The sequence below is a fragment of the Malaclemys terrapin genome, chromosome 1, assembly GCF_027887155.1.
Source record: "Malaclemys terrapin pileata isolate rMalTer1 chromosome 1, rMalTer1.hap1, whole genome shotgun sequence".
In the NCBI taxonomy this organism is placed as follows: domain Eukaryota; kingdom Metazoa; phylum Chordata; order Testudines; family Emydidae; genus Malaclemys; species Malaclemys terrapin.
The window spans coordinates 293,303,402-293,427,237 of NC_071505.1; the positions used below are offsets into that span (position 1 = coordinate 293,303,402).

Genomic DNA, 123,836 nt, shown 5'->3' on the forward strand with positions numbered 1-123,836 from the left:
GAGATTGTCTCCAGAGTATTCCAGTCCCTTTCCCTAAATTAGCTGCACTTTCCTTCCATACAGTTACTATTAATCATGATGCTGTCAGTATAAAGGCATAGGAATATGTTATGCTAGCCAATGACTTTCCAATTAATTCCAACTCTCCTGCCCAGAGAATACAAATCCTTTACCCACAGAAATATTATTTCTGGTGGTCATCTAAGAGCTGCTCCTTCAAAGAACAATAAGTGTTATGGAACTCTGCAATCATAACTGATATTACTACATGATAAAATTCAGGGTGGACAAGAACCTATTCAGAAATATGCAGTACTCCCTTAGGACTAACAAAGCACCTTAATAATTCAAGGGAGATATCCAAGGTACAGCTAACTTTGGTTAGGCATATTGATCATTTGATGTTGGTAATGAATTGAGGCACTATTTAGAGGTCCCTAAGGAATATGCTAATTGAGAAGGTATTGTTATGCTACTACAATGGGATGCATTAGTGACTATTAGACTTCTGTTTAATGGATAAAGACTAGGTGAAGGAGCTACCTCCAACCCATGCAAAGAAAGCAGTTAAGGCTAGAATTTTTTTTAATTTTCCCATATGGACAATATGGGCAAAAAGCCACTAAAGAGTGGGTGGTCCTTTCAATGATGGTGTTCTATTTTGCTGAGTACATCACTAGTATTGATGCTGTTCAGAATTATGTGTGCATCAAGGAAAGAATATAAACCAGTTTGAGCTGCAAAGTCTAGTTACAATGGCGTCAACTAAACAATAAGATTTCAGCCTTATCTGTAAATAATCTAGGCTTTTGTAGGTTTACTTTAAACCTCAGACATGCAACACTTTAGAGAATGTAGAAACCTACCTCCGAGAATACAGATTTGCAGATACATGCGTTAGTCTGTATTTTTAACTGAAAAAGCTGTTACAGCTCTAGATGTATTTTGTAAATCCATAATTGATCTGATTTTACACTATATAAATTATTTACATATGTGAGGAACATCTATACTAAAGATAATGAAAACCATTCATATGCTGATTAAATGTTACTAAAATAAGTAGAGATTTGTAAGGCCCTAACTCAGTATCGTGGACTGACAGTGTAAAATAGTACTAAATCATGCCAGCTTTGAATTATGGACACAAGCTATTCAAGAACAGCAAACTATTTCCTTCCAGTCTTTCATTTTATGGATTCTACTCCTTCTCTCCCCCAAGATGTATAACATATGTAAATAGGAGTTAAAGACAAAGACATTAAATAAGTTTCACCACACACTGAATCTTAAACCTTTGAAAATAGGGGTTTATAAGGTAAATATTGACACACTGCTATGTCCTGAGCCCTTGCCATTAAAAACAGTAAGAAAAACCAGAACAGCCTGGTCACTCCAAGCATCAAACTGTATCAGCTATGATGTTCATCCCATTTACTAATATGAACAGATTTCTGATTTTTTTTTTTTTAGGCTAAATGCATGAATGACATTAGCGTTGGCTTCAGTTGCTACTTTCCTCCACATTGTAGCCTGCTTGCTACAGATAAGTGTGACAAGTTGCATTTATGCTGCAACAGAAGGGACTGATGAAAAAAGTATTACATCTAAATACGGATTTTAATATAGCTTTCTTTCTAAAGGAGATGGCAGAAGACCTTCAGGAAAGGCCATAATAATTCTCATATATAGAGACATTGAATCTTATCAAGTTATTAACGAAATTATTAGTCTTTTTAATTCTAAATGACTAAAATAGCCTCTTAGTTGGATGGCTAACTTTAATATCATATTGATTAAGATTTTGCCTAAGGGAACTTGCATTCTATACTAACAATCCAGTCCAACGAGGAACCCATTTAACACTCTTATTAGCTCTATACAAAGATTAATTAAGCAATAATTTCTTCAAAATGGCTCCTCATCAGTGGTTAATAACAGATTTGTTAGTTAACTTCCTAAAGCAAGATCCACAGTGGTGAATGTTCTAGCAAGCTGGTTAATTGTTTTAATGATTTTTGCAGCTTTTATTGCTGATTTAAATTGTACTTCACAATTTGTAACAGGAGTAATGTTCATAAATAATTATCCACAAGATGCTGTTATGGCAGCACAGATGGAAAAAGTCAGTCATTTAACGAGAGGGGTTCTGGAATTCATTTAGAATGAAGGCCACAATTTACAGCAAGTAGTTCTTTTTAATGCATTTTCAAATGTATCTAAGATTTCTTGGTTTAACATTTTGATTTAAAATGTTTTTATTGTTGCTATCTAATAACATTTCATCATTTCCTTTTAACCTACACTCCAGAAAACATAAATGTCTCCACTACCAAGCAAACAAAAGCCACAGCAGAAGTGAAGGCTGGGGCAGGTGAGAAACATCTAAGACATATAAATAGGCCTGGCTATCAAATATAAAGACTCAAAGATACATTAAAACTTACTATTGTAAAGTCTGGTAGAGCCCTTGCTAGATGCTGATGACTAGCATGCGACTGATTTCAACAATTACCTGTGCCTTGGAAAGATCTGCAGTGAAAAAAAGAAAAATACAGCCCCCTATTAAGAGTTATGCTGACTTCTCATAGGTTCTTTCACGAGATACTGCCAGAAGCAATTTCAACTACATAGTGAAGACTGTAGATAAAGGACTTCTCTTGCACCTGCAGAGCTTGCATTGTTATAATCTGCTTAAAACAAACAAATAAATCTATCTAGTGCAGTAGTTCTCAAACTTTTGTGCTGGTGACCCCTTTCACATAGCAAGCCTCTGAGTGCGACCCCCCCCCCTTATAAATTAAAAACACTTTTTTATATACACCTCTACCCCAATATAACGCTGTCCTCGGAAGCCAAAAAATCTTACCACATTATAGGTGAAACCGCGTTATATCGAACTTGCTTTGATCCGCCGGAGTGCGCAGCCCACCACTCCCCGGAGCGCTGCTTTACCGCGTTATATCTGAATTCATGTTATATCAGGTCACATTATATTGGGGTAGAGATATATTTAACACCATTATAAATGCTGGAAGCAAAGCAGGGTTTGGGGTGGAGGCTGAAAGCTCATGACCCCCCATGTAATAACCTCACGACCCCGTTTGAGAACCCCTGATCAAGTGTAAGCCAGAGTCTGAATGAGCTCTCCTCTGCCATCTGTTGATGAACTGGGGGTGAAAGACCTCAGGAACAGACTGTATTTGCATAGACACACCTACTTGCCTCAGTGATCAGCAGACAGACCTACCTTGCCAAAGAGATCGATTTTGGTGTTTTGGGGTTAAGATCCACTTTAGTCTTGGATGCAGGAGCAGTGAAATTTAATTATCCTTATTGTTAGCATAACAGACAGCAGAACTGTACTTAATATGCCCTAATTGAGGGAGTTACCTTACACTGAACCCCACTCACTAAGCAGGGGATAGTGATGCTAACTTCAAGTGAAAATCAGAGCGGGTGTGTGGTGTTCCTGAGGATATTCAGGTTGTGTGGCATCTCACCAACACCTGCCTTTAGCAAGAGGAAACCTTGTTTTTGGCTCCTCTAGATCAGCTCCCTGAAACTATGAGGCTTTAGCAGCACAAGCAATACCATCCAGGCCTTGCTGGCTTTGTGTGGGTAGTGATAGGCACACAGTGACCTTCAAGTTCTCTGAGCATTTCCCCTTTCCAATGAACATTCAACAGAATTACCAGGTCTGCTGTTCTCAAAGGAACACCACACACCAGCTTGTAAGATTCAGCTCAGGACCAGCACTTGCTTACCACCACAGCATTAGATATATTTATAGCGAAAACAAGAATATGTTTATTATCAAAGAATAGAGATTCAAGTGTAAGAAAACTGGAAAGAAGAGGTTACACTCACCTTGTGCAGCAACTGGAGTTCTTTGAGATATGTGTCCCTATGGTTGTTCCACTTCAGGTATGCTCACACACCATGCAACTTTAATCAGAGGTACTTGGTAGTAGTCCCTGTTTGAGCAGAGCGTGCACTCGATGTATCCCTCTGCCCCTCTCAGAGGCTATATAGGGCTGCATGGGCAAACTGCCCTCAGTTCCTTCTCCATCACAAAGTCTCCAGAGGTAACTCCAAAGCAGAAGGGAAGGAGTGCAGGTGGTAAAGCACCCATATGGACACACATCTTGAAGAACTCCAGTTACTGCACAAGGTGAGTAACCTCTCCTTTTAAAAGTAGGGTCCCTATGGGTGCTCCACTTCAGATGACTAACGAGCCATCTGGAGGGAGGGGAGCCTTTGGAACCAAGTTCAAGACTCAAGACAAGATAATATTTCCAATCTAGAAGACTGGGCCACTGCAGAATGCTTGGAAAAGGTATGTATCGAGGTCCAAGTGGCAGCCTTACAAATGTCCAGACTAGGAATCCTCTTGAGTAATGCCATACATAGAGAGAGAGAGAGAGAGAGAGAGAGAGAGAGCGCTCATGGAATGTGCCAATACCCTAGGAGGCAGCTATATGCCACAAATATTCTGGTGATTTTCTAAATGACTTAGTTCTATTCAAATGAAAGGCTAATGCCCTCCTAACATCCAAGTGTGCAAAACAGCCTCCTCTCTGGACTCATGCAGCTTTGGGGGAAAAAAACACAAGATGGATAACTTGGATGACACCTTGGATAAAAATTGTGTGTGTGGACATAACAAAACTTTGTCCTTGAAAAATACTGTAAATGGAGGGCCCACCACCACTAAAGACTCTTTCTCCAACCCTTTGGGCAGCGATAATAGCCACCAGCAAGGCCATCTCCAGAGATAAATTAATGAGAGAAGTAGCTGACATTGGCTCAAAAGGAGGATCCATAAATCCTAAATTCAAATCCCAAATCAGAGTGGGTTCCTTAACTGGAGGGGAAAGGTTCTCCAACCTTACAGTTGTGGGATAAGTGAAAACTGAGAATCTCTCAACCAGGGAATGAAAGGTTATTATAGCCACCAAGTGGTCCCGGATAGAACTCAGAGATAGTTCTGTCTTTTTGGTCTCTAGGAGGTAATCTAGAAGTATTGAGAGGAAAGAGTGAGCAGATGGAAAATGCCTCTGGATACATGGAAGGCTGAACCTTTTCCATCTGTGATGGTAAATATAGCTTGTGGAATCTTTCCTACTGTTCAATAACCTCTGTTGTACCTCCTCAGAAGAAGTAGGCTCTATTCCCACAAACCATTGAGAAGCCAAACTTTGAGATGAAGAATCTTCAGATTGGGGTGAAGAGTCCTACTAGTGTCCTGAGACAGAACATGAGGCCTGGGTGGAAGGCCAATTACCTGACAAGTGGGTGCGTGAAACATATTGGTCTGGCCGCGTTGGAACTATTAATATGATCTTGCTTGATACTGATTACCACTTTCAGAATCCAGGGGGGGGGGTGTTGGTGGAAATGTGTATAGAAGGCCTCTTGTCCACTGAACAAGGAAGGCATTTCCCAATGAGAAAGGACCTAACCCCCCGCACCCCCACAAAAGTGTTTACATTTCCTGTTGTTAACCATGAAAAAGAGATCTATTTCTGGAATCCATAAGCTAGAAAGATTTGATTGAGAATCCAGGAATCTAATTCCCAGCATAGTTGTGGGAAAAGTGTCATCTGAGGTCATTCACTATCCTGTTTTGTTCCCTGGGAGGTAAACTGCTGAGATTAGGATGTAATTGGGTATGCACCAGTTCCAGAGCTTTATCACTTCAGCACAAAGGGAAGGAGATCTGACCCCTCCATATCGATTGATATAAAACATGCAAGACTATGTTGTCTGTCAAGATCTTTATGGACCTGTCTGTGATTAAAGGCAGGAAGTGGATACAAGCATTCCTGTCTGCCCTCAGCTGGAGGAGGTTGATATGTAGTCATGCCTCTTAGGCAGACCATTTGATCTGAGTGGTGGAGGTTCCTAAATGTGCTGTCCCCTCCCCCTCCCTCTGCCCCCCAGCTCATCAGGGTTGCATCTGTTGTTATGGTGATGGAAGGAGGAAGTTGAACAAATGAAACCCCCATGCAGATATTATCTGGATCTTTCCACCAATTGAGAGAATTTCGTGCTTGACAAGGGATCAACACCAGCTTGTTCAGGCAGTGTTTGTTTGGAGTATATAAACAGTCCTGAGCCAGCTCAAAACATCAAAAGCAGAGCCTGGCATGTTGTGTCACAAAGGTGCAAGCTGCCATATGTCTGAGTAGTTAAAGACAAATTCTTATTGATGTCTGTGGGCTGATTTGAATTTTTGAGATGAGATTTGTTAACATCAAGAATCTGTCAGAGGGAAGATAAATCCGAGCTGATATTGCATCTAAGGATGCTACTATGAACTCTAGTCTTTGTACCAGCCTCAAAGTGGATTTCTCGATGTTGAGCTGCAAACCTAGCTCACAGAACAGGGATCTTATCTTTATGGCAGCGAAAACCTCATTATAAGATTGGCCCTTGAGTAGCAAGTTCATCCCCAAGTGCCAAAGGTAAGCTGCGTCCACTGCCAATATGTTCAAGAACACTCTTGGGGCAAAAGAAAGGCCAAAAGGAATTACATGATACTGGAAGTAATCCTGACCTATCAAAAACTTCAGGAATTGTTTGTGAGATGGATGAATTGCAATATGAAAATAGGCATTGTGAAGATTGAGGGCTGAAAACCAGTCCCGCAGTTGTAATGATGATAACTGAGAGAGTCACCATCCTGAATTTTTCTGATTTCACAAAGTTGTTTAGGAGTATTACAGCCAAGATCACTCTCCATCCCCCATTCTTCTTTGTGACCAAAAAATAGTTGGAGTAAAAGTCCCTCCCCTTCTGTGCTGAATGGAGTTGACTTCCTGTTTTAAAAGGTACTTGTGAGAGGTGTTCCTGAAGCGAGATGAGGAACAGCTCCTATGTGCAGAATGGAGTCGACTTCCTGTTTTAAAAGGTACTTGTGAGAGGTGTTCCTGAAGCGAGACGAGGAACAGAGGTAGACAGAGGAGAAGGAGGTAAAATTGATGCAGTACCCCAGTCTTATAACCTCCAGCACCCATTTGGCTGCCATAATTTGCTCCCATCAGGCTTGAAAGTGGGAGAGACTGTCTCCAAAGGAAGGGAGGTGGGTAGAATGGTATAGATGCAGCTTAGTTTCATGGAGTTGTTCTGGGCCCTCGACCAGCCTGTTAGAACTGTCATTCAGATGATAATGGATGCTCAATAGTGGACACAGAGGAAGTAGATGGTCTCCTGCTCTGGAACCTTGATTTCTTCTGGGGTGGTTCATAAGGTCTCTGAAACTTTGAGAATGGAGTGTGGTGGGATCTTTGTGCTGTTTGGGATCTGCTAAAGTTTAATTTGCTTGTAGGTGTGTACATCCTAAGGGATCTCAAGATGGCTCTGAAATCCTTAAGGATATGCAAGGACTCATCAGTGGATTGAGTGAACAATATGAGACCATTGGAAGGAAGTCCTCAACTGTGTTTGGAACCTCCCTTGGGAATCCAGAAAGCTGGAGCCAGGACACCTTCCACATGACCACTGTCATAGATATGGATCGATCAGCAGTGTTGGTCACATCTGGCAAGGCCTGTAGTGATGTTCTAGCTAACAGTTTGCCCTCGTTGTTAATAGCCTGAAACTGTTCACGCTGTTCAGCTGGCAGCTGCTCAATAAAGGTGGTGAACTTGGCATAATTTTAGTGGTTGTACTTTGCCATGGGAACTTGATAGTTCACAATCTTGAACTGAAGAGCTGGGAAGGAGTAGGTCTTTCTGCAGAAATAGATCTAGATGTTTTTGTTCCTGGTGTTGTCAGCCATGACCATTCACTGCCTCCACAATCAGGGAGTTTGGTACTAGATGCGTAAACAAAAATTCAGAATCCTTAGCTAGGACTTAATAATTTCTTTTGGCCCTTTTATGCATTGGTGGTATCATCACAGGGGTCTACCAGAGGGATCTGGCGGGATTCAACAGAGGCTCATTGAAAGGCAGGGCAACCCTGGTGAAGTGAGTCCATTGAAGGATATCCAAGAGCTTATGCTGCAGCTTTCTGATCGATTCCAAGGTGATCTGTAAGGAATTTCTGATGCATTTTATTAGTTCCTGGAAGTGTTTGAAGTCATCAACTGGGGGAGGTATAACCGCCTCATCTGGGAAGATGAAGAAATATTCATTTGCAGAGTAGCCTCTTTATCTGCCCTGGCTTCCTACTCCTCAAGAGACTTTTGTAGGTAGCTGAGGAGGGATGTGAATGGAGGAGGAGTTCTCCCTCTGTAGTCCCTGTGAAAGAGACCAGAGGTATGGGAAAATTGTTGCTGATATGCAGCCTAAGGATCCTAGTATGAACACTGGAGAGGTGGCATCCACTGGTGCTCGAACCAGGTTGGGTAAGTATGGGCTTGTCTCTGATGTAACTCCCCCTTCTTCTCAAAAGTGTCAGGAAGGAATTCCTTTAACTGATGAATAGGGGAATCTGGGACTGAAATATGTGAGTCAGAGGAGAATTCAAAAGGGGGAGCCCCTCCATTCTGAAGGTGTTAGAGAGTTGACTATTATTGGGGAAAGGTCCCACCTCAGTGATCAAGCTTATCTTATCATTCAATACCCATTAACAAGGGGACTCTGGTTCCTTTGACACAAGCAAAGTGCCTGGAGTATCTGAACTCCTGCAGTATCGGGTGGGGTTTGAGCAACGGGGCTCCAGTCCCCTGTCAGTGGTGTGGGCAGATGCAGTCCCATCAAGTCTTTTCTGGCAGAAGTAGCCAGGACCAACAAGGATGTCTTGGGAGGTGCCAAGACCATTTGAAAAGTGTGGTGTCTTCCTGGTACTGAAGTCATCTAGTGGTCAACTTGGATACAGACTGTACTTAAGGAGACCGTAGGTGCTGCTCTCATAGGGTACCTCTACACTGGAATAAAAGATCCACGGCATGGCTGTGGCTGGTCCAGGTCAACTGTCTCAGGCCAACAGGGCTCAGGCTGTGGGGCTAAAAATTGCTATGTAGATGTTTGAGCTCAGGCTGGAGCTTGAGCTCTGGGGCCCTCTCACCTTGCATGGTCCCAGAGCTCAGACTACAGCCAGAGCCCGAATGTTTTCATAGCAATTTTACAGCCCCTCAGCCCAACCCCCATGTGTGAACTGTGTGGTGCTCTCTCGATGCTGCGGGAAGCAGCTCAGATCGAGATAGATCATCACCTGCTGATGTACAGCACCTCAGATTAAAGATGAGGTAGACCACGGGCTGCCATGAGGAATACCTTGGACCACATTCCAGAATGCGTTACTGCAAAGGGGTCAAATAGCAGGAGTCTAATTCTTTCCAAAGACTGCTCTATTTTAGTTTTATTATTAAAATCCACAATCACAAAACATCTCTAATCACATCAAGTACAGCGTGTCATGCTTGGGAATGCTCCAGAATCCATTTGCTGCTGCTGTAGGATTACAGAAATTCAATAATTCAGATTAGTAGAAATCCAGTACAGATGTTTTGCCTGCTTTCCATTTAGTTTGCTGGTCACACCAGACACACACGTCCCCTTCAGAAATCTGAACCTCCTGTCAAAGAAAAATACATTTCAGTGGTAATCAGGGCCCAATAACAAGGCAAAAGATGATGCTGGTGCTGTTAACTTGTTACACTTGCTCCTCTTTTGACACTCAAATAAATACGCCACTGACTAGCTGCTCTAAATATTGTCAGAAATATTTGTGTTGCTGTAAAGACAAACAAAACAAAAGATAGTCTTTTTCATTGTTCTTAAAGGCTAAAGTGCTGAAAACCAATTTCTGCAGTTTAAAAGCAAGCACAGAAGGAAAACATCTTTCCAGGTATTAGATTTATCATTTTGGGAGTATGTTGATTTAGTCATGTTATTCTCTTCACAGTTCACACTTCTTTCTACAAGTGAAAATGAGAGTAGAATCACCCATATGTAAACATGATTATTCCTCTGCATCCAGAAGTGTGTGGCTGATCTAAGGCTAGAACTGATGTATACCCCCTGCCAAATGAAAAAAAAAAATAAAAAATCAGACTATGAAATTCCTTGTCCAGCTGCCTAATTCACTAACTAACCAGTATATTTTATTACAGGCTTCAGCAATTTAATGTGAAATGGGCTCATTTTATGCTACCATGGTATATGAGCAATGTGAAATTGCTTTTTTTGCTTTTCCTAAAAAGGTACTCAAGTGTCACCCTAACTTGAATGCTTCCTTATGAACAAACACAGCAGCAATGTAGTATTTCCTTTGATGACATTTGCATATACACTGAGAGGCTATTGCTCCAGTGCTCCCACTGAAACACTTATGTACCCACATAAAAATGCACAAGGGATGTAACAATTTTGCCTTTCACTTGTTTGAGATGACTCTAAGACCAGTGCTAATATCAGTATATTTTAGTCTTCAGGTGATCTAACAAGATCTCACACTTCCACCTGGATCACAGGAGACAGTAATTTATATTAAGATGTCCTCCGATAGCTTTCCAATTTTTAGCATGTTTAATTATTAACGCAGTGTTAACTAGAAGTATGCAGAGTGAACTAAATCAATAAAATACACATTTATGAATCATTCTGCTAAGGACTCACTCGTTCTAGAATGTACTGTACAGACTCAAATTTGTGTGCCAAAAAAGGGGGAATGGGTTAGAGTACAGCAATTAAAAAATGAAAGGGATGAATATTTCTCAAATTTATTATTCTATAATTTCCAGTTTACTTCTGAGTTCAGATTTTTGACACTAAGTGACTGTTTAGACAAAATTTGCAAGGGAAGGTACCACTGCCTAGCAGCAGGGAACAGAGGACATGCTGCTCCGTATGGACACAATAATATGCAACATTCGCTGAAAAAATATTTCCTTTTATCAGTTGAATTTGCCACTTCTCCATTTCATTGAATGTCTCCTTGTGCTATGAGACAGGAAGAACAAAAGCTCCCCGTCCACTTTCTCCGTACCATTATTTCATATATTTTATCATGTACTCTCATTCATCTCCTTGCCAAGGTAAACAAACCCAATCATTTTAATCTCATTTTATATGAGTTTTTCCATGTCCCTAATCATTTTTGTCCCCTTCTCTGAACATTTTCTAGTTCTGCAATATTCTTTTGAGATAGGATGACTACTACACAGAGTATTCTTGGTGAGGCTGCACTATTGATTATATATGATGACATTTTCCATATTATTCTCTGTCCCATTTCCGATGGATTCTAACCTCTTTTGGCTTTTTTGACTGCAGCTGTACATTGAACACAGGTGTTCATTGAACTATCTGCAATTACACTCAGCTCCCTTTCCTGGATTGATACAGTTAATTTAGAACCCTGAAAGACGTGCAAATAGTTCAGTGTGCATTAAATTGCATTTGTCAACATTGGATTTCATTTGCCATCATGTTAACCATTCACTTTAGTTTGGTCTCTGAAATTCCTCACAATTCTCTCTGGTTTTAACTAATCTAAATAAATGTATAATTTGCAACTTTTGCTACCTCACTATTTACCCCTCTCTCACCACCACCCTCCATATCATTATTAAACACGGGACCTAAACGGAATCTTAAAGCACCCCCACTTTTAACCTTCTGCCATGAAGAAAATGGATCATTTATCCTCTGTGTCCCATCTTCTAGCCAGCTTTTGATCCACAATACTTTGCCTCTTGACTGTTTAGTTTCTTTAATAGCCTCATGAGGGACCACATCGCAGGTCTTTTGAAAGCCTAAACAAACTAAGTCAACTTTCTTTTGCAGAAACCATGGTTAGACCTATCATATTTAACTTTCAGGTGTTTTACTCTATTTTTAATGATCATTTCAACAAATTTGCCCAGTACAGATGTAAGACTTACTTGTCTAATTATCCAGATGATGCCACAGTCTTTTTTCACTACAGGTACAACATTTGCTACCCAACACTCCTCTCGTACACTAGCTATTTCTAATGAGAGATCGATTGTTTTTGCCAACAGCTCAGCCACTTCACAACTCCTTCAGAATTCTTGTATTTATGACATCTAGGTCTAGGGATGCCTTGCTTTTTACATCATCAATTTGTTCTAGCCCATCTTCTGACAGATAGTCTTTGATATTACCTCACCTTTGGGTTTGTCTACATTACCACTAAAGTTGATGCAACTTACGTCACTCAGGTGTGTGAAAAAACACCTCCCTAAGCAATGTAAGTTACATTGACAAAGCGGTGTCTCTACCATGCTCTGTTGAGGGAGATGCTCTCCCACCTACATAGCTTCCACCTTTCATTGAGGTGGAGTACTTATGTCAACAGGAGAGCGCCCTCCAGTCAACATAGCGCATCTTCACCAGACGCGCCACATCGGCACAGCTGCGCCAATGTAACTCAGCAGTGAAGACAAGCCCTTTGTTGCCAGAAAAGAGCAGGACAGGGGTCGGTAACTCCACAAACATCCTCTGTTGTGAAGACTGATGCAAGAAATTATTTAAGTTTCTCAGAACCTTAATTGCTCCTTTTATCCCCTCGGAAACCAACACACCAACTTTTTGGTGGTGGGGGGGGGAGAGAGGAGTGAGCTGCCTGCTCCTGATCTTGTTGTTTATATACCTTTAGCTATTTGTTCTCTGAATTCCATCTTAACCCTTCTAACATCTTGACTGCTATAATGTGTCCTCCTAGTGTCAAATTTCCAAATTTTGAAGGATTTCTGTTTGGCTTGAATAATCTCTTGAATGTTTCCCTTTAGACAGATCGGTTTACTCCTTGCCTCTCTGGTTCCCTTGTTGCTCAGCAGTCCTTATACCTTCTGAGATTGTCTTCTTAAGTAGCATCCTTTCCATATCTATGGATTTGATTGCCCCCTCAAAAACCTGCAGCCCATCACACTGTCAAATATTGTGTTACTGTTTCTTTGTGCTCTCCTTGTCTGTTTCATCTTTTACTAGATTCTAAGCTCCTTAGGACAGGGACCATCTTTCTGAACTGTTTGTACCACACCTAGTCCTGACCCATATTTGTGTCCCCCCCTTCCAGGAGAGGTTACTTAGCTTACAGTAAACTGGACTTCTTTGAGATGCCTGTGTCCACACAGCTCCGTACTGTAAAAATGTATGCTCCCCCTGGGCACAAACCCAGAATCTTTTAGCCACCAATGTCCATTGCGGCCTCACGTGTCCCCCCCACTTCCCTAGGGTATAAAAGGTAAAGCAGCCCCACCCACCACAGATAGCCAGGTAAAAGACTGGGTCAATGGGAAAGGAGGTTGACTGTGGCACCTGTGTGCACAAAGTCATCTCAACGAACTCCAGCTACTGTAAGGTGTATTCCCTCTCTTTCTTCTTCGAGCATTTGTCCACATCCATTCCATGGTAGGCTATTAACTAGTAGTTGCCTCTCAAGGTGGTGTGTGATAAGAGTCCTATCTAAAGAAGGATGGTCCTTCAAATCCCAGAGAAACACACACCCTTCTACCATGCTACAAATGTTGCCTGAGCAGTGTGCCCTAAAGGTAGTTTGTTCAATACGTAAGAGAATTTTTCACTTGACCAGAGCTCAAAGAGCCGGGAGTATGAAACTCACTCCGAGAGCCTGTGAGAGGAAGTAATCCATCCTTTGGATTTATTAAAAGGAGCTATGAAAAGCCTGGCAGATTCCAGACTGGCTTTGTTCCAGAAAGGAAAAAGGACATACACCTCTATCCCGATATAAAACGAATTCGGACACAACGCGGTAAAGCAGCGCTCCGGGGGGGGGGGGGGGGGGGGGCGCGGGGCTGCGCGCTCCAGTGGATCAAAGCAAGTTCGTTATAACACGGTTTCACCTATAACGCAGTAAGATATTTTGGCTCCCAAGGACAGCATTATATCGGGGTAGAGGTGTACCTCTAAGAATATCAAGCATATGAAGCTTAGTCTCTCCAGAAGAGTCATTAGGTTTTGGGGAAAAATACAGGTAACTCTGAACTAGATTCAAACGAAAATACAAAACAATTTTCGATAAAAATTTCATATGCAACCTAAGAGTAACTCTTATGAAATACAGTGTATGGGAAGAGCTGCCACCAAAGCCTGTGCCTCACTCATTCTGTGAGCGAAAGTGATAGCCACGAAACATTTTGTATTTATAGAGGAATGATACAACAAACATGACAAAATAGGTTCAAAAGGAAGGTCTATTGAGGGCATCAGTGCCACAATCAAATCCCAGGTCGCAAAAAGTCTTTATCAGGTGGAAATAAATAAGGCAACCCTTTTAGAAATTTGGAAACAAACTGAATGCCCTTCAACTTGCAGATGCTTTCCAAAGATAGCAGTCGAATGCACCATAACAGAACTGAATGTCAGTTTTGAATGTCTTAGAAACAATAAATAGCCCAGAGAAACTGAGACAGATCCTGCAAGTTGAATATCTCTGAATGGACCACAAGAAATGCTTCCATTTAGTACTATGTCAGTCTGGTACAGGCCTGTCTGCTTTGAACTCACACCAAACATCTAACAAGAGAAACAAGACAGCTAATCTCTATGCGGTCAGATGTAGATTTCAGGTCTGGATGTAGCACTATACCCTGGTCCTCTGAAATGATGTCCAGAAAGACTGGAAACGGAAAAGGTGGGAAGACTGAAGGGTGCATCGGGTCAGAGAACCAAACCGGATGTGCCCAGGCTGGAGCTATCATAACCACCTGGGCCTTGCCCTGATGTACGTTCCTGATAATTCTGGAAATTAACAATAGGAGGGAAAGCGTATAGCAGCGCCTCTTTCCACTGAATCAGAATTACATCTGTCAGAGAGCCTTGACTCACTCCTCCTCAGGAGCAAACTACAGGACACTTCTTGTTCACATTGGCAGCAAATAGGCCTATGGAAGAGGACTCCTAATTCCGGAGTACTTGATCTAGAACAATTCTTCATTTCCCACTCAGGTTATGGAGCCCCTTCCCTGCTCAAATGATCTGCCAAACTGTTCTGGACCCTGAGAGATGAATGGCTATTATGTTGTTTTGATAAAGAATGCACCATTCCTACAAAAGAATCACTTCCTGGCATAATGGGATCTTGCAGGCCCTTGCCAGTTTACATAGTAAATCACCATTGCATGGTCTGTTATGAGCAGTGGTGCAGCATGGACAGGAAAGACTTACAGGCTAGCCAAAGTGCTCTGAGGTCCAATACATTTATGTGTAATCGAGACTTTGCCAGAAACCAAAGGCCCTGAATCCAGAGGTCATCTAAATGATTTCCCCAACCCTACTTGGGCGTGTCTGTGGCCATCCTTGAGGGAGGTGGCAAGTGAAATAGAACACTGCTGAATTTGAAGGCAGTCCATCCACCTACACAGCAATGGTAGCACCCTTAGAGGAACTTCTACCTGTAAATCAATGCTTTCTGGTTGTATGATAAAGTCATCTGAGTCACCTCTAAAGAGGATGGAGGGGCAGTCCTGCATGCCAAGTCATGTAAGTGCAGGCTATCAGGTGACCCAACAAGCTAAGGCAGACTTTCACCAAGTTTCTTAGTTGGGAGCAGAGGTTTGAAGCAATGAGTCATCATGCAAAACATCTTCTGAGGAAGGTACTCTCCTGCCAAAATAGAGTCCAAGTTTACCCCTATAAACTATTGATTGAGATGAGTGGATTTTCTTGATTAATCTTGAACCCAATGAATGAATGAATGAATGAATGAAAGACTGCCATATGAATGTCTGATGACTTGCTAATAAGTGCGTCCTAAATCTATCAGTCATCAAGACATGGGTATACATGAAGGTCTTGTTCCTCAGGTGAGCTGCTACCACTGAAAGGCATTTGGAAGACACCCTTGGGACTGATGAAAGGACAAAAGTAGAACTCTGAATTGATAATGTCTATTAAGCACAAAACGTAGAAACTTCCACTGAACTGTTTGGACTGCCACATTCAAGCAAGCAAGCAAGCTGAGAGCTGTGAACCAGGCCATGGGATCTAGTGAATGAATTGACAAAAAAGGTTAACAGCTGAAACTTTAAACACATGAATGTCAAGATGTCTGAGGTCCAATGTGACATGCCAACCCCCCTTTTATTATTTATTTATTTTGATTGAGGAAGTACTGTACTAGGAAAGGAACTGTTTGCTGCAAGATGCTGGAGGCACTGTCTCAGTCACACCCCATTGACGAAAAAACTCTCGCTCCCTGTAACACAGGCATGGGAAATGTCTCCGAAGAAGGACAAGGTAGAGGGGTGCTTAGTTGAATTGAAAATCCTTCCTGGAAAACTTTGAACACCCACTGGTCAGAAGTAAGTGCTGCCTACACAGCCACAAAAAAGAAAGGCAATTCCCAAAGGGATGGAGGAAGGGGTATAGATCTCCACAAGCTTGTCCACAACTCAACTGTGGCATCAATCCTGTGGCCTTTGGCCTGATGAAGAGTGAATAGTGCCTGCAGACAGAGGGCCTCTTTTCTTTTGGAAATTAGGTCTCTTATGCAGATCAGGAGCCCTCTGATGGTACTGGTCCAAGGGCATAGGAAGTATCTGCTTTGAGAGGGATGAGGGGGTATAGACTGCATCTTCTTCTGGTATGGAGCATAAAGGTCAAGGGATCAAAGGTTTTCCTCTCAAGCCCTTCAAAGAAGGAAGTGCTTTGTCAGTCAGAGTTGAAACGATTATGGCTCTCAAAAGGCAGGTTCTTGGTCAAGATCTGGAGAAGTTCCCCCTAAGGGGTTTGAATATTTCTGTTCACATCCAGTCCCTTCCTCTGACAAGTGCAGCCACAATGTTCTGCACATAGTTATTGCAGTAGCCATAGTCTTGGCTGCAGTGTCAGAGGCAGGGACTAGTATTAAAAGAAATATTTGAACCCCTTATGGGGAACTTGGAATTTATTATCTGCTTTTTTAAAGCTACATGGCACATGGGTTTGTCACATATCTTTAGCAGGCTCAAGAATACCCTAATTGATTGGCCTGGCCAAGCAAGCCTTGGGAAACTGGATGTAAAATGCCAAATAATGTAGGAGACTTTACTTTAATGACTTTGAGAAGTTTCTTTAACATCTCTGCCCTTCTTTTAAGCAGGTCCTGAAAGGCCTTGAAATTATCTATTGCCAAAGCAGCAGATGGAGTTACCACTTCATCTGGGGATGAAGATGATATAGCCAAGGGAAAGGGTTGAGTCTCATATTCCGCCACAAGATCTTCCTTTACAGAATGAGACTCTTGCTCAGATTCTTGGACGAGCCCTTGGTTAGATGGTTCCTTAGGAGGAGATGAGCTATTCCTAGACTTGGATCTAGATGAAGGAGGAGCTGGAAAACGTTGAGGATTCCACACTGACCAGTAAGGCCAAGACTGCATCCCAAACAGGAAGGGCATATAACAACACAGAGGTGGAAACCAGGGTGAGAAACAAAAAGTTATAATAATGCCTATTTCTTATATAGCAGTTTTCATCAGATCTCCAAGCACTTCACAATCTTACTATATTTATCCTCAACACCCCTATGAGGTTGGGAAGTATCCTCATTTTACAAGTGGGGTGTTGAGCCACACAGAGGATGAGTTGCTCAAGGTCACAAAGGAAGTCCCTGGCAAAGCAGGGAATTGAACCTAGATCATCTGCATCCTGGGCCAGTCCCCTAACTACTAGATCATTCTTCAACTCAAGAATGTTTGAGACTGCTCAGAGGCCTGGGATATAGGACAAAAGGGGATCCCTTAGGTTTCTTACAGAAAACAGCCTAGGAAAATATGGGATTTCTACTATCATGAGATAATGAAGATGTAAATGAGCAGAACATCTTTGAAGATTATGCAGATCTCTGAAGAGCTTCCATAAAAAGGGGAGACCAAGACCTGAATCTGAGAAATATATCAGTCCCACAGGTGATGGCTGGATAGAGATTTTCATAATCTACCTTGAAGCCTGGGCACCCCTTCCTGGGTGAGTGCCCTCTCTCTCTCAGTGCCAATGAATATTCAAGTATTTACATAAAAAGGAACAGCTCCAACAGGGGGGAGAGAGAGAGAGAAGCTAGACCCCAAAATAATCCTAGTGGTTAGGGCACTCACTTGCACTATGGGAGGCCTAAATTCAAATCTCTGCTCTGACCCAGAGTGGGGACTTGAACCGAGCTCTTTCACATTCCAGGTGAATGTGCTAACCACAGGGCTAGAGGGTGTACCAGGAGGTATGCTATGGTTCTCAAACCCCAGTCAATGGCGACCTTCCTAGTTGGCTCTAGAATATTTTTTTTTGAAGTAATCAGTGGGCGAATGCGTTGTTGAAAAAGAAGTTGGTAGCCTTGCAGCAATCTGTATTATAGCAGGAAAGATTTAGACAACCAGTTATGAGGATTCTATAAATGCCCAAAAGAAAAATTTCTGAATGGAAAGGACCAGAAGAGTAACCAAATGGAACTAATTTTATCACATTCCTATCTCATTGGTTGTTGCTCACACTCACTATATCTGGTATACACTATAGCAGTGGTTCACAACCTATTTACCATTGTGGGCCCCATATGCAGCCCTCTGTGTATAACGTGGGCAGCATCCACACATATTTCTACTACCTGTATGGTACTGAGGATGTCACATGGGCCACAGCTGTGTGCTGATTGGGCTGTAAGTGGCCTACAGGCAGCAAATTGAGAACTACTGCACTAAAGCCTTTTCAGAGCCAGGATTTTTTTTTTTTTTTTTTTTTTTTTTTTTTTTTTTTTTTTAAGAAAAGATGCCTGAAAACCTCCTAGCACCCACTGGGTATATCATCAATAGGGTGGACTGCATATTAATAGAAATTCCAGGTTAGAATGCAAATACTGTTCAGTGTGCGCATATGACTGATCACACCACACTGAAAGCGATGCTAATGAGCCACCACTGAAAGAACTTGAGGAGACTGCTAGAATCATTACACTGACCCACTTCAACTACAGAAATGTCACTTCAGGACACAAATTAGCAAAACCAGTTTGTAATGGCATAAAAAAAATTGTTTCTTGGAACAGCAAGGCTCATAAAAGATGAGAGGCTATTCTTGATGCAATCCCTGATAACATTAGGAGTGGTTCAGGAAGTAGAGTTAGACTAAAAGTTTTACAGCCAGTGGACAGAAGTGAAATTCCCCTTCCCTAAATTATTGTAAAATTAGCTAAATGCACTATGAGGGTTTTGTAACTTATATTCTGAATTGGCCTCTCTCAGACAGGATTCCTGGCAACTCTTATGTTCTCCAAAACCAGAGGACTTCCCCACCTATAAACACATTCACATCACTTTTTGGGGGCCTGTTGTTGCAATGACTGAGAGAGGTTGCATAGAACTCTTTTCAGAGTCCCTCACTGCTACTCCCAAAGCATCCAGGGTTCCTGCAGAGCACAGTAATTCACGTCTACAGTCACAGGCAAAGCAAAGCCTCTCCACCGCACTCACATTTCTTGTCATACTGGAAGCATTGATTATTAGGGTTGAATTCAGTGCTGATTTCATGCAACACCATTAGATGAAGGGGTGTGTGTGTGCGCGCGCGCGTGTATATGTATGTATTAGAGATATATCTATCAGTGCTGCGTTTGGCCCTTAATGCAAACAGCCACTGAGTGAAACACTCCACCACTAGCCCATCAAACCTACTCTATTTTGCATTCTTTATAGGGAAAAGTGAAAAATATTCTTCTACACGTTCAATGTGTATACAGACCCTGACTGTTTTATAGGGAAGGTGAATAAAGAAAGTTCATTGTAATTAAATACCAAACGGTGAATCTATTTTGTGTGCTGCAGTCTTACACGAGACTGTTTTTAGCAATAAAATGTGTGTATTTTGGAAAAGGAGATTAAAATAGACTAACACAATTGGAAGCTATGATTTAATACATTCAGCTCAAAGGCTGTCTTGTAGCTATAAAATAAGCTAGAGCACTTTTAAAGCCTCGACAGAACAGGTACGACAGAACTCTTGCTCAGTTTAGACTACTGGTGTGTATTTAAATACACATTAAATCACAAAAAGAGATTAATTGCTCATAAAGCACATGGGGAAGACCCCAACAGAATTAAAGTAATATAAGCCCCCAAAAATGTTAAGGTGAAAGGGATAGAAAGAACGTAAGTTTTGTACGGGCCATGTTTTACTTTAATAAGCATAAAACCAAAATGGTAAAACTTATACAAAGGCATACCCTATACAGGTATAAATATACCTACACGTGTATACAACAAAGCTGCATATTTTCTTTACAAAAATAACATGATTCGCTAAAAGCTACACTACTAGCATTTTGCTGTACATAACAGAGCTGGATGCCTACACACTAGGAAAGCATTATGGTAAAAATGTGTTGCCTTTATGCAGAGCTACCTAAAAAAGGCTGGATTTGATTTCATGTTGATGGTCACATTGCTTTTAAGTATCTGTAATAATATATAAGTTACTGGTCCCATGAAAAATTATTTCAGAATGGAGAAAAAAAGATACACCGACAGTTTTCTTCTTCCTTTAATATCAGGTGATGTAATAGACTTCTAAAAATGGACATCTTGAAATTATTACACTAGATGCATAAAACAGGTATATGTTACATTGTAAGATTCAATGTTATAAAAGTTGAAATGAACTGAAAACAAAGGTATTTGTATTTTTACTATTAATTATTCCCTCCAAACACATAATAGAATTACCTGTAAAAACAGTCTTTTCTTCAATGTCTTACAGCTGCTTTCCAACCAAATCAAAAAGTTCAAAGGGTATAAATATCAACATTACTGATGGGAGATAAACTAGATGGAGTTCCAAAGTGGACATTGGCTTAAGACACACATACTTCCTGCTGGATATTTGGTTGTGGAAGTTTACTATCTTCTGTCTTTTCCTGCCCAGGTCCTTGGCACACAGTCTTGCGTTTAAATAACCGTAGACTCAACCTTAATAAGTCACTGTCTACTACTGGGGAATTCGTGTAAGTCTGTTTTGTTGTGCCCTGTTTGGATTGAAGAAAGAAAAATTAGTGGCTTTTTGACAAGTGGGCTGAGATGTTAGACTCAAATATCCTCAATAATTAAATAATAACCATATGTCCTTGGAAATGGCTCCTCCTAGCATTAATTCTAACAGTAATTTTGCCTTCTCTATTGACATGCAAAGCCAGGAAACCTAATTCAGCATGTGACAACTGACAAATCCTTAGAGGAAACATTTCACAGGAACAAATATTTAGTAACATTCATAAACTAGAAAACTATACTTTTACAAAAATTATTTGTACAAAAGCCCATAGAATCCAAAGACATCAAGGGATTATTCAAAAACCATCCCTGAAACCACATTTCTTTAAATTATTTTAATTTATATATTCTACCTTTATAAAAGCGTGTTCCCAGAATTTAAATAAAATCTAGCATACGAGGGAGCACTCACCCCTAGTCACACATCTCAAATGAATCTCTTAGGCTAAAGTAAAATAAAAATCCCATGACCACTTAATACCAATGGAAGTCCGTCCTCCATTAGATTTTGGTCAGTAAACATTGATTTCACCGCACACATACAGACAAAAAATATTTCCATCAATCAAAAAGTACAGATAGGAAAAGTAAGAAAAAAAGCTGCTTGAGAAATCACTTTGATTTAAGGATAATCGTTTTGTATGTTTTGACATGTGATGTTGACAACCTGTGTTTTAACGGTTATAAAACTTCAATTTTGTGAATGTCAACATCTGCTGCCAATTACAGTCTGACCTGACCACTCCCTTAATTTTGCACAACTGTGAAAATTTAAATCAATATAAATTGAAAAAATGCTTAAATATAAACACTGATATTATCCACTGAAATTTAAAAAAAAATAATCAAATTCTGCCAAGTCTAATTATTTGTGAGTGGAGGGAGGTGAGAACAGAAAAATAGACCAGCAATAACATGTAAACTATATCAGAAGAAAGGGTTATATCATTGTAGAAATATTTTGAAGACAAAGACAATTCATGTTCTTATATTTTGAATGCTTTATGTAATCCATGCACTTGCCTTTTCATTTTTCACTAGCTGCTTGCGAATTGCAGAATCCCTTCTAAAGCACAGGGCTTTACAGCAAGGACCAAGGTTACTAAGAAGACCTGCTCTCTCTTCTTTTCGCAGTAATGCAGCCATGTTCAGGGCCCCAAGTTCATGTTCAAACAGATTTTCTGCATCTACAAAGAGATCAGCATATACAATAACAACTTTGCCGACTGAAATATTTTTTGTCCCACAGAAGAGTGAATTTATTGAAGGTAAAAATTATCACATGTCATGTATTATTTCTCAAATTCTTGCCCAAAATTGAACTCAGTGTTAGAGGAAATAGGAGACGAGGTGACTCTTGACCTCTGAGAAGAATACAAACAACAGCTCCTCACTTCACCCTTTCCACTGATTGGTGGAGCAGCATTAAACAGAAGAGTCTAGAATGAGCGTGCTTTCACCTTCAGCACTGGAGGGAAAGGACTATGATGGCAGTCATAACTGAGGGTTAAAAACTTGGGCACAGCTCTAGAATGGCCTTCCTCCATGATCAGATGAGTGGGTGTGAAGACAAGGGGGTTCAAAGTTGTCATTAATCAAAGTCCTATGTTCCCCTTTTGTGTATGACCAATGGGTACACCATTGGGCCAGATGTGGCTAAACAGATGCGAGATGTAGAATATTTCCCTTTTCCTTAGTACAGTTGCCACTTCTCTCTCTGCAAAAAGGATGGCAAAAAAGGTGCCCAGGAACCATGGAGAACAAGTCAGGAAATAGATATTCTAACCAGCACACTCTTCCTACGAGTCGCTCCCACCCCCCAAAAACTACCCTGTTAATGCTATTTGGAATGGAAGCATTAATACGTCCTCTATGTTCTGTATAATATCTCTGCCAGAAGTGTCAGTGGGCAGCAGCAGCAAAACAATAAGGCCAGCCCCATTGCCACTGCTTTTTCTTGGGGGAATCACAGAGAAGTGTGGATTTGGACCTGAGCTTCTTTCTACTCTTTTCTAGGTCACAACCTCTAACCCAGATAACACTGCCATCAATCCAAGAATAAAAAGGAGAGGATGTATCCAAACCCACCTCTGATTAATGTAAAAATGAAAGGATAACATGTTAAAGCATAACAGTGTGACCGAAAAACTTACGTTACAAAGACCAATGTGATATACTACAGAAAACAAGCATGGCCTTAGGTACAATTCAGTGACATCTAAATATCAAAAACGGTTTTATTTGGTGCTTGGCAGAGAGCATGAGCATTTTACATGAAGTCTCACATATGGCACTGTAAAAAGCAAGAGACCTGGGACAAGTCTAACAGATAAAGGTTTGAAGGCTACTGCAGAGATCTAGGCAGAATGCATACAGGGACATGGGGACACATTTTTTAATCCACTTACAAAGTGATCTTTTGACCAAGCTGAGCAGGACATTTTTCAGACAAGGTAAAAGTAAAAAAGTACTCAGAATCAAGGATGGGTCAAAGAAAATAACAATGAAGTTGCCAAGACAATCCAGATGGCTAATCAGGAACTCAAGTAAATGACAGACCAAAAGGCAACTTCAAAGCCTGCCTGTATCCAGGAGTCTGCCAAGATACCAGATGCTGTTGCTCAAAGAGCATGTTTCACAGCGAAGCACCTGGGTCCTAAGAGGAAACAGTTGTAAATAGTAGATGGGGAGGAAATAACTAAATAAAGACTAGAGATTTAAATTCCATCACTTGCTAGAAAATGGATAAACAAACAAGAATCCCAAAAGGGATTTTCTTTCTTTTGTACTTCAATTCACTAATAGAAGCAAGAGATCCATGTATATGAATAGGTGAAAAAGTAAACACAAATCAACCTAAATCAATGGAGCCACTCCAATAATACAAATATATACTTATACCAGCAAATATCAACATAAAATCTATGTGCATCTTGAAACTAAAATGCTTACTAGTTCTTTCTTTTCAAAGACACTTTATAGAATCATAGAAGATTAGGGTTGGAAGAGACCTCAGGAGGTCATCTAGTCCAACCCCCTGCTCAAAGCAGAACCAACCCCAACTAAATCATCCCAGCCAGTGCTTTGCCACTTTCCTAATCCTGAGATGGAATTTTATCCCCGCGGGAAATAGAATTACCTTTAGGTTTTTCTAAAACTCTCTGGCAGGTTTCTTTAATTTTGGTGAAGAGTTCAGGGCCCGCTAGTCGTTTGGAAATGCCAACTCTCAACATAACAGCACATGGGGTGAATTTTAAGAGTGCCGCCCCCGGCTCCCGTGGCTCTTTTGGCTGCTTTGGCATAAGACTGGACCAATCCACATCTATTACATCAACAGGATCTGCAAAAAGATACAATGGAGAATGACTATCACATCATCATCCCTTATTATGAATGGCTAGCTTCATCTGGTGTCTTGAAGGTAGTATAAATCAATCAGCTGAATATTGTTCAGAAGCCCTCTCAAAAGGTGAATTCTTTCGTACTTCAGAATTTAGATTATGGTGTCAAACTCATGATGGTGGTGGTAAACTGGATTAAGGGATTCCTCCAAAATCTGTGTCTCCTGCTTGTATTTAAAAAGAAAACCCAATTTCTGTTTTTAATATTCTTGAAACCTCCTAATGAAGAGGCTGCTTGGGCTCTGCTGAATCAGCAGGTCTGGAAATAGTCGCTTCAGTAGGCATAGAAATCATAGTACAACTAAGAACACACTACAATGGACCTGATTCAAAATATTTAACTGATTGGTGTATTGATTAGACCTTTGGCTGCTATTCTCTGCTGTAGCATTGGTGAAGGCAATAAAATACATCTGCTCTTTAAGGAGACGTGATTTACTGGACAGAACTGGAGCTGTGTTTTTGTCTAACACAGCAGGTATATTGTAGCCAACATGAACATATCCCACAGGACTTAGCATGAAATGCCTTTCCTACTTTGGGTAGGTTGATAGGCAGTCAATTAATTGAGACATTGAAAAATATGAATCTTGGAACCATTACAGTATCTCTAAAATCTCCTGTCCCTTATAAACACACCAGTTCCCTAGTAAAAATAATGAATGGGATACAAAGATACTTATCATTAAGTCAACTGGTCCAATTTTTGCATTCAACTACTAGTAAAAAGGGATTTACTATATATTTTACCTGGCATCTTCTCATCCTCTTGTTGATCCTCCCTCTTTTCAGCATCACCTGCCAGAATTTCATCTAGTTCATCATCACTGATTGGCTCATATTCTCCAGCAGCAGACCCTAGTGACTGCACATCATCTATCTTGGCCTCATCTTCTCCTCCTACAGAAACAGACATGCACTGCAAGCTTAAAAACTGTCATTTTTTAATATTTCAGTATCCTGATAACTAGGCTACAGCATGTATAGGCTTGAGCAAATAAACCTGATAGCTTTCTTGTGGAAGCACATTCAACACTGATAGAAGCTGTTCAGTTCTGCGGGTGGTCAAATAATTTTTCCCACCTGACAGATAATAAACCCTTGAATTTAACTTAGCTCAAGTCCATTTCTGCTTGTGCAATGTTAGGCAGCATGCATACTCAGGGTCAAATTTAAAAGGAATACAGAAAGCGGTGTAAGTTACATGAAGGTAGGTGTGTGTATCTTACACTTTCAAGCCCCTTTCTGAGAAGCTATAGCAAGGAGCTTGAAGGTTACACCAGGTTCCCTTCATCTGTTTCACTTGTTTGATAATTTGCAACCTAGACTACCTTACACATCACCCCTAAATTTGATCCTTCGAATTAGAAACACCACACTGATGTCATAAGTTATTGTAATTAGGTCATCTTGCAGCCCATGGAGAAACGGCTGGGACTCTGCCTCTCCTGAGATTGAAGGTCCACCCAAAGCAGTTATGCACCAGCACCGCCCACATGCAACCCACAATCCAGATAAGGATGTGTACAGCCAACTGGTGGCCATCCACTCCATAAGTCACCTCAAAGACAGCATCTACAAGTAGGAATAGACTTTCTGGATCTGGGCACCTAGGAGATGTACTGATTCAATCCACTGAGTGAGCGGCCTCTGCCAGCAGGACTCTGATCAAGAAAGAGCTGAAATGTACAGATAACCTCTCCTTGCAGAGTGTAGCAGAAATACTGCCACCTGTCCTTTTCGCCCAGAAGTGAAATTCTTCTTGTGTGGAAGCTGCATCCAAGGGCACAGTTTGTTTGCCCTTGGTACATTAAGAAATTAGAAATCAATGCAGAAAACTAAGAGGAAGACAATGGTAAGAGTGTAAATTAACTACTCAGAACACCTGTCACTGCTTTGCAGGAAGCACAGCATCTCTGGTATCATTAAAGTCTTCACTTGAAGCAAACACATTAAACGTTCAACACACAATCATAATTAAGTAATTAAATCCTCATACATTTTATGTTAGGCCTATACACAATGGCTGTAGCCTAAACAGAACAAGACAGCTGATGCTGCACCAAAATCAGAGTTGAAAGTTGTACTAAGATACACTCTCTTCTCTCTCTAAAGAAGAATTTTTAGAATCTACACTAAATTTCACTCTGGATCTCATCATAATTTTCAGTGTCAACACTTGCATAACAAACTTCAGATTTTCATGATACATCCTCTATTTTCTAGTAGACCCTATGAATACTGTAATACTGAACACACCAGTTCACATTTTTTCTCAACTACATGCTTGAGTAGAGAAGATATTTTCTGATTTTCAAAAGTCGAATGACCTCCTTACGAAACAACATATGTGGCACACAAAATGTGCATGAGCCATAATTCAAACCCAACAACCAAAGTTCTTCGGTAATAATCAGGAGAAAGAACAGGAGAAAAAATGTGCATCACCCTTTTGTTTTAGTTCCCATTTTAAGAAATATTTTGCTTTGAATCACTGGAAGTGAATTTTTTTTTATTCTGTGTGTCCAGGAAAAGATATAAATTAAGACAAAACTATGCTGTTATTAAAAAAGGTAAATATAAATAGATTTCAGACTGCTAAAAAAAATACAATACAACCAGGAAAAACTGAGTGACAAAATAATTAGGGAAAGAAAGTATGTGATCCTTTGGGAGAAGGTATGGACAATAGGAACATAGCAGAAAGAATTTATTGAACGTCAGCGAAACATGCACGGAGAATACAGTTTCTTATTCAGTCACAAATTTGTGCTTGCTTTTTTAGATTTTTCAAAAATAGGTTATGGAATTTTTCCCTGCTTCATAATGAACCAGACAATTCAGTCTCTCAAGTGCAAGACTCAAGCTACTTAGTTCAGCTCTTCCTCAGTGGGTTTTAAATGTAGTTTTTGATTTAACATGTCTATATTACCTTTGTTTCTTAAACCAAGCACATATTTTTTCAGAGCCAGAAAAACTAGCAAATTTTATTTGTGTTGAATAAAATTACTTTTCTGAAGTTATTCCTGGCCAAGACCTATCTATATGCTAAGAACTATACACATCTTAAAATTATACCATCGGCAATTCTCTGGCTCTGTGGAAAAAAATAATATGATTGAGACATCTTTTAATGATGCAACATTTTTTAAAATGAAGGAAAATATAAGACTGTCATCAATTTTTCTTCTCCTAAAATGCTTTCTATTTTTCTAGTTTTCCCCTTTAACTCTTCTTACCAATATCCTCCACAGCTGTCACTCCCACACTGAGAAAAAGGCTAATGGTGTAAAGGGGTGATGAAGAAAAGGGAATTTTTGTTCTTTAAACCACCTGACTATTCAGAAATTTGGTGCCTAAGCAAATTTTACCTTGTCTCATTTATGTTTATTTGTCTCAAGACTGCTTTGGAAGTACACAATTAAGCACATGCTAAAAAAGCTGCTCATAGGGATTATGTCTCAGGGTACCTGCTTCCACAGTGGAAAAGTTGGAGCCAATCTACATATCAGAGAGTGACCTTTCCGTAGAAAATTATTCTAATTACTGCAGTTTGATGTTATGTTAAAAGGGGAAGGCGTAAAATAATTGACACACTAGTTTCTGTTCCAGAACATCTCACCTTCTAAGCTCTCCACTTTCTCAGCTTCATTTCCATCTTCAAATCCTTGTGAAGTTCCCAAGTCCTTTTCTGTCCTTTCCTTCTCCAAAGCTGTAGTGTCCCGACAAACCCCATCAGATTCCTTTTCATGATCCCTGTCCAGTTTTGGTTCATTGCGCTTTGTTGTCTCTGTTTGAGAAGAAATGTCAAGCGTTCTGTCCCTGTCTCTGTCTCTTTCAGTAGTATCAGGAAGTTGTCTCTCTCTTTCCCTGTCCAAGTCTCTTCTTTTTTCCCTCTCTCGCTCTCTGATTCTGTCACGATTCCGTGGCCAGTCTTTATCTACATCCCGGTCCCATTCTCTCGGCCTTCCATCCCTCCTTTCTCTGTCTCGTTCACGATCGTGATCATGTCTATCTCGTTCTTGAAGCCTCTCCCTGCTATCAAAGGACCCAGATCTGGAATGGACCTGACGATCTGATTCAGGAGAACTTCTTCTTGAACTGTGGCTTCTTGAATCTTGACGATCTGAATAAAATATTAAAGAGACATGACTGTAGCAAGTGAATGCAGTACACATTTATCTGTATCAAAACAGACAAAAATATCAAACAGTTTTACAGACTCTGATATCAAAATAGACCTTTGAGGGCAAGAATAACAGAATGAAGATTTCTTCATAAAAATCACCTCTATCTTTTTTGACCTTATTCAAGGGCATGACTTCTCTTAATTATCACCTTCCTCCTCCCCCACCCCCCCAAAACATTTTTCAATAGCTAAAAACTGCTTCTTTAAAATCAAACTAGGTATTTCTGTATTTTGTATGTGAAACAAAAGAAGGGAAAACAAGTGTCATCATTTTGAAAATTTGCCATTCTGAAATCCAGTAAAGCCATGGTTGGCAAATAAACTTGTTCTGTAATCCCATCATATGTCAAATTTAAGCAAGATGTGGATTGACATTTGACTGGGGCCCTCCAGGATATACCCAACAGTGGCAAGAAGTTTGGCATTTTCCCTAGTCAGTACTGAACCAATTCTCCAGCATGGTTTTAGGAAATAGTGTGTTGTGGAGGGTGCATTCTAACCCATAAAAGAGGAAAACCAATGACCTGATCAGTTGTAATCACCAGCCATTTCAAATCAAGCAATGGTTTCTGCCTAATTTTCCCTTGCAATTCCATTCAGATACTATATTCTTCACTTACAAGTACTTTGTAGCACTGCATGAAATGTTAAAACAGCTTTGCTCAAACAGACATGGCCATATTTCCACAGCAGGTAAAATATTTTCTATACATTCCATATCTGCCCTCAACAATCTTTAAATGAAAGGTCCTATGCATGTGCAAATTATAAAGATTGGCACGTCTATTAACTAAGAGCTACCAGTATAGCTTTCTTCCCCCACTGAAGTTAAAGACCCAGTAGAAAGACTGACAGTAGTGTCAGGTCATCACACACAACCACTGCCCAGCAACAAGAGTACAGGACAGAGACAGAGGACCAAGTAACTGCTGCCCAATTGTCTGCAAAACCATTTAAAGGCTTCTTGAAAGTTTAACACAAGTATTCCATTGTGTCCAGTATCACTTAAAGGAAACCATTATCTATAAAAAGCTTGCTACTGGATTTAAAGATCCATAACTTTAAATAGCATGTATAAATGCTGTTTATTTTGAGATGTTTTCATATGGGTATATTTGTGTTCTTGACAGTATCTTATTATAAGAACATAAGAACAGCCATACTGGGTCAGACCAAAGTCCATCTAGCCCAGTATCCTGTCTTCCGACCGTGGTCAATGCCAGGTGCCCCAGAGGGAATGAACAGAACAGGTAATCAAGTGATTCATCCCATCGCCCATTCCCAGCTTCTGGCGAAGAGAGGCTAGGGACATCATCCCTGCCCATCTTGGCTAATAGCCATTGATGGTCCTATCCTCCATGAATTTATCTAGTTCTTTTTTGAACCTTGTTATAGTCTTGGCTTTCACAACATCATCTGGCAAGGAGTTCCACAGGTTGACTGTGCGTTGTGTGAAAAAATACTCTTGTTTATGGCAAACCTTTATAAACCTGACAGGTTCAAGTATGTAAAGTGTGGCACAAAGTCCATGTATTTTCTTGATGCTAAATCAAGAAGTTTTAGGAGAAGCTTGGTATGATTATTATCCTAATTTGAACCGAACTGGACTAGAAAGAGCAGGAGAAGACTCCGGAGGCTTGTCCAGACACCTGAGGAAACAATTAGAAGTCACAGCCACATTTTTTCATCCGAAGATTATAGGGAATAATTTGGACAACAGAAACACCACCACTGAAGGTGGTAATGGAGATTTCACCTTAAAATGGAATCTGTAAATAAAATAAGGATACATAATATGGGGACATATTTTAACATCCTAGAGGGTTGAATCCTCTGTTCATGGTTTAGTAATTAAGTTTAACTAAAAGACCATCCCCCCTGGAGCAAGATCAACTTTTTTCAGTATAACAGCCTACCTGAAACAAACAAGAAGAAAAATAAAGACTTGAAAAACAATGCAATCTGGTCAGGGGTCAGGTCAAGTTTTTCAACTCCACAGCAGCAATCTCAGACTGCTGACTATGTCTCAACATAAAAATTATCTGCCATCTGAAAGGGTTAAAAAATAAATCAGAGTATGGGACACAAATGTATGTCTTCCATGCCAATTTTGCCCTGACAACATCCAGGCTGCTCTTGCTTCTTCCCTGCTCTCTTCACATGGAGGAACATCCACTGATGTCTCTATCAGACAAACATCTAATGTTCCCCATCTGCCAAGTGGGTGAAAAGAATTTTCAGTACTGCTGAGTTATGTATAATGTAGTACAGGAAGCAAGAAGAAAGCTGGAGCTCTACAACAGCCGGTTTGTTTCATGAGAACAGTAGCACTCCAATGAAGGGACCTAATATCTTAAATAATTTCTTGCCTGTTTTCCTCACTCTCCACAGGCATAAAGCTAATTCAGTTCCAATTGATTATTTAGGTTCAGGACAAAGATGATTTTCATTTGTATTAAAATTTTCTATTAAGGGCCACAACCGAATGACTTCACTGCAAATTTATCTCAGGAACCATGTTGAACATAGCTCCTTGAAACATGTAAAATTTAACTTCGTGCACATCATTGCATAATTTCAATATTAAAATTTAATTTCAATTTGTTTATAATTGTTAAAGTACATTTTATATAATAAAATTACTACTATGCTCTGTGTTAGCATAAGAGCTTTTCCAATTTAAAAGTTTAATTAGTTCCACAGATATGTTTTAACTCTGACAGCATAAATTGCTATTTCTTGTTGAATATTCCAGGCTCAGCAAAGGGATAATCCATCCCTATTGATGCCAAGAGTTTTAAATCATAATTTGAAGGAATATTCAATTCCCTCTAATTTTATTACGGAGGCAGAAGATGATTCACTGGATATGAAAGGAAAAGCAAGAGCTTAAGGCCATGCTAGAAGGATTTGGAAGTGGAGTCTATTCACTTTCACACAGTATGATATAAATCTGTCTCATAAGGACAGTATCTTATTACCTGAAGACGTGCTGCGGCTGGGTTCCCCTCGTTTCAACTGATCAATTCTAGACTTCCGTTCCCCGGTGATTTCTAAGCTTTTTTTCTCTCTGTCCCTGGAGCTGCTGTGTAGGACCCTTTTCCGACCTGTCTGGTCATCTCCACTGCGATGAGCTGACTCATTGGAGGGTGATCGAAGTCTGCTTGAAGTATGACTTCGATTGCTACCAAGACTGCTGCTGCGCTTCTGATCCACAGGTTTGCGATGAGGTGCATCTTCTATAGTAACATGTGGGGTTTCTACCTTTTCTCCCCTCAGTCTATGGCTTTTTCTGTGGGATTCTTCAGTGCTTCTTTCTGGAACAATGATTTCACCACGTTCTGGAACATCTTCATCTGACCAGTCACTAAATGTTGTGTCTTCTCTTTTCGGAGCAGCTTCTACTGCCACAGCTTTCTCAGGTACTGTTTCAACCAACTCCTCTTTTGTAGTTACAGGGGGAGTTCTTGGGCCTTTTTTCTTTTTATGGTGTGGGACAATTTCTTCATCAGAAACCTCAGAATCACCCTTTGACCTCTTACGTTTCTTCTCAACATTCTTCTTTTTTGGAACTTTCTTGGGTGAAAAGACCTGGCCCTCTTCTACAGTTGACTCAGTGTACCGTTCCACCCCGATGTCATCATCTTTTTTCTTCTTTGCGGTCTTTTTCTGCACTTTAGCTTTCTTCTTATTCTCCTCATGTATTCTATCAGATGCATCTCGTTCTTCAGAAGGGTGATGTCCTAAGCTCTCTTGAACCCTGGTCCGTGAGCTTTCAGTGACTTCTGTCTGTTCTCTCTGCTCTCTCTGTTTATCTCCTGAAGAAACCCTCTCTTTGAACTCCGGTTCTTCATAACGTCTTGAACTTTCCTTTCTTTCTGGCTTTCGACTCTGCCTGTCTTCTGTAAGGTGCGTGGGGCTGAGAGATCGGGATTCTTGTGGTCGCACAACCTGACTTAGCAGCCTGTGTTTCTCATCTACAAGTGGAAAAGATATATATTTTTATTGTTCGGGGGGGAAATACACATTTTGTGCATCCTGTACATACCAAAGGAAGTTTCAATCAAAACAATCCATTATTTCTAGCTACATTCTTCAAGCTTTTAAACAGCTGCAGTATCGATGGATTTTTTTCCACTTTTAATAGATATGCCTCTTAAAGACAAATGTGGGGGGCTACTGCCCCAGGACAATACCAATACATTATAACAAAATTAGCATATAGAATAAATAATATGTCTAATACATAGCCCCACCACTCTACAAGAAAAACAGCCTTACAGTGAAAAAACAGGGAGATTAAGACACTTTGAAAAGCTTAATCCCTCATTTTCTATTTAAGATTACAAGGAACTTCTTCATAATTACAAGTTAGCCTGTATACTGTGACAGAGACAACCCACTCCTACTTACTTTTATCGTCTCCACTGTTGTAGGCATCGCTATCAGGAGAATGCTCACGGCGGCGCTTGGGTGATGGACGAGGACTAGGGCTACTTTCATTTCTGTGACGCTTCCTATATTGGACAAATAAATGCGAATTCCATGCAGATGCCTTTTAAAAAACCAACAGCTGTATTTCTTTATCATCTCTGTAAATATCAGTAATATAACACCATCTGTACTCTATGCACCTCTCTCAAAATACAAGATACCAAAAGATGTCCCACAATTTTCTAGCTTCATTAGCAACAAAGTTTCGAGTAAGATCAGTTTTCATTTGCACTCCAAATACTTAAAATACTTTTATTGATGATACACTCCCAACTTTTAAACAAAACAAAATATTCTTTAAGATGATCGACTGTTTTTTAGACCAGGGCCACCCGGGGGGGGGGGGGGGGGGGGGGGGGGCGGCAAGTGGGGCAATTTGCCCCAGGCCTCGGGCCCCCACGAGAATATAGTATTCTATAGTATTGCAACTTTTTTTTTTATGGAAGAGGCCCCCGAAATTGCTTTGCCCCGGGCCCCCTGAATCCTCTGGGCAGCCCTGTTTTAGACAAAGAATTTATAAACCTGGTAAGTATTGTTTAAAAGATGATCTTAATACCAATATTTTTTGTGCCAACGGTCCCATAGATACCTAGAATCCTATTAATCAGCAACCCAGGCTATGCCAGAGGGGTAATCATAACCTGCAGCACCATGGTGGGCAGTTCAGCCACACCAGCCTTAAACTCTTAGGATATGTCTACACTGCACTTTTGTCAGTAAAACTTTTGTTGATCAGGGGTGTGAAGAAAAAAGAACAAAACACACACCCCTGACCGATAAAAGTTTTACCGACAAAAGCGCCGTATAGACAGCACCATGTTGGCAGGAGACACTTGTCCGCTGACAAAGCTACTGCACCTCGTTGGGGGTGCTTTTATTTTGTCACTGGGAGAACTCTCTCCTGTTGACAAAGAGCGGCTACACTGCGTACCTTACAATGGCACAGCTGTAGTAGCACATAGCCTTAATGATGTTTCATCCTTTTTCTTCTAGGATGATGCTAAGAATTCCAGTACCAAAAACTCTTTAGGACCTTTTTCTTGCCCTTGGTAAGACAACCAAAAATGACAAAGAAGTGACCTTAAAAGGAGTTCCTGCTTGAGGCTGAAGGAGATTGTGCCAACAAGGAGCCCACACCCAATGGCCTTTGGGTGTAGAACTAACTTTCTTAGCACTGAGGAAAATCCTGGCACTGTGGGAGTATTCACACCTTGTTCCACAGGAACAAACCTATTTGATGCCAAAAGTGTTTCAGCGCCAATACACCAAAAGGTTCTTGCTTGTGACCTGGCATATTTATAAGACCACCTTGGTAAGAAAGACATAGAACCTCCACTGCCTATTGGTCTGGGTTCCAAGTGTGAAGACCCTCCACACCAAGAATGATCCAGGGGAAAAAAAGCTTTTCCCAGGAAGTACATACATACAGACGTGTGTATCTACTTCCAGGAGGAAGTAGCAGCATGATGAATACCACTTAAATCAATCTGCCATTCCTGTCCAAGTCCTTGGAGAGACATCTGACCAAGGCCCAAAATAAAAACAAAGGACTAGAGTCAGGACCAGAGTCTGGCCCCCGTTCCCACTCCTTTGCATGACTCAAGTGGTATTCAGGCTGCAAAGATGAGGCAGCTCAGAATTCTACTGGAGTGCTGGAATCACTGGTAATTTAGAGTCAAGGAGGGGTTGGTTGCCTGAATACAGCTGTACTGTTGTAAATCTGGATGCAGAACGGGCCCTTGATGGCTTCTGCAACTGCACATAGTATAGGCAGCCCAGAGGTTGCTCTAACTTAGACTAATGGTTAAACTGGGCCCTAGTTTATTTGCATTTATTTGTAAGCTGCCTTCTACTTGGAAAGGAAAGTGGAAAGGTTTGAGGCAATTCTTCGTTCCTGTGGGAGTTCCACAGTTTTGCACTAGTAACTGAGGGCTTATCATCTTTTGTCGACAAAACAATAATAACAACAATAAAAAACATAATAAAACCACCTCAACGAGAGACGTAGGGCTTATGTCGGTGTAGTTAGGGCAATGCAGTGTCTGTGTAGACACTGCATTCTTTACATTGGCTGTCAGCTGCTCGCTAGGAGCATGGCAGCTGACCAGACTCTGGGTGTGGATCTCCCCACCAGAGGTGAGAAGCCCTAGGCAGCTGCCTCCTGCTCCTGGCTGGGAGTGCTGAGGTGAGAAGCCTGAGGGGGCAGCCGGGCTCCCAGTGGGGAGCTGCATGGACCTGAGAGCCCTGGCTTTCAGTCCCCCACATTGCCCCCCTTCAGTCGGTGGAAGTGCTCCTGGTGAGGACGTGCACCACTGACAGAAACAGGGTAGTGTGGACATCAGCCACCTCAGTAATTAATGCAGTTGCTCTAAGTCGACCTAACATAGGTCGACTTACCTTTGTAGAACAGACAGCCTAAGAAAGCACTGCTCCTGCACAAATAAATGTAACCCTTTCATTAAACTGTTTCATTGTGCCAGTGGAATGGAGATGATTTGCAGCTTGATCCAGAGCATAAGACTCTCTCAAGTATTGCTGGGACAACTGAGGATCTGGTCCTAAAAGTGAAACAGTGCAAGCTATTTCCTTTACGAACTAGCTAACCAACAATATATGAGAAATTAAAGGAGCTTTGAATAAAACCCAAGAAATTGCTTTGAGTGTAGTGAAAAGATCACAATATCCACAGCTGGCTACATAAAGAAAGGATTGAGGTTAGTCTTGTGGCCCCAATGAGCACTGCTTTAAAGACAGTTCCCAAAACTCGGAAGTGCATCCTACAAATGGAAATACACAGAGATCACTCCAATGGAGAATCAAGACTGTATTTGCTAGAAGGATCTAGAAAAAAGTTAAGCGCAAAAATTTATATTATCCTTCTAAACTTTTTAACTAATTAGATTTTTTTTTAAAATACAGAATGAATTTTTTAGCGTAAATGCCATAAATGTAGGGAGGATATGCTATGTTATTCTTACATAGCAGAGGTTTTATCTCATATTTGAGCAAGAATCTCAACAAAGGATCTGCTACAGTAACATTTGAATGAGACAGAGTGAACTCTCAGAGATTTGCTAGGGGCTCTGGAGTCAACACAACCCTTTACAAGCTCCTACTAGCAGACATGTGCTACTTGTGCCGTAGCAAACACTTGGTTTACAACAATGAAAACAGAGAGAGTTACACCATGAAACATTAAAGGATCACAGGGTATTTTATATTTTTGGTGAGAAAATAAGTCACATGCAGAATCACTTACTTAGATTTCCTCTCCTCATGGACATCTCTTGTATTCCTTTCTTCTCGGACATCTTCTCTCTTATCTCTGCGGTCATCCCTTCCTTTTTCTTTGTCTTCCCAGTCTCTCGGACGTTCTCGTTCCTTATCCCTGTCACGACCCCGCTCTCTCTCTCGTTCTCGCTCTCTTTCTCGCTCTCTTTCTCTCTCCCTTTCCCGTTCCTCCCTCTCTCGCTCTCGTTCTTTCTCTCTCTCCCTTTCTCTCTCTCTCTCCCTTTCTCTGTCATGGTCTCGGTGGTCTCTGTCCCGTTCGCGTTCTCTGTCTTTGTCCCGCTCTCTTTCTCTCTCCCGTTCTCGGGCACGATCGCGTTCTAGTTCTCTTTCCTTTTCTCTTTCCCTCTCCCGGTCTCTCTCTCTTTCCCTCTCCCGTTCCCTCTCCCTCTCTCGTTCCCTCTCCCTGGCCCTTTCATCTCTCCTATCATCAACCCGGTCTACCCTTCGTTCTTCTCTCCTTTCATCACGCTCAAGGTCATCGCTCCTTCCTTGGTGCCGTACTGGTGAGCTTGGTCTTTGATCTGTAAAGAAAGTCAAGTTTCATTGCCAGTGACTAATTAGATAGATACGCCTCTCACAGTACACTAATCATTTAAAATTAGAATAGAAGCTTCTGTATTCTTATTAAAGTAGAAGGATACAATCTAGATATCTGCATTAAACATAAACCAGAAGCTTCTTGCAGAATGCTGGAAAAGGTTCTGAATGACATGAGGGGAAGTGTACTATCTTAAATTTCTTCATTTTAAAAATATTTCAAGTCTTTTCTACTTAAAGCTTAAGGTCACTACAAACCATGGCTATAAAGGTTTTATTTTGTATAAGTCTATTCCCAGTAATTCCAAAACTTTATCTGCTTACCATTTGATTACTACTATTGCCCAAAAGCATGATCAGATATTTTATATATGATTTCAATTAAACAGATGCTTAAAATGGACACTCATTTTAAAATGAAGTTTATCATTCTATAAAAGAATGCAGGATTTTACTTTTCTTCAATCCATTCTCAGTTCCACAGTTCCTCTAGCCAGCACGTTCAATACTTAGAAAAATATGAAACGGCCTGGCTCAGTGGCTCATCATCTGATCATTCAGGTGACTAAGATCAAGAGAAGGAGGCAAAGAGGAAATATTGGAAACATCAGAACTGAAATCTTTCAAATATTCCTTGTGGCTTCACAAGCAAAGCTGTTATAGGCATAGTACACAGGAACTGGTGTGAGGGATGGGGGAAGAATACATGTGTAAATAGGAAATAACTAGTCTAGAATCACAGGGAAAGTCCTATTTAACTTGAATATTAGCTTTCCTTAGCAACAAAAAATATACATAGTTGCAGACATCTAAATCTCACTTAAGTGGATATAAATTGCAACTAATTTCATCAATACTAAAATAGAATTAAGATCACAGTGTAGTTAAAGAATAATAGAAAAATCCTCCATGGTGTATGTTAAAGACATTACATAAAGAGGTGGAGGAAACACTTGTATGAATAAAGGAAAATGCAGATTTGACTTTTTGTCCATTATTGCAAAGCTGACATAATGCACATCTCCATACATTATTGAGAGAATATCCTTCAGGGGCATGCATGTGGAGTTTGAACAGAACTGAGTCAATAAAACATACGTTCCCGTTCAGTTTAATCTATTTTCACCTGCGAGTGAATTAATAATGATTTAACGCTTCATTGCTTCCAGGTAAAATTAAAAGTAAATAGGAATGACATTTCTGCTATGGCCGAAACAATCATTTTTTGGATATGAATCGTTAGCTCAGGCAACTCGGGTCCAGATACAGATTCACATTCTTTATGCTGGTATGCCCACATTATTTCAATACTACCTATTGCAATAGTACTACACTGTAATTCAAGTTCTTCATTTTTAAACTATTATTTTTCCACATTATATTGCCACGAGGAGTGGTATTAAGTATCTGCAAACCAGGGTGGATAAAAATCAGATTTTTTTGATAAAATGCTTTTTGAGGAAAAAACCTAAAGATAGTTTTAATTAAGATACATTATAGCTCAAAGATATCTCATCATGGAATAGGGATTTTAAATCTTAATTCTATAGTATGAGACAATATATTCATGTAATGTTTAAGAAAAGTTTTGTAAATGAGTTCCAATAGTTCATGGATTAGGGACCCAATCTTATGGGGTTCCAGGGGCTTCTGTATAGATAATTTAGGTTAATCTTTCTATCTACCCAATGGGACTCAGTGCTCAGTCTAGAAGATATCACCAGAGATGCTTAGTTTTGCAGTTCTCGGACTGCAGATTTGTCTCTCCAGAGATAACATTTTTTCTGTTAACAAGCATGTTAACAGCAAAAATGTTGTTAAATAAATATATAAAGATGAGAAATAACAGACCTCAACCCTACTGTCCCTCTGCAAATTTGTGTACAGTCAATCCCTTGCCTCTCTTTAAAAGTGCAAAGTTTCAAAAAGTTCAATGAATAGAAGATTGTTGGGGGCTGAATAGCTCTGGACAAGGAGAAAAGTCTGGAGATAAATGCGAGACGGGAGGGACAGGCAGTAGAAATAAAAGTGAAACTGTTTGAGCAGCATAACCCAGAAGTCTTGAGGTCTTTCTGAGTGTAGCCTTCATTGATTTGAGATCTACCACCATTCTCTCACTAGAAGGGAAACCTATAATGGCAGCAGACCATAAAAGAGACCCAGTTTGGGAATAAGAACCATTCAAGAAATATATGTTTGCTGATGATGTTTTAAAGAAAGTCACCCCAATGAACTGGTGGAAGTCACTTAAGCACTTGGATTCAGAGACTGTTGAAGTGATAATCTCACTTTTAACAGCAGTAGCTTCTTCTGCTGGTGTAGAAAGAATAATTTCTTCCTTTGGACTAATTCATTCCAAATTGGAAAAGAAAAAAAAGCTTTCCTGCTTTTTCAGGACCCAAACAATTTCTCAGATTATGAACAAACAGGAAAATGAAGGTGAAGACAACTGAGTTAGCTGCAGAAGCCAATATTTTAAGTTTCTCATGTTGACCTGGCTGACACAGTCAATTTAATTTTTTTTTAATATTTCATTTAACTATTTTAAACAATTTTAACAAAACAAACCCGATTTTAAAAAACTTGAATGTTTAACTGAATTCAAAAATTCATTTGCTTGTTTTGTTAAAATATTGTGTTTGCTGTTGAAGAAAAAAATCCATAATGTTGTTTTAGTTAAATAAAACCATTTAAATGCCTGTCTGGTGATGTTCTCCTCCTAATACTGCATGGCAAGAAAATCCTCCAAATATTAATGATTAACCTGTTGAATTGGATATAGTTCACCTCCCAATGACTTCATAAATATCTGCTTCAATTACCTTTGGTAAATGAAATAACCAAACAATCATTCATTTTCTGATATAGCTGTAAAACTAATCTGATAAGTTTTCAGAATAAAATCACTTCAAAAATGTACAGTGTGTACCTTCTAAAAATGAAACCTACATCTATCTCTGAGTTGTGAAGAATATGTATTAAGAATGCACTTTTATGTAGAAATCCATGATTAAATTGAGTCTTCCTGACTAGTGATTTAAATCAACTCCACCATGCTGCAAACAATGCTTAAATGTGAAACTCGACAGCCATCTGGAAGTATATATTTGCTAAACACATGTAGGTATGGATGGATTAATAATTACTGTACTATACGTTTACATCTTTCTCCTTTGAAACATTATACTTGTGTTTGGAAACATCAGATTTAACTTTAAAGTATTTCTCTTTTAGCTGAATACAGGATGCCTAGCCCTGAGAAACTGTATTTTAGTTTTGTATTATTTAGTTTAATATTTTAAACCATATTCAAAACAACTCCTAATGTATTTGAGAAGTAAAATTTTCTCTTACGTGTTCCCTGTTTAAAGCACTGTCTTAGTATTTCTCAAACATTAAGTAAATCTGTACTTAAAATTAACTCTGAGAAGGTTTTAATGTTAGAAAAACCATTATTTTTTAGAAACAGAGCAAAGTAAAACCATAAGAGCTAAAGAAAGATATTTAAGCCTGACTCAATTCTATTAGAGCTCCTTATAAACATTTATTGTGCATTTCACTCAAACAAATGGCTTGCCTCCCATAAATTTCCTTTGTTGTACTGGCATATTTATATTTACTTCTAATTTTAAGATTTTTACTTAGAACTCAATAAGACATGAAAGTTCAAACTGCACTATAATTTAATCAGCTGGTTACTGCAAAGGAGGTAGAGATAAAAAGTAATTAGAAACTGCCAATGTCCAGGACACATTCAGACTGCAGTCTGTAGGCTAATGACAAGAAGGAAGATGCAGATTAGGTTCAACAAAATCCTTCCTTGAAGGTAGAAGAAAAACTAAAGCAGAGCAGCAGTTAAAAAAACCTCCAGAGCTTTTCACAGGAACAGAAGAAATGACTTATTATGCTGTTCTGTGGAGAGAAGAAAACTTGGCAGAGTAGTGCCTAACATGCCTTTTTAAAGGAATGAACACAGGCAGCATCTGGGATTCAATGGCCACATTCAACACAATTAAAACCTTCCTGAAGACCAAAAATTCATTGTACGTTTACATTTATTCTCCTCACTGTCCCTAAACCCTGAATTTGCCTTAATTAAGCTCTCTTGTTCTGCTAACTGAGGAAGTCAGCAAGCCAACTTTTTCAGAAGCCAACTCTAAGATGACTCTTCTGACTGGATGTTAGAACAGAACTCCCTAGGGACAACTTCAGCATTCTCTCTGCTATGAAAATGAAATGTCTCATGCTAAGCCCAAAATGGCAGACCCTTATAAAAACATGGACTCTCCCCATCCTCACCAGCATCTGTATCAAGATTTATTAGCCATTTGACACTGACCACAGCAAAGCATCAATCAATATTAAATTCCCAAGTCAATAAAATGTCATACTGTATTAATCACAGTATTATACTGTGCCTTACTTTAGTAGCCAGTCAAGGTTAGCTAAACCTTCACAATAGCATATTTAAAGGCGAAAGATTTATACGATCTGAATACTAAGACAAAAAATAGTCTGTATGATTCTATATCAACAAGTAACATTGCATTGAAATGCGACAGTAGCCACATGCTCATGTATATAAATAGGTAATATCCTCCAGAAAATTAAAACAGAAAAATGTGCAGTTCTTTTCAACTTATTCATTTTATATTGAAGTCACCCAAAGTTGTTTGCTTAAAACATACTGAATGAATAAAAACAGCAATGGGGGAATGCCATAAGCCAGTCGAGGGGGGTAGGCGGAAGAATCTATTATATAGCTGTGCTAATGAGCATTTGTACTAGATATGTCAATTTTTGTTAACCTCAAAACAAGACTGATGCGAAACTCCAATATCAGGTCAGCTGTATGTTTCTGAATTAGTGCATGCATGTTTGCATACCTCTCTCTCTGTTGTCACGTCTTTCCCTTTCTCCATGTCTTCTTTCAAAGGATGAATCCCTTGCTTGCTCTCGATTGTCATAGCGGTCTCGGTCAGGGTAGCTACTCCGTGATTCCCAGCCGTCATGGTAATTGCCACTACTGCTATGACTGTCAACTTGAGACCCTCTGGTTGCCCGACTTCCTATTGAAAACATTTCCACCCGCCATAAGAGTTCACGTGTAAGAAAATCCATTGACATTTTATAACAATTAACTATAAGATTTAAAATATCTAAGTTCATTTAATTATACCATTGAAACAGAAGTTAAATTCTAAACTCTATTTGACATAGGAAACTGTTTCAATGCTCAACTACCCATCCCGATGTTTTAAAAGCTTATAGTTAACAAATCTGATACACATATTTGTGATAATGAGATGACAACCTACTAAAACCAGAATTAAGATGCTGCACTTGAGTTCTAGGCATCTGAAAATTATATACACCATGCTCACATACTGTACTCTATTTTCAGGAGAAATCAACTTCCTATAGTTCAGGGGTAGGCAACCTATGCCACGTGTGCCGAAGGCGGCACGCGAGTTGATTTTCCGTGGCACTCGCACTGCCCGGGTCCTGGCCACCGGTCCGGGGGGCTCTGCATTTTAATTTAATTTTAAATGAAGCTTCTTAAGCATTTTAAAAACCTTATTTACTTTACATACAACAATAGTTTAGTTATATATTCTAGACTTATAGAAAGAGACCTTCTAAAAAACATTAAAATATATTACTGGCACGCAAAACCTTAAATTAGGGTGAAAAAATGAAGACTCGGCACACCACTTCTGAAAGGTTGCCAACCCCTGCTCTAGTTACAATATGGGTTTTTCTGACTGGTAATAAGGTAGCATGGAGGTGGCGGAAATTTGTCCTTAGAAGAATATAAGATTGCAGACATTGTGCAGAAGGAAATGAGCAGACCAAGCAGTCAAGATATGAAGGAGGTCGTTTTAAAATTATTGGAAGCTTTTAAAAAAGAAAATAAAAAGAAAACTGTTACATTGAAACTAAGAAACCAAAGCAAAAAACATAATGAATACAGATGACCAAATGGTGATAATATAAAAGAATTAACAGTTCTTCAAATACAAATTACAATGGAACGGGTTTTGGAAAGCCATAGAAAATGTTACATATTTTGTACGTGAGAAAAATGGGAGAAGCTGAACCTGGCTATACATGCATATTTGAGCAGAAGGAAGACGGGTTGTGTAATGCATATGGCTAGAGAATCTGCCTCTGCTAGTCTTTCATTACACTTCAGGCTCTTATTTGTATTTCATGGCCCTTGGGAACAGCGAAGGTTGCAGATACATTAAACAGAGTGGCGCAGGATTTTTAAGTACTATGGCAGGATGCCAATGCTATACTGTTTTAATGAATGGAAAACAGAGGAGTGCTATGCATTTAAGCGACAACAGTTCTATTTTAATGAAAATACCACTTAAGGATTGCTTTAACAGCATATGCTTATTTGGCAGCAATTCATTATCAAATAATGTAGTACAGACATTGAAAAAATAAATCATATAGTACCTTTGTCAGATAATTCTGGACCTCTGCCTCGACTTCTGCCGGTTCGGTCACTTCTACTTTCATTTCTCGACTCATTTCTGGATTCATTCCGTGTGTCAGCACGGGAATTGTCTTCTCTGCCATGGGTTCTTCCATAACTGCGTGGTTCCTCCTGATACTGGTCTTCCTTTTTATGGGTATCTCGATTCTCTCTGTCTCTGTAGTCATGGGTATCTCGTATAGAACGTGAGTCTCTCTGATCACGGCTATCTTTATTATCTCTGCTGTAATCCCTTGTATCCCTGGAGTCTCGAGTGTCCCTGGATTCCCTTGGCTCCCTGCGGTCTCTGTTATCCCTGGTCTCCCTCCGATCTCTTCCATCCCGAGATTCTCGGTCATCTCTATGATCCCTGGAGGCACTCTGCTCTTGGTCATAATCTCGTTCCTCTCTGGTTTCCCTCTCTTTTTCCCTTTTTCCTCTAGTTTCTGGAAAACAAATTAAATGTAATATTCATCTTGATTAAAGTCTTCAATATTAGATTCTAACAATCCAAAGTAGAAAGGATATAAAATGATCCAACCGAATTAGATTTCTTACACAAAAGCCTACGGGGAGAGATTTACAAAGGCACAAATTGGAGCTGGGTGCTTAACTACCTTTGTTGCTTTAGAAAAATCTCCCCCATGGATTTGAATCTAGTAAGTATCACATTTCATTGTTTAGAGATTCAGTAACTTCAAAATGTGTTAGGACGAAGATTTGATGCAATAATTTTAGGACCAGGAGCATATTCTTTTAGAGAGTACTGAGTTCAAGTACTTTTCTTGTGGTAATTTCCCTTTTCAATTCCTTATGCACTTGACAGTGTGCTCAGAGTGCATCTATGCTATCATCTTTTTTAAGATCTCTCACTACTGAAACCTGATTTTTAAAATATTTATTTATTCACAATATGTTCCTATTATAAATACAGCAGAACCCTATTTATCTGATCTAGTTGGAACCGGGGCCAGTTTGGATAACCAAAAGTTCAGCTGAGCCATTACAAACATTGACTCTATCTCCCCTTGTAAGTATTCTCACACTTATTATCAAACTGTCTGTACTGGGCTAGCTTGATTATCACTTCAAAAGTTTTTTTTTTTTTTTTTTTCTCTTAATTAATTGGCCTCTCAGAGTTGGTAAGACAACTCCCACCTGTTTATGCTCTCTGTATGTGTGTATATATATCTCCTCAATATATGTTCCATTCTATATGCATCCGAAGAAGTGGGCTGTAGTCCACGAAAGCTTATGCTCTAATAAATTTGTTAGTCTCTAAGGTGCCACAAGTACTCCTGTTCTTCTTTTTGCAAAAATTCAGCTAATCCAGAAAATGGGAAAGTGTGAGACTACAGCACCATCTAGCGGCCACCAGAGAGATCGCCCGCTTCTAGACCTGTGCGCACTGGTTGTTGGGTTAATATGGAGAAACAGATAATGAAGGGTCAGATAAATGGGGCTCCATTGTATTATCTTATAGTTGGTCTACAAAACTTGACAAATGTTCTCTTCATAAGTTTGGGGGTGATGGAATTTTTGTTCACCAAAATTGCCCAACAGACTTGATAGGCTATGTGGTTCACTGGCAGATATTTGGTCTTGAGAGAAGACCACTATCCTACTGCGATTGGTGCAGCCACTGCCATATATAGAAAAGGGTGATTAGATACTAGAGAGAAAAAATGAAGGCCATTCTGGACTTTACCACATATACTGGTGAGACCTAGTACAGTGAAAGAGACCTTGCCTACACTATCATTCTTGTTAAAGTCTCTCCCCTTTGCACTAAACCCGATACAGTGGGAACAGGAGTGCTAGCATAGATGTCTGCTGGCATTTTAACCAATGTCTTGTCTAACTGCTTGGAGCACATCTAGATGAGACAATGATTAAAATAATCAGTTTTTTTGACAGCTAACTACAGTTTGGGGGCAATGTAACATGTTTCTGAAAAATGTATTGTTGTTCGTACCATCCCTCCTTTCGTGGCGTCTATCATGCGATTGTGAAGTCCGGTCACGATCATGCCGCCCCTTCTCTCTCCCTGGGGACTGATGTCTTGAAGGACTTCGCTTCCTCTGAGGAGAGGATGAAGAGCGCGGGGGATAGGGAGAGGAGGAACGCCTCACAGGTGGGGAAGCTGTCCTTTGATAGGTTGGAGAAGGAGTTCTTTTGCGGCGGGGGGAAGGGGAATGTCTTTGAACAGAGGAGCCTGATTGTGATGAAGAGGAGTGATGTCTTGATGATATGGGAGAGTGATGCTGCCCTGGTGGGGAAGTAGACCTGCAAGACACATCATTAAAATAGCCACAACATGCAGTTTTTTAGGATACTATAAAATAAATAATAAAACCTCAACAAAAAAAATCCATTAAAAAAATAAAATTATTTCTATAGGCTCCGCCCTCTAGCCATCAACTGGAAAATAAAATTCCTATTTCTAAAATATATAAACTGCTCCTCTCTCCCATGCATATTTACTGTTATCTCAAAAATAAAGATACTTTAAGAGTTTGTTAGAACCACTCTATATTCCTAGTTTAATCTTTAGTTAATATTCAAGAGCAAGTCATCCAGTAAAAAAATATATACATTTCAGAAAAAAAAAAAAAAGCACCTTCGATTAGACAATGACAAGAACTTTGTTGCTATGAAACATGCAGTCTTCCCCAGCAACACAGCTATTTTACTAAATATGAGGTGCTTTCAAGAAATCCTGGTAACATGCAGCAGACAAATTATTTTCTTTTTTGGGTGCTCACTCTAAGTACAGCTATATACAGCATCCCTGTGGCAAGTAACACTGGCTTAATTTCTGTTTTTGTAATTTTCTGTTACCCTAATAAGAGTTTACAGCTATCTTTTTGTCTAAGACAATGTAGGCCCCAATCCTGCAAACTCTTATGCATGTACATAACTTTACTCACCTGAATAACCACACTGAAGTCAACAAGACTAAATATCTGCTTAAAATTATGCAGGTGAGAAAGAGTTTCCAGGGATTCACAGCTACTCATGTTAACAGTAAAGTAGATTATTCTTTAATACTGCTACTAGGGTAAATAATTCTGTATCAAAATGCTCACATCTTTGGAAAGAACACTGATATCATATGATATCACCAAAGAGAAAATGACTTGATAAGGTGGCAGGAAAGTTTTAATTGTTTCAGAAAATAAGAACTATGTTATTAACTTCCCACCTGCGAGAGGGTGAGAAAGTATGCTTGTGTGTAGTTGACTTTGCTGGAGCTCGGGAGGTTTGTCTTCTCCTTGAGGTAGGAGGTGAATATTCTCTGGAAGGAGAGGAATTACTGCCAGAATGATCAGCAGGACTAGGAGAACGCTTCTGTCTATGGGAGCCTTCTGAAGGATCTCTAAGAAACATACAAGTAGCAGCTTGTTCAGCATGCACAATATGGGATCAGTACATCTCCAATCAATTAAAGTCAACTCCAAGACCACACCCGTAGTACCGGATCAAGAATTACTTCTGGTAGAATAGTTTGTTCATCATATATGAAATTACCTTCATCATATAGTGCTCAAATATCTAATATCTACACAATCTACAAACTTGTTTAGTTCCAGAAGATCCCATTTAATATATTTTTCAATGTAATACAAACAGGGTGAAGCCTGAACCCCCTAGATTATCTGTAATTTTTTAAGCAGCTAGATGTCAATACAAAAATAGGGAATTTGTTTTTTTTTGTTGCTTTAATTTAATGAATTCTGTAAAATCAGAACTTTACTATAAAAAAGTTCAGACAAGTTTTCGGACCTTAATGATGACTTCTGAAGGAAGAAAAAGACTGCTGTTATCTTGAACTGCCATTTGGCTTACTGAAGGATCAGGAGGATTTCAAGTATTTGTTTTCAATATTAAGTAATTTAAAAATTCACACACAAAGGTCACTGACACTTGTAGAACAGGCTGCAGCCATTGCCATGGAAGTACCTACTTCTATCATGGTACCGCATGCACACAGGCTGCCAAATACACTCCCGCTTCTATCACAGCTGCACTGAGTGCTCCCCACTACGGCTTGTGACCTTCTGACACTAATTATGGAAAGGGGCATAACACTGCCTCAGATCCAACCACCTTTGAGTCTTTTTTACTTTATCAGCTCATGACAGAATGTAAAGGTTTTCCTAAACTCCTTAGTCTTCACAAAGTAATATCAAACTTACCACTATAAGTCGTGTGTGTGTGTGAGTGTGAGAGAGAGAATGAATATGACCTACCTTCCCCACGTGGACATATAGGTTTTAGGATGGATAAGGTGGGCAGGTATGAGTGTGAATACATAGAACCACCTTTGGATGTAAGCATCCCAAAAGGTAGGGACTTAAGAGGCAATTTTTGAAGAAACAGCATTACTAAAATACTAGATTTACTAAATGAGGCTTTCTGGAGAGGAGAATGCCTCCTAATGGCCAATTTGCAGAATAATAGTGTTTTCTCTTCACGGGTCCACTGACCTGATATTCTGAAGAAGAGAAGTAGTGTTTCTCTACAAGGGGAAGTTCAAGGTATAATGGAAAAATTATGGCTTTAGAATGAAGACGTGAGGACCCTGGACTGGACCACCAGTCAAGGTCTGACTCACTGATGGAAAACATGACAGTTATTTCAGAAGGGTATCTCAACAAGTTATTTTTATTCAAGTGACAACTCTATTAGCTGTAATTTATTAGTCCACTATATGATGCATTTATTATATTTAATGAATTCAGAGAAAGTTGGCAGCAAGTCAAATGTAAAACCCTCTCTATTTAGTGCAATATGAACTACAGATTTAACAGAAATGCAGATAACCTAAGCAAGGTTACATTAATGCTAAAAACCTAATAATGCAACAGAACTCACCTCTGTTTCTCTTTTTTTTCCTTATGTCTTTCAAAGTCACGTCCTCTCTCTTTCCCCTCTCTAGTTTTTTCTTCTAAACGCTCTTTTGCTTTATGTTTTTCTTTATGCTTTTTCCCCAGGAGAGTCTCCTCTTGTACTGGAGGAGGTGGACTAGGCGTACGAGGACCCTTCTTTTTACTTTGGGTGCTTTTGGAACTCCTAAATGTATCAAAATACCGGAAAAAGCTATTTAAAAGACTAAATAAAATATTTGTTAATCTCTCAGATACTAGCAGCACCAATTTATAGAGTTAAGCGCTTTGCAGCTTTTGGGGCAGACTTCTCTATTCCATCAGCAGATAGTGGCATTTGCTGTTGTACTGACTGAATGGTGAATACAAAGGAAAATTAATGTCAAGTTCTCCTTTGAAGTTTCCCATGGCCATTTGAATTTATAACCCTTATTTCTGAAACAGACTTGCAAAATTTGGAACTGCTCCCAAATGTGTAACTACAGCTTCCAAAGTTACAATGCCCTTAAAACGGCATGCATCAAAACACCAAAATCCTGTTTTTCTTGTCCAGATTCTGCAATTGAATACAATACATCTGTGCACAATACAGTGCAGGGTCAGTGCCTCAAATTTTAAGCTATTTGGGGTAGGGATCACTCATTCCTTGTATGTAAAGCATCCTACCATATTTTCAGGAGCTTTATGAATAAATATTGAACATTTTGTTTCCACCATGAATTACAAGGAAATGTAAAGATATTTCTTTATACCCATATGTATTTTTCATAAGTGAGTCACAAACAAATACAAACATATTAGAACCTAGATGTCACTGCATCTTAAAGCACTGTAGCAAGCAATCTCCTATACTAATCTTTTACAGCAAAACCAACATTTACGAGTATTGTGCCCCTATTTAAGCATAACTTGCTTCAAAGGCAAGTTGCTTGACAAATACAGGTGCCTGTTCTTGTATTAGCGTTGTAATTTTTCCTCACAGCTAATGGAGCTAAACATGGATTCCCAGGTTCTAGAGTCAGCAAGGTCTTTTTTAGAGGATTGATTTTTTTTTTTGTGACAAGAAGCCCAGTTGTAACAGCCTGTGATTTTCCTACTTCATCCCCTCTCTTGTCTCCCTTTCCCAGTGCTATAACTCTCCAGGTCACTCCTTAACCTAGAAGGCCAAGTAATATCTCTTGTATAGCAATATGTAGTGCCAACAGAACACCTGACTCCCCAAACTGCAAAATTTCAATTCTAGCCTAAATTAACTTGCATTTAACCACCAAAAACAACACCCCACACCATTGAACAAATGTAATTTTATTTCTATTTAGATGTCTCCAGTGCATCTCATAGGCTCTATGCAGTTCACGTCATTTAAAGAAACAATGTTCAATGCAAAATCTACAAGTTATTAAAATCAATGAAGACATATATATGCTGCCTTGTCCCAGGGATTTTTGTGAACTCTGCAAAAAATCGACAGTTTCAAAACTGGTACACTGAATTCACACCTTAAGGGACAATGAAAATGAGTATCTATATCCACTGATTAGCACAAAACATTTCATAATGTATCAACATACCACCCTTTCCCCAACCATAATGTACGTCTACCTACTGACCTCTGCTGGTCCAAGAGCGGAGAAGACACTGTAGAAGTTTTCTTCTCTTTCTTACTAACTGAAGATGAAGATTTGGGACTTGACCTTCGTTTTGGAGATTTAGATTTTCTTGGTGAAGGAGACTGTGATAATTTAGATCTAACCACCTCTGGAGAAATCTTGGATAAAGAAAAAGTTTAAACTACAACCAAAAACTCATGTGCTGTATGTGTATCCTGCCTGAATAAGGATCCTAATATCATTCAAACTTTAGATAGTAATAACCACTAACACACCATCTGCCTCAGACATACTAAGCACATTTTTTGCAGAAGTAGTTAATTACATTAGTATTAAAATATCTTAAAATAAAGCTGATCTTAAAGAAAATTCTGCACAAATGACCTACGACATAATTAAATGACACCTAACAGATCATTACATTCATATCCATAAAATGGTTCTAATTAACATTCTAAAGTTAGCCTGAAAAATCGCACTCCAGTAAGATTTACCTACAGCCCAAAAAATTCTGGCTCTTAAGGTCCCACACCCCAAATAGGCATATTCTTTCCAGTTATGAACCACCCACCAAGATTATGCCTAATAAAAGCCAGTGTAATATGAATAGTGAGGGCAGGTGGTGGACTGGCATAGATAAAATGGTCCAGAATGAAGCATATGAAATAAATTCACAGCTCCTAAACCTCAATGTGGGCAGACATGGGGAAGACCGCTCTCACATGTACATCACAGGTTTTGGGACAGCCAGTTTGAGTGTCCCAACGATTTGTGCCCCAAAGTTCCTCTCCTATCTGCCTCCTTCCCTGCCTACACAGAAAGGCTAGCCAGAATACAGCCCTATGTTGGTAAAGTTACGCCCAACAGTCATTTATCATTTGCCCCATGGTAGCACATAGCGGCTCCCGTCATGCAGAAAACAATTAGGACTCTAAGAACATAAAATGGCAGTTGATTAGTTATAAGAACACGTGCCTATTTTCAAGATACAAACCTCCTTTTTAATGACTATTTCCTCTCGCTTCTCCATGTTTTCCTGTTCCAGCTTCATGAGTTCTCTCTGAATCTTTTGACGTTTCATTTCCAAAGACAGCTCATGGTCATAATCATAATTAACTTCTCCATTATCAGAGTCTTTATTTAAAAAAAGATGACAGGCAATATATAAAATAAGTGGTCTTAAACAGTCATACTTCTCAAAAAAAAAAAAAAAAAATCACACCCGAGTGACTTATTTATGCAGACCTAATTTTCTAATGTAGACCAGGCCTTATACTTAGATTATAAGCACTTTGGGACAGCAATGTCTTTTTGTCCAATGTTTGTACAGAACCTAGCAAAATAGGGTCCTGGGCCATAACTAGGGCTCCTAAGCAAATACACATCAAAATATTCAACTATTCAAAATAGCATGAAGTATTTCATAGTCATGTAGATATCACTTAAGTTCACTGGAAACCAGGATAACTTCATAGTCAGTCAGAACAAGTCAACTGTCTCCCCCAACAAAGGAAAATAGAAGTGGTGATCTTCCCCCAGAATTGTTCCGTCTCAATCCAAAAAAACAGTTAGTACAGTTTTTTAGTTAAATGAAAGCTAAACAATGACTGTTTGTGACTGACATCCTGGATACCAAAATCCTCTTTTTGACCATAGAACAAGGAGCAGTAGCAAGTAGCAAGCTTTCTTTTGTCACCCTGACAATGGGCTTCAACAATGATCTATATGGGCTACGTGCAAAGATAACTTAGTTTTTGTGCTCAATGAGACAGGCAAATGTAAAAATTGTTGTAAAATTGAGTCCTTTTTTATTTTAAATGAGTAAACACACCTTATTTCACTGATCAGCTGTTAATCAGCCACAACTGATGTAGGCTGGATTTGAACCAGTGACCTAGTTGTGAAAGGCCCTGCCAGCCAGTCAGTGGCTGAGGGCCAATTTCTTTTTGCTTATGTACTGATCAAACAATTCTATGACCGATGTCTTGTTCATCAAGTTTCAAAACAGATTGAGAGAGAGGGCAGACAGTAACAATCTCTTGTTTTGCATCATATTTATCTTGGAAGGATTAGATTTTTAATGGTAGTTGTGAGTAAACGTTGATTTCACAAACCAAATATATTTCTATTGATAATCAAAATTTATAGATAGGCAAAGAAAGAAAAATGCTCCTTGAGAACTTACAAAGAGTTTGGTTTAAGGATATTTACTTTATATATTTTGACATGTGATTGTGATAATTTGTGATTTTAATGGTTATAAAGCTTTAATTGTTTTAATATTTATGTCTACTGCCATTAAATTTAAATAGATACAAATCTTAAAAAAAATGCTTAAAAATAAACCAATATCTACTGAAAGTATAGGGAAAAAAAATCAAATTCTGCCAAGCCTAATTATATTACTTGGTCCAACCCAACCACTAGATTTATTCCTTGTCCACAGATAAATTGAAACAATCCTTATTCATCAGTAATTCATGAATAGTCAACATATCAGTCCATTGCTATGGACAAAACTTCCTACAAACTGATAATCTGTAGTATTTAGAATATTGTAATAGATTAAATGGAGAGCCTTACTTGAATTCAATTTACCTTCTCTATTGGTTTCCCAGTCTCCATTTTCCTCTTCACTTTCTGGAGTCCTCTCCTTTGTAATTTTAATGTCTTCCTTCTCTCTATGCCTTCCTCTTGAAGACTCTTTCTACAGGGAAAAAATGCTGAATTAGAGTAACAATTTTTTAAAACTGAAGCCTGCAGAAGTAGATAAATTTTGCACAGTATTTTAATTCTTTCTATAAAGCACAAACTAATTGTTTTCTTTAGTCTGATTAGTTGTCTTAGCTAAGAAGCAATTACACTGGGAAAATATTCTAATGTAATTTCATATAATCAGTGGATCGGGAGGAAAAACATTCATACAGGTGAAGTCAAAGACTTAAAGGTAGGCCAAGAAAGTGATGTTTACAATGGAGACTGAAAAAAGAGCAGATCGGTTTTAAAGACCAGAAATTTTCATATGAGAAATTTAGTGAACATTAAAAAGTATTATTAGAACAGCTAGAAAAAGAGTAATACAATGTTAAATGAGAATGGTTATGTGCATTTTACAATTTAGCTCCTGAGGACTGAACTGACAATTGATAACTAACTGCCTATTTCCTTAGAGCAGTGGTCCCCGCTGGGGCATCTATGTGCACCCATGTACTGGCCGGCGGACGAGCATCTGTTGAAATGCCGCCGAGAAGCAGTGTCATCCAGAGGCGTTGCCGCTGAAATGCCGCTGATTTTCGGTGGCATTTCAGCGGCGACGGTTCTTGATGACGCTCCTTCTTGGCGGCATTTTGGCGGATGCTTGTCCGTGGGCCACTGTGGCTCGTCGTCCGGCGCCCACCAGACGAAAAAGGTTGGGGACCAGTGCCTTAGAGGCTAAAGACTGTGGAAAGTACCAAAAAGTCCTGTATGGAGGCGGGGTGGGGAATTAAAAACATATAATAGGCTAAAGTTTTCCTGACAGCTTTACATCTGAACTACGTATTTTACTGGCCTAAACAAACTAAAGTCTTTTTACCTACTGTAAGGACACAGAACCCCATGGATCCACAAGGAAAACAGAGTCAATCTTACAGAAATTCTAAGGTCACCAAAAAGACAGCTGGCCTTGTGCTGCTCCTCTCCGCTCACCCAATCCCAGTAGCCAATGACAGCTGCTCCTGAGCTGCACTCTCTCTATGCACCCTTCCCAGAGGATTTTTTTGGGGAGGCGGGGGGGGGGGGGGGGGGGGGGGAAGAGAAGTATACTGCAGATCCATCACTTTCCTTCTGCCTCCACCTCCTGCAAATGCGGTGCCTATTCTGCCTCTTTTTATGGGCCTTCTTGCAGACTTATAGAGCTCTTGTCTAGTCACAAGAAAAAAAAAAGTTACCCAGAAACCAAATAGGACACTTAATTTCTCTCTATTGGCAGCTTGAACTGGGTTTGATTTCAGACCTCAATCATCATCTTAGAATTACAGTGAGGAAATAAGATCACATAATCACTCCCAACTGCACAAAATTCTATTTCTTAGTTTTTGCATTAATAGTTTTAAATGTTGTCTCAGTTAAGATTTTCATAGCTTCCAAGGCCAGAAGGGAGCATTATGATCATCTAGCGGGACCTCCTGTATAACACAGGCCATAGAACTTCCCCAAAATAATTCCTAGAGTTTATCTTCTAGAAAAATGTCTTTTCTTTTACAAAAGGCACTACCACGTGAAAGTACTGTGAATTTATTTGGCTTTGTGATTTCTGAAATAAATATGTTTATTTCAATGCATAGCTATCTGAAGTTTCTCTCTTTGATGCCTTGTTCAAAAGTTAAGTGAAATGCTTTCTCAAATGCTATACACATTATTTCTCAGACACATTGTTTCAAACATGTCAAAGGCAATTATCATTTAAGAACTCAGGTCAAACGTAATTAAAAGCAGCATGTGTTATATGAAGGGCTTGGTTTTAGTTTGCTTATTCGTGGTTGGATATCTCAAAAAGGCTGGGCCACATCCTCAGCTGGTGCAAATCACAAACCTTCATAGACATAAGTGGTACTACACCACGTTCACCCTTGCTGAGCATCTGACAATAACTTATCCAGCTTTCAAAGGAAAATTGCACCTGGTCTAAGGCCAAGTATGGAACATTTCAGCCAAAATATACATTTCTGAAAAAGACAGAGCCCTATTATAGAAATCTCTTAGCTGTGCAATTCTATGAACAAACATCATTTACAGCCTTTTTTCCTTAGAGATTCTTCATTTTCCTAGGTTCTTTTCCATCCAGTCTGCAAACACCCTCTTTCACAATGTTGGCCGCTTACATTCACCATTAATTACTTGCTATTTAATTAAGCAACATTAATGGAATGTGACAGTGATGTTTCAGTAAAAATCTGACAGCGGAAAGCAGTTCCTCCTTTAATTACTGATAAATACAGTGAAAACAGCTAGACAATCAGTTATGTAAGCTAATTTATTATTATTCTAGTTTAAGAAACATACAATACACCTGTAGTTATGCTAAACAACTTCATCCTTTCAGTTGCCAAAAAGAGATCAGAGCTTAGTAAGCACAGCCCGAAGAAGTGAGCTGTAGCCCACAAAAGCTTATGCTCAAATAAATTTGTTAGTCTCTAAGGTGCCACAAGTACTCCTGTTCTTTTCACTTAATTTATACATTCCTGTTGTTGAATATATGTATTTTTCTAGAGGATAGAATTTAAAAAATCTAAGTTATTAATTCCCTAATATGTCCTGGATACCTACTACTTCAATGAGACTTAAAACAAATTCAGTGGTAAGTCTTGTACTTACTCATTTTAGTTTTTTATTGCACTCAAAAAACCATTGTTTTTGTTCCATCCAAGTATGCACTAGACTTGCTGAGAAACCCCGTAACCTTACTAATGTTGTCCTTATCCTCCTTTCTTCAACCTTCCCTAAAGGGATCGTACACTTCTCATTATTTGGGAGACACCTCTGGGCAAAGATTATGCCTTACCTGTATTTGGAAGGATTTAATACACTTTTGGGTGCACTGTAAAATAGTCAAGCCTTTCTGCAGATTGTGAAAAAGGAAGTACTTACTCAGAAAACTGAGAAAGAATAGTGTCTTACACAGTACTTTAATAAAGTTGTTACAGAAGATAAATATTTTAATGGAACCGTGGTATAAGCATAGACAATAATTTAGTAGCCCCCTCTCTATTTGGCTTCAGAGGCACAATGGGATCATTCATTATAAAATGTAGCTATTGAAAAAAAATCTGTTCCGTAGGCGTATGTTTACAAATGAAGGGCCTAATGCTGAAATTAAAGGGATCGGGTACGTAGAATAATACCAGATCTTAAGGGACCAATTCTGTGAGATGCAGAGTACACTTAGCTCCTAGTTAAATCAGAGTTGTAGGAGCTCTGCCCCTCAAAAAAGGTGTGCAGCACCTCAAAATTGGACTCTTATGGCCTGATCCATACCTAGGGCAATTTCCTATTAAAGTCAATGAAGTTTGCCTGGGTAAGGACTAGAGCAGTGGTTTTCAAACTGCGGGTCGTGACCCACTACAGGGTCACGGAATGTAAGGCACTGGGTCGCGGTGGCTCTGGTCAGCACCACCAACCGGGCCATTAAAAGTCCCATCGGCGGTGCTGCCTGGCTAAGGCAGGCTAGTCCCTACCTGTTCTGACACCGTGCTGCACCCCAAAAGCGGCCAGCAACAGGTCCGGCTCCTAGGCAGGAGGGGGTGGGGGGCCACGGGGCTCCACACACTGCCCACACTCTGAGCACTGGCCGCGGTGCCTGCAGGTGAGAGCTGCGAGGAGCCGCTTGCACGCATCCGCCTAGGAGCCGAACCTGCTGCTGACCGCTTCCAGAACGCAGCATGGTCTGCGGTGCCAGGACAGGCAGGAAGTCTGCCTTAGCACCCTCACTGTGCCACTGACCAGGAGCCGCCACAGGTAAGCCTGCGCCCCAATCCTCTGTGCCCCAATCCCCTACCCCAGCCCTAAGCCCCCCCAACGCAGAACCCCCTCCTGCACCCCAAAGCCCTCATCCCTGGTCCCAGCCCAGAGCCTGCACCCCCAGCCCAGACCCCCTCCCTGACCCCAACCCCCTGCCCCAGCCCAGAGCCCCCTCCCACATCCTGAACCCCTCATTCCTGGCCCCACCCCGCACCCCAACCTTCTTCCCCAGCCTTGAACTCCTCCTACACCCCAAACCCCTCATCCCCAGCTCCACTGGGTCATGGGCATCAACAATTTTCTTCAACTGGGTCGCCAGAAAAAAAGTTTGAAAACCACTGGACTAGAAGACACAGCCATAAACCAGCAAAACAGATGTCAAGCCAAGAAGTTTCATCACCTTACTAATGTTAATTGAGACAAAGTTCATGGTTCTCCTGTATCCCGCAATTCATTTATACAAAACATCTTATGCTTACCTGGTGTAGTAATAACCTATCAGTACATTGCATGCAACAGTAGTATAAACTGCAACATGTACACAGATTCTAAACCACAGAAGGTTTGGAGTTTAGTACAATTAAGAGTCTACTGACTGTAGCTAGAATCTTTTGGACAAGCACAATACTATTTAGCTTCCATAACATATGTTACACTTCAAAGCACTGAACAAACACTGATTAATCTCCAAAGCTCCCCAGTGAGGTAGGAAGGTACTGACTCCACTTTAGAGAAGATAATGGAAGACAAAGTTAATGACTTTCCCTAGGTCAGCAAATCAGTGGTAAAACTGGGATTAGAACTCGGGTGTTTTTGTTCTGAGGCCCTTGTTTGCTGCATTATTAGACTCCAATGGTCTCTCTCATTCACATGGTCAGTAATTCCATTCCAGTCACAAATGTGTTACTGCATGCTGGTATCTGTTCTCATGTCAAACATTCAGATACCACAGTGATAGACAGAGTATAAGCACATGGATTAAACATACATACGCCTTACATTCCTCCCAATAATCTTGCCTAACTGCATGCTTTAAGACCTTTTCTCCCTCTCACCTTCATCTTGCCTCTACTCTCGGAACTGCCTCCCACTACAGTAACTCCTCACTTAACGCTGTAGTTATGTTCCTGAAAAATGCAACTTTAAGCAAAACGATGTTAAGCAAATCCAATTTCCCCATAAGAATTAATGTAAATGAGGGGGTTAGGTTCCAGGGAATTTTTTTTCACCAGACAAAAGACACACACACACACACACACACACACACAGTAAGTTTTAAACAAACAATTTAATACTGGTACACAGTGATGATTGTGAAGCTTGGTTGAGGTGGAGGAGTCAGAGGGTGGGATATTTCCCAGGAAATGCCTTACTGCGAAATGATGAACTAGCAATTAGCTGAGCCCTCAAGGATTAACTCTCACACTCTACAAGGCAGAAGGAATGGTGGGAGGAGAAACAGCATCGCAGACAGAGACAGAGACAGAGACACACACCGCGCGTGTGTGTGTGTGTGAGAAAGAGATGCGCATTTCCCCGTTAAGTACACTGCCTTGTTAATTAGATCAGCTTGCTGAGACCCAGCTGCTGCCAGCAAGCTCCCTCCATCCTGAGCCCTGTCATGTGTCCCCCCGGCTCTATGGAAGATGGGGTAAGCAGGGTGCAGGAGCAGGGGAGAGGGGGGCACCCTGACATTAGCCCCCCTCTTCCTCCCCTCCTCCCCACACAGCAAGCAGGAGTCTCAGGGAGCAGCTCCAAGGCAGAGGGCAGGAGCAGCACATGACAGTGGGGCGAGGGACAGCTGCAACTGCTAGCCTGCTGGGCAGCTGCTGCCCAGGGAACTTAGGGGAGCGGGGAGCTGATAGGGGGGCTGCCGGTCCACCCTGGTTCCAAGCCCCCACCAGCTAGTTGCAACGGACTGCTCTTCCTGAAAGCAGTAAACAAAGCAGACGTCTGCCAAATGGAGCATTGCACAACTTTAAACGAGCATGTTCCCTAATTGTTAACCGGGACGACTTTAAGTGAGGAGTTACTGTATGTGCAACCAAACCATCCACACACTCAATAAGTTATTTTGTGAAATTTCCCAGTATCAAGCCCCCAGTTAGAATGTGTCTGCTCATAGTCACATTTGAGCTACTCTAAGTATTATACCTGTCTAAATCAGATTGTAAGCACAGGTATCTTGTCCCATTATTCGTAAAACATTTTGCATACACTTACATACAAAATAATTCCATACAAATATCTAGGAACATGGGATAGCCATATTAGATAAGAGCAGTTGTCCTCATAGACCAGTATACTCTCTCTGAAAGTGGCCAGGAAATAGATATGTCCAAGGAAGATGCAAGAATCCCCAGAATGGACAATTATGGAATATCCAGTCCATATGAGAAATTTCTTCCTAATTTCAGGCAGTTATTGGTTAGCTGAAGCATGAGGATTTATATCCCTTCTAAAAAAAAGGTTTTTTTCCTGTCTAATGCAACTGTCTAGTCCTTTTATGAAACATACTAAGTTCTTGGACTGTGCCTTATGGCAATGAGTTCCCCAGGTTAGTTACGTGCACTGTAAGACATTTCCTTATTTTTACATTTGTTATCTTTTAGTTTCATTGGAATACTCCATGTTCTTCTAGTATGAGAAAGTGTAAACAGGAGTGCCTAATTTATGTTCTATTTACCGTTCATCATCATATACCTCTATCACGTTCCCGCTTATTTGGCTCCTCTCCGAACAGTGCCATTCTCACCTCATTGTTCATCTTCCAGACATCATCGTCTTCTATTATATCTTCTTTCAGATGGGGTGACCAGAATAAAACAGTGTTTCAAATGAGGGTGGACTATTAATTTACATCATGGCATATTTTAAGAATTATTTTCTATTCCATTACTTATACACCTTAACATTTGTTTTGCTGTTTTGACTGCTACTGCACATTGAACCGATGTTTTCATTGAGCTATCCACAATAATCCCAGGTCTTTTTCCTGAGTGGTTGCAATTACTTTAAAACCCAGTAATGTGAATGAGTGCTTTAAGTTACTCCCTTTAATGTGCATTACCTTGCATTTGTTAACACTGAATTACATCTGCCATTGTACTGACCTAAAACTGCTTCCTTTTTAGGTCCCTGTGAAATTCCTCATAATTGTCCCTAGTTTTGACTAACGTAAATTTTTTTTTATCTTCTGCAAACTGTCTTCTAACTGTTCAACCATTTGTCCAGAATCTCTTTGGAGCACCCCATTGTGGAAAACTGACCATTTCTTTCTTTCTGTCATCTGTCTCTTGGCCAGTTTCTAATCACACCTTGACTGTTTAGTTCTTTCAGAAAGCTTTTGTTTCAAGAGAGACTACTCAAGTCCAATTTATGTCAATCAGTTCTCCTTTAGTCACTATTTTGTGGACAAATTTCAATTCTAGTAGAATATAGAAGCACAATTTTAATTTACAAGAGCTGTGCTCATTTTCCCTATCATATCATGTCCAAAGTGTTTCGTAACTAATTATTTCAAAATAAAGTTTACTTGTTTTTGATTCTCACCTTCACCTCTAGAGCTTTAGGGGGAAAGCAAGGAAAAAAAAAAAAAGATCCAATTGTGCGACCATCCAGTCCTTTGGAATAGTAGCTATTATAAGAAGACTGTATATTTTCGTTAACAACTCAAGTCACTTCATTCTTCCTTGAGAACTCTTGGTTGTTTACTGACTGTCTTGGTGACCCATTGACATTTAACAATTTGTTCCCGGACCACCTCTTGACAACTCATTCTGTGACTTTGCCTCATCTTTAATACCTGAAGAAAATACGTCGGGAGCAGCTATCTCCCCAACATCGCCTGTGATGAAGACTGATGCAAAGGAATAGTTTTGCTTCTCTGCAAAGTCTTTATCTTCCTTAATTGCTTCCTTTACTCACTGGTAGTTCAGCAGACCCACAACTTCTCTTGCAAGATTCCTGCTTTTGATATACTTAAAAGATTAGCTTGGGTTTTTTGTGTCTCTCTCTTCGGTCACTACAGGAATAGCAGGAATAGAACATTATGGCTGCCTAGTTAAGTGCTAAAAAAAATGTGCACGTTAAGGTTGCACACAGCAACTAAATCATAATACCTTTTTTATTCATGGGAAAAATACACTTTTCCCACTCTCCTTGTACTCAAGAACTAAACCATTTTTTCTCAAACTTAAATAAAATCACCTTAGTGTAGAGAGTTGACAGCACTGAAAATTTCAGCAAGTTATCAGCAACTGAAAATGAGGTTAGAATGGAAACCATTATGTAACTTTAGTGACAGCAGTTCCTGCTGATTCCTTTACATAGCAGTCTTTCAAATTTCCACTTACATACAGCAAGTTGCAACAGACCCAGAAGAGAAACAATGCCAATAATGCTCGCAGAATTAAAAACATTCCTTTAAAAGCAAAAAGGTTTTAGCCCTTACGGTGGTGAAAAAATTGTAAATACTTAAAAGAGTAAATCAATGTTGCAGCTGTTGTCCAATTGCAGAGGAGCGCTATCAACTTTGTCTCTCTTCATTAGCAATGTCAGTGGAGAAGGTGAAATAGACTTTGCTGAGAAAAAAAATTGATTGGAGGGGGTGGGATGGCAGAGAACAAGAATTGGTGAATTTGTTGCAGAGATAAAAACTGATGAACTAGGGTGAATGATGGGAGAATGGAGGGGAATGAAAACATGGAGTAGTGATTACATGGGCTTATGAAGGGGGTGTTTTCTAATAAGCAAGATGGAGTTGGGGGTGAGTAACAAGTAAATGATGTGTTATAATGCCAATAAGGGTAGGTGCTTTATACATGTCAGTGTTTAAAGTAAAAATGAGCTAGTAGGTGTTTGCCTGGGCTGGTACATTTTATTGACAATTTCAAAAGGTTCCGCTATATTGTTAAAAAACTGCCAGTTTCACTCCAGAGGTAGCTGAATGTCAAAATTTTATAATACGCATTTCAGCTTGTGGATTTTGTAAAGAATTCAGGTAACTTTCAAGACAAAAAGTACTATACAGATGCAAGATAATATTAAATACTGTAAAGCAACTAAATATGAAATTAAATATTTTATAACACGTTATTTAATATTAAACAATTCACAATGACCATATTTCTAGGACACACTAACCTACTGCTACTGAGGGAGGCTGGATATTCCATGCACTCCATTCTTACCCTAACGGGAGAGGACGATTCCTCTGTATTTCGTTTCTGTGGCTCAGCCTCCACGTCTTGACGCTTGTTCTTCATTCTCTCCCGAAGATCCCCAGTGGGCCTTTCTGGTGACCTGTATAAGGCAGAAACAGATACGATGTAGTTGCTTCCTTTTAAGGAAAAGGACACTCAATTTCCTTTACTGATTTTGTAACTAATTTTTATAGAAAAATCTGTTGACAAAATTTGATTTAAGTAATTCAGCCATGATGCCTAAGATCCCCACCCAGCAAAAGTGAGGAAAACTAATGAAATCTTAATGGGTTTGGTGTTACTAAACAGCTTTTGGAAATTAAGATCATGTAACAGCTTCCTAGCAGTCAAGAAAGACTGAACTTCAGGAACGGGTTGTTTTCTCACTGGAAGCAAAATGACTTAGCACAATATTGTATTACTAGTCCAATTAAACTGACATATGCAGGGCAGAGTGCAGCTTGTAACTCAGATGCAGCATCACTTTCACAACTGTATTCAAAATCCCAGCCAGGCTGACTATGTTTGCCTTTCCTCAACTATTGTCTAGCTCTAGTTATCGCACTCATGACCCACTAAACCCTTCCAGTTATCTCTGGCCCTGTATATATTCAAAGATGCACTAGATTTAAAAGAAAAATCATACCTCTATTTAAACCAAGTGCAAAATCTTCTGTGAACACATTATGAGCTTCCACACAGGGCTCTGCACTGGTTTAACTAAATCTTTGTTTAAACAGATTTAAAGTTAAACCAGTGCAACTCTGAACATAGATAAGGCCTTTGAGCAGACATCATTCAAAATTGCCACTCACCCATAGCCTTGGCCATTTTGCCAAAAAAAAAAAAAAAAAAAAAAAGGAAGCCTACCTGAATTCAGGTTCCAACGACCTGCATCCTAAGGCCAGGACTACTTGCAATTTTTGTCCTGGTATAACTATCCTGATCAGGTGTATGATTTTTTTTTTTTTAAACTGAAATAGTTATAGCAGTACAACACCCCTAGTTCGAATGCAGTTATGGTAATGAGGTGCCTTATGCCAGTATAGCTTATTTCCCCTCTTAGGGAATACCCTTGTATCGATATAAGGCACGGCCTTTCAAGTTAAAAGCCATCTATTGTTCTCACCAAATAAACCTAGCTGAATACTGCACTGTGTGTATCTGCTCTTAATTCCTACTGCAGATTCTCATCTCAGATAATTCTATAACATTCTTAGCTTTATATCTTTACCAGCTTAGTTATAGCCACACTGAAAGATACTGATGAACTACTAGCTCCAGGAAGCCTGTCTGATATTTGAAATAATGAAACTTCCATTTGTTTCAGGACAACAGTTTTCAACTGGTGGTCCGCAGACCCCTCGGAGCCCACAGACTATGTCTAAGGGGTCTGCAAAAGGTGACTATGAAAATAAAGTTTCAGATCCCAGAAAAGGTATTCCATTTTTCTCATTAATCAAAACTATATGACTAACCCCACCTACAGGTCAAAACCCAGAAATGTTATTGTTACCATAGAAGCCCATAGGTTAGCATCCTTTCTCACGCTGCATCAAATGCCAGGCCAAGCACATGCAACATTTATAGTTGATTTCTGTTCAGTCAGTTTTCAGTCTAAGGTAGTGGACCACAGGTTGAATTTCCAAACAGGTGTACATCTCCATTTGAAATTTTTTAGGGCTCCACAAATGAAAAAGGGGTTGAAAACCACTGTTCAGGGCATTTGTTTTTTTCCTAGAGGGATTTGTGTTGTCATTAGGAATGATAGATTTCTATATTTTTTTGTTGGGTTGTTTCCCCATTATAGAATAGGTCTATTTCCTGTACATGCAGCTATTTAAGAAAAAAATAAAATTTGCTTCTACTTTTAAAAATTGCTTGTTTGAAGCCTTGTTATTTATGTTTCAATTTCCTCTTCTGCAATATTTCCATCATTAAAATGTTAAACATGGCCATAAGGTAATCTTAAAGAGATCCAATAAAAAGGACAGTGACTCCTATTTATCCTCCTCCTGCTTTTAAATATATTTAACGTGCAGCAAAATTGTACACACACGTCATTTTCAAGTCAGAGGAAAGGTTCAACCGTAACAGGGGGTTTTCAATCTGCTCTTTCCCAGCAGTACTAATCAACAAAATACCCTGCACATAAATATAATTAAAAGTCACCTTCCTAGCATGCATACTTGCACCATATTTTAAATTTATAGTTTTAAGTAAATTATTGCTCATTTTTAAAAGTAAGTTTTAATCCTCTAAAAAACATTCCTTTGAGCTGTATCAATATTTTTTCAAAGACGCTGAATATGCTACTTGTTCCCTCCACAAACAGCTTTCAGCATTACAAAAAGGGGTATTTCTTTAATGTTCTTTGTGTCTATTTTATTTAAAAATCAGTTCCATCAAAAATCCCAAACTTGCTACATGAAGGAGCAGGACTTGTGGAATTGACCAAATTTCATTTACATGGCAGAGAGATTACATATATAATCTAAAGATGACATATTTTGCCCCAACGCCACTGGTTGAAGCATTGTTCTCATAATACCCTCTGTGGACAAATCAGAGAAGCAACAGAACCTAGTGAGAATGCAACTCATGTACCTGCCAACAGAAAGAATCTGATGCTACTAGAATGCATAAGGCTTTCTCCTTAAGTTTCAGGATAAATGGAGAAACCCACCACTCTCAATACACATTTCTAAGTTGGAAAAAGCTGGAAACCAACAACAGCTCAATTTATTTAGGCATTATTCAAAACTACTTTAAGATGAGGAAGGCCATCAGGAAATTAGAAGCAGAAAGAAGCCTTGTGAGGCTGTCATCTTTTATTGCTTTGGGAGATAAACACGGAGGTGAAATAAAGGTGAACCCTTTCCTCCTGCAAATAATAAAACAACATAAAGACAGTAGAAATAAGTAATTTGGTGAAACTAAGTTAATAGGTTTACTCCTTAGCAGGTGGTTGCTTAGGAGGCATTGGCTGGTTTGGGTACTTTGGTTTAGGGCACAGGAAAAAAAAAAAAAAAAACACACCCACGAACTGATTGGAATTGTCTAGTAAATTTTCTGCAGCTGTTTCATCTGGTGCACCGGAAGTTGTTTCTTTTAAATAATGTTTGCTCCTTTAAAAAGGTCTTAAGTTTTCTATATAGTACACAAGACAGAAATTCCTGCATTATGAACACTAAATGTAAGGTTTTAGTTCCACAGGTGATTCCAATTAAGTGTGCATGTTATAGTATACAAAGGACTCTACAGCTGTCTCCAGTAACAATTTTAAACAGAAATTCCTAACAAAATACCCTTCAGTAAGCCTGTATTTTCTCCAGGGACTTTTACATAAGATACACAGATGGTCCATATTTTAACTGTGTCTACACTAGAGAATTTCACCATATCAAGGTTTCATGTTGCAGTAAGCACTTTTAGCACCATTACTTCCTGCAGCAGTTCAACATGTTCATACTACACAAACCAAGCTGCATAAACCAGTGCATGTGTCCACTCGCAACAGTCCTTCCAATTGTTTTGGGCACCATTGTGGCACCTATCCAATAATGCAAGCAGTTTGATTTTATATATAAACTACACACAGACATCCACAATGTACATTTATATATAGTGTATATTCTATGTGCACATACTATGCTTGAGTGGTCGCGAGACCGTAATTAAGATTGTGTCAGTTTTCAGTTCATCTCTCTCTTATTAGTTGTGCCTCTCAATACATCATACACATATTTGTACCTGTTAACCTTATGCTGTATTTGGTTTCATCAGTGCTTTGTTACAACAATTGTTTCGAGTGGTTTTGTACAGCGTGCATAGTTTGCGATGAGCGTGAGCTGTGCCTTCAAACAATTCTATGACAACAATATTGCAGAAGGCAACCAGATCTCCCTACACCTGCTGATGACGCTATGTGCCTGGATTCCTCTGTAACAATCCAGGATACAGGGGAAAGACATCTCTCTAGGCAAAATAATGAAGTCCAGCCAGTCATCTTGTACCTCATGCCCCACCTCATGAAATGAGCCCTCAAGAAGGTGTACCAGACATCAGGTAGTACATAAGGAGTGCCAAACAACTGGCTACTGAGGTACCATTAGCAGGTAAGTAAAGAATTAGGATTCACTTTGGGATTATCGATGTCTCAGAGATAGGGCTCAGCCAGCTGTCTACTGTGATGCCATCCTTGTCCCTCAGTAATGAACAATTTATTGGGTTGTTATTAAATTCTTAATTTTCTCAAGAGGAACGCAGTATGTGTGTCGATGTGTCTGTCTGATGATCTATTTTATATTGTGCTTGTCACGAACAGACCAAGACCCATGGGAAGAGAACAGGGAATGTTAAAGTTCAAATAAAGTTTTATGTTAACATTTCTGAAGTTTGAAGAAGCTAAGAAGTGTCTTGTTTTCCTACCGTAGGAGGATGGCCTGAACTGTGAAGTGTGTAATGGTCAGGATAGATATATTAAGTACCACTGTGGCTTCTTTTGGGCAGGCCTGGAATTGCAGGGGCAGGGACAGGTGGCAATGTTTTCTGCTACCAAAGTTGCTTGCAAGACAGTCATGGGACTACGCTGAGAGGTTCAGCTGACCCAGTGCAACCATAACATCTAGGCTTCCCAGATACCGTAGCACTGACAATGTCTGAGCTGAAATAGTGCAGACGGAAGCATTTACAAGACTTACTTGGAGACAGTATAACTGTACGGGTTCTTGGAACAGTGTCTGACAGACGTTCCCTGATACAAAATGGTACAGAAGATGACAACATTCCTTAGTGTAGAACAGACTCTTTTATGCCTTGCTAAGACCTATAGAGGAGTTAAAGCAAGCTTCCAAATACTCTGGTCGCTCACTTATCCAAAGTTCACAGTAAGCAGCAAGCTATACAATTTGACTTTCATATAACTTATAGGAGAAAAAAGTTAATATAAAAAAAGATGTAAACCATTATTCCTGAATACCAGTGATAACTTCATGCCTTCATAAGAAGCAAAAAATTAAAAAAAAAAAACTGCTAGCCATTAAAAGTAAACAGCTAAAAAAAAAAGTGAGTAAGAAGGGCTATACACTCAATACTCCAAATACTGTAGCAAGGGAAAGTGACATTCAGCACATAAAGGTAAGTTTAGAATCATTTACATGTAAAGCACTTCTCTTCCTTTGCTCTTTGGAGAATTTAGCACATAACATTACAGTAAGTTCCCTTGCATACTGAGATAACCTGTATTTTGTATCCCAGTTGCTACAGTTTTATAAGCAATGAAAGTTAAGATGGTTTTAAGATTAAGGCACAGAAATGGGAAACAGCCAGGAATAGAACCATAATATCCATGCCAGACATCCTGTTTGACCTTCAACAAGTCACTTAACTTCTGTGCCTCAGTTTATGCATCTATAAAGTGGGGCTAGTTTCTACCTCAAAGGGGCATTGTGAAGCATTATTAATGTTTGTAACATCTTTGTATGAAAGGTGCTGAAGTGAAAATTATTAAATCATTTTTCCCTTCAGAAAGAATGATACAGACTTACTGAATACAGTTCTGGTTAGGTAGCATGGACTCATGCTACTACACGGTGCACTTTTTGAAAGATAGCACTGGGTATATTATAAGACATTATAAAGTGCATTGATTTTACTTAACAACATAGGCACATTTTTTCAATCTCTGCTGGACATTTGTCTGTAGAGGTAGTCATGAAACCACATTTTCCTATCCTAGCACAGTGGTTCTCAACCAGGGGTACATCAACTCATCTAGATATTTGCTTAGTTTTACAACAGGCTACATAAAAAGCACTAGTGAAGTCAGTACAAACTAAAATTTCATACAGATGACTTGTTTATATTGCTCTCATACACTATACACTGAAATGTAAGTACGAGACTTACATTCCAATTGATTTATTTTATATATAATTATATGGTAAAAATAAATAAGCAAACAATTTTTCAGTAATAGTGGGCTGTGACACTTTTGTATTTTTTTGTCTGATTTTGTAAGCTAAGTAGTTTTTGAATGAGGTGAAACTTGGGAGGTACGCGAGACAAATTAGATCCTGAAAGAGGCACAGTAGTCTGGAAAGGTTGAGAGCCACTGTCCTAGCATGTTTCTTCACAACCGGAGAAAAAGAATAGCGACCTCACACACCAACAAAAATACTGTTACTGGTGAAGGCAAAGGGATATGGGCCGTGATTTTGAGAGTATTGCCTTAAACAGTTGCAAAACAGCATTTTAGTAGAGGATAGAGAGGCAGACAGAAGTTGCAGTGACACACTACACAAAAATCCATTTATTAAAGTACTTGCATGTCCGATTTCAAGGCAGGTTAAAACACTATTGTGCAAAAGAAGTTAATCTGCATCCAGAGCACTTTATTAATTCTTTTTTAAAGTTACACACACAAGAAAATCCAGGGAAAACCCACTGCATCTTGCCAAGTTATTTGTTTTCAGCAGCTTCACAATCCAATAAGGTTATTGATAAAACATACCATTAGGCACACCACAGCATTTAAAATTTTTACAGAAGACATACTTGAAAAAGTTATTTTCCTACAGCATGTGAACAATTCAAAGTGAGTTCTTGATTTACCTTCTATAACTGCTGCTATAGCCTTTACCTCGTGGTGAAGGGCCATGTACGAATCTACATGTGTTCCCATAGAGGCAGTTGCCAGTCTTCAGCCAGTTACGGCACTGTGTCTAAGAGACAGACATTACTAGGTGAATTTCACACTCATTTCTGGAAATACCATTGGTGTGAGTGTGGCAGAACAAACAAATGAGTCCACATTTACTCCCATTTATCTGAGATTTCCATCCACCAGTAATTTACTTCATTAAAAACCAACAATGAGCATTAAGTCTGCCAGATAAAAAATTTAGGTTTATAAAAATATTAGTAAATGTACATTGTTACCGCTCCTCACTAGAAGCTGGAACACCACAAGTAATTTGAAAATCTAAAGATTAATATCTTGAACATCTATGTGTGAATGTGTTCTCTTTACCTTTACTAACATCACTAATGACTGAATATTCAGTCAGTACTCATGAACAACTCTACCCACTACTTATGTCCTGGAAGAGAAGATGCTGGGGTGGGAAGGAAGAGAAGAACACTTTTACAACTCACCTCTGCAGTACTTCCAGTGCTGGGTCCAAGCCTTTCAAACACACTGGGTCTTCGGGATGTGCTATCGGATATGGTCTTGGTATTTTCCACTGTGACCTTCCTTCTAATTTTTGACATTTTGTACTACTTCAACCAAAAAAAAAAGCAAAACTGTAAAATCCTTTAGTTTGGAGCTATTGTCACTGAATTCACAAGTAAAAAGAATATATTATGCTATAAATTACAGGACAGGTGACGAATAAAGGAATAGGAGAATCATAAATAAATGGAATGTACCTGACTAAAAAGATGCCTTTGAGTACTAATAAAATTGGTATAAACTAGTCAACTGAACATCAACAATGAAAGTTTTTAATTTTATTTTATGGACCTGCTTTGGATTCCCCAACATCCCCCTTTGGGAGAACATCAGATGCTGTTCTGCTCATTCAGGCAGCAAACATACAGAACAGCTGCTTTCTTTGGGCACATGTGTTTGGCCATTACCTCAGTGATTTCAAGTGTAAAGAGCACTTTGAATGGTATTTAACCACTCTTTCCAGAGATGGGGTTTGACTGGTAAAGAGGGCTCAGAGTTTGGCAACGTACTTTTCTAAGGAACTCCCATTGCTCCCCTCACTGTTTATGAGAACTTATTGGCAGTCATCCCCTCCTCTCCCCTCCCCTACTTAAACCAGCATGCACAATAAGCATGACTAGTAATTGTATGGCTGTTTGCAACTGCTGTGCTTTAAAGAAAGAATGCTGATGTACTTCTGAAATCCTTCTGATCACTAAAAGAACTGAATAAATTTTGCAAACAGATACACCTTATGCTTGACAAATCTTCCTAGCCATAATCTGTCTTACCTGGGAGCAAGGAGGGAAGCTATAAGGGGAGAGGAGGATATGAGGCAGGAGAAACAGGCTACAAAGAAAGGAGAACTGAGTCCAAAAAGATTCTCCATTTGTTTAAGCGACATCAATTTATACAGAAAAAATCAGCTTGGGCAAGCCAGTTTGTGCAAAAACAATCCACAACCAGTTAAGAAAAATGCATTACATAAGGAAAAAATGCCACTGATGTAACCTACATTTTAGATCTGGCACCTTTGACAATGTCTTTTGATTTCTTCACTACACTGAGACTTCGTTATCTGAATGTTGGCTCTTTCCCTGAGCTTTGACTTCAGCACAATGTTCTCTCTGTAGAAAACTATACACTGAAGTCCTTAAGCTCTTTGACTCTTCTATAAACTGCAGGAGATACTTAGGGCTCTGCAAGAGGCTTTCCCAGTCCCCTGACTATTTATTCAAATCTTTGTTTGGGACATAACATTCTTTCAGATAATCAATGTTCACATTACCACGTTTTTATTATATGTGCAACGTTGCTACATGCTGTGAGAGAAGTTAATTGTAGGATGTACCAGAGATTAGAAACAATGGTTAACATTTATTAATGATCTGAAGTGTGAAGTAAGACAGCAAAATAGTAAATCTTGCCAGTAACAAGAAGTTATTTAGGTTAGTAAAAACTGTGGAGAATATTGAGGAACTCCAGAAAGTTCTATTGAAGCTAGAAGACTGAGCAATATAACAGCAAATGAAATGTAAATAAATGCAATGTAATGCACAACGGGAGAAATTATTTCAATTTGTATATAGACAATGAGTTCAAATTAGCCCAGTCTTCTGAGAAAAATAATTAGGAGTCATTGTGGATAGCTCAATGTGCAGCAATGGTTAAAAAGTCTAAAGATAAACTGTCCAAGTTAGAGAGTAAAACATCAAGTCTAGACTAGCCCAGCTCCCTTCCAGTTCAAGGTTGTTCCCTACAGTTTATCCAGGCTTTGCTCACTCTAATTTAAGGTACCATGCAATTAGATCCTTGGATTGGGGGAGGGGGGGGGAAGAGAATACAGAATATATTAAAAAGGCATTGTATATATTAACAGTAAGACCACACATCAAATACTGCATTCACTTTCACAGGCTTAAAAGAGACATCTGAAACAGAAAAGTTTAGAACAGTACTAAAGACGGCATGGGAAGGGGAGAGGGTGAACACATGAAAGGTGAGTAAAATATATAATGATATATGGAATAGGAACACACTGATAAGGAGTTCCCATTCATCTTGCCTTGTAACAAGAATGCCCCTTTATTTTCCAAAAAACAAAGGCAACAAACAGAACTGGTTATTTTTAATTTACTCTTCACTCAACAACTAGTAGACTTTTGGAATTCACTACCACAGAAAAGTTAAGACGATTGTCAATTTTAAAAGGATAGATCTTTTATAGTATTGTGATAAGAATAGTGTACTTATGAGTAATCTTCACAAAAAATTACACTTTGGACTGTAATTTCTTCATACTCTTTTGAACCAAAAAGAATTTTTAGTTAAATTCCATTCAGCCATTTGAGTTTTCTGAACATGGAAAAAGTGTTTTCACACTTCAAGTTTTTTTTTTTTTTTTAAATGGAGTTTTGTATGCATGTGTTCAGATAATGTAAGATTGATTCCATTTTTAAATTTTGGCACATATCCAGCTGTCAATGAGAATCATGTACTTTGCTAACTGAAAAAAAAAATTGGTGAGACAAAACATTCCAAGCGAAAACAGCATGCTATGAGCGCACAGCATGTTGCTTTCAAGGACCATCAAAGTGCACATAAGAGTCTCAATCCTCTGTAAACAGATCTGAATGGTCAGATCCTTGACCTACAGTAAAGGCCCACAGACTTCCATGGGGATCCATGCATTTGGAGCCAGTTGCAGGATCAGGGCCCAGGCATGCTTATCTAGACAGAGAAGTATATCTGAGAACTAAATACACTGGAACACACATTTATGAAATTAAGCAGAATGCATTTATTTGAATGCACAATCACTATTTTTTTATTCTTCAGCAACCATGGAAATTAAAAGCATAAAATACAGTTGATATTTTATATGCAAGTAGTGAGGGAAATTGTTTTTTGACTATGTTGTGGCAAGAGTAGGAACATTCCCTTTGCCTCCCTCCATATGCACTCTTGTGTAGGCAGAGGGAGAGAAGGATTCCAAAATTTTAAGGGGGAAGTTTTATTTCTGACTCTCTCGACCAACAATTTAACAGATAGCCAAGAGCAACTGAAATGTAATGTCCCCATAAAATTCAGCAAATTACTTTAATTCTTCCTAGGTTTCTCTAAGAAGTGCTCTTATACTTGCTTGACCACAGTCCAAAAAAATCAGTCCTACAATGATCACCAATGCAGTTCAGACTCCTAATCCCATTTGGTCTGCTTCTGTGCCTCCTCTTTCAACTTGTTCAGCAAATGTTAATTGAGCCTCAGTGAGGATAGAGCCGTAAGCACTCAACAGTTACCAACTCGGTCAATAAATACATTAAATGCACAAAATTGGGAAATATCTTTTTTAAATTAATGTAATTAGAAGGAATAATTGTTAATTCTTTATTTCAGTGACATAACTTAGAAACTAAATACATTTAGGAATATTTAGAAGTTTTCAATTTCCATGACATCTCACCACTATTAATGAATATCACAGAAAAAAAATAATGAAAATGGGACAGGGAAATCAATTTTATAATACTTAATTTACAGGGTTCATTGTATTATTTAAACTGCCTTTTTCCCCCCTTACATGTATATAATATCCAAAGGCGGTACTATAAAAAAATAAGAATACACTATCAACACTATTATACCTTATTCTCTTGTAGATATTTCTATACCACTCTGCAGTACAAAAGGTGGCTTATTATTAATGAAGCTTTTTCAAATGCATGACAGATAACATTTAGTGAACAGAATTCATTGTATTACTATATTGCAAATGAATTAACATGTACTCCCCCAATAATGCATCTGTATCCATTTGTTGTCTCTTTCTTATAGGTGGGGCGTAAGCTCTCTGAAGCAAGGACTGTCTTTTTGTTCTGTTTTTTTGGGGGGTCCTGATCCATGACTGTGGCTCCCAGGCCCCACAACAATACAAATAATGATGTTGGGGTAATATTTTCCTTGATACTTCTGTTAATGATAATGTGTAACAGGTGGAATGATTTAAATCAAAGTGATTTAAATCAAAAAGCAAGAAACCGTAATTTAAATAATCGATTTTAATGTTGTTTTGCATTTGTACTTTTTAATTATTTTCCTAAAGAAAGGTTGAGTCTCATTAGCTGGTAACCATTAAAATATGTTGATCTCCAAGTAAATACAGCCTTTACACAAAATTTGGTGCTTCCAGAAGGATACACTTTATCTATACACACTTATTTAAGCTGTTACAGTAAAAGTTTTGTTATCCAGCATGTTAAAGGCCTGGGGAGTGCTGGTAAGTCAAAAATTCCGGTTAACTAAGGGAGGGAGTTTGGATGCAGGAGGGGGCTCAGGATAAGAGATTGGGGCACGGTACGGGGCGCCAGATTCAGCCGGTGCTCACCTAGGGCAGCTCCCCGCAAGCAGCGACATGTCCCTGTTGCTGTAGGTTGAGGGGTGGCCAGGCGGCTCTGCACGCTGCCTCTGCCTGCAGGCGCCGCCCCCGCAGCTCCCCTTGGCCGCAGGGCCCGGCCAATGGAAGCTGCGGAGCTTGCTCCCAGGTAAGACCGATTGTGGGGGCAGCGGCAGCAGGGACATGTCACCACTTGCAGGGAGGGGCCCAAGGTGAACACCGCCCAGATCCGCACCCCAAAATTTCCCCCACGCCCCAACTCCCTGCCCCAAGACCCTCCTCCACCCAAACTCCTTCCCAGAGATACAGCCCCACACCCCCTCCCGAAATGCCAGTTTCTAGAGCTTTCAAGCTGGCAAAGTGCCGGATAACATAGCTTTTACTGTATATAGTTTAACTTCCGTTTATTTGGAATCTTATTTTTTACCTTTTATGATGTTAGAAAATGGTGAATAATGCATTTCTTGTTTACTAGATGATTTTTTTTTTAACTTATGAATTGTGTCAAACTATTTGGATGAAAACAAATTCAATTAAATGTAGAAAGAGCATTCTGATTTTTTTTAATTAGTTTAATAAATTACCTTACAAGTACAAGGTATGTAAGAAAAAAGTTTATCAAAACATGTTTTGCATTTAGAACTGATTTATTAAACAAAGCAAGTATTATCTGTAGTTAGTGAACTGAACTGATTGTTTCTGATCACCATGTCGTACAAGATAGTCATTGAACTGAACTAGTTGAATAAACTAAAATAAAGAAAACATTCTCTCTACACCTACAGAAGAGACGACTGCTGTCAAAAGCTGGTCTAGTACTTCAACAAACTCTGGTTCTCGGTGCTTAGTCAGTGATTTCCACCAGTTCAGTGGTTTGACTTTCTTCTATAGCAAACATGTACTGCTTAATATTAAATTTATTTTAATAGATTATAATAAATGTAGGCCTTAATAAAAATTGACATAATTTCACATTTAATTTTAAATAGTTTTTTTTTAAAAAATAATAAGATGGTATTTAAATAAAAAATTAAATTTCAATAAAAATCTATTTTTTAAATCATTGTTTTTTATTACACTCTTGAAGGAGACTACACCGCAGGAGGGGGGACCGAAGCCTGAGACCACCCAAGCACCACCACTCAGGGGGCAGGGCAGGGGGCAAAGCCAAAGCCCCACTGCAAAGCCGAAGTGCAAAGGATTCAGCCCCAGGTAGGGGGCCTGTGACCTTAGACCCACCACCCAGGGCTGAAGCGCTTGGGCTTTGGCCCTGGCCCCCAGCAAGTCTAAGCCAGATCTGGCAACCTCATGAAAATGGGGTTGTGACCCACTTTGGGATCCCAACCCACAGTTTGAGAACCGCTGCTATAAATAATGTCCCATTAGAAAATATGTCTTTTTTAAAATTGAAAATGTTAAAAAAAATTAACTGTACACTGATTATGCTACAATATTCTGGAATATAGCAAACTAATGTCATTAAGAGATAAATGACACATTTTGCCACACAGAGTGCTAAAAAAAAGGTTAAATGTTGTATATTAATATTCAGATGGCCAATTTTCAGATGCATAACATACAAAAACTGTAATGTCTACATAAAAGTAAAACCAAATTACCAGTCTTCAAGTTGCAAATGAAAACTTGTGTCTGGCATTTTACAACCCTCTGCTATGAACATGTCTTCTTATTTAAGTTAACTACACCTCTTATTTAACACAAAGTATTCCTTTATCATCTTAAATGTATAAACCAGTAATGGTAAGTAATCGACAGCAATATGTTTACATTTGTGAATTGGGGTTAGCCAGCTTTTGGTAAAATGCAACAATTCAGTCCCGAAGATTACAGAAAAAGGTAAACAAAAAAAAAATTACGGCTGCTGTCTTATATGCATGGTATTTCACATTTTCTCTGAAAAGGTAGGGAGCCACTTCCCAAAACAACTTTTACCAGACTAAGGCCTGGTCTTCACTACGGGGAGATTGACGCTGCTGGGATCGATTTAGTGAAAACCCACTAAATCAACGGTCAACCCTGTTATTCCAGCTCCCCAAGAAGATTAAGGTAGATTGACCAGAGTCTCTCCCGTCAAGGCAGCGCAGTGAAGACACCATGGTAAATTGACCTAAGCTACATCAACTCCAGCTACTAGCATAACATCTTAGGTCGACTTAGCCCTGTAGTGAAGACAAGCCCTTTGTCTTTAAATGCAACCAGCCAGTTCCCATCACGTTCCATTCAGTAGCACACAATCTACTGTACAGTAGAAACTAGACTTCAAAACGTCCTGAAGCAATCCAATCTAAAAAAGCAATGGTCTAGGTCTAGTGAGGATCCAGTAGAGATCCCTAGGTGTGATGCTGGGGACAAAATGAAGAATCTATAATACTAGTCACACAGGTTCATATCCTCAAAGATATGTAAGCACCCGACTCCTGTTGATTTCAATGGGAATCAGGCACCTAAATGCCTTTGAGGATCTGATGTGTCATCAGCGTACACCAGTGTTTTCAAAGTATGGGTCACGACCCAGTACTGGGTCGCGGAATGTCAGGCACTGCGTCGCCTTGCTGATTAAAATTATAAAGATCGTTGCCATGCAGCAGGAACCTGGAGAGAAGAGAGGTAGGAGGTGGGCAGGAACTGGGGAGAGGCGCAAGTTGGGGCTTGCAGGGCTGCTGCAGGCCTTTCTCCCAGCCCCAGAGCTCACTTCTGCCCTTGGGGAGAGGGGGACCCTTCCCCCGGAACTCCATGCTGCCTGCCAGCAGGGGGAAACAGGAGCCCCTTCCCCCAGAGCTTCGTTCTGCCTGCCAGCAGGGAGAGAGAGAGAGAGAGGCTCCTTGCCCAGAGCTAGCTGCTGCCGGTGGGGAGAGGGCTGGGGGGAGTCCTCTGGCCCCAGTCCTGGGGCAGCCTGCCTGCACCCCAAACTCCTCATCCCTGGCCCCACCCCAGATCCCTCACCCCCTCCCCCCCACATCCCAACCCTCTGCCCCAGCCCTAAGCCCCCTACTGCATCCTGAACCTCTCATCCCCAGTCCCACCCCACAACCCTCACCCCCACACACCATCCTCTGCCCTACCCTGGGCCATCTCCCACACTCCTTACCATAAGCTTACTAAGACTAATGTTCTAGTGTTAGTTATGTAAAGTGTGTTAAGCTGGAATGTATTACAATATTATGGTTTTATGAAAACTCTAGTGAAAAGATATAATTATGTTTGGTCACGGGCTTCAACAATTTTCTTCAACTGGGTCACAGGGAAAAAAGTTTGAAAATCACTGGCCTAAACTACAAGTTCCGCATGGGCATCAATGACCGGAGTCTTTAAAGAAAAGGCAAAAGCACCAAGGTTCAGGATTTATGCTACAAGGGCGGACAAGTCCCAAATTCAGCTAAAAAGGCTGATTACATTTCACTACTATCAGCAGACGTGACGGGGACTCCAGGACCCTGATGCCCACAAAGGACAGAGATCACGCGTGTGGGAGGCAATGAGAAGCCCACAACAGGACTCCCATCTGTAAAGTATCAACCAAAGAAGATGGTAATCATGGTAGGATGGCAGGTCTAGCTGGCAATTCAAGTGTAGCAGACTCGCTGGCTGATCGGTGCCCTGACCCACAGCTCTCCCCCTGCTTCTCCTCACAAATCAACACCTCCCCGCCCCCCACACACCCCATACCCATCTCAGCGCCAGGGCAGAGACACCCCCACAGCCTAGGGCCGATCCGCTCCCGCCTACATCACGATCCCCCCCTCCCCCATTGTCTGGTACAACCCGCATTCCCGACCAGCTACTCTCCGACTCTCTCCCCGCCGGGAGTCACCTACCATCGCCCTTCGGCCGCGCTGCCCTCACAAGTCACAGCCCCTCAGCCCAGCGCTCCCGCCGCCGGCCCCACCGTGACCCCCGGCCTCTGCAGCCGCTCTGCCCGGGCCGCGGGGCGCAGGATGGCAGCGCGGGTGGGGAGGTTCTGCCAGCACCGAGCCCCCCCGCCCCCGCACGGGGATGCGGGTCCCGCCGGCCTGCTCCTCGCGGCGGTGGGAGAAGGGCCTGTTCCCCGCTCCGCCCCTCCCCCGGCCGCCCAGGCCCGGTTTCCCCGCCGGGGCGCCACACTCACCTGCTCCTTCCGCTGCCTGGCCGGTCCCCGCCGCCTCCTCCGCCGCCGCCCGGGGCGGAGAGGGTGGGAGGGGGCGAGGGGGGAGTCCGTCCTCCCGGACCTGAGCGCGGAGCCACACGGGGAGGAAGACAAGGAGCGCGGCCCGCTCCGGCAACCGAACGGCGCTGCCCAAGCACAGGGGCTGCCGGGAAAGCAGCGCAACCAACCGGCCGGCCCCAGCGCCGCCGCCGCTGCCGCCGTCGGGAGGAGGAGCCTTGGCTCACCGGAAACCGCCTTGCCGCCATGACCGCGCGTAGCAACGCAACTTCCGGCCGCGCAGGGCAACGAGACGTCGGGCCTGAAATGGGTGAGGGTGGGGCCTAGTCAGGGAAAAAGAAGGGGGAGGGGCCTGGTCAGGGGAGGAGAAGGGGGAGGGGCCTGAAATGACGGAGGGGAGGGGCCTGGTCAAGGGAAGAGAAGTAGCGTTGCCATCTTTCTACTTGCTTAGGGTTACCATACGTCTGGTTTTTCCCGGCCATGTCCAGATTTTTGGTAATCAAACCCCCGTCCCCGGGGAATTGCCAAAAAGCCAAACATGACTGGGAAAAATACCGCTGGCCGGGCACTTCCCCTCCCGCGGCTGCTGTGCTCCCTACCTTGACTCTTCTGCTCTGTTTAAAGCCGAGCTGCCCGAGAGCTACCGGCTTCAGGCAGCCCCCATGCTTCCAGACCCTGAGTTGCCGGCCGGGCACTTCCTTTCCCGGGTTCTGGGGGCGCAGGGTCCGGAGGCACGGGGCCTGCCTGAAGCTGGTAGCGCTCGGGCAGCCCGGCTCTTAAACAGAGCCGAAGAGGAGCAGAGCCTCCAGCCACAGCGGCTCTGCTCCTCCCCGACTCTTCGGCTCTGTTTAACAGCCGGGCTGCCCGAGCGCTACCGGCTTCGGGCAGCCTCCGTGCCTCCGGACCCTGCACCACCGGAGCCTGGGAGGGGAAGTGCCCGGCTGGGGGCACAGGGTCTGGAGGCACAGGGGCTACCCGAAGCCAGTAGCGCTCGGGCAGCCCGGCTCTTAAACAGAGCCATAGAGTCGGGGAGGAGCAGAGCCGCCATTTTCCCGGACATGTTCGGCTTTTGGCAATTCCCCCCGGACGGGGGTTTGACTGCCGAAAAGCCGGACATGTCCAGGAAAAAGAGGACATACGGTAACCCTAGGAATGCGGGGCGCTCAGGGGAGGGAGCGGAGTTAGGGCGGGGACTTTGGGGAAGGGGTGGAGTTGGGGCGGGGCCGGGGTGGGAAAGGGGCGGGACCAGGGCCCCATGGAGTGTCCTCTTTTTTTATTTTTTAAATATGGTAACCTATACTTGCTGGTATCAGGACCTCCAAGGCCTCACCCTGACCCGCCTCTTCCACCCAAGGCTCCACCCCTGCTCCGCTTTTTCCCTTGAGGTTCTGTCCCCTTTGCCTCCTGTTCCCCCAGGCTTTGCCCCTCCTCTGTCTCTTCTCCCTAAAGCCTCGCCCTCGTCACTCACTCCTTTGTCTCCCTTCTCCCTATCGCTCACTGGATCATCTCCACCTCTCTCCCCCACCAGCTGGGCACCCTTTGTGCTGAGGCTGGGGCAGGAGCTGCTGCAGCCTGACAAGGTGCCTGCCTGTAGGTATGAGGCAGCCCTGGCTAAGCAGGGACTGACGAGGGTTAATCACACAGTACCTCCCCCACCCCGCGGTAAGCAGACTTTTGGTGTCCAGTCAGTATGTCTGACTGCACACTGCCAGTTCCCCTTTTCAACTGGACCTTCCATAGGCATATCTCTTCAGTCTATTCAGATGCTGGATGATTGGGGATATTGGACATTTGAGCTGTGTTGCATAATAGTGAGAGGTTAGCTCAGTTATATAGTGTTGTTCCCACTTCCATGGCGAGGCACCTCAACGGTGACTGCCACCATCTTGACCTAAACATGAGGGATTAAACCAGGAACTTCTAGTGCTAAAAACTTAAGTGGCTACATCATGACTACAGAGCCAGGGCTCTCTAGCTGGGGTTGTAAGACATTCATACCCTCTGTGGATCTGGCACAGGGAAGTTCCTGTAACATGTTCATCAGTGGGTTGCACAAGCACTTCAGGTACAAATATTACAATTTGTTTTAAAAGTTGCTTTTCACCATTGTTGGTGTGAGTGAACTGGATTATTCAAAAGTTCTCCGAAAGCAAACACTAAAGGGGTACTAAAACGAACAACATGTATTTGTTTGAATATTATTGGGCTTGGGAGGTTGCATTTGCACAGTTGTAGTTTATCTGTCACTGTCCTTCTCATTCTACAGATGGCTACATTGAAGACAAAATGTGAAGCAATTTAATATATGTCAAAGTGAAAGGTAGTAAATGAAACACCTACCTGTTGCCCCTAAACAAATAATAATTATAATAAAGCAGTAAGTAATTCCTTTTATTTGAGTGAACTAAAAAAAGCAGACTTAAATGAACGACACTGCCCATCAGGTCATCTAAATTACCAGTTAAAGCAATGAAATGACAAAATATAGCACATTAAATATTGTTGATAACATGTAAAGCTATTGTTTTGATACCAATAAGTGCTTCAATACAAGTGGGTTTAATTAGATTTGTAGGAAGCAAAAATCCATGTGTTCCTCTGTCCCGAAGTTCAAAGGTAAAAGAATACTTAATGCCAAGATCATAAGCCCAGTCATCTGAACCTCCAGGAGCTAAATCTGTAGGAGAAAGAAAAGGAAACAGATTATTATTTGCAACCTTGGCCTCAGTCTTACACACTGCCTTGTGGTAGAGAGGATACTCTGTCATACTGAGTATAGTACTAAAAATGATACTTACAGATAGTTTGTGCACCAGGGCCAGACTCATACATTTTCTGAGTTGTTTTTCTAATAGCATGAACTACTTTATTTGCCACAGATAGCTGAAATCAATAAAATATTAATTAACTTTTATAATTTAGTAAAAGTGTTTCACACTGACTCTGTTAGGGCATTGTAACCATTCACTAGGGGTACAATAAAGAGAGAGGACCTGTTTACAACATGGTTGTCACCAGACTGGCTGCATTGCAGTTTTTAATGTGAATATGTGGTTGGCTTTAGAATGCTTACAAGATGTGGCTAGACATGGTTAGGTTATGTCCATGGTACAAATAGCATCTATGCTGCAGCTGGACAGCAAACTTATCACCAAATCCATTCTGTGTAGCTATCCTGTATTTTCCATTTCCTGTCAAATATTGTTTAAGTAACCGTTAAGTATTTTAAGTTAAAGTTAGTGTTGAAGCATACAAAAAAGGATTTGATAATACACTACTCTTGAACAACTGATTAGAATGAACTATTCTGTAATTAGTTTACAGGATGTTACATCTCTGCTTCACAGGGAAAGAAGTGACAAATCTATATTTTCTTTATCTTCTTTCACAAATACATTAGCAAGGATAAAAAATAAATTTAAAAGGGATATAAACCCTCAACTTTCAAGCCATAAGATGGTCACTAATTGAGGAGGCTTGGTAAAAAAAACATTCCCCTGGGGAAAAAGAACAGGAGTACTTGTGGCACCTTAGAGACTAACAAATTTATTCCCCTGGGGGAAAGTTATTTCATGTCGGCTACAGGATTGTTTCCTCCTTCCTGTGAAGGCTGGCACTGGGGTCACTGCTAGAAACAGCATATGGGACTGGATAGAGATCTGGTCTGATCAAACATGACAGTGTCTGTGTTCCTATTCTATCACTGTACAAAGCCCATTAATTTAAAAAAAGAAAAAAAAACTTCCATTAAAGAGATAGTAACAGCTAATTTTCAAAATCTTCCTTAAAGACCTTGGATCTGTGTGGGGAAAGAACGGGAGGGAATGGAAAGGTTGGAGGCAACATGAAGGAGCAATCCCAAATACCCATCACCTGTTGCTGCTGCTTGACCCCATGCCGGGGATGCTGTGGCATAAAGAATGTCATGAGACTGCCCAGAGAGGTTGTGGAAGCTCCTTCTCTGGAGTTTTTCAAAAGGAGGCTGGTTAACAATGTTACCTCCAATTTTTTACATCCATGTGCCGAATGATTTTGTTATGTGTATCAATATGGAGGTGATGCGTGGCAGGAGTGGGGCTGAGGGGTTCGGAGTGTGGTCGGGGGCTCGGGGCTAGGGCAGAGGATTGAGGTACGGGGGGATGAGGGCTCTGGCCGTGAGTGAGGCGCCTCTCCCCAGCTGCAGCAGCTCTGGTGGCGCCAGGGCCGGGGTGCCTCTCCCCAAGCACGGCAGCTCTGGCAGGGCCAGGTCTGGAGGAGAGGTGCCTGTGCCGCGCAGCTTAGAGGGAACTTAGCTGGATAGCCATCTGTCTTGGATGGTTTAGACCAGTGGTTCTCAAAGCTCTTCAGCAACTCAACTAGCCTAATTGGTCTGCATATATTGGCTAACTCCAACCTAGCCTGGATCTCTTTTCCTAATCTAGATAAACCTGAAGGCTTGGGGGCTAACCAGTGGAGGAAAAAGAACAACAGTGTTCTTCACTTCCCAGCTTTCCCTGTTTATCCTGTTGATTAATAGAATGGGAGCTGATCCTACACAACTCCTAGGCTCTGCAGGAGAGAGGAGCCCTGATCGTGAGGATCTCCAGAACTTCACAGGACTTGGACTTCTTTTATACAGGCCTTAGGAGACCATTAGTCCCAAGACCCCTGACTAGCGGACAACTTCATGTCTGTAAAAAAGGGCTTCTCTCCATCAGACCATTAGGACCATTTAAACATTATTTCCCATAGAAAAAGATTTACTTAAGGTGCAGTAAAGCTGCAGGCACCTATCAGTGTTATGGGTGCACACCATTCAAGAGCAATAGAGTTAAAAAAAAGTTACAGACTCAGTAGGTTCAGATATAGGGGAAAACTTACAAGAAACCTGTACTTGAATGTATTGAAATGCCGTACTAAGGTACTCAAGTTACCTTTACTTTGCTCCCTTAGCGATGCCTTGAAAATATCAGAAAGTCAGGCTACCTTAGCCATCCAGAATAAATACTTTCATCTTATCAGTGTCCTCCAAAACTAGAATACTTTCTTGTAATCATATAGTGGTGGTGCCAACAACCAGCTTCCTTATGCTCTTATCCATCGAAAAATCAATTTTCTCAAATCTTGAACAGACTCAAAGCCTACTGAAGGCAGTCATTCACACTTCTCATTAAATGTCCATTCCTGCAAGGTGATGAAAGTGGGAGATATAGATGAAACTTAATAAGTGGTAACACTTACCAGTTCATCATGGTCTTTACTTCTATTCGTAGTGTAGGAATATGGAAACAGTACCATCTGTGAGTAAGAGTGCATAGTTATATATGCCTTAATGTGATCTTTATGCTTTTGGAGAAAATTAGCCACAGCTTTCACTTCTGGTTCAGACTCAGGATAGGGTCCACAGTATATTTCATGACAATCATTATGAGAGGCACCTTTACCTGAAATAAAATAGAGGATACAATGTCACCTGTTGAGTTCTTATAATATACAATGAATTGTCTCATGGCTCAGTGATAATATAAAGCATTAGGTTGCTATACAGATGAGCATAGAAACTGGGACATCTTGGATGCATCATTACTGCATGTATCATTATTGCACCGCTTAAGCATCTGGGCCTGATTCTCCACTACCTTGCCTTACGTTAAAAAAATTGTAGAGGATACAGAAAAGGGCCACAAAAATTATTTGAGGGCTGGAGAAAATGCTTTACATTCAGAGACCTAAAGAGCATAATATGTTTAGCTGATCAAAAAGAAGTTTGAGAGGTGACTTGATTACAGTGGATAAGTACCTTTGTGGGGAGAAAACATTGGTAGCAAGGGATTCGTTAATCTAGCAGAGAAGGACATAACAAGAACCAATGGCTGAAAGCTGAAGCTAGATAAATTCAAATTGGAAATAAGGCACAATATTTTAACAGTGAGGTTGATTAACCATTGGAACAAGCTACTAAGGGAAATGGTAGAATTGGAACAAACTCTGCACATGGACTGCCTGTTGGATTATAACCTTTTACATTGATTCCAGAAGGATTTTTACAAATCAGCAGCCTCACCATCTCTGTTATGAAACTGACCTAAGAACTTTATTCATATCTCTATGTAGACTGATCTTTTAACCATAGCAACTCTCTTTCTTTTTTCTTTTTCTTAATAAATCTTAGATTTAGTTAATATGGAGTGACTATAAGTGTGTATTTGGATGAGATCTGAAATATTCATTGACCTGGTGAGCAATGTGTCCAGTCACTTGGCATTGGTAGAACTTTATATAATGGGAATAAGGTTTTTAGTAGTCCTCCCTATATTAGACTTGGCTGTCTGGGTGGGAGCCAAAGGCTGGATTGCTTAAAGGGGACTGTATTTTGGCTTCTTGGTAACCAGATAGCTGTTTGGTTAGTGGCTTGGTGAAATCTAATTGCAGAATAAACCACCAGTTTTGGGGATTGTCTGCCCTATTCTTTGCAGTTTGCCCTGAATAAGCATTCTCAGTGAAGCCCCTCCAGGCACCACGGTCACAGCAGATCTACACTACAGACTTATGTAGGTATAATTACGTCATTCAGAAGTGTGAAAAATCCATACTCCTGAGTGATGTACTTATACTGACCTTAACCTCCCATGTAGACAACGCTATGTCAACAGGCAATCTTCTCCCTCTCGGGGAGGTGGATTAACTACACCAATGGGAGAGCTCTCTCCTGTCGGTGTAGGAGCATCTTCACTTAAGCGCTACAGCGGCACAGCCCTCAGAGTTTCACAGCTAAATACAAGGTGGAACAAATTGTTTAGCATAAGTAGTTAACACATATTTCAAGGGACCATTCAAGGAGAAGTGGCCCAGTCAGAGAAGGGAAAGGAAGGGACGGGGGAAAAAGGCAGCGGGGTCTGGTGGGGGATGGGGGGGCCGGAGGTGGAGGCATTGTTAGTGGGTTGTAGATTGTTGTAATAAACCATAAATCCAGTTGTCTCTAGTCAGTCCATGATTTCTAATGTCTAGCAAAATTATGTATTTAAGTTCCCTGGCTCATCTTTTGAAGATGATGGGCAGATTTCCTTTGAGAATGAGGATTGAGAGGTCCCATATAGAGTGATTGTTTTGTAAAAAAGCGTTCACACACAGGCAATATGGTGTTTATGTCTTTTGTCATTTTTCTGTGTGAGGGTTTCACTCATATAATTATTATCGGGCATTTAGTGCACTGGATGAGATACATCACATGTTGTGATAGGCATGTGTAGGACCCATGGATCTTAATAGGTGTGTTGTGAGGGTGTTGATCATCGTAGCAGTGGAGATATGTTGACAGGTTTTGCATATCTTGTTCTAGCAGGATCTGGTTCTGCTTTAAGTTAGTGTGTTCTGGTCCATAATGCCAACTGAAGTCAGTTGTAGTTGTACCTGCTCAACACCTCTGAAAATGAAGCCCTTCCCTTAAAGGGTGATTCTACTCTGAAAAATACCTCTGATAAATTGAAATTGTTGGGTTCCACCTTTATTTTTTCATGGTGATTGTGTCAGATGTGTTCAGTTTAAGTAAAAAATATTTTAAAAAGAATTATAAGACTCAACCATCATCGAGAATGAAGAGTCTGCAGGCAAGATTATGTTGTGAGTTACACCTATACAATCCCATTACTTTCAATGGGTTTGCTAAGGTGTATATTATTGAAATGTAATAAGCAATTCTACTGAGGATGTCCAAGAAGGAATAGAATTCAGTTAGCTTTCTGATAGCTATATTGGCTCCACAAAATAGAAACTTACTTTAGTTACTGAAGTCATCTGATATGACTCAGTACACCCAGAAAGTAGGTCTGTTGCATATAAAGGTGCCTTTTTTGCCATGTGCTGGCCACTGCTTCCCGCAGCTCCCATTGGCCGGGAATGGCGAACCGCGGCCTCTGGTAGCTGCGGGCAGCCATGCAATGTAAACAAAATGTCTGGTGGCCTGCCAGCGGATTACCCTGATGGGCTGCGTATGGGCCACAGGTTGCCCACCACTGCTCTAACCTCAGTGTGCCTGTTTCCTCACTTTTAAAATAGAGATGATGTTGGAGTTGCTAAGCATTTTAAGTGCTTTGAAAATTAAATGTGATATATAAATCCCTGCTGTAATTAATATTCATAGCATATAAATTTCCTATTAAACTTCCTGATTTCTCCAAGTTCTGTATTGATTAAGTATTTTACGTTTGATATTACTCTTAAATCTTATATGGTCCCCATCACCATAGTATCTTAGCATCTCACAACTTTAATGAATTTATCCTCACAACACTCGGTAGGGAAGTTTCTTTATTCCCATTTTACTGATGGGAAAACAGGCACAAAGAGCTTAAGTGTCTTGCTGATAACCACACAGAAAGTATGTGGCAAAACTGGGAATTGTTCTCTGGTCTCCTGACCTTCTTATAAACATTTTGATTAAGTTAATTACTAAGGTACATTATCTTTATATCAGAAACAACTCTATGACGAGGTAAATAAAAATATTTTCAAAATGAAGAACTTTGAAAGTTAAAACTGAAATGTCTGTAATAAAATATAAAGAAAATTGCTTGTACCACACCAGCCTGCATCAAAATTCCTGTTCATATCGGTACCAATGCACCTGTTGTTGCCGTGCCTTGAGCGGCTCTTCCTCCACAACCGATTCTATGGACAGAGACACAAAAATGTGGGTTTACATAAAAGTTTAGAAAAATGCTTATCACGATTTCATTTGCTAGTGAAAATGCAACTTTTACATTTCTAGATGTCAAGGGTAGAAACCTCCAATGAAGGGGGGCAAAACAGGAGATTTAGGGAGCCTATAAAACAATAAGCTAAGTATCTGCACAGAATCATAGAAGTATAGGATTGGAAGGGATCTTGAGAGGTCAGTTAATCCAGTCCCTGTACTCAAGGTAGGACTACGTAATAACTAAACCAGGGGTCGGCAACCTTTCAGCAGTGGTGTGCCGAATCTTCATTTATACACTCTAATTTAAGGCTTTGTGTGCCGGTAATACATTTTAACGCTTTTTAGAAGGTCTCGCTCTAAGTCTATAATATATAACCAAACTACTGTTATATGTAAAGGGTGGCCTGCTGGGACTCCAGGCCCGAAAGCAGGATGAGCAAGGGCTGGAAACCAAGATTGGCAGCTGAGGTGAGTGGAGTAGGTGGCTGGTAGGCCTGAGCAGGGCTGGAGGCCTGGACCCTGTCTGCAAGAGAGCCTCCAACCGGAAGCAAGGTGAGTGGAGCTGTGCGGTAGAGACCCCTGCTGGCGAGGGGCCAGCAGCCAGAACCAGAGCAGCGACTGGTTCGGCCTGCCGCCACTCTGGGGTTTCTGCCCCCAGCTCCTGCCAACTGAGGTCTCAGCCCGCTGCCAGCCTGGGGTTCCTTCACCCAGGCTGGCAGCAGGTGCTGAGTGGGACTCGGGACCTGGCTAGCAGGAGCCGGCAGCGGGAACTCCAGAGCGGGACGGGCTGAGCGGCTCAGCCCGACCCTTGCTCTGGGGTTTTGGCTGCAGGCTCCTGCCAGCTGGGATCTCAGCCCGCTGCCAGCCTGGGGGAAGGAACCCCAGGCCAGCAGCCGGTGCTGAGTTGGACCCGCGGTGTGACCCCAGCTGGCAGGAGCCGTCAGCAGGAACTCCAGAATGGGGCGGGCTGAGTGGCTCAGCCCATGCCACGTGCCAGGAAAAATCGGCTCGCGTGCCAACTTTGGCATGCGTGCCGTAGGTTGCCGACCCCTGAACTAGACCATTCCTGACAAGTGTTTGTCTAACTTGTTCTTAAAAATCTCCAATAATGGAAATTCCACAACCTCCCTAGGCAATTTGTTTGGTGTTTAACTACCATGATAGTTAGGAAGATTTTCCTAATGTCCAGTCTAAACCTCCCTTGCTGCAATTTAAACCCATTGCTTCTTGTCCTATCCTCTGAAATTAATGAAAACAATTTTTCACCCTCCTCCTTGTAACAACTTTTTATGTACTTGAAAACTGTTATCATGTCCCCTCTCAGTCTTCTCTTCTCCAGACTAAACAAACCCATTTTTTTTCAATCTTTCCCTCATAGGTCACATTTTCTAGACCTTAAATCATTTTTGTTGCTCTTCTCTGGACTTTCTCCAGTTTGTCCACATCTTTCCTGAAATATGGCACCTAGATCTGGACACAATAGTCCAGCTGAGGTCTTATCAGCACAGAGTAGAGCGGAAGAAAGCAAGTCGTGTCTTGCTTTCAACACTCCTGCTAATACATCCCAGAATGCTATTCACTTTTTTTGCACCTGTGTTACACTGTTGACTCATATTAAGCTTGTGATCCACTGTGACCTTCAGATCCATTTCCGCAGTACTCCTTCCAATATAGTCATTTCTCATTTTATATGTGTGCCATTGATTGTTCCTTCCTAAGAGGAGTACTTGGCATTTGTACTTACTGAACTTCATCCTATTTACTTTTTCTCCAGTTTGTCCAGATCATTTTGAATTTTAATGCTATCCTCCAAAGCACTTGCAACCCCTCCCAACTTCACATTGTCCACAAACTTTATAAGTGTACTCTCTATGCCATTTCTAAATCATTTATAAAACTACTGAGCAGAACCGAACCCAGGACTGATCCTTTTGGGACCCCACTCAATATGCCCTTCCAGCTTGACTGTGAATCACTGATAACTACTCTCTGGAAATGGATTTCCAACCATTTATTCATTCACTTTATAGTAGCTCCATCTAGGTTGTATTTCCCTAGTTTGTTTATGAGAAGGTCATGCAAGATGGTATCAAAAGTCTTACTAAAGTCAAGATATACCACATCTACCTCTTCCACCTTATCCACAAGGCTTATTACCCTGTCAAAGAAAGCTGTTAGGTTGGTCTGACACAATTTGTTCTTGACAGACATGTTGACTTACTTGTCACCTTATTATCTTCTAGGTGTTTGCAAATTGATTGCTTGATTATTTGCTCAGTTATCTTTCCAGGTACTGAAATTAAGTAATGCTAAACATGCTAGGTAACAAGACGAAAAGTTGTACAGTACAACGCCTGGTTGTGTCTGGTATAATTATTCTGATTTGACTAGAACTTGGACAACGCAAATAGGGGAGGACTCAAAAGATTTGTACAGACACCCAATTTGACAACTGCAATTCAAAACCACATTTGATCTTAATGAAATATTTTGTTAAAAGACTTCTGAGGAGGGTAATTAAGAGAATTTTGAAAGATGCTGCTTAAAATAAAGATTGTACAATTTTTGCATACAAAAAGGGAAATTATGACGTTCTTACTCAGTATCTATTCAGTCAAACTCTCATTGAGGTCCATGGGAGTTTGCCCACATAATGACAAAGTAAAAATTGAGTCAATATTTTAGAATGCGGCTCCATGACCCAAATTCTCCTGTTACCTTAATCTCACTCCACTGATTTCAATGACACTGTGCATTATAAAAAGGAGGTGAACTACTGCTAATGATAGAATTTTCATACACCAAACTCTTTTGCATGCACAGATTGAGACCCATTGGGTATATCATGTGTAAAGTCTATGAATTGTGGATGCAACTGGCAGCCTGTAAAGACTGTGTATATAAAGTTGAACACAAATAGAGGCTGGATTGAGGCCCTTTTAAAAATATAGCCCAAAGTTTATAGAAATTGAGAAGATAGGTGTCATAAACATACAGCTAAGGGTAACATAAAATCCCTCCTTACCCTGTAAAGGGTTAATCCCTCCTTAACTGTAAAGGGTTAAGAAGCTCAGATAACCGGTTGGCACCTGACCAAAAGGACCAATAAGGGGAGAAGATACTTTCAAATCTGTGGGGGAAGGTTTTTGTTTTGTGTTCCTTTGTTCTCTATGGGTCAGCGAGGAACCAGAGCAGGGAAAATACATCTCCCTAAGCCATATCTGAAATAAGCATCCAATATTAGAGAAATAGTAAGTATTAGCAAGGAAATGCGTTAGATTATCTTTTGTTTTAGCTTGTGAATTTTTCCTGTGCTAAAAGGGAGGTTTATCCCTGTTTTTGTAACTTTAAAGTTTTGCCTAGAGGGTAAATCCTCTGTGATTTGAATCTGATTACCCTGTAAGTTATCTTCCATCCTGATTTTACAGAGGTGATTCTTTTATCTTTTTTTTTAAAATAAACTTTCAAGAACCTGATCGTTTTTCAGTGTCCTAAAGACCCAGGTGGATTGATCTGTGCTCACTTTGTAACCAATTGGTTAGGATATTATTCTCAAGCCTCCCCAGGAAAGGGTGTAGGGACTTGGGGGGATATTTTGGGGGAGGTAGGGCTCCAAGTGGCCCTCCATGAATGTTGTGTAAATCACTTGGTGGTGGCAGCAATACCAAGGGCAAGGAAGGAATTTGTGCCTTGGGGAAGTTTTAAACCTAAGCTGGTAGAAATAAGCTTAGGGGGTTTTTCATGCAGGTCCCCACATCTGTACCCAGTTCAGAGTGGGGAGGAAACCCTGACAACAGGTTTCTGCCTAAAACGTGAATCTGGAAACTAAGTAAAAGGATAAATTCATAAAGCAAATAAATCATTCAGCCTTTGGGAGTCTTGAACCTTCTTCTCATAGTGAGTAAGTAAAATACCAGATAAGAGTCTGGGATGTTGTCTGAGCTTACCTGTTGCTCATTCATTTACTTGAAACAACAAGTACTTGGAAAACTATGCTATCTGGCCTTAGACCGCAGAAAGGAGAAGTGAGTTGTTCAGTCAGGCCTTTGTGCCCTTATGGTGGACTGTCATAGTATTGGCAGTCTTGCTGATGCAGCCTATCATAGTTATCACCTCACATCCGAAAGAATTAAAATCACAGGGTGGATGCTATGACACTCCTAAGCATTAATTTGACCTGGGATCTGGAAAATGCCTGTGTTCTATGAGTTAAAATCACATATTTGCAGTAACTATTGTAGTCTATGAAGGGACAAAGAATAGAAAATTCCAAGTGCGAGTTCAGAGGTTTGGGCTCAAAACTGCCACATGGCACTTTGAAAAGTATGCCTTTAAATCTGTCCAGTATATCAGCCCTCACAGTACTTGTGAATAACATGCTGGAATGTTCCACCGTATGTCTAGAAACCTACGTACAGTCGTCCATGTGTATTCATAGCCATCTACATTCATCACAGGCATGATGTAGAAATCAAGATGCTGCAGAAGTCTTGTCATGGTCCGATCTTTCTCACGGAAGTGGGTTGTCTATAGAACATGAAAAGAACTTGTTCATAATGTTTATAATAATGTTTTCCTCACAATCCGTGAAAGGCTCCTGACAGTTCCTCAGTTGGCCCTATGTAAAATAATAATGTGATGGTGGTGGCATCAGTCCAGGCCCTGGAGGACAAATATCCCCATCACAGAAGTCACCACTACATCCAAAACCTTAGTTAGCACAGAGAGGCTTGGAATTCAATTAAAATGGAGATTCATCTGTCCGCTTACCCAACTGGGTGGTCTCTCTAGGCCAGGACTGAGGCATATTGGTGAAGAAGCTTGTACTTTTGCTACTTATGCAGATAAACAGTGTAAGTCTCCAAAGTTGTCACAAGCACTAAAACTGCTTAATAATAGCATTTGAAATGGCAGTTGCAAGTATGCATTGTTTTGGTTTTTAAAAATTATTAAAAATGAAATACACTCTTGTGCAAAGGGCCACCACAAGACCTAGGCACTACCTATGTCCCACCTAAGACCTATTTTGAGGGCATAAGTGGGACTTAAGTGGCACCTATGCTTTTTACTTGTCTTCTGCATAAGGGTAAATTGTACCCTAATAGATTTAGCTGAGTTACTAAATATAAAGAGTTAAGTTTAATAGTATCTTTTTTCCCCCTCGTATGTCTTGCATTAGGCATGTCCTATTATTGTAACTTCCCCTGTCCTTTTTATTCCCTGGAAATTGTTTTTCTCTGATGTGAATATAAAGTGGCAGTCTTTATTATGCTTAAAAACGAGATTCAAAACATCATTAAGAAGAATGTTTATTGTAGCCAAGAAACTACTATGTAGAATGTGTGTGGCTATGTCTGTGACAATTTTAATAGAAGTGTTCCTTCATAAAGTGACATGGGAATAAAGCTTTGGATTGAATTTAAAATGCTCAGGTAAATTAGATGAAGGCGATAGGGAGGCAAACAGTTTACATTTTCTCTCAACTTGTTAACTGCTTACAGATCTTACAGGTACATTTCAGAGGCATGACAGCAGCACAGCTGGTCATCATTTAGACCAACAGCAAGAGTTTAATTAGCATTAGCTCCTAAGGGAGTGTTTAAGGCTGGCCTTTTTCAAAGGGGCTTGATGGAGTTAGGTGCCCAAACCCTATTGACTTTCAAAGAGATTTGGGCACCTAACTCCTATAGGCTCCTTTGAAATCTCCTATCTAAACTCCTTCACATACTGCCAGCCAATTCTGGAGCCACATTGATTTCAGTGGAGTTTTACGGGTGTAACTGAGGGCTGAAGTTAGACCCTTATGTTTAGTCTGATGCTTTTACTCTCTGTATATCATTCAACTCCATGGTGGACAAACTGTTATTCCGCCTTCTAGTTGGGTAACTCTACGCTTGGACTTTACCACTCAAATGCACTCTTAGGCTATGTCTGCACTGTCAAGCTGGAGGTGTAAATTCCATCTGGAGGAGACATACCCATGCTAGCCCTGATCGAGCTAGTGCACAAAAAATAATGTAACTATAGCAGCAGGAGGGGCTGGCTGCCCTGAGTATGATACCATCTGAGATGTTAGGCACATACTAGGGCAGTTATCCCTTCTGCCATTCGTACCACTCCTATTTTTAGCTTAGTCAGAGCTAGCATGGGTATGTCTCCTCCAGCTCGAAGTGTAGACATAGGTTTAGTTTGAAATACAGTAACCTGTGTTTTCCACTCCTGACCATCCCATAAATATGAAAGACTTAGCCTAACTTACTGCTGATGTGAAAAATTTACCCTTATAATAACTGCTATACAAACTGAGCTTTTTAATCTCTGTCTCATGCAGACATTTTATCCTTCAGTGCTGTGGCATTAAATTGAATAGGAAGTTGTTGAGATAGAGTACAATTTGCAAGAGAAGAAAAATAGGATCAAGGTATTTTGTTTCGGTTTAAATATTGTAATGAAATCTACTCACATGTCCTATGAACCACAGGCAAAAAGCAGGAGCAATCCATTCCCTTGCATGGATACCACAGTCAATCCATATGGCACTTTTTGGTGTTCTGTCTCTATTAGATGAAAGCTAATGAAAAAATATGACATGTTTAAGGCTGTAAGAAAGTTGTGGATTTTTGTTTGTTTGTTTCAAGAGTGTATTAAAGTTGTGGTTTTGGTGCAATCAGCTTGTCCACAAGGCACTAGGCAGACACTTCCCTGGCGGTCTAGTCTCAGGCTTCCCCTCAACCTGTTTCCTGATGAGGAAGGAAGACCCCCTCAGGGTACCCCGACAGGCGCAGCAGCCCCGGGTGCACACCCACACGTAAGCTCCAGCACCTTCTTCCAAGGCATGCAGCCTTCCAAAGCAGGGCAGCAACCAAAAACACATGGTATATCCTATTTTGCTCTCAGAGGCAAGCATGGCACAAAGGCAGCTGGGCCAAATTTGAGTGTGTGTCGTTGCAATGTGGTGCACAGGGTTGCAACACCACTCAAATGTGCGGCAACTACGAAAAGATGCAGTTTCCACAAAAAAATTGTGTCCCACGATTTTCTTACAGCCTTATTTATGTTGAAATGGCACGTGAGAATGGAAAGAGAACAGTAAACAAAAAGAAGAAAGAGAGACAAGAAAAGGAAGTGCGCTCTCTCTCTCTCTCTCTCTCTCTCTCTTGCATGGCGTTCTCAAGGAGACACTGGGCTGGACGCTGATCTCACTTACACTAGTTTTTGTGCCCAGTAACTCAGTTGACTTACTGTAGTGCAAAGGAGAGCAGTATTTGACCCACTACATATGCCAAAGTTCAGTGGCACCCTGTTTAGTTTTGGGAAGGGAGGAGTGGAGCATTTACAAAAAGTAAAAAAAATAAAACACACATTTTTCTATCAAAATTTTTTTGATTGAGCTACTAGTACCATTTTTAAAAATTCTCTCTGCCAAAACCTACACCTGTATTTTAAATTACTACAGGAAAAGATTGCACATTAAATCATAACTTTACCTTCAATATATAAAGTGGCCGTTTCTCAAATGAGGATCCAATATATATTTTCTGGAGGAGATCATCATTCATCTCTGTTATTTCTTCCATCCAAGAATATATCTATAAAGATGGAGTGGATCAGTTAACAAATATAGATTCAGTTTAAAAGTCTTCAGCCCCAACTCTGCTTTCCATGCACAGGAAATATTCCCACTGTAGTTAATGGGAGATTTCACATTTAGTGCAAGGAATGCATGGCTGTGCCTTCTTTTTAGAAAGGGAAGGAGGGATTTTTCCCAAATGCTTACATGATGTAGCTGCACAAGTTCCCACCTGCAATCAGTGGCTAATTATCCATAGCCAGCTTGTCTATCTCATACAATTTGAGTGACAAAAGAAGAAGAAGAAGAAGGTGAGTGAGGTAGTATCTTTTATTGGACCAACTTCTGTTAGTAAGAGAGACAAGCTGTTGAGCTACACAGAGCTCTTCGTCCTCTCTGGGAAAGTTACCAAGAGTGTCACATTTAAATACAAGTTCCGATAGATAGTTTAGCATAAGTATTTAGCATGTGTTTTTAGGGACCATTCAAGGTAAAGTGGCCTGAAATAATACATTCAAGAGAGAAGATAGGTTTCTTTAAAAGCTGTATGGGTAGGGGAGAAAAGGCAGAAAACACTTTTGGATAATTTTTTCAGAGCTTTTAAAGGCCATATTTAAAACCAAAGAATGAATGAAAAGCGCTGTACTGAACAAGGTATGGAAGCTTGGAAGAATGTCAACAGAATATTCATTAAAAAGATTTTTATGGGGAAATATTAATTAGACACGGAAAAAAGTTAAATGTTTTGGGCCTTTTGTTCAAAATTAGGTGTTTAGAGAAATACAGGCATATTTATGTATCTAATTTACATGCACACATCAAGTAATTGTATATGCAAATGGCTAGTTACACTTCTAACCATAGTAATTTGTGCATGCATTTTCATGTAGTTAAATGAAAATTGAGAAGTGGATACTTTCTGACAGCTATCTTGAATACGTTATATCACCAGATATAAAATCAGCTGGAGCAGAAATACTATGTTCTCAATTTTTTTTCCAGTTTGCTGATCCTTCATTTTTAGCTTAATTAGAAAACGTGTGTAAACTGTTAATAAAATTATTAATGCAGTAATCTATGATTTATTTGTTCTTTCCCAGCTACACCACAGAAACCCCAAACAAGACATTGCAAGACCAAATTAGGAAAGGAGCTAAAATACGATTATACTAGGATAAATTATCTAGGATCAAACCCTTTAGTTCAAACTGAATTTTTACTCAATTCATTACACCTGTAAGATAGACTTGTAAGATATTTTACAACAAATATAGTTTTTTAAGCTGTTCTCCTGTTTCTCCTCTATGATTTAGAAAAAAATATTAAATCATCCCTGACTGTACCTGGGGCCAGTAGAACTAAGTATTTATTAAAGTTGCCTGACACTTCCCATTATGAGACTATTTTCAGTTGCTTATATTTTTGTCAAACTCTAAAAGTTTAGGCTGAAATTTTACATGCCAAATGTTAGCCACAGGCTGTTGTTTTTTTTTTAAAACCCTGCCAAAATGGCTCAGCTGTTTCCCCAAAAGGCCCAAGGAAAATGTTGTTTTGCACATGTTAAAAAATTCTAGTTACCTTTTTAATATTTTTTTCTTTGTGTTCTAGCACGCCCATGCTTGGAACAGGGACTTGAAGTTTGGCAGGGGGTGACCTTTGTTTCAAGGATGTGCCTTTGGCCATCCCTGTAAAAATCCACCCAAATTTGGCCAAGTTATAAGCCTTTGAAAAATGACATTTTGCACATACTCAGTAGAGACTTCTCTGATTTTACCAGCTAAAATCTCTGATGATTCCAGCGTCACTGAACATGCTCGAGTTTCTCATAGCTCCTTGTGCTGAAAAAGTAGTATGTGATCAGGTACTTGAAGACTGTATGCTAATACATATCCACAAAGGGCCAAATTAAGAGTACACAGGAAATTAACTCTGGCATTTCCTAACTTCTGAGTGCTTGACTTTGCAATCTTAATAATGTTTTTTTAACATATTTTTTTGTGTGGAATATACAGTATAACCTGCATAAGGGATTATCTTTATTAGGAGCCTAATTTAACACTCATTGAAGGCCAGTTTCACACAGATTAAAACAATTTTGATCCTGATCAGCTGGAAGGAAGAATTTATTCAGAAAAAGGTGAACAGTAATTGGGAATCTTTTATGAACACCTTACTAGGTGCCCAAAAAGCTACAGTCCCACAATTGAGTAAAAAGGCCATACTGGTTAAAAGATGGACCTGGTTTAAAAGGGAAGTGAGGGAAGCTATAAAAAATAAAAACATATAATAAATGAAAGAAAAGGGAAGCTGATAGGAATTAATATAAATCAGAAGTTGGGAATTATAGAGAATTGATAAGGAAAGCAAAGGGATCTATGGCCAGCAGAGTGAAGGACAATAAGAAGGACTTTTAAAATATATTAGGAACCAAAAATACCTCACAATGCTATTGATCCATTACTAGATAAAAATGGTAGAATTATCAATAATAATGCAGAAAAGGCAGAAGTGTTCAATGACTATTTCTGTTCTGTATTTGAATAAAAACATATGCTATAGTCTCATCAAAAGGTGATGGTAACACTTCTTCCATTCCACTAGTATCTCTGGAGGATGTTAAACAGAAGCTACTAAATTTAAACATTTTAAAATCAGCAGATCCACATAACTTGCATCCATGAGTTTTAAAAGAGCCTGCTGAGGAGATGGACCGTTCATGTTGATTTTCAACAAGTCTTAGAGCACTGTAAAAGTTCCAAAAGACTGGAAGGCTCCAGGCACCAGCCGACCAAGCACGTGCTTGGGACGGCACCTTAGAAGGGGCGGCCAATGTTGGGGTGGCGGAGGGCACTCGCGGTGTTTTTGTTTTTTGTTTTTGTTCGGGGTTTTTTTTGTTTGTTTCGGCCGGGCAGCGCGGGGGGTGTTTTGGTGGCGCGGCGCAGCGTGGTGTTGGGGGGGGGGTGGAGGTGGGAACTTCGGCGGCGTGGCCTGGCAGTCGGTTGGGCGGCGCGGGCTGGCGCTCTGGGGGTTTGGCCAGCCCGGCGAGGCGCTCAGGGGGTTTGGCCGGCCCGGCGAGGCACGGCGCTCCGGGGTGTTTGGGTGGCCTGGTGCAGCACTCCGGGGGGTGGGCGGGGGTTTGGCCGGCCAGGCAAGGAGCTCCGGGGATTTGGCCGGCCCAGCGCGGCACTGGGAAGAAGGAGGGGGTCAGCGGCGCTGTGGGGGGGGTGTTACGGTGGGGCGGCGCTCTTCTATTTTGACAGGGGTGGCAAAAAAGTTAGAGCCGGCCCTGCCTGCAGCATCGACTGATTCGGCCGATCACAGCTCCCACTGGCCGCAGTTCGCCGTTCCAGGCCTATGGTGGCCAGCACATCTCTCAGCCTGCGCGGCTTCCCGCAGGCCCCATTGGCCTGGAATGGTGAACTGCGGCTAGTGGGAGCTGCGATCGGCCAAACCTGCGGATGCTGCAGGTAAACAAACCATCCCGTCCCTCCAGCGGATTTCACTGATGGGCCACATGCCAAAGGTTGCTGATCCCTGAATTAGAATGATATAAAGTTAACATGGCACATATTAAATGGATTAAAAACTGGCTAGTTGATATGTCTCAAAATGTAATTATAAATGGGGAATCATCATCAAGCAGGTGTGTTTCTAGTAGGGTCCCACAGGGATCGGTTCTTGGCCCTACACTATCCAACAGTTTTATCAGTGACCTGAAAGAAAAGGTAAGTTTGCAGATGACACAACAACTGGGGGAGTGGTAAATAATGAAGAGGACAGGTCACTGATTCAGTGTGATCTGGATTACTTGGTAAACTGGATGCAAGCAAACAATATGTGTTTTAATATGATTAACTCTACAGTACTTGTATTAGGTAAATTGAAAAATACTATTTCTTTTATTTTTCAGTGCAAATATTTGTAATCAAAAATAAATATAAAGTGAGCATTGTACACTTTGCATTCCATGTTGTAATTGAAATCAATATATTTGAAAATGTAGAAAACATCCAAAAATATTTAAATAAATGGTATTCTATTATTGTTTAACAGCGCGATAAATCGCACAGTTAATCGCAATTAATTTTTTTAATCGCTTCACAGCCCTGCTTTAAACAGGTTGACAGGAGAGCCTGTTAATATTTCTTCCTTGCTGGCTCATATCCATTTAGGATTCAGAAAAACAGAATCATCTGTAGAGTGTTGAATTTACAAGCACATTGTCCTGCTTCTCAAGAGTCCTAAGTGAAAATGATTAGAACTCTATAAAAGAATTACAGAAATCACAGGTAGAAGATTAGAGATGTAAAACACGCAGCAGGTCATCTAGCATATCTTTTTGCAGTAGCAAGGAAGAAAAGATATTAATCAAGAAAGAAAAACATATTCCTTTCTTTGCATTTTACCTAACCTTGCTTTCAATGAGCTTTCCACACTATTCTCACTAAAGACTTCTTTGGAGTGAACATTCAATCCATGTTAAGGCAATTTTGGCAGAAATACACAACTGCACCGTGCAGGGTGCCTTTTTAGGTGAATTGCAGAATGATCCATTAGAATTAAATTTTCAGAAGCAACTGAAGTTATGATTGTAAACTTAGGGTGAGCATTTACATGAAATCTAAAATATCTTGACCAAATTTCATTTTAGGTAATTACATTGCACCTACCTTACATTTCTCATGTGTTTTCAGTTGGTGGGTAAAGTGGTTCTTATGTAGTGTGTTTTGTAAGGTGCTGGGATCCTTCTTTATTAAAGGTACTGTATTAATGTGAACTATTATTAGCTAATCAATACAAATGTAATTGTTTTCCCTATAGGTCTGTAATGTAACAGTCCATATCACCATCAGACAGTCCATATCACCATCATCATCAAATTAAATTTAAGCCCTTGTTAATGCAATAACAATAAATGCATAAAGGATCACAAGAAAAATATAACATATCTTACTTCATGCAGAGAGTGATATTGTTCATAATAGGATGCAGAACTGCGGGGGCTGACTGTGTCATTGACAGTTTGTTTTTTGATAACTCCTTGAATATCGTCCATCAAAACTCTGAACAACAAACAAAGAGCATAAACCATTCTTAAGCAGTGTCGCCAATAGGCTTGAATTTCTGATTTAATATCTTCACAGCAAGAAATAAGAATCATACTTGTATCGAATGGTGGATCGGTTTAGCTCAGCTTTCACATCATCTATATCGGACACATTAACATAGAAATGGACTTCTTTGTTCTTCACAATGTTTTCAGCCGAAACAGGTTGCCAGAGAACAACCTACAAAGTTTCCAAGAACATTTTTTTCAAAAGGAAAGAAAAAATACTTTACCATTTAGTAAACATTCTGAACATGATCAAAACACAATACATGTCTTCAATCTACTAGGTCATGTGTGGGAAGCAGTTTTATGTTTCACGTGTTGTGCTGTCACATCATGCTACTGCTAAAAATGAAAAGTGTGTGGGTAAGAAAAATTTATAATAACAGCTGAATATAAATTCATAAATCAAGAACAAAGGCAGGAACATCACCTTTCATGAGATAATATTACTAGTTTAATATATCTGTTTAGCTGATTATTACAATCCAAATCCTCAAATCAGTGGAGGGTTATTTTTCCTGAGGGTATTTGGGGAATTAATGCAGCTCAGACTAGTCACTGCAGTTATTCTATTCAGTGATTACTTTGATTATAGATGAACCAAATGCCAGAAGGGATTTCAAAATAAATTCAGATGAAGCAGCAATATAAAGGGGCCTAGAGAGATTAAAATTGGGCAGAAAATAAAATGAAATTAATTTTAGTAAAATGAAAGTTAATAAAACGAAATTTAATTAAATAAAATAATCTGAAACTCAGCTATTCAGTGGGAGATTGAAAACTGGGAAGCAATAATGTTGAAAAGACTTAGGAGTGGTAGTGGACAGCAAATTAGACATGAATTTATATTGCGAAAAAAGGCCAGTGCAATTTTTTTGCTTCATATTCAAAATCAACATGTCATGCTCTCCTTGGATCTGGTGCAACTACACTCTGAATATTGTATTCATTTTGGTGCACCATATAGGACTATGTTAATTACAGGCACCAACTTCCCAATGTGCTGGGGGGTGCTTGACCCAGGGGAGAAAGGGGGAAGTGCTGATCAGTGGGGCCCACAGATGGGCAGGAGGCACTGGGGGGAAAAGGCTCCAGCCCCAGAGCACCCATGGAGTTGGCACCTATGATGTTAATGCAAACTAGGTACTTTTTAGTTCACACCAGCAGCATCCACATGGGGCAGTTAGCACCCAACATTTTGGTGTGCTCTGCAATTCATACCACCATAGTCTGCACTGCAGTGCAATGTAGCTAGAGCCTTTGGAACAACCAATGTAGAGAAAGCCTCTGGAGAATATATTCTAAATTTTAAACAAAATTAAGGGCCAGAGTCCCAAAGGTACTTGGGTACCTAGTTGCCTCTTTAGGTGCTTATGTCCACCATTAGAGGCTGGTGACATTCTCAAAACTAGTGCTTTGCTTCTGCCTAACCCAATAGGCACCTACATTGCTGCTGCTGGTCATGCACAAAACTGCCTTTGTCCTGATGCCACCCCATAGCTAATGAGCTACTTGGAAACCTAGCACAAGCCAAAGCCCTAGCAGTCCCCAAGCGGGATTCTCAAACTGTGTGTTTCCTTGCCTATCTTGCCAGCAGGGCCTGATCCCATGGTCATGTGCACAGCACACCTTCAGGCTTAGGCCTGCGTGCACGTATACACACACACACACACACACACTACATGTTCAGAATACCTAGTAGTTAGGGCACTCACCACATTTAAATCCCCACTCTGCCTAATTTGGAGTAGGGACTTGAACCCAGTTCTGCTTACATCTCAGGTGAGTGCCCTAATCACCGGGCTATTAGGTATACTGAGCTGGGTTTTTCTCAACCTCTCCTGCTGGAGCTGTTCCACTTTGTATAAAATAATTAAATATTTATTGTAACAGGGACTTGAACCGGAGTCTCCCACCTCCCAGCTAAGTGCCCTGACTTTTGACCTATAAAGTTAGTCTCCCACTGATTAGTTAATTATTCATATAAATTGGAACAGCTTCAGCAGGCAACAGAGAGAGCGCATGCAAGACCTACCCCAGAATACCTCATAGCATGGTGATGAGAGCACTCACCTAGGATTCAGGAGACCTGGGTTAAAGTCCCTGTTCTAAATCAGGCTGAGTGGGAACTCAAAGCTGGTTTTCTTACATCCCACAGAAGTGCCCTAACTATTGGGCATTCTGGGCACACACACTTTTAAAAAAATAATAATAAGGGGGTCGTTCTATTTTGCTGTGAGAAAGTGCTGCCCCGGTGCAGAGTTCCAGGCAGTGGGAGACATCTAAGGCCAGATCAATGGGAGGTAGGTACCTAAATACATTTGAAAACCTGGGCTGTAAGCCCCACACTTTTCCTCTGCTATATTCTGGCAATTAATTCCACAGGCTAACTGTTTATTGTGTGAAAAACTATTTCCTTTATCAGTTATCCTTAAATGTTACAAGTTCTGAAACCTTTCACTTTTCCTCCCTTCTGGCTGGCTTAGGCTGCTTCTCACTCTTCTTTCTTAGGGTTTGTCTACACTTAAAATGTGACAGTGGCCCAGCTGTGCTGCTGTAGCACTTCAGTGTAGACACTACCTCTGCCCATGGTAGCTAGGGTCGACAGAAGAATTCTTCCGTCTGACCTAGCACTGTCTACATAGGGACTTAGATCAGTTTAACTACACCACACAGGGGTGTGGACCCGGGTCAAGGCACAAAACATTGAGAGTTGCAATGCCTACGTCCCCTATATAAATCTAGCCTGGGGTGCCTATCTCAGGGGCAGACTTGGGGTAAGGCCTGCAACATAGGCTCCTGGGGCTGGAGCACCCACAGGGAAAAAATAGAGGGTGCTCAGAACCCACTGGCAGCCCCGCAGGTCAGCATCTCTTCCTTCACCCCAAGTGCCTCCTGCCTGCCAGCGGCCCCGCCTATCGGCTCCTCCCCTTCCTCCCAGTGGCTCCCACCTGCCGTGATCAGCTGTTCCAGGGTGTTCAGGAGGCTCTTGGGGAGAAGGGGGAGGAGTGAGGGCTGGGAAGAGTCAGGGTGCATGGGGGCAGGGCTTTGGGGGAAGAGGTGGAATGGGGGTGGGGTCTGGGGAGGAGTGGGGGGTCAAGCATCCCCCTGCCCCCCGGCACATTAGAAAATCGGCACCTCTGGCCTGCAATGCCTAAGTACCTTTGTGAATCTAGTCCTCAATGTATAGTATAGGCAGGACAATAGAGGTTTACATTAGTTTTAAGGAGACGTATCATACAATCTGAATGCAATCAATTAAGCTGCTAGATCTTGAATACCCATTATGAAGGCCATATTCAAAGTCTAAATCTGGAGGGAGTGTAAACTGGTGTAACTTACACTTTCTTTCCAGGCCCCCTAAAATATATATTGCAGCAACTTACTTATTTGTTCAATAACCACTTTAAGAACATGCAACATTTACCCCTTCTAGTACATATATCTCTAAATCTGGCCTACTAAGTCTGAGTATAAGGAAGTACAATGAAGTCTAAGTTGGCATAACTAAGTTAGCAGAGAGTCTAGCAGATGAATGAAGTAATACAGGTAACATAGGAATTGTCAGAATGGCTCAGACCATTGTCCAGTATCCTGTCACCAAAAGTGGCCAGTACTAAGTACTTCAGAGGTAGACACAAGAAACTCTGTAGGAGGCAGTGATGGGCTAACTTTCCCTCAGAGCGGGGTTAGCTTATGCCCAAAAGCATGACAGTTTATATCCCTTCCAAAACTCTTGTTAATTTTCAGATATTTATTAGTATAACTCTGTCAGTGAACAATGCTTTGCTGAATCCTGCCAACCTCTTGACCCCAGTGATATCTTCTGGCAATAAATTCTACAGGCTAACTACGTATTGTGTGAAAAACTATTTCCTTTGTCAATTATCCTTAACGTTACATATTCTGAAAGCTTTCAGTTTCAATAGACATTTTTTGTTCTTATATTAGGAGTGGTCAGTCTATCTTCTATATACCATTAATTACTAAAGGCAGTACTACCTATATTTAAGGTTGTCTGATATTTTCCATTATAAGACCCTGTTTTCAAATGCATTTGCTTTTAATTTTGCCAAACTGGTCTGCTAAATTGAGGTGAAATTTTCCATGCCACATGACAGCCTCAGGCTGATTTTTATTTTTTAAGTTTCAGCTAAAATAGCTCAGCTGTTTCTGCGATTAAGAATTCATTGTTTTGCCCATGTTAAAAAAGTTCTTACAGCTGTTTAATTACGAAGCTTTAGTGCCCTCATGCTTTGGAGCAGGGACTTGAAATTTGGCATAGGGTTGACCTTTGTGTCAAGGATGTGCCTTTTGGCGTCCCCATGAAAATCCTTCCAAATGTGGCCAAGTTATAACCCTCTGAACATTCTCAGTTCACACATGATCTGTGGAGACTAATTAGAATTTGGCAGGAAAATTCACTGAATGCTCTACCTTCACTGAGCATGCTTCAACCCAGTACTGTAGGAGTTGAGCAAGACTTTCCCTTTGTGATGTTGGAAATCAAATGCCAGCTTTGGCCAAGGTCATAGGCATTAGCTAAGAACTGACAAACTCATAGCTGGAAACCAAACCAGCTTACCTGTATGTTAATTTTGTTCAAAATAGGTATTAGTCCTAGAAGAATGTATTTAGTGTTTAGACTCTATGAAATGCTTGTAAGTTGCTTCATGCATTAATCTCATTTGTAACATCTGCATTCCATGCTAAAAGGTAAAATATAAATTTGTTTTATAATTGTAAAATGCCTGCTCTGACCTTGTGAGCTCAGATGGGAAGAGTAGTTCCTCTGCCCAACAAGAAGGACTATGAAGATTTAATGGGCCATCTATAAAAAGCTAAGACTGGAAGATGGAAAAGGGCAAATATAGTGCCCATCTATAAAAAGGGAAATAAAAACAACCCAGGAAACTACAGACCAGTTAGTTTAACTTCTGTGCCAGGGAAGATAATGGAGCAAGTAATTAAGGAAATCATCTGCAAACACTTGGAAGGTGGAAAGGTGATAGGGAATAGCCAGCATGGATTTGTAAAGAACAAATCATGTCAAACCAATCTGATAGCTTTCTTTGATAGGATAATGAGTCTTGTGGATAAGGGAGAAATGGTGGATGTGGTATACCTAGACTTTAGTAAGACATTTGATACGGTCTCGCATGATATTCTTATCGATAAATTAGGCAAATACAATTTAGACTATAAGATGGGAGGCAGCAGAAGGGAGACCGGAGCTGGTGTGGAGGAGGTGGATAGGAGCAGTTGGTGATGGAAATAAGAAGCAGGAGGGAGGGTAGGATAGGGGAAGGGCGGGAGGGCGACAGGTGTCAGGGGAGCAAATTGGACAGAGACAGACTATGGGCACAGGGACTGTTAAAGGCTCTTGTGATCGGGGACACATCAGCGATCCTGGTAATGACACTGAATAGGGAAATGGTTATGCTTTTCATTACGGGGTGCTGACTTCAAATGAAAATATAATAAAATAATGGGGGAAGTGCTTTAGAAGAAATTTGGATGCCTTATTTTAATTAAATGCTCTTCCCTGTAATAGCAGATGGAAATCACAAAATCCTGCTGGTGTTCTATGAGATTATTAGTTCTAGATGAAGAGAGTCTTATCATCTAAACTCTGTCTTTAGCGAAACACCATCAAGTACTGTAATACCCAATCCTGCGTGTCGGGGTCCTAGAAGTCATACAGTTAGAAATTGCATTAGCTTATACTCCTGGGACTTCCTGACAAATGATTTTATCAACCATCACATGTCAGTACTTCATCATCTTTGTTTTGTTGCTGCTACTATACAAAATCAATTACATAATTCTGCAATCGGGTGCTTGATATAATGTGATAAAATGTTATCAGTCAGCGGAATCTGCTCATCTCAATCAGTAGACATTAAAATGATGGAAATAAAGCATCCATTGTGCTTCTACAAACTAGAAAAATATATAACATAAGAGAATGAAAGGGGAAGCTAAATCTTCCTCCCAGTGGATGGCATTGGCATGCGTGAGAGCAGAATTTGGCCTAGAGTTTATAGAGAACAAATTACCTCAAAGTTGGTGGTTAAATTCTGAAGGAATTCAGCTTGTCTGTCTGATCGTGGGAGAGCCCATAATACTTGATCACTGGAAAGAAAAAGACATTCAGAAAAAGCAAAGGCTTGAGTGTGTGCATGGAAACATTCTGTATTGATGTACAAGTCTGAACAGTCCGTCTCAGTCTAAATTGGCTTCTCTGACTTGGGTGCTAGTGGAGCCGAAGGAGGTTCAAGCAATGAAAATGCTGGGCCAGATTCTATCCCCTACTTGGAGTCCCTTTACATTGCTGAAAAGCCCCTGGATCTCCCCAAAACAGAGCAGCCCCCAGCTGATAAAAAGCTGAAGTAGACAGCTCTTACACTGCTCTCCCATAGCCCTAGGGTGTGTCTGGAACCAGCCTGATCTATTTTAGAGCAGCCTGAGCCTGTAAAGGACCTCAGGGCTGGGGTATAACTGGTCCCAGGATTAGGAAGCTGCAACTAGCTCTTATGCTGCAGTCCCCAGAGGATGCGGAGTGCAGCAGAGAAACTGGCCCTCTCTCTTTACTTGTTGAGGTCATACTGTGAGCTCCTGATGGCATGTCTTGGATTGCCACAAAATATGAATATGCTCTTCCTTACACATATTAAAGGTGCCCCAGCTCTCTTTTCTTCCCAGTGCCCAATCCTGTCCATCTCCCCCTTCCTTTGCTCCCCTCCCCTACTCTACTCTACTATCTACCTGCCTGCGGGTGGTTTGGAACCCTATATACTACTGACCTGCTCCTCTCTCTCATTCTTTACAGATACCGATACTCATCATCCTGCTTGAAACCCATAGCCAGAGTGGCTAGCTGTCTGTTGTGCCGATTAGTGCCCCAGTTGTTCAGTCCAGGGCTAGGTGTCCTTCCTCTGACTGTATCCCTCACCCAAATCAGTGCCTGTTCACCACTGTAGGGAGGGACTGAGATGGGAAGCAGACCAGAGATGTACACACGCTGCTGACTGGGAGTTAAGAAATAACTTTCAACCCCTATGTAAGTGCAGAACAGTGGTGGTTTGAATGCACCCTTATCAGGGAGTTAGGAGAAGTTTGAAATAACATGTGTGTATCAGTGATGCCAAGGGTTGGCTGTCCTTAAGAGTGAGATTTATAGCCCCAAAGAGTCAGGTGGTCTGTTAGGTCATTGCTTAAGACGGGGACTCTCATCTTTGATCCTTGGCAACATCCAATAGTCCAGGTTTTTAATCCAATCAGCACTTAATAGTTTGTTTTAAAATGTGCACTGTTTAATATTGCATATGGAACACTTAAATGTCCTCATTCATAGTAAGTCTAGGGCATGTGGGAACTCTAGATGCAATGCAAAACAGTTGATTTTAATAAAAACAATTATTTGCTGGTTGGAACAAAAACCTGGATGGTTGACAATCCCTGAGACATGAATTTGTCCAGTGTGGTTTAAATTTTGAACTGTATTTTGCAAAACCCGCCATCTTTTGATCAAGTCCTGCTCGTTTTTGGGGCGAACTCAGATTTTTTTTGACCGCCAAGTATTCACACACACAACCTCCCCACCCCCTCCACGTAACTTCTTCTCTCCTCTTGCGTGCGTATAGAACGCGGGCCTGTAGTTTCTATGATTACCACAGTACACAAGTTTGGAAAGTGGCTTTCCAAGCTCTAAGCCATGTGCCTGTGGCCCTAGATATATTGTTGTCTCTTACAGTGCCTGAGTAAAAATATTTTAAATCTTTATATATTTACTCAAAATGAATGGGATAAGCTTAGGAATCTGTGTGAGAGTGAGATAGCTTGCTAATGAATGAGTCTCACACCCAATGAAAAAGATTTGACATGTCTGGTGTATAAGTAGGTATGGGGAGCGAGGAGAGGAGCCGGTGCAGGTCTGAGCCCCATTTCCATTTTCTTGGAGTGGAAGTGGTTGACCCAGAAACCCCATGGAGTTGGTGACAGTGCATGAAGCAAGCTCTTGAAGGATGACTGACAACACCATTTCAGAAAATTGCCCTTAAAACAAAACAGACAGGGCTCTCAAAACACGTAGTTTTAATCTGTGGATCATGATTGTCACAACCCACTGTTGTGATTTATTTCTAGCTGTGACCTGACTGAGGCTAGCAACCAAGTGATTTATTATTTCTGCTTTTAGCTGTGCTCCGCACAATCACTGTTGTTTCTCAGGAAGAACCAACTATGTGCCAGCCTTTCCTCCCCACCCCCGCCCCAAATCATACGAGAGAGAATCAAACAGCAATCAGAGTTATGAAGCACTGGCTACTTGCCCACTTCTCAGGGCAAGTGCACTACATAACTTGTGACTGGGGTTGTTTTGAAAAGGAGCTTGTCTCCTGGTGCTGCTATCTACCATGGGAGTTAATTTTACAACGGGTGCCTGAACTGGACTGCCTGCATGTGACTTCTTCATGAAGTTTCCATTGCTCACTATAGTGCAAAGTATTACAATGAGGTAACTGTTGTGTATTCATACCACTATCTTCTGTTGGATGGAATCAGAACTGCTCAGCTAACTGTTATAGGCATTAAATTAGTCAACAGTTAACAGAGATTCTCCTATAACTTATGCTGGAGGGGCCTGTGCTTTTGGAGCATAAGGATCTGAGTTCTGTCCTTACTCCTGTTGTGAAATTTGAGATACTATGGTGTGCACCCTGGAGACAGTTGTGAAATCCTACTGATAGATTTGGAGGACAGGAACTGAGAATTCTTATCCTAGACCCTCTCCAATCTGGCTTCTGTCACTTTCCCATAACTGAAACCACTGTCACCAAAGTCTCTAATGACCTCTTCCTAGCCAAATCTAAAACTAGTACTCCATCCTCATCCTCCTTGACGTGTCAGCTACCTTTTACATCATTGAATATGCTTTTGTTCTTGAAACACAGTCCTCCCTGGGTTTCCATGACTTTGTTCTCTCCTGGCTTTTCTCTAGTTGCTTTTCAGTGTGTCTATCAAGGGATCCTCCCCATCCCCCCTCCAGCTTCCTATGGGTATTCCATAGGGCTCTGTCCTTGGTCCCTTTTTCATCTTCCTCTGCACCTTAGCTCTGGGTAATCTTATGTGCAAAGACAAATTCAACTACCATTTCCATGCTGTGTAGATTGATAGGAAAGGCCATATCATAGATATGCTATCCAGAAAGAATCTGCATGATTTATACATAAACTTGATATGATGATCCAGGATCCCTCTCTACTCCAGACCTGTCTCCTTCTGTCCAAACTAAAATTTCAGACTGTTTCTTTGACATCTTCTCGTGGATGTCTAGTTGCCAATTCAAACTCAAAACAGAGCTCTTAATCTTCCCCGCAACCTCTCCCCACTATCTCCTTTCTCAATAATTGTGGACACCACCACCATCCTGCCTGTCATTCAGGCTTGTAACCTGGATGTCATCTTTGACTCAGACCTCTCTCTAGATCATCATATCAAGTCTATGTATAAATCATGCAGATTCTTTCTGGATAGCATATCTATGATATGGCCTTTCCTATCAATCTACACAGCTAAAGCTCTCATCCAATGTTTTCATCATCTCATGTCTCAATTATGGCAACATCCTTTTCTCTGGTCTTGATAAATGCAGTATTGCCCCACACATATTTATTCAGAATGCTGCTACAAAGATCGTTCTGCTAATCAATTGCATTGACTATGTCAATCTTCTCTTTGCATCCTTCCACAGAGTTTGCCTTCTCTATCTCTTGATACATGAACTACTTGTCTTTAATTTCAAGGCCCTTCATGCCTCCTCTGATCGGCCATCACCCACTTGTTAAATTTTCAAACACCTTTAGTATTTCTCTCATGTTGTCCTTCATGCTTGGGAGCTGCTCCTTGTAAACATCAGCAAAGCTACTTTATTATCCACCTTCACATCCCTCCTTAAATCTCGTCTTTCCAGTGATGACTACAAAAAACTTGGCAACGGCCAAACTCTGATGTGCTGAGAGACCACTGTCAGTCATGCTGCCCACTATTGTCTCATTATGTTCTTGTACTCAGGGCCAGCTTTAGGCCGATTCCCCCGACTCCCCAGAATCGGGCCCCACGCCTAAGAGGGCCCCGCGCCTTAGGCACCTTTTTAATTTTTAATTTTTTTTTTTACATACCCGGCGGCGGTCCGGGTCTTCGGCAGCGCTTCGGCAATGGGGGAGGGGAGCCTTCACTTGCTCTGGGTCTTCAGCGGCATTTTGGCAGTGGGGGGTCTGGAGCAAGTGAAGGACGCCCCACCACTGAAGTGCCACCGAAGACCCGGACCGCCGCCGGGTATTCAAATCGGGCCCCACAGTTCCTAAAGCCAGCCCTGCTTGTACTCCCTCATCAGTCAGTCCATATCCATGTGTTGTCATTTATCTTCTACATAGATTGCAAGCTCTCTTTTTGTTCTGTTTGTACATTGCCTAGCATAAAGGAATCCTGGTGTACAACTAGGTCTCTTAGGGCACCATAATACAAATAGTAAATAAGAATAAGAGGTGGCCAGGGATTTGTTACAGCTTCTTTCTGGCATCCATGAGTGTCCTTAATCTCACCAAATATGTGTCTTGCTTTCCTCCACTACTCATGGCTTGTATATTTGACACACAAAATTGTCCCTCATGACTAGGAATTAAGATATTTCATGACAATGGAAAACAGAGTTATGAACAATGGAGTCTGTTCCCTTCCACACACCTTTTAGGTGCTGTAAAACAGTCTCCACCTTTATCCCCTCCCTAAAACAGTTCAGTGAGATGGACACATTCCAGTGTTGACAACTTTCGTGATCTTATCACTAGTCTTGCAGTATTTGGCATTTTTCTTAAAGGTCTACCTTCTGGAATCATGCTACAGGCTTTGTGGTTACAGAGAAAAGCCTGGAAATGTGATCCCTAAATGCTCTGACACCAGTAGTCAAATAAAATGTATTAGTTTTGAAAACTCACAACTTTTCAGCCAATTTCAATGTTTTTAGGGGACCTGACTCATGATTTTTGACCACTTGGGGTTGGAAATACTGCATTTTTTCTGACTACGCCAAATCTTAACTATTCTGTTTAAACATTAAACAAAGCTTCAACTGGTGTAAATTGGTGTAGCTCCATTGACTTCACCCAAAGGTTATTTTAATGAGCCTGTCCACTTCCTTCCCTATTTATCCCATTGTGTATAACCAGTTGTAACCTGTATTTAGGTAACCATTGGAAAATATGATTACAACACAAGGCAATAAAAACAATCTTGTGTTTAGGGCACAAGACTAGGAGCCAGAAGACCTGGATTTAGCTTCTATTCCCAGTTCTGCCACAAACTTTTAGTGTGAACCTGAGTAAGTCACATAGGAGTGTTGTGAGGTTTAATTCATTAATATTTGTGTAGCGGTTTGATATCTTCTGATGGTGGGTGCTATTTCATCATGATTATTTTTGTTACTGGGTTTGCTCAATATAGTTACAAGTTGCGTTATCTTTTTATCTCCACATATCACAGTGTTTCAGGTTTTAAAACCATCTGAATATTAGAAAATATAATCTTTTTGGCTGTTTTTGTTTCTGGCATCTGTTTTCATGTTTTTACTAGAGCTTTTTGGTTTCAGGCCATTTCTGAGGTTTATCAATAGGTAGCAATAAAGCTGCTTCTCAGATGTCATACAAGGATGAAATGGTTATTCGAAAATGAATTATGGCAGGAAAAAACAATCATAAAAACTCTTTTAGAAAGAAAACAGATTGTTAGCACTTTCAGAAATGGTTTCTATTTCCACTTCAAGAAGTAATTCATTTAAAGCCTTGTTTTAAGGCAAATGAAGCAAATTATTTTTTCCCATTAAGCTTAAGTATGCCATTTAACTGCATTCCAGAGCACTGACTGAACAGAATTGATTTGCACTTAGACCAAAAAGAATAGTTTTAATATGATTAAAAACATAGGATTTATGGTTGCAAAGGAGACATATATTAATTTCATTGCCTACGTCATCTATATATTATATTGATCTATACATCCAATTACAAATACAATAAATAACCTTAGATCTTTGTAAAATGCTTGTTTATACCAGTAGGAGATATTATGGTTCAGCCAGACAGCCTTCCATACCCACACCCACTAAAATACAGATAGCACCAGGAGTTTGTTACCTTTGAAAAGTGAAGACATGCTTCTGTTGAATGCAGATAGCTAGGGTGACAAATAGGAGGTAAAACTTCATCTCAACAGCATCTGCCATGAAATCAAGTGTAGTTAGAGAAGCCAAGGGTTCAGGACCTACACTATTGATTTCTAAAACCATTATTTGAAGAGTGGTTAAAATTTAATACTGTCACTCTTCTCTGTCCCCCGCTTCCTGTGGTTGAGTAAATGTGACTTAATTCCTGTGGGAGATTCTGTTCATACTGATGAAGCAAATACTAGAAGGGACATGGTACATTTTAATCATTTTCATATTGACGAGTCACTTTGTCTTCTGAGCTTTTAAATCATTTTATTGTGGCTACAAAACTCGGGCCTAAACAAAAAAGCCACATTGATACCTAAGTTGTTAATATTATTCTATACAGCATACAGGAAATCCTGGTCTAATGTGAAACAGGGATGGTGCTTTCAGTCCAAACAGATAGATATCCATGTTATTCACTCACTACTTCAGATCAGGATTGGAACACATCTCCTAGTCCTGCTTCAACCACAGCTGACCTTGCCCACTTTTGGTGCTGCATTGGCCAACTCCAGCAGAGCGGGGACTGTGGGCTACTTGCATTGCTGCACCCCCTCTCTTGGGAGATTTTCCTTTGCTGATCCCCAAAGCCTGGATTTTCCACTGGTGGAAGCCAGGTCATGAATCAGCCCTCGAGGTTTAGCTTTGTGATGGAAGTACTAACTGTTTTGCATAGGATTCCTCCTGTCTTACAATCCGGAGAGGAGCACTGGTGCTTTCTGCTTTTAGGCCCAGTGAGACTGAGAGGGGGGAATATAGAAACAATAGTGCTTCAAATGAAAAGTAAAGGCCCAAAACTTTTCCTGTATCTTTGTTAGTTGCTTCATGTAATACTTGAAGTAAGATAGGTGATGATACAGGGGTGAAGAACCTGAGGATTAATGGGGAGTAGCAGGGGATAGACTTCTGAGTTATATTCCTAGCTTTGGTAGCGGTCTGTGCCTAAGTTTACCTATATAAATATATGTAATAATACGTACCTCCCTCAAAGGAATGGTGTGAACCTTAATTCATTAATGTTTCCAAAGTGCTTGAAGATCCTCAGATGAAAGCTGTATAGACATGCACAGTATTATTTAACAAAAAACAGTTGAGTCTTTTAAACTAAGGACATTTCTTGAATGTATCATAAGACAAATAATGGATCCCAACACAGCCAAAAATGAAAATAAGCCAAAGGAAAATACCTCTAATATGTTAGTAAAAATACATGAATCATAAAAAAGAACCTGAATTACAAAAGAAGGGCAGGACTGGTTGAGCAGGACATAGGAAATGAAAAATAATTACTACTAATAAAAAGAATCACTACAATGCCACCCATTACTGCCTAGATTTCGAAGTCCCTTTTTTATCTTTTCTAAACTTTGTACAAATAAATATCAGCTTCTAGTAAGTTACACAAACAGTTCTCAGATAAGGAAGCAGTGATCACTCTGCCATAGTGGTTGATGTTTAAACCAATGGTTCAAGTGATCCTCTGTCATAAGAAAAGCTGCCTGCTGCATTGAGACCAGGTTTCCAGAGGGCTCTGGATAAATCAACAATTTCTCTGTAGAAATAACGGTCTATCTTCATTTTGAAATGCGTAGCAAAGTAGAATATTGGAGGATTGTGCAATCTAAAGACTGAGCTTCAAAGCACATGACAATGTAGCAGGGACCCTAGGAAATAATGTATTATAGTCATCCAGACTATTAATTTATGTAGTTAGCTGATTGATTAATTGATAAAAGTACCCATCACCACAGTCTCTAGTCATTGTATTAGTTATAGAAACAACAACTTACTGGACAATAACACTAAAGAGTCTTATTCCACTGTGAAACCAGAGCCTCTTACATACACGCACAAACATCACTCCGAAGTCACTCCTAGGTAGGCAAAAAAATAATTTGTTTCACAAGATTCACTTGACACTAGAAAGTCTTGTTGCTCTCTGTCAATGGTTACTAGACTAACTGTACTTCTGAGCTCTCCTGGTCTTTTTGAGTGCACCCTCCTCAGGTCTCAGGCCTTAAGATGCTCCTCTCTCTTGGGATGGAATCATCTGATTCTCTCACTCTCAGAATCTGCCCTGGGCTGCAGTCCCCTGTTCTCAACCACAACTATGTCATCGGGCCTGATTTATTTTCAATGTGTGCATTTCTGGTCCCACTGAGAGCAATGACAGTGATAACCAGTCACCAGACAGCCTTCTTAAAGTAGAGTATTATTTATTTAGAACCAAAGCGTTTAAGAAGCAAATAGATATTAAAATAATAAACCAGTCTATTGGCATGCCTGCCTCTCCCTAAGCCTTGCTATCCCCTGGATCTGGGAAAGCCCAGCTTCTTTAGAGCCTCTGTCAATCTCTGACAACTGACCTCTCCCTTTCTTTCCTGAGAAGGGCTTTTTAATTGTTTTGTGTCCTTTTGCTCTCTCAGCTCCCAGTCTGGCAAAACCAGGCTTGCATCTGCATTGGAGACACAATATAGGATCCCCAAAGCAAATAGTTTTCCCCATTATCTTTGAAGGTGTGTTGGAGATTGCTTATCTAGATCTATTGCGGTTCTTTCCTGCTTACTCATCCAACAACTCTCATTGAGTTAAATCGATATAGGCATATAATAAACATTCCACTAGCCTCATCTAGTTTTACAGTCTGCCTCAATTACGAGGCCATATATACTACATTCATAATATTATTACACTATTCCTAGATGAATTAGATCAGTGTTTCTTAAACTGGGGTCGCCGCTTGTGTAGGGAAAGTGCCGGCGGGCCAGGCCAGTTTGTTTACCTGCCCCGTCCGCAGGTCCGGCCGATCGCGGCTCCCACTGGCCGCAGTTCGCTGCTCCAGGCCAATGGGAGCTGCTGGAAGTGGCGCGGGCCGAGGGACTTACTGGCCGCCACTTCCAGCAGCCCCCATTGGCCTGCAGCGGCGAATCTGTGAGAGGCTGTGGCTTCATGCTCATTAGCATAGAATCATAAAAAACGTGGGGCTGGAAGGGATCTTGAGAAGTCATCAAGTCCAGCACCCTGCATTGTGGCAGGACCAAGTAAACCTAGACTATCCCTGATAGGTGTTTGTCCAACCTGTTTTTAAAAACCTTCAGAGATGGGGATTTCAAAACCTCCCTTCGAAGTCAATTCCAGTACTTAACTATCCTTATATTTAGAAAGTTTTTCCTAAAATTTAAGGTAAATCTCCCCTGCTGCAGATTAAGTTCATTACTTCTTATCCTACTTCTAGTTGACACAAAGAATAATTGATCACATCCTCTTTTATAACAGCCTTTAACATATTTGAAGACTGTTATCAGGTCCCCTCTCCCTTTTCTTTTCTCAGGACTAAATATGCCCAGTTTTTTTAACCTTTCCTTATAGGTCATGTTTTCTAAATCGTTTGTCATTTATGTTGCTCTCCTCTGGACTCTCCAGTTTATCCACATCTTTCCTAAAGTATGGTGCCCAGATCCGGATACAGTATTCCAGTTGAGGCCTCACCAGCACCGAGTAAAATGGGACAATTGCCTCCTATGTCTTACCTCCTGTTAATACCCCTAACAATGATATTTGCCTTTTCCCCCTCTATGTAGAAGACCTATACTTTTCTTCATCTGTCTCTTTCTCCCAGTGTATTTATAGAACCTCTTCTTATTGCCTTTTATGTTCCTGGCTAGGTGTAACTAATTTTGTGTCTTAGCCTTTCTGATTTTATCCCTACATGCTTGTGCAATTCTTTTGTATACCTTAGTAATTTGTCTGTTTCCATTCTTTGTTGGATTCCTTTATTATTTTCAGATCATTAAAGAGCTCCTCATGGAGCCATATTGATCTCTTACTATCCTTTCTGTCTTTCCTTCACATTAGCATAATTTGAATTTGTGCCTTTAATATTGTGTCCTTGAGGAACTGCCAGCTCTTCTGAATCCTTTTATCCCTTAGCTTTTCTTCCCATGGGACCTCTCTCACTCTGAGTTTGTTAAAGACTGCTTTTTTGAACTCCATTGTCTTTATTCTGCTACTCTCACTTCTTCCTTTCCTTATAACCATGACATCTGTAATTTCATGATCACTTTCACCCAAATTGCCTTCCACCTTCACATTTGCAACCAATTTTTCTCTGTTGGTCAGAATCAAGTCTAAAATGGCTGTCCCCCTGGTTACTTCCTCCATTTTCTGAAACAAAAAGTTGTCCCCTTTCCCACCTCTGGTATTATTAATTATTATTATTATCAGTGGGGAAAAATAACTAGCTACTCTCCATTTTATATGATGGAAAGGACAATGACTAAAGTCTAATTAAACTCTGATCTCTACTGTCCTCCATACTATGCAGCATAATGCTGTTGTTCATGAACCACGGAAAGATGCAATTAGTTTAACAGCTTTTTATTATGAGTGCAGCAGAACAGAATTAGAACTCAATTTAAAAGTCTCCCTCTCAAATTCATTCAGCCATTAAGGCCAAACCATCTTTCAGTTTTTTCATGGCATATAATTGATAAATTATTTCTCCCTCCACACCTCTGCTCCTCATCTTTATTCATGATCAGTTCATCTCCACAGGATACTGTGATCATTTACATACATGGGCAATGTCACCAACTTCTGTCATCTTGTTGAGGAAACAATTTGCAGCCTATCAAACCAGTGAAATAAGAAACTCTTGAGTATGTCTGTATCAATACGATTCTGTAATTCACTTCTGGCTAAATCTTGGTCCTACTGAAGTCAATTGGACCAGGAATTAGCTTTTACATTGGGTTGTCTGCTCCCAGTACCAAGACCAGAAGTCAGTCATTAGCAATGTGTCCTCGGAAACAGCCCTCATAGATGCACTTTTATATTTTCCTTAATTCTTGCTTTTTTCTTAATTTTTGACATTCTGTATTTTTTTAGTTGAAAAAATAAATAGAATAATCATAAATAATGGAATCAGCCACAAACAGGAAAGATCATTTTAAGAAAGGAAAGATCTGTCACGTGACTGGGACTCGGGCAGTTATTCTTAGTAGTTGGAGCAGGTGTCTGTAGCTAGGGGAATCAGAGCCCAATGTCAGTGCCAGGGTCAGAGAGCAGAGCCCAGGGTTAAAGCCGGAGTCAAGAGCCAGGAGTGAGGCCCCAGATCAGAACTGGTTTCAGAGCCCATAGTCAAAGTCAGAGATCAGGAATCAGAGCTGAGGATCAGAGCCGGGTTATCAAGGCATGGCTGGGTCCATGCAGGACAAGAAACAAGCAGGCTCAGGAGCAGTCACAACTGTGGGCAAATGCTTTGAACAGCCACTGAACTGCTGCTGCTGCTGGGCTTAAGAGCCGGTCTGCTGACTCTTCCAACTGATCAGGCACTCGTCAGGTGACCCGGAGACTGGCTCTGCTGTAGGCCCTGATTCCTGACGAAATCCTTAGGATTCACCTCAGTGTTTCTTCTTTCTAGAAAGCTGTAATTTGAGTTGAGAGCAACAGAGGGTCCTGTGGCACCTGTAAGACTAACAGAAGTATTGGGAGCATAAGCTTTTGTGGGTAAGAACCTAACTTCTTCAGATGCAAGTAATGGAAATCTCCAGAGGCAGGTATAAATCAGTGTGGAGATAACGAGGTTAGTTCAATCAGGGAGGGTGAGGTGCTCTGCTAGCAGTTGAGGTGTGAACACCAAGGGAAGAGAAACTGCTTCTGTAGTTGGATAGCCATTCACAGTCTTTGTTTAATCCTGATCTGATGGTGTCAAATTTGCAAATGAACTGCAGCTCAGCAGTTTCTCTTTGGAGTCTGGTCCTGAAGTTTTTTTGCTGTAAGATGGCTACCTTTACATCTGCTATTGTGTGGCCAGGGAGGTTGAAGTGTTCTCCTACAGGTTTTTGTATATTGCCATTCCTGAAATCTGAATTACCTGGGGTCCACACGGCGCGGGATCGACAGCCGCGGCTCCCCCGTCGACTGCGCTACCGCCGCTCGCTCTGGTGGAGTTCTGGAGTCGACGGTGAGCACATTCGGGGATCGATATATCGCGTCTTAACGAGACGCGATATATCGATCCCAGATAAATCGATTGCTAGTGAAGACGTACCCTAAGAAAGGAGGCAACATCATTGTTGATGCTGAATCATAGCTGGAGAGTTCCTCAGAAGGAAATAAACATCATGGACTAATTTTTTAAAAACAGTCTCCAATTTTTGACTGCAGTTTTGTGCCTGCTGCTGTTAGTACACTGATGCCCAGCTGCTACAGCAACAGGCATATTAGAACTGCCATAGATACACAGTGTCTATCTGTCTGGTCTTTTATTTTGCTGTGACACTCTTAGTACCTTCCCCAGACCTGAAGAAGAGCTCTGTGTAGCTCGAAAGCTTGTCTCTTTCACCAACAGAAGTAGGTCCAATAAAAGGTATTACCTCACCCACATTGTCTCTCTAATATCCTGGAGTCAACACAGCTACAACACCACTGCATCAATATGCAGTAGACAGGTGGATGGATGAATGCTGGAGATGCAAATGAGCATTTGCATAAGTACTTGACCACATCCATTGTTCAGATGGTTAGCTATCTAACTGCCATCAATTGCACCTGCACCTGTTTATATCTGTTGAAGGTACATATTTGGAGGGGAGGTTGGGGCCCCTTTCAAAAGTGTGGCTCTGTGTTAGCAAGACAGTCTTGCCCTCTAGGGTGATAACATTTAAAGGTATCTTCAGAATGGTTTTTAAATGTTTAAAATTTCTCACTGCACTGATTTTTTTTTAGTTTGTTTAGATTGGACATTCTTCAGGGCACACTTTAGTCACAACCACAATCTAAGTAAATAATAATAATATCTCGCATATAGGATCACAGAGTTACAAAGTTCACACTTTTGCAACAGACCCACACAAACCTTTTGCATATCCTAATGTGACCCAGGGAACCTCTTGATGCCAATTGGTTGAGGACACATGGGGTGAACAGATCCCCTAAGTCAGGTGTATATATATATACATGTTAGTTCACCAAAGGGAGGCATGTGATGTCCCTACGAAGAGCCAGTAGTCTCCAGGTCATCATAATCATTGTGAAATGTATGTAAAGGTAATACACCTCTACCTCAATATAACGCAGTCCTCAGGAGCCAAAAAATCTTACCGCGTTATAGGTGAAACCGCGTTATATCGAACTTGCTTTGATCCACCGGAGTGCGCAGCCCCACCCCCCCGAAGCACTGCTTTACCGCACTGTATCCGAATTCGTGTTATATCGGGTCACATTATATCGGGGTAGAGGTGTATTGAAGACATTGTGTATTGATACTGAAAATTACGTTCTTAAGGTAAGGCAGGTCACCAGAAGGTGGCATGCTTTGGATAGGTTCCTTCTAGGTAGTGTGCAGCAGATGCTTATCTCCCTATCTGGTCATTATGTGGTTTAGCTGCAAACTGCGCCTGATGCTAATCAAAAGATTGCTAAATGGACAACAAAGGAAGCCACAGGAAAACCCAGTCAGTGGGAGGGGCAGGGGGAAGGGAGGATGAGGGGGTCCTGTTTATGAAAAAGAATAAAGGACTGTCCTGCTATGTCTAAGGCACAAGAAACTCCCGGCGTCTTTCATCAAGGAGGCAAGCTGACATTATGCCTTGTCTCATGAATGGAAGATCATATCAAGCCTGGCTATAAATCGCTGGAAGCGCCTTGGTTGAGCATTGCTCTATAAGACATGAAAGTATCTAGTTAGGTAAGTCTAGAATGCAAATTATGATTTTATTTTATATGTAACCATTTGTTTCCAATACTTCTACCTTCTGTCACTTGAATCTCTACACAGTATTTTGTTAAATAATCTTTTACTTGTTTTCCCTAAAAACATATCTAAGTGCTATGTGTCAAATGGAGCGATGATCTGAGGTAGAACTGGTAAGCTGGGGTGCACTGCTTCTTTGGAAGAGGTAATCTGTGAATACCGCATGTGTCCAGTGGACCAGGGGATAGACGCTCCAGGGAGATGCTCAGCGGGCTCCATGGTTGGTATGTGCCTACTGCTAACCTGTAGAGAGAGAGTGTGGGGCCTCTGTAGGCCTAGAAGAGAGAGCTTGTGTTGCCCGTGGCTGCTGGAGTCAGGGACCTGACCCACAGCAGGCACAGACAAGACTTCCTCATGTTCAGGGCAGGTGGTTGCGAGGTGGCTCACAACCCTGGGTACCTCTGGGAAGCGTCATACCTAGCAAAGTCACAAAAGCTACTGATGCAGAATTCTGGGACTTTTGAACACATTTTTGAAAGTTACGGGCTACATCCTGTGGGTTCCACACATGGAATGAAAGCAAGATATAGCCCATGTTGTACAAATTGTCATAGTCAGCAATAGAGTCACCTTTACTTTGATTATTGCAGCATCTCTTAGAGATGGGCCCAAGCTCAGATCTGGATTCAGATCTGAATTACCCCGAAGTTTGAGCACATTAGAAACCAGAATCTAATGTTCTGATTTGGCCCTGCCATAGGTATGGGCCAGTTGTAAAGTTAATATCTGGATCCAAACTTTACCAAACTTCAGAGGGGGGACAAAATGTTGCAGAACTAGAGTTCTGGTTTGATGTCATTATAATGTAGATATACACCTTGGTACAGCCACAGTAAAACATAGCAAGCATCCATCCAATTTGGTATTCTGTTTCTGAAAGAAGCCAGGACCACATGATTTAAAGCAAGGTGTAAAATCCTCATAATGCACCTAATTATGCTCTACTATACCATGGGGGAACATTTCTTTCTGACTCCATCTGGTGATCAGATTATGCCCTGGAGCATGCTGATTGAGCCCTTGTAATTTTCATCCTAGCCAGTGCAATTGCTGATGCTCTATTCGTATTCATATAAACGTCTAAGCCTTCTTGAATCTTTCTAAATTATGATGACTTGTGCACTGAAAATCAATCATGAAACAGTTTACAAAGCCAGCTTGCTTTGGAAGTGAAGACTAAAAGACAGCTGGTGCCTTTTGGGGAGATAGAAAAGTAGGGAGAAAGAGACAATGAAAAGTTCAGAATTTCTGTGCCATGATCAAAATGCTGTGGAATGATACCTTTCAGTAACCACTAAGAGCGTCATTCCGTGCCACATTTACCAGTCCATCAAAGCAAAACTTCAAACACCACCTGAGTCCATCAGCAAAAAGCTAGCAAGGTCCCATTTTCTGTATGTGAAAGTGAAAATATTTATAAAATTCTACAAGAATGTAGCTATTCCAGGTTTATTTTTCACATAAGATTATAAAATGTTAGAGATGAAAGATCTGCTGGGTCATCTAACTATATTGCCCTGACAATGCAGTATTGTAGCCGATTGCACATGGATAGGTGCTAATTTTTTGTCCATGTTTAAATATCCCAAGTGAAGGGCTTCCACTGCTCCCCATGGGAGACGGTTCCATAGCTGCATGGTTACATACACACATATTTGTGTTAAAACTCTAGCTATATGTATTGCCATCTGGTGGTTAGTTTGCTCTACTGCATTGTTAGTATTGGGAGCATTAGAGAGCTGATAGCAAAGCATTGGAGTATCACAGTGGAGTCTGTGAGTGGCCTTGGCATGGTGTTTGAGCTAGAGAGTAAAGGAGTAATGTTCTGGGCTCTTCACTGGACCTGCTGAAACACATATGCAAACTTATCTCTTTTTCAAAGGAAGCTTTTATTTGTGACTTGCCCTGATTGTTTAGTAGGTTTGTAAAATAAGGTTTAAATAGGTTTGTTTAAGCAGAGAACTCACATGAACATCATTCGGGGATGTATTAGCAGGAGTGTTGTAAGCAAGACACGAGAAGTCATTCTTCCACTCTACTCCACACTGATTAGGCCTCAGCTGGAGTATTGTGTCCAGTTCTGGGCGCCACATTTCAGGAAAGATATGGACAAATTGGAGAGAGTCCAGAGAAGAGCAGCAAAAATGATTAAAGGTCTAGAAAACATGACCTGTGAGGGAAGATTGAAAAAATTGGGTTTGTTTAATCTGGAGAAGAGAAGACTGAGAGGGAACATGATAATTTTCAAGTACATAAAAGATTATTACAAGGAGGAGGGTGAAAAATTGTTCTCTTTAACCTCTGAGGATAGGACAAGAAGCAATGGGCTTAAACTGCAGCAAGGGAGGTTTAAGATGGACATTAGGAAAAACTGTCAGAGTGGTGAAGCACTGGAATAAATTGTCTAGGGAGGTTGTGGAATCTCCATCATTGGAGGTTTTTAAGAGCAGGTTTGTAAAACACCTGTCAGGGATGGTCTAGATAATACTTAGTCCTGCCATGCATGCAGGGGGCTGGACTAGATGACCTCTCGAGGTCCCTTCCAGTCCTGTGATTCTATGAAATATTCTACCCTTTACAAAACAACAAATAGTAGAAAGTGTGCAAAAGAACTGCCAGTTCCCCCTTGCCATATTATCCTTAGTCACGCACTATTGCCTCACCCCACTCTCTGACTTCCACTAACCACTAGCCTAAATGTCCCCTAGAATATGCAAAATATATGCAAAGGTCAAAATAAATAACTAGGAGATGCTAAAATCACATTTCCCATCAATGGATCCATTTCCTGTTCATTATGGGCTGGATTGTGAGTCAGATCTACATATTAAGGACTCAGACGTGGATGGGCTGATCTAGTGGTTGGAGGAGGAAATTTCCCAGTGCTGAACCTCGAAAGATACAGTTTCTATGCTCAGCAGCCCTGAGGATAGGTGGCACCCATCAGTTATGTCTCCCAGGTCCAGGGCAGACTGGGACTATCAACATATCCATAAAGTTATCAGCTGCACGTATGTCAATGAGGGCCCACTGCACAGGAAGACATCTGGACTGTCCAGAAATATGTAATCAGGTCAGTACTTGAAGGCCTGGAGTCAACTGGCAGGACCCAGTGCGTGTTCTGATCAAGACTGGGGCTGGAGACTTGATGGTATATGCTGTTGTGATGCCCAAGCCAGCCCTCACTTACCAAGCCTTGGCCGGCTTGTTTCCTGTCTCCTTTTGGGCTGGGTTCTGAATAAGGCAGATGGAGAGACCTGGGAAGGGAGGAAGAGGGTCACTGTACTCTGCTGCATGGGCCATGCTTTGAACTAGAGTAAATGGTGTATTCGCTGTAACATGAAATCTTTAAATCAAGTTTTGAAGACATCAAATAACTCAGCCAGAGATTATGGGCCTATTGGAGGAGTGGATGGGTGAGGTTCTGCAGCCTGCAATGTGCAGGAAGTTAGACTAGATGATCATGATGGTCCCTTCTGGCCTAAAAGTCTATGAGTTTCTGAGATGGGGTGGCCTAGAAGCAAAGGTTGAGGTGTCGTCATTGTTCCTTTCCCTCAAGGTTAAGTTATCGACAAGCCTGGTCTACTGGCATCAGCGCAGTGTGCTGAGCAGGGTTTAACAGCAGGGGCCATGGGCTAGGTGGCTGTGACAACCCTCTTTTCCTGCCGCTCACATAAACAATTGTCGATCTAAATAGCGAGGTCAATGAAGGCATCCACACCTGTTGGGTTTCTACTTGAGACAGCTTGTCCTTAACCTCCTCTTGTAGGCCTCATCGGATTTGTTACAGCTGGGCCACTTTGTTCCACTCAGTGTCTGATATGAGTTGACAGAAATGCACCACGTAGGGGGAGGCAGCTGTGCCTTGCCCTCACTGGAGTTTTCATAGGGAAGACTTGGCCGAGGAGCCACGATAGGGGTTGTCAAAGATAGTCAAGCTCGACCCTAGGAAGGCATTCCAGTTGGCTTGTACTAGACTGTCATCTCTAGTAAATGGAAGGCCTACGCCAATGCTTCCCCAGTCAACAGGCTAATTACCAGGCCTACCTTGGCCTCGTTGGAAAAGTAAACTTGCAGGTGAAGTAGGAACAGGAAGCAGCAGTGGTTCATGAGACCTTGGACTCTCTGATGGTTCTGGCAGCGGAATCACAGGTCTTGGATCAATGCTGCAGGCCAGGTCCAAGGTGCAGATTTCTCAGTGCAAAGCTGAAGTACTTGTTCCTGTAACATCTGGTTCTCAGTTGGCAGCTGTGTAATTTGGGTCTGCATCGCTTGGATGTCTGCCTGCTGGCAGGCTTCCTGCTTTGGTGATTCTGGCACGCATGCAGTGGGAGAGCTCTTCTGCTTGCATCTTTCCCAGAAGAGGCTAAAGGTCCATTCAAACTGTTAGGGATCGGAATGTGGACAGTCTGACCTAGTGGTCAGAGCAGGAGTCAGGAGCCAGCAAACAGAGCCTAGGGTCAGAACCAGAGGCAGACACCAGATACCAGAGTCAAGGATCAAGCTGGAATCAGAGCCAGGAATCAGAGCCAAAGGTCAGAACTGGAGTCAGAGGCTGAATACCAGGGCCTAGGGTCAGAGCTGGAGTGTAAGAACAGGGGTAGGGATCAGGAACACAGTAAGAAGGCAAGAACCAGTCAGGGAATCAGGGCTCAGGAGTCAGGTGAGAAGGCAGGGTCCAGTGTAGCAGCCAGCCAGGAACTCACCCAGTTGCCCAGACAACTTCCTGTGCCTCTTTCTGGCTTACGTAGCAGAGCCAGACTCATCCGTGGGAGCACGCACTCCTCCAGTCAGGACTCCTGGGGGTGGTGCCTCTGGTGGGTCTAGGCTCCATTAACCACTCAGCCTAGCAGCTACTAGCATGCTGCTGGATCACAGCTGGGCTATCAGGGTTGCCTGTGGACCTGGGTTCGAGAACCATGATTTTTTATAATGCCAATCATAGCTAAATGTATCATAAAAAAAGTTCTTCTGCTCTACCAACACATCACACGATGGGATATATAATGACATAATTAAATGTACCATGCGATTATATTCCTTTCAAAATCTTTAGTACACAGTTAGGGCCAGATTCTGCAACCCTTACTCACATCAAGTTGCACTTGATTCCATCAGCATTCCCTTTTCAA

At 40.9% G+C, this 123,836-nt stretch overlaps 2 protein-coding genes across 8 annotated transcripts; both read right to left on the bottom strand.

Annotated features, from left to right (window-relative positions):
• Positions 1-20,430: 20,430 nt before the first annotated feature.
• Positions 20,431-77,586, bottom strand: ZC3H13 (zinc finger CCCH-type containing 13). 7 transcript variants are annotated; one of them, XM_054014465.1, is made up of 20 exons: positions 77,288-77,378; positions 68,711-68,836; positions 68,168-68,277; positions 61,541-61,652; positions 52,449-52,557; positions 50,845-50,984; positions 49,851-50,008; positions 48,230-48,427; positions 46,557-46,730; positions 45,327-45,637; positions 43,333-43,797; positions 41,751-41,933; positions 36,296-36,848; positions 32,956-33,059; positions 31,524-32,519; positions 27,976-28,479; positions 25,104-25,253; positions 24,092-24,292; positions 21,976-22,139; positions 20,431-20,927 (listed from the first exon to the last, which is right to left on the bottom strand). In XM_054014465.1, exons 2-20 carry the CDS (start codon positions 68,825-68,827, stop codon positions 20,757-20,759), a joined length of 4,920 nt encoding a protein of 1,639 aa, XP_053870440.1. In that variant the 5' UTR covers positions 68,828-68,836; positions 77,288-77,378; the 3' UTR covers positions 20,431-20,756. The 7 variants fall into 7 exon arrangements, with proteins under 7 accessions (XP_053870440.1, XP_053870432.1, XP_053870419.1 ...); XM_054014457.1 differs by having other exon boundaries at positions 68,711-68,833; positions 77,288-77,368; XM_054014444.1 differs by lacking the exon at positions 68,168-68,277 and having other exon boundaries at positions 68,711-68,833; positions 77,288-77,586.
• Positions 77,587-79,693: 2,107 nt separating this feature from the next.
• CPB2 (carboxypeptidase B2) lies at positions 79,694-110,989 on the bottom strand. Its single transcript, XM_054014496.1, has 11 exons — positions 110,872-110,989; positions 104,740-104,815; positions 98,731-98,855; positions 98,522-98,630; positions 93,485-93,586; positions 92,461-92,568; positions 90,414-90,524; positions 85,879-85,969; positions 82,544-82,746; positions 80,122-80,206; positions 79,694-80,000 (listed from the first exon to the last, which is right to left on the bottom strand). The coding sequence occupies exons 1-11, from the start codon at positions 110,958-110,960 to the stop codon at positions 79,816-79,818; spliced, it is 1,284 nt and encodes a 427-aa protein (XP_053870471.1). The 5' UTR covers positions 110,961-110,989; the 3' UTR covers positions 79,694-79,815.
• Positions 110,990-123,836: the final 12,847 nt, after the last annotated feature.

What these genes read in the sequence shown, in the direction of transcription:
- CPB2 (XM_054014496.1), bottom strand. Translation starts at nt 110,960, where the DNA reads ATGGCAGATGCTGTTGAGATGAAGTTTTACCTCCTATTTGTCACCCTA. An exon ending in ATTTAACCACCAACTTTGAG is followed by an intron (nt 98,856 to 104,739) that starts GTAATTTGTTCT and finishes GAAACTTTGTAG; the next exon opens with GTTGTTCTCTGGCAACCTGT. An exon ending in ATGAATACACATGGACGACT is followed by an intron (nt 85,970 to 90,413) that starts GTACGTAGGTTT and finishes CTCTGTCCATAG; the next exon opens with AATCGGTTGTGGAGGAAGAG.
- ZC3H13 (XM_054014435.1), bottom strand. Translation starts at nt 77,571, where the DNA reads ATGGCGGCAAGGCGGTTTCCGGTGAGCCAAGGCTCCTCCTCCCGACGG. An exon ending in AATCGTCCTCTCCCGTTAGG is followed by an intron (nt 52,558 to 61,540) that starts GTAAGAATGGAG and finishes TTTTCCCTGTAG; the next exon opens with AAAGAGTCTTCAAGAGGAAG. An exon ending in CTGGGAAACCAATAGAGAAG is followed by an intron (nt 50,985 to 52,448) that starts GTAAATTGAATT and finishes TTTTAAATAAAG; the next exon opens with ACTCTGATAATGGAGAAGTT.